Source organism: Macrosteles quadrilineatus, unplaced genomic scaffold (genome assembly GCF_028750875.1).
Source record: "Macrosteles quadrilineatus isolate MER2022 unplaced genomic scaffold, UCM_ALF_1.0 Scaffold_3__2_contigs__length_128488019, whole genome shotgun sequence".
Taxonomy (NCBI): Eukaryota; Metazoa; Arthropoda; class Insecta; order Hemiptera; family Cicadellidae; genus Macrosteles; species Macrosteles quadrilineatus.
In genome coordinates this window covers 110,996,241-111,140,419 of record NW_026542596.1, presented here as the reverse complement: position 1 = coordinate 111,140,419, position 144,179 = coordinate 110,996,241, and the positions used below count along the sequence as shown (strand labels likewise).

The 144,179-nt window shown below is 33.6% G+C and overlaps 2 protein-coding genes across 6 annotated transcripts; both read right to left on the bottom strand.

Moving 5' to 3' along the window:
- Positions 1-77,270: 77,270 nt before the first annotated feature.
- On the bottom strand, positions 77,271-79,707 carry LOC128989467 (uncharacterized). Its single transcript, XM_054411361.1, has 2 exons — positions 79,693-79,707; positions 77,271-77,771 (listed from the first exon to the last, which is right to left on the bottom strand). The coding sequence occupies exons 1-2, from the start codon at positions 79,705-79,707 to the stop codon at positions 77,271-77,273; spliced, it is 516 nt and encodes a 171-aa protein (XP_054267336.1).
- An 11,107-nt stretch (positions 79,708-90,814) lies between these two features.
- On the bottom strand, positions 90,815-143,833 carry LOC128990684 (bestrophin-4). Of its 5 annotated transcripts, none has more exons than XM_054413198.1 (11): positions 143,505-143,833; positions 129,382-129,471; positions 106,525-106,635; positions 104,600-104,771; positions 102,558-102,687; positions 99,875-100,116; positions 98,054-98,188; positions 96,492-96,599; positions 95,269-95,493; positions 93,384-93,615; positions 90,815-92,404 (listed from the first exon to the last, which is right to left on the bottom strand). In XM_054413198.1, the coding sequence occupies exons 2-11, from the start codon at positions 129,450-129,452 to the stop codon at positions 91,689-91,691; spliced, it is 2,142 nt and encodes a 713-aa protein (XP_054269173.1). In that variant the 5' UTR covers positions 129,453-129,471; positions 143,505-143,833; the 3' UTR covers positions 90,815-91,688. The 5 variants fall into 5 exon arrangements, with proteins under 5 accessions (XP_054269173.1, XP_054269172.1, XP_054269171.1 ...); XM_054413197.1 differs by lacking the exon at positions 104,600-104,771 and adding an exon at positions 104,391-104,562; XM_054413196.1 differs by lacking the exon at positions 104,600-104,771 and adding an exon at positions 104,139-104,310.
- Positions 143,834-144,179: the final 346 nt, after the last annotated feature.

Here is a 144,179-nt window from a genome sequence, read left to right as displayed (position 1 = left end):
TATATTAAAATGGGTCCAGATATGTTTTGCATGTTCATATTCGATGGGAGAGATATGTTCTTTAGTTAAAGTACTGTAAAATTTTTCAATTGGAGGTAGAGACTCTGCAAACTTATCTGGTCCTGTCATATATTCATAGGGAAATACACCTTTGCGTTGTAGTAGTGGATTGTCTATAAATCTAAATGTATTTAAATTGGAAGCTAATTTGTATAATGGAAGGGACAGAAAGTTATAGGAATCTAAAAATACTAAATCATCAACAGAGAATGAAATGTACTTTTCCATATCTTTGGCTATGCAATTTAATTTACGATTATATTTTCCCAAGTGTTGCATTATTAAATGTCCATCGTAATTTTTCAAGTTATGGAAGAATACTGGTATTTTCTTTGTTACTTTATAGTTTAAATTACAATCATTGTGGGCAGCTCCACGGTATTGGCCATTTGAATGACAATGTTCTCGTACCCTATCAAAATATAGAGGCTTTTCACAAATATGACAATGTGTTGAGTTTTGGAAAGATGCCTCTTGCTCAGGAGTCATTACAAGGGGAATATATATCGCCATTTGACTTTTAATAAAATCATAAGTCTCAAATAATCTTTCAAAAAACACATCCATAACATTTGCACCACTATATAACTCTTCAGAAATAATCTTAGAATCTTTTACTACGACAAATGCAAATCCCGATGGAATATGTATATTGGAGTTTATAAAGCACTCAAAATCAGCATAAATCACAAATGGGGCTTTAAGTTGATATTTATAATTTTTAAATTGTAATGTATCTTGTTTAGACATTTCCACTCTTTGTGCATCAAAGTTCTTACAATATGTTATATGACATTCTAATTTATCTTTGGTGTAAAAATGTTGTAAACAAAACTTGCAAAAATACTTCTTGTGGTCTTGTTTCGTAGACCGTAGCATTAACCTATCAAAATCACGAATTAAACAGTAATGTGATTTACGACCTTGTAGTAATAATAATAGATCTATGTGAGCATTACTATTCAGTTTGGTTCTTCTTAATGGATATATAAATTTTTGGTCTTCAACTCCAAATACATTAACACTTATATTATTTTGTCTTTCAAATTTATCTATATCAGATATTTTAACAGGATACTTTATGTTTGTCATATTTAACTGATTTTCATAGGGTGCATATTTCGATACCCTTTCAGCATGTTTAGCATTCCTTGGATGTAAAGCTGCTAAAATTGACCAAAGGAAGCATTTATTATCAGCATTCTTTATATTTAAAACTGCTTTTGTCAATTTAATACTTTTTGGTGTGGGGATATATGACTTTGGAGTTAGGGGCTTATACTTGTAAACGTGCAACTGCCAATATTTAGTATGGTCATAAATCCATCCACTGCCTTCGGCTTGATATTTGTGTATGGAAGCATCAATCTTTAAAAGAGCATTTTCAATTTGAGGCTTTAAATCTCTCTTCTCAATGGTTAAGGTAGTAAGGCTTCTAAAATCTGCAATACATTCTTTCTCATTAACTAATTTTCCGTTTTGATCTATTGTATATTTTATAAATTTGATTCTCCTTACTAAAGTCCATTTTATCGGTAGAGGACAAGACTGAAGAGTACTTTTAAGTTCAGTTTTAATCGATTCACCAACAAATTTAATCATTGTATATGGACATTTGTTACAAGAATTGATGTGTCTTTTAAAATGACCAACAACATTTCTTTTACAGAAATTACAAGTCTTATGAGTTTGTAATATATGAGATTTTAGAGCTATGTTATTATCACAGATTATATCACAAACTTTGCACAGTTTCACCTTCATTTTATGTATTACCTTGTAGTGGCGAATCAGGTTGCTTTTTTTGGAGAGCGATGCAAAACAATGTTGACATGTGGTCTTCATTTTTATATATGAAATTAAAAAATAGTTTGGCATCTTCTATATAGTAGAAATTACATTTTGACAATTTCAATTAATGAGAAATAATAATTTGAATTAGAATTTTATATTTTAATATTCAAAACAATTTCATACAATAAGATTTGGCAATTGTAATTTTCTAAATCAAAACTAAATCCAAAATCTTAAATAAAAAATACTTTTTAGCAATTCAGATTGCTGAGTCTACATATATACAGAGTGAGTGTTACCTATTTTAAAGGGGACTTGACAAAATTATATAGTATAATTCAGCTAAGTTTTTAAATAATAACTTGTACACACTTTAGACTCAAAGTCCCCCGGTGCATAAAATTTGGCTATGTTTTTAAATAATAACTTGTGCACACTTTTGACTCAAAGTCCCCCCGTGAGTGAGTTTGGCTAAGTTTTTAAATAATAACTTGTGCACACTTTTGACTCAAAGTTCCCCCCGTGAGTAAATTTGGCTAAGTTTTAAAAAAATAACGTGTACAAACTTATGACTCAAAGTTCCCCCATGAGTGAATTTGGCTAAGTTTTAAAAAATAACTTGTATATATTTTTGACTCACTTAAAAATAGTAATAACAAAATAAGTTACTTTTTTGGATAGAGAAGCAGCACACAGTTGACATGTAACTAAAAAAACTAAGTTAGCATGTTCTATATGGTGGAAATTACATTTTAGACAATTTCAATTAATGGGAAATAATAATTTAAATCAAAATTTTAAATTTTAATATTCAAAACAATTTAATACAATAAGATTTGGCAATTGTAATTTTCTAAATCAAAACTAAATCCAAAATCTTAAATAAAAAATACTTTTTAGCAATTCAGATTGCTGAGTCTACATATATACAGAGTGAGTGTTAGTTATAGAGAAGACTATGTTACCTATTTTAAAGGGGACTTGACAAAATTATATAGTATAATTCAGCTAAGTTTTTAAATAATAACTTGTACACACTTTAGACTCAAAGTCCCCCGGTGCATAAAATTTGGCTAAGTTTTTAAATAATAACTTGTGCAAACTTTTGACTCAAAGTCCCCCTCATGAGTAAATTTGGCTAAGTTTTTTAAAATAGACTTATATACATTTTAAGTTCCTTAGTGACTGTTCAAAATACTCTAAGTGTTTAAAAATAGATTTATATACATTTTTATAAGTTCCTTAGTGACTCAATTCGGCTAAGTTTTTAAAAATGGACTCGGGAAATTAGCTACACTCCTAAGTTAAAAGAAATACAGAGTATGAGTAGCCTACAAGCATCAATTACGTCACCAATTGATCCCATGACCCGACACGCGACAACATATTACATTAGTCTAGCTTAGATGTCAAAGACTTACCATAACAAGAAGATCCAGGTGGAAGAGTTAGTGATGATTCCGTAGAATGCCCCCCTTATATACCACAAAATTGTCTAAATTAATTTAGAACTTAACAATGGAAATTGAACAAACTGAAATTGAACAATTGAATAATTGAGGTCAATCAATCAAACATATTTGGCAATTGTCTAAACCTGCCCCAGACAGACTGGCGCCAGACAGGCAGAGAATGTTGACAATTGGTTTTGATTAGGGCCATTAGGTTACACTCACAGTCATTCATTTGAGTCAGGCATAGTTTACGCATAGCCATAAGCATGCCCGAGTTCACGCACAAACCTCACATGATTTTGAAAATATACATGGGAATGGATGTGGATTTGAAATTTTAATAGAGTTTGAACATTTATATAGGCTTGTATTGGACGAGATCCAGGTCTTTTAAAAAAGTGGCCAAAAAATGAGCCATATTCCAGACGTAATTTTTAGTATTAACAAAAGTAGAAAATTTATATAGGGGTGTATAGGTCGAGAGCTGGGTCTTTGAAAAAAGTGGCCAAAAAAAGCTCTTCCATTTTTTTCTCATTTTTCCCCTATAAAAAGTGCCCTAAAAGTGCCTCTAAAACGCCGAAAGTGGGGTCATATTGTCCTATTATATCTACTAAAATAACTAAGTATAAACTATTACTTTTCAAAAAAACTTCCTTGTATCATAACAATAACCCCCAGAAAGAGTTTTTTACTAAAGATTTTAACAGTTTTTCTTTTTTTTTCTCCATAATTGTGTCGATTTAGCCCCATCCCTTACCCTAGTCAATGAATAATTCCATATTTCATCAAGGTTATTTGCACTTCAGCTGCAAGGCATCCAAGCATTCAATTGTGAGGGCTGGGACCTAGCAGACCTGAAGACTGAATTTTGGTGTAGTAATTAAATTTTAGGCTTATAATTTTAGGTTCATTTTAAATGCAAAGCTTAAACCATTTACATTTTTTGAATAAGTAATTGATTATTGAAAATATATGAATATTTTGCGCCTTTATATGTGATTTTTTATTTTAGTTTAATTTTTATAACGAAATTGATTCATAGTAATAAGTTAATAGATAGTTTAACCTTATGAATTTTTACGAAAAGTTATATGAATTATTTATTACTATTGTGTGAAACAATCTTCTAAGATAGAATACAATTTCTTTCCTCTCATTCCACTTTCAGGCCTAATTTTATTTTATCAACATTATTTTATTGATGATGTTTTATTGTTTTACTATAATTTGTATGGATGTTTACAAGCAGATTATTTAGCTAGGTAAAGTTAAACATAGATAAAAACTTCGTATTTAAAACTACGATACATTACTTGTATTATTAAAATTGCAATAATACCATTAATGGTTCGATTAGACTAAAACATGATAATACGTATACATCCTCATCCAACACAAGTGGGTAATAAAGAAAAAATAGTTTATTTTCTATTTACAAATAGTAAACTTTGTATTGTTTCCATTACGCAAGAGTAACCTGGTGGTTTCAGCCAGAATTTTTATCCAGAATTAAATTATTTTAAATTATTTTTTTAATTATTTATTAATTATTTTTAAGTCCAGAATCACAAAAACCATAATTGGCTTTCAAACTAAGATGATTCCCATTTCAGGTTTAAAGTATCCCTACCTTTATTTGTATACCTGGATAACAAATCTAAATATGAGTATATATCAGTTTTAGCGAACTTCCCTTGCTTTTACCGTAGGTCTTATGGCAAGACCTAGACCCGGGACTAATTTACTTTTTCGTTTTGAGGTCCCCAGAGGCCAAAAACACCATCCGTTTAAAAATTGGTTGGTAAAAATTGGTTTTCCAATTTTTACCCTAAAAACACAACATTTCACAATTTTCTCTCAAACTATTTTGTAGAGCTTAAAATAAAATTAATTGAATAAAATAAATTAATAAAATAAAATAAATAAATAAATTAAAATTATATTTTTGTATAGAGGAGTATTGTTGTATGCCTAACGGTTACGGTAATAAATGTAAATTTAAAATTCCCATGTTCTTATGGAGAATAAATTACCTGTTGCTTGTTTATGGATATATTTTAATCTAACGTTGCCATTTCATTTATTTCATACTAAGCTATCGATATTTCAATAAACAAACACGCCGCAATACATTCCCTGTAGCCGTAAACCTAAGTACTCATTACAATTAGTATTATTTAAATAGGAAATAAATCTGACAATTTTAAGGGGATATTTTAGTAGAAACCAGCCAGGTAAATAGAAATTCACATAGTCTGCAGGTTTGCTGTGGTGGGGGTATTTGTCTACATTAATGGCTCCCTTTCTCCAAATTCCATGACAAAACACAGTTTCACTAACGAATCTACATTAAAGCGAGAATTCCTGTGGTATTAAGATACCCGGAGTTATGACTTGGTCCTGATCCTCAACAACACTCCATTAAGGATCAGTGTGCAGGATACGCCCTCTTGTGGTCGCTACCAGCGGGAAGTCTTCCTTTGTTACCTTCCCCTAGTCGTGTCTAAATGAGTAAATGACTCCTCCCTTCACAACGACGACTTCCTTCGTATATATCAGTTCATCCCACCACAATACACCAAACCTCCAACAATGCTAAAATTATTATTTATTCAAATCAACCTAGTGCTAAATTAATTCTGAAGTTGCATTTAACTCATTTTGGAATCACCATTTCAGTTTTGTTTTATATTAATACTTTAATACTTTCTTATTAAATGGCGACATACAAAGTAGGTATTTTAAGCCAAGTATGAATGGAGATTAGTGTAGGACGAGTGGCGTGATCTTTTAGTCTTGTTAGTGACTAAGTCCGACATATCCCTTGGACCATAGACAATAGAGACACAGCTTTTAATTAATAGCCCATACAGCTAATGGCAACTAAGAGACCTACAGTTTATAGTGGAGTCCGAACCCCATTTTTGCCTTGGTAATTATGAATTGGTCTAATTACCAGGATAGTATTGCAGATAGTCGTAGTACTCACTCGTGCGGACGTTAGTCCACACCAGGGAGTATATGAGGGAGTTATATTAGTATATCATTACTTAATAATTTATGATGTTTAGCTGACCACTTTATAATGAAATAAGCAACTCTATCCACTTGATAAGTTTCCAAAATTATAACTCGATCACACTAGTAAATAATGACATTTATTAACAGTTTGATTATTCATTCGGTCCTCAATGTTGAAAATGCAATGGTATTTTTAATATTTACCAACAATTAAATTCCTCAAAATCCCGATCCCAAACTTCAATTCTCACCAAAACCTTCCTCTCTAATCCAGCAAAATGATAATTGTTTGTATTTTACAAGTAATCAGAAATTTATTTATTACAGATCATTCATCTCGTTGACGCAAAAAACATAATTACATTAATGATAATCTAAAACAAACAGTCTATTTACTCTCCATATTAATTCCGAAAATACCTGTGGATATTATAATTCAAAACTCTCTAATAAAACAAATTGCCATTCCTTCTAAATACTTCTTCCAATTTTATACTGCCCGATTGAATTGTATTATGAGGTAATGTCTATATTTAAGTATTGCTCATAGTATTATTACAAATGATCAAAATAGGTGATTGATACACATATTGTGCTCCCTAAATATAAAAAAATCTGATGTAAAAACTGTGTTGTATCAATAGTCCTTAACGAGGTGGTGCAAGGAGGGGGGTATGAGTCATGGAGCTTCTGGCGTCCCTCTTGTAAATACTGCAGGGTTGTTATAATCTTGTTACACTACTGAATTGCAGATTGAAATATCAGATTTCCTTAAATTTTTTAGGTTTGTTCTGGGTTAGGGCCCACTGTAGACATTAAAATAACATTGTTTAGTTTTTGTTTGATGAAAAGGTTATCTTATCAATTCTTGTGGGGGGGTTGTTGCAACCATGACTTGACATGCACATTTTTTTTTGCATGTTACAGTAAATACCACTAGTACTACTCGCATTACTTAGTTTTACAAGGGGTAGCTTCATGTTGACTTTGTTAGAATCTTCGTTATTTCTTTTGGGAAACATAAAAGTAATTTGAATTGACTAATCAGTAGATATATGCCATTTGTAGGTATACGGAACTCGTATTTTTATGTTAATAAATAAATATCCCTTCTTCCATATAAGCCAATGAAAAATATTTGGATTGATGGTACTTTGACTGTTTATGATAATATGCTACTTAAATTATATTTCAATTGGCGCCAAACTAATTAACATTTAACCATCTAATAAATAGTAAATAAAATAAATTTTATCAAACACAGCCCATTTTTATTTTATGTTACTAGTTAGATTATTATTTTATTATATTTAATTTGTACTTATTGACAATTACAACACATAACGAATAAATACATTCTATAGCAATTAAACTGATAATTTCCTAAAATGTATTTACTTTTACATCGAGAAATAATATTTTTGTACTTTGTCAATTCCAATAGCTTGCTAAATTTTATATTTTAAAAACATTGATAATAATTTAATTTTATACATCCTAAAAATTTTATTTTGAGGTGTCCAAATAACTTAGCAGACTTAAAGGGATGCGAAATACAAGTTATAACTAATATAAGGGTTTGGTGGCAGCGACTTTGACAACTTTGAGAACCGTAAATTGAAACAACTTGAGTCACGCAGCAAGAAGACATGCGAGTTATATTAAACAACTTCCTTCCAAACTGACTTATATCGGCTTTAAATATCCTGATAAAGTACTTGATGGAAATTCAAGTTTGAAAGTCTCAATCTTTACTGAAAAACTGAATGTATTTAACTTTCTGTGACTTACTCGGTTATGCAATTAAATACTAATTGTTTTTCAATAATTTGTTCGTATTGATTAGATTGTTCTATGATTGCGTTTGTACAGATTAATTAACAGATTCTCTAACCTTTCTAGTAGCAAAAAATAATAAATACTCTCGCTGCTGCAAACCTGCCGACTAAGCGAATTTCCATTTGCCTGGATTGATTTTCAATTGTTCTATTAAATTAACATTTTGTTTAACAAGTACCTAGGAAGAATTTTGACGTTATTCTGCATATTGATGTTGAAATATTTGTTAAGTCATAATAACAATACAATTTTAGGGGAAACTGCAACTTGCAAACTTTATTTAAAGTACCTGGGGAGGCGGTTAACTAGTACATTTTATAAAAAGCGTTAGTAAACGGTGCGAAAGATAACTGTCTGCATGTGACTTTTACTCAATGCTTTTACTAGTGCTTAACCTACAAACTTGAAAAACCATAGTTTCTAAGTATGTGAAAGTAATTTAGTATCGTAGCGTTTACGACAACTTTTTCTACAAATTTTTACGATTGCAATTGTAAAGATTCTAGAAACGTGAAAATGTATACAAACATGGCATTAGACATTCTCGGTACCAAATTTATGATTCTGATTTGAAGCCCAAAAATCCTGAACGTGCCTATCCATATATAAAGCCCAAAGTACCCATAAACTTTTGAGAAAACTAAAAGTCACATCCCCATAAACCATGTAATTAAAAAGTTCGTTATGACGAGAAACCTTGCGCAAAACTATCCATTATTTCATAAATTACCCTTTAAGGTCGTAATTCCTTTCTAAAGGGAACTTTCCATATACCTAATGTTATCTCACCTGCACTTATTTGTTTGTTATTCTTTCAATTTATTACCTTATTAAAATCAGGTGTGATTATTTGTTTGCATTTCTGTATTCTGTTTTGTTTATTTCAAATTAACTTAACCAATCGATAGTTTTCTTAATACTTATGAAGTCTAACGGGGTGAAGCCCGTAGGTAACAGCTAGTTATGTTTTAAATACATATTGCATACAGGAAAAAAGATAAATAGCTATCCTCTATCAGCACAAGTGTATGCTATGAAATATATTTAGTCTAGATGCGAGTGGACTATTTCACAAAACAGAGCTAACGAGTCCTTCGTCACCGTGTTTAGAGATTTAATAACATTGTATCAGCTTTCCTCGGATTATTTGCATGCGGTGTAGTCTAACGATGTCCGCTTGGCGTGACTTTTTCACTTAGTTTCGCTCCAGTGACTTACGCCTATGTATCACACATTTCTCTTTTCCAGTGGTCTACATCAAATGTGAACTCAACTGGAGTAACATAGTAGTTGGAAAATGTATGGAAAAGAGCCAACTGAATAAATAGAATAAAGGATCAAAATCCGTTACGTGCCCACAACTCCAGTTTTTACCAATTACACCTCTATAACTTATTGAAACCTTTTGCGGGTAATACATAATGAAAGATAAAATCTTTAGAAAAGGTTTTTGGTCACATACTCTATACATTTAGAGAAAACGCACAAAATAGTAGAATAACTACTGCACATTTTAAGCTTTTCGAAAGGTTTGGTTGGTTAGGTTAGGTTAGGTTAGATGGCACTATTCTAACCTAACCTAACCAAACTCCTCGAACAGCTTAAATTTCTTTTTGTGAGTATCTGAACTCATTGTTGAGTGATACATAGTGATTCAGCTACAGCGAATCGTGATCTCTCCCAGACAGATCAGTTAAGACCGACAACAATGCCGTTGTAAATACCTGGACAAGATTCCATTCTAAACAAAATACTATGTCATTGAAAAACTTAGTTTTTTACAATTTAATGTTCATATTAACAAGTTTTGGAGTTGGGTACGTAATGGATTTTGACCAAATATAGAAGTTAAAAAGTGGGAATCTTATATTGGAAACGTGGTTCAGATAATGTTAATGCAGGTAGTATCCAACGTCATAATGCCATGGAACTCTGTGATTTATACCACACGTTAATCCATAGTTCCTCGATACAAAATAAAAAAAATTTGGTCTCTTATGTTAGTACGACTATCCCTTCATTCGATAATTACTTTTTCCTACAGTCACCCGACAAAGTATGCTTCCTTGCACTTCCTATGCCTTGTGGACATAAAATGTTTAATAATAATGAACTTAGTAAAAGTGATTGTGAATATATGTGTACACCAGAAGAAATAGCAGAAACTGCAAAACATGTTTCATTAAACCTGTTGACTAATAAATCAAGTTCGAAGTATGAACTAGCATACGAACTGTTTTCTTCTTGGTGCATAAGTAAGAAAGATACAATATTGTCAGAAAATGTTTTATTGGCATATTTTGCAGAACAATCTACTCGTTTATTCTGTTTATACTTATTATTACTGTTTATACCTGTTATGTACTCTTGAAAATAAGTAACACAGATACTACGACTACAATCAGCTGGTGCAGTATTTTCCATTCCGTTCAACGCTTGGGTTTAACCTAACCTAAAAACGTGTTGTATAGTGTTTGAAAGACTAATAATTATTTATATGGTTTATAGTGACTGTCGGAGAATATAATGTGTAACACGAGCGCAAATGGCCTTTGCTGCACTCTAGAAACATTACGCACACGCCTGCCACTTTACTCACTAGTTACACAAATAACTATTGAAATTCTTGAGTAAAAATATTATTGATTTCTAAACCTCACTACCGATAACAATGAGACTCCAGCTATTAATTCAAGCACTACTACTTGCGTGAGACAGTTTAGCTGGGGTACAATTTATAGCGAGTTTATGCTAATAAAGCTCTTTAGTATTGAGGTTTTGACTACTTTCTGGTTACAATAAGTGAATAATTATTTTCTGGTCACTTAAAATATTTTTCCGATGAATATTTTAAATAAGTTGCTTGGATAAGTTATAATAAATTGCTTTGAATACAATTGTAAGGTGTTACAAGGTACTAAAGAGTGATATGTGATAGCAGTATTATGTATCACAAATTTAATACAGAATTCTAAATTGCCGTTTTATGAACAATTTTCTACCACAAGTGATAATAGAAGGGTTTTGTGGTATGTATTATAGATTTTTTTGTATAATGATATGTATTTAAAAGGATTAAAAATAGTATTTACTTTTACACCAATTACAGTTATAGAGTCCTATACTATGTGTCCTCAACTGTACATTTCTAATCGTTAAGTTATCTGTGTGAGTTCTTGAAGCTGGCTGACTTGATATTAGGAGTAAAGGGTTTTGCTTAAACTTTTAAAGTGACATTTTCATTGAAATACGCATTTAATTAACTGCTTTTTAGTTACTAAACATTTTGTTTCTCATGCTTGTTGCACCTAATTACTGTTGTTTTTAGTGGCCTTAGGCATTGTATGACTTGTTTGTAAGGAATTGGTCCAAACGCTGCTTTTGTTACTATTTACAATTTTTTTTATGTCATCAACCCATCAACCAAATAACGAATAGCATCTAGGTCCAGAACGCTGTCGTTTAAAATCGAACCAGCGACCTTTGATTTGAAGGCAAGCACTATAACCACTCGACTACCCAGAAAATATTAATTAAAAGTTTTATATTAATCAATATTATATTTAATACCTTCCTTTTTATGATTATTATCTTATATAGATTCAATAGCTTAATAAACATTCAGTTAGGATAAGAGTTTTCCCCTTCTACCACGCTAACGGAAACCAATTAATATTTCAGTTTTTACCGTTATTCCCTCGTTATACGATGGTATTTAAGCTCAGCCCTCACTTCTGGGGTGCTACAGCTAATGATAAGGGTGCACACGCAGTCTGCATGTTAAACAATAAATTCATTAAACGCCTTGACTCAAACGACCCAAGGGGATGACCCTTGGGGTAGATAATCTGGCTGTATAACCCTAACACATATATTTAATGCGAATTAAACATAAACGTAATCAAAACCAGCCAAATGTATGCAAGTTTCCAATGCTTATTTGAAGGCTAAAACCATAGAAAAAAATAATTAAATTTAGACCGTCAGCCGTGCAGTAGTTACCATGGTTACCATAGGTGCTAGCGCACACAGCTGGGAGCGTCGTGTAGTTACGTAGCGCGTAGGCCGTAACTACATGGCGCTCCTAGCGGTGTGCGCCAGAACCTATGGTAACCACAGCACAGTTGACGGTCTAACTGATGGAATACCAAGTAAATTGTGATGACACGCAGTAATTGTTTAAGCAATTTCATAAGTTTTTCAATGAAATACTATTTTTGAAAAGTCTCTGGGATGATTGATATAAATGAAAGTAATTTTAATATCCTATTTCAAATCCCGTTTAGTACAAAGGCTTTACTAAACTTTAAGGCTTTTAGGTTTGTTTATAAGTGAGTGGTCGGCGACAAAATAAAGATTTCATAATCTAAATTAATTAGACTCAACAAATGTTATCATAATAGTATTACAAGTGTATCCTTTTATTCATTCTAGTATTGGTTTAAGTGGCAGTTTTCTTGTGTTTCCCGATAGTTGTGAAAACTTGAGTGGATTTGATCTCAAGGTTGCCTTTTATTGAAACATAGAAGCTGTTATTGGTTAGAAACTAGACTTCTAACACATGATCCTGGTTGGTCTTAAGAAGTATTTTTCTCATTCATTGAACACTTGTCCAAACCCATCTACGTACTTACCTACTCAAAAGAGGAACTCTAGTGAGTCTGCGTTATATGGAAGAATCTTTTCATAAAAAGATAAAATTGCCCCTTACTTCTTATTTGGTGTGTACTTTTTAAACACCTGAGCACCCTGTTTGTGGCATTTGTCTGGATTACTTAGGGTATGTGATTTAAATCATCGTGACTAATATTTTGTCTGTGTGTATTTATGACCTGTAAAAAAGCTGTGTTTCAAATGTCACCGCTATCTAATCACCAGTATCGAAGATTTAAGAGAAGCCTGTCATCCATAACTACTTAATATTAAATACTCCAACCGTTGCCACAAATATGTGACAAGAATGTATTATGGTTATGGTAGTTTGATGATAAAAAACATGATGAACACGTAAAATAAAACTAGCTTCATCAGAGCACTGTCGAATTCATATGAAATGTTTCCAAATGACGAAAATATATGTCACAAGTGTGTAAAAAAGAAACAGCTGGTGGCGGATAACTTGACAAGAGGGTAAATTAGAAATTGATGTCGAATACACTTCGCCACTTTACTAGAGAAATCTTTGAGTTTTAGATCATACTGTGATAAATAATTTAACTTGACAAGTTTAATATGTGTACATTTAAAATAGCTAAATAGATCGTAAAAGGTTTAGTTATTTTTCTCCTATTTCTGACGATGGATCAGAATATTGTGTGTTAGCCGCTGGAATCGGAGTTTTAAAAAGCAACGTTAAAAATTATGTTCTAATAAATAATTCACGGGAGTATAGTAAGTTTTTAGTTTTTTTGTAATACGTTATAAATAAACTATGATATCTACCATTTAAATTAAGAAACAATAACATGTTTTACTGACTCATTAGGTATTCTAAGTCATTTTCCATCGAAATCCATTTTACCACTTACCATCGTTTTTGTATATTTACCGTCTTGTGAATAACAGTATAAGCGTAAATATATGTTTTAAGTGTTATAAGACGTTTCTTTTATTTACTTTCCGTCCGTTTTAAAATCCATGGTTACTGTTGGTCACTTTTTGACTGCATTAATGCAAGCAGTATTATAAAGAGTATCATTCTGTATTATATTAATCCGTATCACTTGATATAAGATTACAAGTAAACATTTTACACTGTTATCGAACGAAATTGAACATAAAATTAGCCGTTTCCCAAAAAGAGTAACAATTTCAGGTAACTACAGTTAAAATTATTTTTTGATGTAATTTAAACTTAAACCCCAATATTGTAACGAAGAACATGTCTTTTTGAGGGAATGATAATTTGCATTTAAAGTACGTAGGCGGGGGCTAGGGTTATGTTTATGGGGTCCATAATGTTATGAAGGGGGGACCCTTACAACCCCTTACAGCCTTGTGGACCGAAGTCTCAAAACCACATGAAAGATCAAAACAACATTCTAGTATGAGTTGATTTTCTTGTGATTTTTTTTATAAACCAACAAGTCAGCTGTTAGGAATCCTAAATTTTGTTATAGTAAACTTATTGGGATAGACTATAAAAATATTGGAATATATAAGAAAATATGGAAATTTTTACTAATGGTCAGTTTATCAAAAAGTATGAAGCATAAAGGGGAGCACATGGTGATATGTATTTAACAAGTATCGTAAAAATGGCTGGCAAACTAACGCAATTAAAACATTTAATCTCTATTAAACCAAATCATTTTTATTCACCCGTACAAATTAAATTTAGCTTTATTTTAATATTATTACTTTTGTGCTATAGTTTACTATAATTTGGCCCTTTGGTGCATTTAGTGTGATTTTGAGTATCAACCATCTTCATTTTACAGCAAGATATATCTTGTGATTTTTTTAGATGGTGGTTGAATATAATTTAGTTCGTACCAAGAATACCATTAACATAATTTTTTATAGATTTATTATTGTGACAGATAAGCTGTAGTAATTGTTAAGTTATTTTTCTGTCAGTTTCATAAAAAATTATGATTCGGTTTTTATTAAAGAAATTGTGTTATTTAACCAACTTTAAATTTCAACTAGGTGAAACCCGTCGAAATCGACGGTTACTTTCAAGGCTTATTACGTTCGTTCATCTAACTGTGATAAATTGAGTGAAATATACGTATTTTGAGCATTTAGATTTGATTTGATTTGTTTAAAGAGTAATAAGTGTAAAAACAATAATTATAAACAATAATTAATTGCGTGAGTTGCCAAATTTGATTGATCATTCAATGATTAAATTATTTCCTATACTGTACATTATCGGAGTTATTATTAGAACGTTACATGGTATCTATTCCTTTGGAAGAACCCTTAAATAGTATTAAAATCGTATTGGTGTATCTTTTGTAGTTAAACACTTCCGTGATTTCATCAGTGTAAGTGTAATATGATTTTATTCGAAAAGAAAATATTTGTTAGGAAGATATATTCTAACTTCAAAGGGAGGTATATCCGTTACAGTGTAAGTTTGTTTTTTCCTTACCCTCTAGCATAGTTTTGAGAAATTGGTTGTGGGGTTACTGTTAAAGCTGGAATTCCTTGACATGGGGGATATCAGTTAGTTGTCTCAGCCTTATCAATTACATAAAGTTGTCAATATAATTCCTCTACGGAATGTTAGGTGTAGTGGAATACTTGAAGTGAAGTTGGCTTTTATTCTTAAACTGTTAGGGGACTCCTTGTTCATATGGTCTTGGCGGCTTCATTGGCAACAAATAATGCAAATGACATAGCAATGAGACATTTCCAAAAAGCAAAAATACTGTAAATTGGCTGTTACGTATTGACGTTTACATATTGTTAATCAACGTATCTTATAAAGGATTATGTGATCTAGTTTAAAAGGAATATGACCGTTCTGTCATGCCAGTAGCTGTTTAAATAGTATTTTCTCTTTGTACCATATTTTACAGCCAAAATGTCGTATTATTTTCAATAATATTACCAACCTAATGCGCCAAAGTCCATAATATAGGCAGGTGCAAATAATTTGTCAACATGGGTGCCATTTTAGGCAATGTTTCTATGTTGGATTTTATTAGACACGATAAGAGCAGATATTTCGACATAAATATTACATATGTGTAGAATAATGTGACAAAATGTAGGCAAAAGTGGTGAAAAAGGCAGACACTAACCCGTGCAATAGATATAAGATAGTTCAATAAGAAATAATTTAGGAATTGCTGTGATAAAAGGATTTTCCACTGATTTCGTAATGGAACGTTATATTGCAAAACATGTCATGATAAAGAAGAAAATCAATTTTAAAATCAGAAAATAACATTGCAAATACTTATTTGGTAGAATCAGAATTCAGTAACTTCCAATAAATATGTGTTGTTTCAAATACAATTTAAAAATGAACAGCTGTTTCATTAAAAAGTATTATTCACATGGCCAAAATGTAAACAACTCTGTGGAAGGATCTTTAAAGGCTTCTGGGACAGAGTCCTAAGGGAGTTTGCTTAGTTTTTCTCTTGATAACTCATCTACAGACCAGGACCTTTCTTTAGACACCTCTACCAAGTTTCTACGCCCATCCGTTCTCTCAAATTAGTGAGGACAAAGTTTCCAATTAAATATTTAGATTCCCCCATGTTAATCTTATGGGAGTAACTCCAACTTTGATGGCCTGTGGGGCAAAGCCCGAGGACTTTTATTACAGGAATTGTTGAAAGGGGGCGTCTACACAAAAAATACTTTATTTTGACACGTCGTTTGTAAAAATCCGTCCATTATTAACGGAGGAGTAGTGTTTTGTAGAAATCGCCTTCACGTATTATATATAAGGATTAAGGAACTAAATTTAAGAAACAGCTGATTTTAGTTGGTGACAAATCTGCTTATCGTTTACTCATCTTCGCCTTGTAAAGTGTCGCTTTTCACTTGCTCTTTCAAGAGAAAATCAAGCATACAGTAATAACTGTAATAAAAAACTTATATTACTTTTATATGTAATAACTGTATTACTGATACTTAGTAAGATTAAAAGAACCCGATACTAGGGACAACTTACTACATAGCATGTTAACTCCGACTGCCGTTCCACTCCGCTTCGTGCCATCGTTCCTCGTCGGTGACGTCACTCAGCAGTGCAGCCAACCACACACACGAACTCAATAATCTTCTGGCAATGTAATATAGCCTTATATATTACAGTATACACAGTAAAACATGCGTACATGAAAAATACCTAATAGTTGAAATTCATCCCATATTACAATAGGTAACCTGTATACTTGCAGCTACAAAGTTGTTTCTGTAACGTTAACATTGGGTCGTAATTTGTACGTTACAGTTTCGCATATGTATACAAATGTAAGATTCGCAGGTTCCTCGTCTACGTCTTATGCGTGTTAAATGGCAGTAACCCTGAGAAGCCAATGGACTGAGGACTATCGCGGTTGCCAGCTCAGAGCGTTTCTATTGAGGCTTTCCCCAGTCCGTTAAACGGGAGATGTCACTGTCTTAGATAACTTATGTCATTTATAAACCTTATCGTGCATTACATGTTTTAGAAACTACGTCTATGTCAAAATATGTTAACTACTATTTTTTTGTCTACAATCGAGCATGAGGACTATTACTACTTAATTAATTACTATTAATACAAGTATTAATTACTTTATATCGAATATAAGCATCATGTTTGGTGTATACCTAATATATTTTCTGAAACTAGTTCCTTGGTTAATTTCTTCTTCTAATTTCATTTATAATTTCAAATCCAGCTAACAAAATACTCTTTATGATACTTTTACTTACAAAACTATCGAACATTAGATGTCGTGAAACTGTGTTCAAGTCTGTTCAAACAATATTAACACAATAATCAAACTACATTGTGCACATGCTATTAACTGAAATCATACAGCCACTTTGCAAACAATATTTTTCTTCCTTTCATCATGTAAAAACCTTGAGAAAAAGTACTTAGTTTTCTCAGTAGAACTATTATACAATAAAATTTTTTAGTTAAATTAAAAACGTTATAATAGTAAAAAAAGAATATTTTATTTTTTGAACCACGTTTTTTTTTTATTTACATTTTTCATATTTACCTGCACGTAATTTAATAATTGTAAAGCAAGCTGAATAAAATATAATACTGTTGTGTTACACTTACAAACCATTAACATCTTAGTTAATAAATTTCAAGAATTCACTCATAAAATTATGTACAATTTCAACTTACAAATTAAAACTGTTGAAACGTTCCCATTTTTCATTCTCTTGAACGCTTTAAACAACTTGATATATTAAGTACATTAGGAGACATTTAAATTCGAATAACGTTGTTACACCCTATTTCTAATTTAAACTTTTTAATGTAATTTCCTTTAACTTTTCCCCCAACTGGTCTTATATCGGCCAAGATGGTACCTACTTGACTCCGGGGGGCCGTTGCAACCGGAAATTGCTAAAAAAGAAGTTTTAAGTGTTATTATTGTCTTTGCTACCAGAATTTAGATTAATGGTAATTGTAGGACAAGTTAACTTGTCACAAATAATGTATTATTCGTGTGTGAGTTTTTTATCACATCTCAGTTAACTATCTATTATTCAAGAACTGTGTCAACTTATATCTTCTATTTGTTTATTTTTATGTTTCTATTACATTATGCTACCTTCTCAATATTTTTTTTATTTTAAATACTCTGAATTTTTTATAAATAAAATGGATATGCACAACTATGTTAAATGAGGTGTCTTGAAAAGCCTCGTTTTTATGGTTTGAGGCTACATGTTCGTCCTCCAAAACTGTGAAAAACCTTGTAAGTTTGTAAAATGTATTTTTCCTTTTATAAAATGGAAACCCCTAAAATCAAAGGGGATCAAAGGGGTATCTGTAATTTAATGAATTACAGAGTTAATTTTAAAGGAAATTCAAAAGGGAAAGTTATGCGATAAGATATGGAATGAAATATTATTGGAAATATCAATTAACGATGTGCTGAACCAGCAATGAATGTCAGTCTACAACTGTCTACAACTCACCCTTCTATTGAGGACCCTCATCATTTTGAGACAAAAGTCAAGTTTTTCCCCTCATAATTATGTGTTTCTCCTCTTAGTAGACACAATGAATTGTCATCAATTTTTATTAAAAGTCAATTGGGTTTTAGAAATCTATCGCTAAATTATATATTACGGTTATCTTCCTTGGACCTTTACCCAACACTAAAATCTTTAAATTTGGTAATACTGAGTTTTCAATGGAAAAACCTAGACCTTCTGTTACTTTAAATTTTTATTTTTCTGTAACTTAATATTACTTTTAACATGAGTTGTTCAATGGTTATTGGGTGAAATTTAAACTAGAAGCCCTGTTTCAAGACAGAATTGATTTACGTGCAAAATAGGGTATCGTGAATGGTATCTTGTTATAACTGTACATTAACTTAGGGAAGGGGATTAAATATGAAAATTTCAGTCGTTTAACTAACAAACGTTTTTGTTTACTAATTACTTAATAAGCCAACGTCAAATTATATCCGGATCCAAAATCTATCATGGTTTAGAATAAACAAAACCACTACTAGTAGTAACAGCATTTACGTTAATTTAGTTTTTACAGTTTAATAACGAATTTAGCTATATGTATACTGTGCTATGCATGTACGTATTTTTAACTATGACATTTTTAAGATTGATGTATCCAAATGTTTTAATTGTAAATGTTTCCATTGTAACCAAATGTTTTAAGGATTTCGTGTATCCACTGTAGCCAATAACCGGATTGGTCACACCTGGCGTAACAGAATGTCATAAACCGATTTCCTTCATCACGGCAGACTCAACGCTCGCCGTGCTTTAAGAGGATAATTTCATTTTATTTCACAGAATTCAAAAGGATGACTTTTACAAATCCGCAAGACTGCTGCTTTAATTCTTATATTTCCGTTTTGGTTTTATGGTTTTGTTAAGTGGACAAATTAAAAAGGTAAGTATTTATTATGGTAGTTTTGATCAATTATAGTTACAAACCCTGAAGTTGAATGTCCTTAAAATTATTGAGAAACTGATTTTACATTATTTCTCTTTACAACACGATTTTAAAAACGTTTATTGAAGGTTGAAAGTTACGTATTACTGTCCATACCAGTTGTCATCGTCATTATGCCAATAGGGTACCGAAAAGGTTTTTGCTGCCCTAGGACCGAAAATATTCTTTTCGCTTATTTACTTAAAACACATATATCCATATGTATTGCAATATACTTGTTTTATTGGCATAGCTTCTTAGCAAATATGTATTATTTTTTTACTGATTCATCTAAATATTTTCCAGGCGTATTGACAGTTATTGTACACTGTACATATTGTATATTTTCTCAATTTTGTATAGTGTGGTGAAAAATAGCGTTCATTCTACGGTCGAAAGAGTTTTACGGCTCTCGATCGTTTTAAGTTTTTTACTTCGTCTTGAACTTAAAAAATTATCTCAAGCCGGCAAACCCTCACTCGCATATATCAGCTTACTGGTTTGAGGCGTTTTTATGTTCAGTTTGTAGAATTTTGACGTTTATTAAGTCTACGTGCACTATCCAAAGTCAATAGTTGGACTCATTGGCTGTCAAATAGCGCGGGAACGCATCAGCTGTGTATTTTGGCGGGATCGTGTTGCATGCCAATGCATACAAGTCTCGCACGCGAATGCATTGAGCAGCGGCTTTTCCACGAGTTTGAGTATGTTATAATTATGTGTCCACTGTACATTGTAAAGTTAGATTTTCAACCGATTAAATCTTTAAATACTTTTGGGTTGGGTTGGAACAGTTACCAAACTAATTGATTTCCATAAACCTAATGTATTTCAAGCAAAGGCAGTATTTCAAAACTATAAATTTTCAAAACACTCTTAAATTTAGTCATGAATAAATTGCTATATAATGCTCTGTGCCTATTTTATTTTGCCATCGTTGAACATTGTCTCTTAATGTTGGATTATGACAGCCTTTGCAGAGATTTCAATAATTCCTACAAAATAGAGAACAAACTGGCTTTGAAAACAGTTATGAAATAAAACATCATTTACTAAATGGTTTTTAAGACTGCAGACACATTATGAATAAGTATATGTATACCGTTATGGTTCAAACATTTACAAATCGAATTTTTACAAAAAAGTACTTGGTCAAGCTGTTCTCAAGGTTTACATTGTTTATAAATGACTATTTTGTAGTAACATGATGTAATGGCCTTTAAGAACCTGAATAGTGGTGTATAAAAATAACTATTGTTAGGAATTTTTAATCTGATTATGAAATATATTAAATTTTAACACCTCATTACTTGTTTCATTTATCTTCATTTACATTATTATGTTATTTTATCTTCTCATATTTTGACTTTGAATATAAAATTTAAACATGAATATCGAACAGTGAAGCTGCATTGCAGACGCACTGCAGAAGTGTCAACTGCCTTCTTATTGGCTTGTCTGCCTTATTTCCCACTTATAAAGTTATATTTTTGAATCTACATCTCTATACGACAATTCTTCCAATCTGTGTTTATTTACACACTAAGCTAAGTGTACGTGTTTGTAGTAGTTTGATAGCTGTATATTTTACAAGAAACCCAAACTTTTAAGGTAGTAAATAATTAGTTCAGTACTAGTCTAAGTTTGTTATAGAGCTGATAAAGGTAAAAATAATATTTTCATGACAACTTGTACCAAAAGATATGAAATTAAGAGTGTATTCTTGATGATAATTTTGCTCCATCTTCAAATTCTCTCGCTGACCGCCATTTCTTTCTTGTTCGCCTCAGACACATACTGGTTGCCCTCAAAACAGCACAAATTGCTTTTGATCTTATTTAACTTATTACCAAACTGTATGGGTTTTTCCATTGCTCTGATAGTTTTTCAGCCATAACCCTTAAAACATTTGGAACTTATTCCCAAAAATCCCATCAACACTTTTGACAAGAGAAGTAAATGATGCATGTCATTGTTCGCAAACTTAAGTATACTTCCTTTTATTGCATGTTAAAAAAACTACCTTATGCCATTTTTAATTGCCTTAAAAGTGGGTTGTATTTAATTTTATTTGCCTAGCAGGGTAGTATTTGGGGTCATTGTACGCTTCTATACTTTCTACAAAACTGTTAGTTTGATTTCTTACATCTATTGAAAATGTGCTAAGGATATTGTGGAAAATCTTGAAGCAAATTAAAAATTAAATCGTGTTATTGTTTACAACCATTACTGTAGCTATGCAGTAACCCCTCCTTAATAAATAGCTACTAACACAAGTAACAAATTGATATGCAAACTAACTGAATGGGTTCAAGGAAAGTCCGGCTGGAACTAAGTGAACTTAATATAATGAATTTCAGAGGTTTCTCGGGACCCTTTAAGTATCTCTAGTATGTAATGCATACACACTTGACGGACAAAAAGTTAAAAAAATGTATTCTATTAGGAGAAAACAGTTGAATGTGACAGCAAGCTGTGCATTAAAACTGCATCATTCTGTTTAAGATGGCGTTTTCCTAACTTATTGTGGAAAACTGCAGTGGAAGTGATGACCAGATTAAGGAAATTCCGTATGAACGGGGTTCAAATTAAAATAGGTTTACTTTAGTATGCATGATGCTGTTAAGTAAATCATTAAGCAGACAATAAAAAATTAGTTACATGTCAAACTATTCTTTGCGATAAGTTTTAGATAAGTAACAGCAACAGCAAATTTTGTATATCCGTAGCTATCCTCTTCTTTTGAAGTCTTGTTGCTTATAACACTCTCTTAAGTACGAAACTATTCTACATTTTTTTAATTCACAGATTTTACTATTATAATTTTCTAAAGAGAAATTAAACTTTAGTTTACTTTAGAACTAACTACAATAATGAACTATGGCCATTGTATTTCATAAAAAATTTAAATGCATAACACTAAAGGAGTGACGAGAAAAAACGTCAATGTAAAATAGGAAAGTTGATTGTCAAAAGACTGCAAATTACGGCGTTGTTAGAATTTTAAATCTTCTGAAGAATAATGTCATTAACAATGGCTGAACAATGTAAACTGCCTTTTTATACAAACTTTTAAATTATAGTTTGAAGAAACTTTTGGCTTCGTTTATTTTTTTTACATTAACAGAAAAGAGTTTTTGGTTGAATTGACTACCTTTTCTTAACATATTATTATTTTGTTGACTTGTTTATTACAATGTTTAGGAAATGTATTAAAGTTGAAGTAATCATATATTTTTATTGTTTAGAATATCATACCTTATGGATACAGTGTTTTTTGGTTTAAGAGCATTAAAGTCCCTTATGGATTGATGTACTTGATTTACACCAGCCAAAATGGTGTTGGAACCCTGTTTTAAATGTTCAATACATGTTTTTAGCTATATAATTTTATAATCTTAAAATATCTACAACAAGGCAATCATTAATCATAAGAGACTAAGCCAAAAGTAACTACAAATATTCTTACTAGAACAGTTTATGCTTTACCCACAATGCTCTCCAAAAATACCAACCTTATGCAAACAAAGACACCTTCAAAGCTATTTACTGATTTCTCACAATCTATGTTTTCTAGTTTTACTTTGAAAAAAAAATTCATATTTATAAGCTACTATTCCATAACCATTTAAAAAGAATATATACAGAACGTCCATGAACAGACTAAAAATATCACGTTGAACAATTCAAAATCTCAAACATTGTCCGTAGAGCTGCCACTTTAATTCTTTACAAAACTATTTTTATTTGATAAGAGCTTATTTTGGCTTATTTTTTCCTTGATATTTTACTTTGTGTTTGGTTCAGAAATGATACCTTAAAAGGTTTGTAGAGAGTTCAGCTACATCTGAATTAAAAGGCAAACTGATTTTATATAACTATTTTGCCGTTTTGGAAATGTTTTCTTGTTTTGCTCTTTGATGTGGTAAATTTCGTATTTTCTAAGATGATTTTAAGATTTTAAGATGATTTTTAGGTGTGATTTTAAGAATCCGATTGTAATTTTGTACATCGCTAAGACTTAAGATCCCATCTGTTTATTTAATAGGATACGTATCAAATATGTTTTGTCGATCACAAGATGTTAATAAATTCTAAAAATATTTAGTAAATGGTATAAAATTTACTAAATAATTAATTTCATGTTCTGTTATGTTTTCAATTGAATAGTTCTGTTCATAAATAAATGACTCATAACGATTTCATGTACTCTTTGTGTTAAATTAAATTAGAAATAGAATCGAATGATTTCACCAACTAAACACAAGATCTTACTATACTGGAAGTTAATATATTTACACTTAATTTGTGGTGAATATATAGTCAAATTTATGTCACATTGTCACATACGACATGGTTTTTTTACATATAAGATAAAGTTAATGTGATTGGTTGATTGAATCATAGACAAATAGTACAACTGTAGATCTCACGAAAATGCCCAGGTAAAATTATATTCAACAGATATTATTGTTAGTATTTATACATATAAAAGGATTTACACGTAACTTCCCCAGGGTAAGTCATAAGTCATTTATTCAGCCAAATCAATAAATAAAATTAGCGTTAGCTATGTCAAAATAAACTAAAATAAACTGGAGTAAAACTAAAATACACATCTTCTTATGTAGTTAACATTTGTAAAACTATTTACAAGTTGTGACTACCAGCCAAAAAATCCCGGGAAATAGCTTCACTCCTAGTCACATGGTATTTATAAAGCTATTTATCGGTGTTCAGACTCACAAAACAACTCTACAAAGCAACAATACTTGAATCTGCCAAAGCACGAACGTGACCAAAGCATAGAAAGGTTTGTAACCTAATACAAGTCGGAGCCAAGTTTAAATGAAGTCGTTTTAACTTTTACTTTCTTTGGCAAGCCTTTTACCTCTTTGACAAAGGCATTGGACAAAAACGTCTTGTTTCCAACAAGATTGGAAAAACTATTTGCGTTACTTAACTTTAATTCATCTATAACTCAAGATTATTAAATCAATATGTTTATATCATAAACATGAATGATATACTGCTCGAAATAGAGAAAAGTACAGCCAGTTTCGCTGGAATTTAATTCATAAGTTCAAAAATATGGCTTATTGTTTACTTTAATTGAAGAATAATATTTTTGTATGTAGCATCAATCCCGCATTGACCCTAACAATCAAGTAGGATGTCATAACTTGACTTTAGAGACTATTTTACTCTCAAAGTTAGTGAATTTTTCTTTATGTGTGCTACTATCCAAGCTATTTTTTCTCATTTATTTTTTTTCATAGGACGATAGATTATGACCTATGTGTACATATAATGTACTTTAACCTATATTTAGTTGCTAAATCGGCCACATAAAAACGTATATCCACTGTAAACGATTATGTATTTTACACCAGCACATCCAAGAAATGATAAAGAAAAGAAATTAAAGGTGAAAGAACGCCATGACTCCGCCATCGTCACGTTGTTCCCTTGATCCAACCACAGTGGCCACGAAAGTTTAAAAAAAAATTGTTCTTAATATTGTCTATAGTATAAGTATATTTTTAACCCCCGAAGACACCACACAAGCAGGCGAAATGCAATAGGTGACACACAAACATCTAACTCAAGAATACAGACAACAAAAATTTTAATCTAAGTTCTGGAACCTGTGATAACCAAAAACATAAAATGCAAGGTGTTAAGGAAAATTTTTACTCTTCTCTATCTGTCTTACTTTCTAAAACTATAGAAGAGCCCTTAAGAATCTGTCTAAAGATACCAAAATATTAAAAGTTCTATTAAAAAAGTAATTAAGCCTCTAGTCCTAGTCACTCCCGTTAACTGTAAACGCACACAGACTTTTTATTACCATGAAGTTGTACTAAGTTTTCATTACAATCAAAACAATCATATCAATTTCGTGCTTAATAATTATGTATATAATAGACCTTAATGCCAATTCATGACTATATTCACATCTACATCCGTACCGATAGTTGAACAATGAGTTTTCTCACACATGTTAAAAATTAATTTCTCATTAGAATTTTTTTTATAAGCACAACTTCCCTGTGATGTAAATTATAAATATCACCTTTTTAATAAAGAGAGCTCGCCCTGTTCCTCAATTATTCATTTAAGATTCATCAGCAGCATGTCTCCCCTAAATTCACCCTCCTTAACAGCCTCCTTATATGAATAATGCCATATCCCATTAGGATTTTGGGGAACGTCTTCAAGTCATTGACGAACCTCAGGGCTTGAATTGTTGGCCTCTTCAAGTAATCAATTGTTTTCTAATTATGTAAATTAATTAAACTCTAGATCTACACATCAGTGCCTAATATACATTACTAAAGCCCATTAGATAGAACAATTACTTTCATAAAATGTATTTAGATTTTTTAATTTGTTTAGTAAAATGGTGTTTTAGATATTTAGTTTAATTTATTATTGCTATAAAAATATTTTGTTATTCTTATTTGTTATATCATGTTATTCTTATGGAGAATATTGTAAAATGTTGTAGTTTGCTTGTTTATGGATATCTTTTGATCAAACTTGGCAAATATATTCATTTTCTACTAAGCAATAATTATTTTACTTAAAACACAAACTTTATTAGTTTCCTTGTACCAGTAAACCTAGGTACTCGTTAAACCTAATGTTATTTAAATAGATCGATTGAAAATCAATTCAGCCAAATGGAAATTCGCTTAGACGGCAGGTTTGCTGCGGCGGGGGTATTTAAATTTATGACCAACTTAGTTTCGTCCTTTAAGGATCTTGGTATAATTTTCTCAAGAAAAAATAGTCGTGAATGAAGATATATTTTGATTACACTGGAAGTAGTTTCTGTTAAGTCATGGATCCTAAGTTTATATAGTTCGGTATTCAATAGAATGTCATGTTGCTTTGATAAAAATAAACACTGGTTGATAAAAAATAATCATGACTGAAGGTGAGGATGTTCCATTAAATTAAATTGAACTTAATGAAAATTTTGCTCAAATGTGAATCAGCTTTGAAAAATTCGGGTTCTTAGCTAAAAAAATAAAGAGCAAAACCCTTTTGAAAACACCCCTGCTTGGTCAAAGATACTTGATTAAGAATCGGCACATTTTATCTTATACCGGTTACAAGATATTTTAAACTTATAATGTTTTTAATGGATGTTCAAAAATAAAAAACACGCTTGACAAACTATTGTTTAGAAAGTTTGGTGATACGTAAATACAATATATATTCCAAAGTTAAATAATTTAAAATTCATCAGAATCTGGTCAATGCGTGTATACATAGCACATGATAAAAGCAAGTGTTACTTATATTTACAATAATATGTGATTATGATATATTGCACAAAATATATTAAAATATTTAATTTAAGATTTGTTTTTTTAAGGAACTTTAGCTACGTTCTCACACAAATATATCCCAAATTTACGAAAAAGTATATTATGTATTTAAATGTTAAATGAGTAAATGTTGGTGAGTCGGTGGCTCAGTCGGTAGCGTCGCGGACTTCGGGCCCAAGGCAGTAGTGTCGTGGGTTCGGATCCTGGTCACTGCCACTAACTTTTATCAGTACAGTTCACCTTTGTACTGTACCGGCTCACCCCTTGCTTTGCTGGATACGTTCCACGCACAGATCTGTAGTCTATGTGTACGGGCAAATGCACGGTTAAAAGAGGCCGCCAACCTCTTTAAAAAAAAAAAAAAAGTTTTAAGTCGTCTTTCCACACAGGCATGAATAAAAGGTAACCTTTGTAAACCATGCATACAAATGTAAACTAAAGTTTTACAATAGTATTGTTTTACAACATTTAACGATTCTACCTCTTGAATAACCAGTCTGAAAATCTATTGTACCAAAAACAAACAACATTCCTCCCTAAAAGGTCTGTACATCAAACGCCCGATGCCCTTTGATGGGGGACGTCGAATAATTGAAAATAGTTATTTAAACAAGAATTTAGGAACAATGTTTGCAATATAAATAACAGGAAAGCGCAGTTTTGGTATGTTCCCTCTTTAAAAACGATTTGTACTTTATAGATAACATGTTTAATTCGGTTATACGTTTGACAATTTATATGATGTATGACATTTTATTAACTTTAATGGTTGCCAATCTAGAGAAAATATATTCGTTTAATTTTTTGTGACCACAAAATATAAGGAGTATGTAAGTTCTTAAGTTCTACTTGTATGCACTCGAAAAAAACATTTACTAATATTTTTATGAGCAAAATATCCTGTACGTACAAATAAGGTCTAAATTTTAAATCTTTTATCTGGTAAAGTGAAAAAAAAAACACTATTGACTATCTACATAGAATCTGTTAATGTATTACTTATGAGAAATTCTCATAATACCCTCTTTGCTGAAATACAATTCTACAAATGCTAGGTTAAAATCATCAGCAACAATGAACAACAGAACAGCTGATTTTAACTATTGCTTGATTTTAGCTTTCCGTACTTCGCCTGGCTGTTATTTGTTTACTGTTTGCGCATCTAGATAGCTGGAAAATGACAACGAAGTGAACTAATGAGTCATTTTTCATGTCGAAGTCAAAGCCAACATGGGCACTGTTTTATAGTGCTTTCAATGGTACCTGTTAAAAACTACTTTTACTCTACTATTAGCCTGAAATTTACGTGGATTTAAAAACTAGTTTTTACAGTACTTTTATTTGTTCGTTTTGACACCACAATTCAAAAAGCTATCACTAATACCAAAATAATATTGAAATTAGGATCAAGGGAAGCTAACAAAAAGGAATTGTTGACCAAACATAGTACCCTTAGAAAATTAAGACATGTTTTGAAATTAAATTTCCTAGACTTATAGAAATGTATTAAGAACATTCTTATGCATTGAATTTCAAATAATGTGCTTTTGGCATACACTCTCATGTTGCCATACTAATCCATGCCATACATTACATGGATAAACTCTAATGTTTAGTCTACCCCAAAGTCAAAGGTAAGCCGGTTTTCACACAGACCCAAGTTAAACGACTTCATTTAAACTTCCCGCCAAGTTGAGGAAGGTTACAACCCCTAACTTGTTTTGGTCACGTTCCCATTTAATCAATAAACTTTAACATTTCTTCGATACATTTATTCTGTGTGAAAATATTGTTTGGTTGAGTTGTATTATTGTTGGAATGCGGGGGAGCGAGCTGGTCTAGTGGTTAGAGCGCGAGACTCCGGTTCCTGGGGTCTGGGGTTCAAATCCCGACAATCACCAATGGATTTTATCCAATTGATAATGCCGAACTCCTAGGTCTAGCCTTAAGTGATGTGAAAAACAATTCCGGAAAACAATTTTGAAAAGCAAAAGGTACGAGTAGGCCTACTTGATATTTAAATTGTTCGTTGTGTTACATTGTTCACTTTCTATACAGTAATAGATTTTAAAGTTGTAAAATACTATCCGAAAGCATGTCTCAAGAGGTCTTCATTATCAGTTTACAATCCCTTACGGCCGAGAACAACCCAACTCAAGGCAATCTGTCTTTGATCAAAAACAGTTAAAACTATCCTCGATCCGAAGTTTTAACTAAATCGTTGTGTCTTTGGGGTTTCTTTTTTGTACCTAATTGCTTCGATTGCAATTATCTGGATTAACTATTTATAACACCGAACGCAATTTTAATACTTCATGTTGAGCTTTTTTACTTTTATAATCTGTAATCAATGGTAATATACTGTTTAAATTTTTGTTTATAATTAGGGAATATTGGAGTTTTAGATTTCCAGATCACATATAAACTAAGCTTTACATTTGCACATCACCAAACGGCTGAGTTCCTTCGGATGGTCGCAATTTCAATATTTAAAACTGTTCACAATTAAAAGTTCACGATAAACTGATTGAACACAAAATAATAGGTAGGCCCTACTAGGGTAGTAGGTACAAGTTTCAGAACGTGATTTTTATACCTATTTTATTTATTTATCGTAATGCGTTTTGTTTGTACATATGATGGCTACAATTTAGCTTCAAAAACACTATTTCAAACCTTTTCGATGTTAAACTTCAGCGAATTTAAAAGCTAAACAAAGTAGTTATACTATAAAAAAGGTAAATTAAAAAGGTCGTATTAATTTACGCAGAACATAATCTCTTGGAACCATTTAAATAATTACTGTTTTAAAACTATTTAATTTCATAGATGTGTAAGGGAAGTTTCTTTAATCAAACACCTCCCTAAAAATGTTTATTTTCATACCAAATATCGATCTTGCATTTTGAATCTTAAACCAACAATGTTACCACCCTGAGTAAAGATAGTGTTTTATCGTCAATCAAATTGGTAATAAAGCCCCTGCCAGCAAAGACATCCCAGGGGATGATTAAAAGAAAACACCCTTCCAAAGGGGATAAAAGACGCCACGAATCAATTATAGACATTACCAGGGAATTGATTAAAGGCTCTGTTAGCATTGTAATTAATTAATTAAACACTATAAATACTGGAACTATTTTAGGATTATTTTGTACTTCTTAAAGTTTGTAATTTAAGTTAAACTGAAAATGTGTTTTGTTTATTTTTGTTTGAAACTAGCCTATTATTATGATAAATAAATTAAATTATCAATAAATGGTCGCATAAGCTTAGTTTGTGCAATAAGTTGTAATGATCTGCTCGCAAACTACCATTGATATATGATTGTTACGCTTAAAAATGGATGGGTATACTTCCATATAAATTTATCTATTGTTTCATTCGATATATAGTTGAGTTAGTTAGATAAGATTAACCTAACCTAACTAACCGAACGATATATCAAATTAATCATTATTACTCATTCGGTTGTTTGTGCCAACAGATATGAAAGTTTACCCAAAATAATCAACATTCGGCTGCAATTAATATCGAATAATCGATATATCGATTGATATTTTCATTCGATTGTTTGTGCCAACAGATATGGAAGTGTACCCAAATGGATTAGTATACATTTATATAGTTTGTGTTAGTATCGCTGTTTTCTTTACATCATTGTCGATCAGCTGATGCATTGTTGCATAGTTATCTATGCGGTTTAGTTTAGTTGGCAATTTAAATAATACACAACGTGGTTTCCCCGAAGCTCGAAAAGTGATAAGAATACGTTAACTGTAAACTATTGGTTTTATGTCAGGAAAGGTTATTTCAAGTGTGGTTCCAGTATCATACTGTATAAATCAACTATTATTGATAGGTACAAATTTAAGGTAACCGGATCCGTAGTAGGGCCTAAACCAAAAGTGTAGACCTACAAAACATACCCTATTTGAGTTTATAAAAATACCATGTTGAGTTTTATTTACAAAAAATGTGTTCCCATAATATTTTTTATTTGAATGATATTCTAATGTTTTTTTTCTTTAATTAATAGATGAAAAACATTTAGTAATACGAGCTTGATTAACTTTTGAGAATAAGATACATTTAATTTAAATTTATACAACATTACAATGCATAGTTTTTCGTCAAATAACGTGTCAGTAGAATATCCAGTAGTGAACTAGAGTCAATTTAGATTTGGCAACAATTATACAAGTTATTCTGTAAGAGGGGAAGGAGGAGGGGATTTGCTCGTTATAACTTGTTGATATTACATTAGTAACTACGGACTTGGCATTTAGCATTAATAAAGTTAGTTTTATGTATTGTAACATCTGTTATGATAAAATTACTGATCGCTACAAAAGGCGGGTGTTTCTGTAAGTAAAATAGATTAAGAATTCATAGTTTTTGGTATTGTAAAAGGATATGTGTTTATATCTTGATCAACATTAAAATCATACACCTCGTGTTTAACATTTGCTATCATCTCGTTTACTATCTTAAACATTTAAACCGAAAAGACACAATCTTTAAGGGATTAATTTAAGTATTATTTGACAAAAATGTTCAGTTATTAAACAATTTTGCTAGAAGATTTTGATCTACCTATGGTTATGTACAAACAATATAATCATATTTATTATATTTTTTAATGTTGTAAGTAGTCTATTATATTCATAATTTATAAGAAAATATAAAGTTTAAATCAAGTCAAACTAAACCACAGAATGAAATTTTTCCAAAAATTGTAGCATTGTGTGATTTTACCCATTACTTATAACCATTGCTTTGCTGTTAATTTTCAGCAATCTTCTACATTAGATAAGTGTATTAATCGAGGATCAAGTAACTGAACTGCGATTTATCAAGAGAAATGCGATAAATAAGATAGCTAAAGTAGTTCTTGGTATACGTTGTACAACTTAAGCAATCAAAGTACAGCGTGCCTAATAATCTCATTCAACTTACTTTTAACTTTTAAGTGTTCAATGTTTGTTGTAGGTCGAGTGTTATACAATTAATTACCATCACTAGTAGTGATGTAGTCAATACTGCTTTTACTTTGGTTTATCAAACTTTTCATGCCGTATGTGTTTCACAATCATCCAATTTGTTTCTTTAATTTACATAGAGTTTCAATTAACAAATCTATTTAAAGTGCTATACTTGTTAAAAACTAAGGTACATAGTCAATTGAGATACACTTTCAGACCAATGGCTTTACATTGGGTCAGCTGTATCCTGCTAACGAAATGTAGTAATTATTTTAGGTAAAATTTTACTGCCTTAGAAGTATGTATATTGTATTTGTTTTGCGTTACAGTAAAGAGAAATTATTAAAATAAAGCTAAATAGTTTATAAAGACACTGTTTTTATTTACCAACAAATGTTTCGAGTGATATAAAAAGTGTGAACAATACTGAGGTTTTAATTGTTTTGCGTTATCAAACATAGAAGGCCAAGTCCACGAGGTTTTTGATATTATATATTGAAGGTCATATTTTCATATTGAAGAAATTAATTAATTTATATTGAAAACTAACTAAGACAAGACTTGCCTATTTGTAAACGATTACAACCTAGATTTCTTTCAACGCCATTGTATCTCGCTATTGTCAAGTTCCAAGATAGTAATATCAATAATGAGAGAGATGTAACAAGTAATAATCCCAGAGCTTGTGTAATTCCAGAAGCAGTAACAAGATCACCGTTGTAGTTTGGTCATAACTTAACTAATCAAACTCAAACTCGTTACGGAGCACTTCCAGATTGTTCTTTTATTAGTTTACCTGCTTCGGTTCTCTGCTAAATTAGAAATAATTTACTTTTCACAATTTATGTTTGGAAACTGTTGCGTTTGTTGATTAATAACATGTTCGCAGGCAATCAACAGCAGCTAATACATGTGTGTGCAGTTATAAAATATTTATCGATGAAAAACAGTTATCTGATAATAATAGGAAATCTCCAAACTATTTTGATAAAAATTAGTATGTTGTAGTCCCTTAAGCTCTGAACAAATTTGTACAACTCCCATTTCTGTAAAAATTACGGTTCAAAAGTTATTGTTAATTATGTTACTTTCCAATAAAATAAGTGAAAATCGTATTTTTTTAAGGCTGGTTTTGGTTCAAATTAGTATGTGATAATCGTTTAATTCTTAACAACATAGTGCAACCCCCAACTGCTGTAAAAATTGTGGCCCAAAAATTATTGTAGCTTATGTTATTTTCCCATAAAAACCCATAAAAAACAGAAAAAAAGGTTAAAAAAATAGATTTTGATTTAAATTCGTCTGTTATGGACCTTATAATTCTAAACAAAATAGTGCAACCCCCTTCAAACAATTGGAACAAACTTGAACAATTTGATTGTTAATTCCTGTAAAAATTACTGTTCGAAAGATATTGAAATGAAACTCTTGTGATTTTACCCATTAAATATCATAGTTACTCTCATCGCTTACCCATGATAAAGGTTGTTGACAAGCTAATGGGAGAAAGTATGTGTAAGATTGCTGATACCGTTTAACTCTTAATTCTATAAGGAACATGACAGAAATATTTAGATGGGATGGAGCTACGATGGATAGAAAAAAAATTATGATGACGTGTTTGTGTTGAATTTTAAGTCAAGTAAACTTTTTTAGAACGTGGTTTCACAAATTTACCTTTCTACTTAGTGCTAAAAGGTGTTTTTAACTAAATGGAAAGTAGTAATATAGATTTGTTATAGTATTTTATATTATTTTTGTCTAAGTTTGTATTTGCTGCATCATGCATGATTTAATATTCTTTTGATTTATATTTCCTAAAATAAAACTTAAATCGGATAAAAATTCATTATATATACGATTACCACTTTATTATTATAAACTCATTATGAATCGGTAAGCGGGAATATAACCGTAGTGATTGTTAATAAATTGGTAAGACTTTCGTTGCTAAAATATCTTGTAAATTGAATAGTTTTAAGAGTGTTTGATAGTAGCACGTTAAAGACAAGCCTTATTCTGACACAGGAGGATCTTCATCTTAAGTTTCTCCACTCGTCATTCCAGCGCCGTACTCACATCAAAACCCGGGTAATGGCTATGATTGAATTAAAGCGTCTTTTATCTCTTCAGGGGTGTTTCTTCTTTTAATCAGACCTCCCAGTCTCGCGCCAATCTAAAAGATGTTTTACTGATTAGACTGCAACGTCTAAAAACTTGATTAAAATTGCCAAACGTAAATGACAAAACACTCCCTTCCAAGATTAATTTACCAGAATTATTCCAAGGGGTGGAAAAAGTTAGTTTTATTCTTTTTTTTCGACCGAATCCAAACATTAACTAAGAAAATCAACTGAATCTCAAAACATGCTTTAGATACATTTAAGTGTATATATTTTCTTGTGGTTGCATGACATCACAACTTAAAGTAGACTTGTAATACCTTAGGCAGAAAGGTGTAGAACTATGCCAACAGTTCTAATCAAGAAAATTATTTAATTATTTAATTGAAAAATGTTTAGTTTTTAATCATTATTGTGTATTATTAAGTAAAAGGAATAGTGTTAGAAAGCAATATAAACACGTACACAACTAACATTTACCACTGGTTTTGGTTGAACACATTCAGTACATTTCTATCGGTTCAAACAAACTTTAAGTCATAAGTCATTTATTGAACCAGATTTACATAAGTTACATGTACAGGTTACGTCAATTACAGTAATACATAAAATATAACAAATTATTTTAAAATGTACAGCTAAAAGTTCATATTTTAAGCATTTTAGATTAAATATAGAATCTATTTTACGACCGCATCGATGATTCATAAAGTACATGCCAAAGCCTCCCCCACCACTTGAAAAAATGTATCATTGAGATTAACGATTTTCCCTATTTTTACCAAACCAATAAAAATCAAAACTAATTGTGGACCACAGTCCCCATTTTTTGGGGGATATGTAGGGGTTCAATATGTAGTAAAAACATACTAAAGAGTCGTCGTGCAGCCCCTCCTCAAAACGTCGCAGTAGTTTTTCTGACTGTCTATATTCCAGAATTGTATCTCATCCTGAACATTCCACCCTCGATGTATTTAATGAATTTATAGTCTGCGCAAACCACGCAGCTCTGTCCTCTGCCTTATCATTATCAATCAGATTGCATTATCGGCCCCAGCCCCATTAGAGGTTAGGGACGTTATAGGGGAGTTCGGGTGACGAATTCATCAGACATTTTTAAATACAGTATGTATTAGATAGTTAAAGCAACAAAAGATATCATTAATGACTTTAGGCGAGTTAGAAATGAAACTGCTGTACCGATTCGTATGTGTGTGTTCCTTTATTGTAGACCTGAAAAAATAGATTTTTTAAAATCAATTATTAATGTTTGTTCTCTTTTCATCTGCATAGTATGTTGTTTATAGATTTTAAAAACATTAACCTGGAAATAAAAGAAATAACTTAAAATAGTATCTTTAGGGATGTATAATGAGAATAATTTCAGCCATGCATAACTCAAATTTAAGATAATTAATTTATTGAAAAATATTGATTTTATTTTTATATTAATACGTGTATTTTAAAATCATTGAAATTAATATTTTTTAATCATCATTAAAATCATAAACAATTCCTGAACCAAATACAAAAGGTATTTATACAGTGCACTTGTTTAGTGTTAAAATAGCAAGTGAATTGTTCTTACATCTGTTTATTGGATTTATCACAGCCAATACAGATGCTTAATAAAAGTACACAACACGTTTTTAACATCTGATATTTTATGTACGTTGGTATCTTTGAAAAATATCCTATTCACAAAACCTTATACTTACAAAATTTTTTAACTATGGATTTTTTATATGAAATGAAAATGATCACTCCATCACGTCGCACTTTCTTACAGCTGACATATATTTTACTTTACAAAACTAATATTAATGAAAATACACTTGACAAAACCGGTACAGTTTTCCACTGACTATTCCGTTTGAGTATTTTTTTTAGATTATTATTCATGGCCATAAAAAGGCCTACTGATTTAGAAAGGAGCAGGAAAGCTGATTTCCATTTGGCTCTGCCTAACACTCTTTAAAATGGTAATGTTCCCTGTCCCTTGGGCGTGCTAGATTAAAAGTAAACTCTACATAAGAAACCGAGAAGTAGCCAAGATTCTTTATTATTGCATGGGGTATCTTTGCAGCTTATTTTTTCTAGACAAATACAAACTAAAACTTAACTTGATGATGACATTTATTATTCTTAAATTTACCAAAATAACAAAATATCTACGTAGACTTGTCTTACATAAAAAAAATAAAGTCTACCAACAAATAAGGGAAATATAAACACTAACTCAAGCACACACGCATCAGCATTCGCGCAAAATAATCTCTAGTATACGTCAGCCAAGGGGAAACGGACTTTCGGCCTGCGCTGCCCCTGACTCGGCCTGGGCTGCCCCTATTATGTGGTGTAAAGGGTAGGTTTCTCGGGAGTAGGTACCTGACCTGAGCTTGCGCTTTACCCACTAAATCCCAGGATTCTCCCGGAAATACCTGTGGGGTGATGGACAGGGTCGTCGACACAGGAAACAGGGCAAATAGCATTGGAGCCAACCTTCTAGGAAATACATTACTATTGTATTAGAATACTGCTGTAATCTTTGGCATTAACGACTCAGGAAGTGATGGTGTCTACGGGTGGTGGATATCCGCTCCAAATAAACCTATTTTTGTTTCAAAGTTTTAGATTCAAAAATACGCAAATTCTTACTACATATAATAAATCTTTTATGCTTCTTTTAATACTGTATATGATAGTGGTTTTTAGTACTGTATTATGACAAATTTAAATGCAAAATACTTGCAGTTATTTGAACTTGAATTCATTATTTCTTAGGCCGCGAACGCTAAATATGTAACAGATGTTCGTGTACAGTAGTTAAACAATAAAAAATAGTGCATTTCATCACTAGAGGGTACCTATTTAACAGTACTGTATTACGAAACATTTATATGTAAAATACTTGTAGTAATTTGAACTTGAATTCTTTATTTCGTTGGCCGCGAACACTAAATATAAAAGTAACAGATGTTTGTGTAAGGTAGTAAAACAATACAAAATAGTGCATTTCATCACTAGAAGGTGTCTATTTAACTTTACTGTATTACGAAACCTTTAAATGCAAAATACTTGTAGTAATTTTAACTTGAATTCTTTATTTCGTTGGCTGCGTACGCTAAATTTTGGCCGTAAAAGTTTAATTTTGATACTTACTTGTTCTGTGTTATTTCACCTAATAACAACAGTACATTTAATTTCATCCAACATAATTTTTGTTGGAAATGCACAATGTTGAATTGTGTGTTCCAATTATTAAATTGCAAATTACATTAATTAATTGTTGAATGAAATGCATAGGGGCATTTAATTCCATCCAACTGAATTTTCTGATTTTGTATATAACAAACTGTAAATTTCTTTTATTGATTGTAAATATCTACATCACTAGAAGCCTTTTTGTAGTAATTGATCATTTAAACACTGCAGTTACAAGTTTAATTTTAATATTTTGTTGTACCAATACACCAGACTGTTAATTAATATATAGGATTATATTTTAAACGCATTTTTATAATATACTTGTCTCTTGTTACATTGGTTTAGTTTTTAATTTCGTATTTTATACTTAGTGTTTATCTGGTTTTTACATAACAAATTGTTATTTACTTTCACTTTGTATTTGCTTGTAAATAGGACACTACCAGAAGTTTTTTTAGGTAAACATTATTTTAAACACTGCAGTTTTTTGTTTACCTTACACCAGACTGTAATTTAATTAAAGTAGGACTATCATTATTTTTATACTACGTCTCTTGTTTAAATTATCTGAATGAATGTACTACGAATGTAGATTCAGCTGTTAAACTACAATTCACACTTTAAACTGAAACAAGAGGTTCTACCCGTGAATTCACGGGTGAACAGAAACCACCATTAAATTAATTTAATAAACTTTGACTTTATATTTCATTTAAAGGGCCCAAGTTCGAGAAATTTTCATGTGAAAGGATGTTAAAGGCAGTGGAACCTTCATACCTTACGTCCTAATGTTGGCCGAGGTTGTACCTGAACACGCAGCTCTCTTTCACGACAACTTTAATATTTTTCAATGAAATTGCGATCTGTTAAAGATCGGTGACAACCTCTTGGAACGAACAACATACATGGTTTGTTAATCTCATAGTCATCATGGTTCGAACACCTTTAGTTACTCACTTGTAACAAACGGCTATAAATAGCTTCACTGTCCATTCACCGCGACTCTTTTAAGAACGTAAAAGTAAATAATAAAATAAGTAAACAAAAATGTAAACAAACAAACTATATTGTCGATTGCATTGGCCAGCTGTTGTTCACTAAATTAATCAAATAATAACTTCCAAAACATGCAAGGCGTAGCCTTTTGAAAATCAGCCTGTGGGGCAGAGCCCTTAGGGAGTTCGTCCATATCAATACTTTTCGGCAAAATCTACACACTCTAAGCTTCATTTTGATATGCCATATGCCTATATTTTTATTTGGTAAATGGCCTTAACCGTTTACATAAAATTTGATTGTATCACTGTAATAATATAATATACTGTTGTATGGATAATATTTTTGTACTATTGAGTGGATGGATTCTTATGTAAACAAGCCTTGAAATAATATTAAGTGAGACTAATTCGTCAACGTTTGTGATTTATGAAAGCTATAGTGACAATAGGCGGATGGTGGCCCCACCTTCTGCAGTAGCCTATCTATAAAAGCTATAATGTATATACAAAACTATAATATCTATAACTAATATTATGATGGTCAATTTATACTTATCCACTGTTTTTGTAGTTTGAACTGAGGTGACACATATGTCGTCAAATCGTCGTTAAAATTGGTTAAAAACTGTTTAAATATACAACTTTTAGCACGGTGTTTGTAACTAAACTAGCCCAAACTTAGATTTAAATCCATCTAATACCTGCTCTAGCTCTGGAGTGCTCTGGGGCTCAGGTCCTTCTTGGAAGTACCGTACCTAATCCTATTCATAGTTTTTGGCCAGCTTGCTGTGTCAAACACCCCATATCACCCCTTCCCTACTTCCCTCTTACCCACATAATCTTTTCAATTTACCTATAGGGAATCTTTTGGGGACAGCAGACTCAGAGCTACCCACGTTCCCTATTGTTTGTTGCGGAGGGTAAGTTTCTCATAATCACCCCAGGCCGAAAGTCCTACACTCGTCAGCCAAGACCATCCACTCAAGGGATTTAGATATATGTATATTACTTTTAATGTATTACCATAGACAAATAGAATTAATACAGAGTGTCAAAGGAAGGTTCTGCGATGTGTCACTAGGTGTGCCGTGTAGTTACGGCACACCAAGGAGCCGTATGCTACCAGCGGACGCTGCAGCGGTGTGCGCCGTAACTACACGGCACTCCTAGCGGTGGACGCCGGAACCTTCTTTGACTGTCTATATTTATTCTATTTGTATATGGTATTACGTATAATATACTGTTTAATACATTTATTTGTATGCTCATTTTACCTTACGCAGTATGTTAACTAAGCTAGTTGTATGTTTAATTTATCCTAAAAAAACTTATAACGCACATAAAACAAACTTCAAACCAGTTTAAGAGTTAGCAACATAATTATAAGTGTAGTAGTACCCAAAGTTAAACACATGTCAAGTTAACTGTATTCCGACTAATTCTACATAAGTTGGACAATATTACGATATCGGACCATTCTTGTGGGGTTAAGATATAATATGCACAGCGAATGTCTTACAATGCATTGTGTGTACTGGTGGTAGTTACACAGTAAACTAACAAGAGTGACGTGTTTCTCTTCGCCAATTTATTAAAGTTTACAAACAGGCTTAACATCTCGACGAGTGGTGAACTTCAATTTGTAATTTACTTTCCCGCCAAAAGTTGGCAGCCATCAGCTGTTCCTTTGTAAGCCGCGCCAAACTTTAACATTACATCTTGTGGTAACAAAGTACATCACGCAAATAATGACAGAAGCCTATGTAAACATTTTTTTATTTTTTTACAATAATTCATTAGTTCTTTGATTTTCCAGAGATTGCAATTAGATGTGACTACCCCCGTAGAAATAAACATGCAGATTAAATAAGTTAATTAAAAAAATAAAATATTAAATAAATATAAGGTAATAATTAAGCCTAAAACAATAAGGAAAGAAATCATAAAAACCCTTCCATTTGGAAAAAAATAAATAGTGATATTGATAATTATTTATTTTTTGAGGACTTATCATGGCTACTTAAATTTAGTGAAAAAAGATTTCTTTCCTAAACACGTCAGTTTACAAAATATAGAAAATGGTCCTTTTTTTAAGTTTTCATTAAGAAGAATACTTATTAATAGAATTTTGTCTATAGAAGATTTACAATACTGAATTCATTTAACTTGTTTAGGTTAACCTTCGTTTCCTAATCAACGCATTTTAACAATTCCAACCTTTACACATATGTGAACAATTTTGTACAACCAAAGTGTATTCGAGGTAGATAGTCCTGTTGAACTAAATTTAAATAATGATTGTTGCTGGCGTAGCTGTAATCGTGTGTTGAGGATATGGGACAATAAATTGATTAAATACCACAGGGGTAGACGGTAGACCCTAGCATACCCTTGATCCATTCACAGGGGATTAATTTGACTGGATTAAAAGTAACGGTAATGTACTAACGACATTGGACATTTATTAAGTTCAGCTTTGTATTTCGGTTTAATTGAGGTTTTATGTAAACGTATGAGTATTAATGTTTTAACTGATACCTCTTAACCTTTCCGAAATAATGTAGCTACCATTTTACAGTTTTATTTTGTTGTTATGATTCATGAATCAAGTTAGGTTCTTTTGTAGGGTCCCTTTTGGTAATTTATGGTGTATCTCTTCTTCTGTACATATTTCACTGAAGATGGACAATGTAAAAGAAATTTTAATGTGTACTTTGTATTTTTATGATAAGTATATCTAGAAATAACTATAATTTGTTTAGCATCACACGATTGTTTGTGGGTCGAGTGGTTCCAGTGCTTACCTTTAAATTTGCAGATCACTCGTTGTATGCTGGATCCAGATGATATTTGTAGTTTTTTTTGTCCTTAAGACGCTAGGCACGAGCCTGGGATTGTTGTTCACATTACTTCAGGCTAGACCTAGGGGTTGCGGCATTATCACTTAGACTTGGCATTATACATTGGTGACTTGGCGGGGATCGAACCCGGGACCTCACGGACTGAAGTCCCGCGCTCTAACCACTACGCCAGCTCGCTCCTCACCCGGGTGTGGTTGGGTTGTTGACTACAATTATACATATTGAATATATTTAATATATTTGCTACCTCTTAATTTAATTCAAATTATTGATACTATCTAACAAAGTTGATTTCAATAGCAACTAAACCAGGGGTTGGACTTGTCCTTAAAATTTTACAAAATCAATAACACATTCTTCTAATGTCAAAAATGCCTTAGAGCACTATCCAACTCATAACTTTCACAAAACTTAATTACAATATAAAACGCATTTCTGGGGTTTAAATTGATGAATAATTCATGCAATAAGCTCACCACCGTCTTGAACAATTCCTCCAGAACAAGAACAAGGCAGTTATACATGGGAACATCACACCCCTACAACCCGAGGCCACGGACGGGGGGGATGTTGCTCAACTGGAACAGCCCATTGAGGGAGAAAGTGTAATTGCTTAACTTGCCAAGTCACTTCATTTGTTCGTGAATCAGAATAAGTTCATCTTAAATCCAAGCGGCTAGTGGAAATCCTATACACTATTTTAGTTTTAGGTGAGGCCTGTTGAATAATAGAACGAACTCCATGTGCAATTTTATTTTTTATTTACTTACTATCTTGCTAACAACAGTTTACGTGTAAATTTGTTTCAACTTTTGTAAGAAAATATAGTCCTGTGAAGTGAAAGTGCAAGAATCAGCTGTACCCCTGGTTTAGTTGCTATTGAAATCAACTTTTTTAGATAGTATCAATTAAATTAAGAGGTAGCAAATACGGACAATTGTAGTCAACAACCCAACCACACAAGGGTTGGGAGCGAGCTGGCGTAGTAGTTAGAGCGCGGGATTTCAGTCCGTGAGGTCCCGGGTTCGATCCCCGCCAAGTCACTAATAGATTTTATCTATGATCGATGACACGTAAAGCTGATAGTCCACGTTGATATTTAACGCAAGGAAAATAACATTTATCAGGTTGTCTCAGTTCAGGAAGCACAAAGTGTCAGATTACCGTATTCCTCGTTTTATTTATCGTGTTGTTGGCCTTTAACACACATTAATGTTAACTAGACGTGATGGGGTCGCGGACGTCACGCTGTCACGCTGGTCGGAGTCACGCCAAGTCACACCTGTTTACTTTCCTTTGCGTGTCATATTTAATCAGCACAACTCATAATGATGACAGCACAATAGTGGTGAGTCGAACCCGAAAGTGACATATTGGAAAAGCAAGCTTAGCAGAAAAAACACCGTAACGATCCCAACTAAATCGTAAAGGTCTCCCGGAATCGCAGCAACACCCGTGATCACCCACTGCAGTTGTGATTATTTAAACAGGAACAGCCATCGAAAACCGCGATTGTAGGCTATTGGTGACGATGATAAAAAAAGTAAGATTCCCAGTCGTATACAATATTGATTTACGGTATTTTCCCGGTTATCAAAACTCAAGTAGAATTTGATAGACATATAATTCTACTTCAGGTTCCCGACCTGGATGATGATTATTTTACTTTACAGCTACACATTATTGTACTTGCGATCAATTAAATCCGTTATGTATGTCAAAAGGTCACTTGAGGCAACTCACTTGTTTTATGAATGGTTTTAGATTTGCTTACAAAATTTGAATGGAAATGTTGCAGTATTTGTAAGCAACACTTAATGCAAACATATCAGTGACAGCCAGAAGTGAGGATCTTAATCCATACAGTAGTTGTTCTACTATTTTATAAATAAACATTAGGAGAAAACTTGATAAAAATCTCAAAAAATTGGTTTTTTTGATGGTTCGTTATTTTATTTCCAAAGTAGCAAGGCCATATTTTAATAGCCAAAAACACTCTCACCAATCCAGTGAATACAGAAAAATGATTTGAATCTTGTTCGGTACTTAAGTTTTCTCATAGTAGGCTGCGTAGATTCACATTTTGGCGTTACAGACAGAATGACAGACAGACATAAATTGAGATAAGACTCGTTTCGGCTTTCATAGGCTATGAAACGTAAAAATAACAAAAAACTGCATGATTCTACGCAATGTATAGACAAAACTGTAATTTTATTTATTCAGGGAGTATATAAAGTCCCACACGGGTTTAATATTTTTTAAACGACAACACATAAATTAATAATATTTGGTACATCAACACAACACTTAATATCTACTTTTTGAAGGGACTATCAGTTTTCTGTCGTATCATGTGAACGTCCCCGCAAGGAGTCGGGAGGAAATCTTAAATATAAGCATAAGTTGAAATGTACCGGATGCATCGAATTAAAAGCCTTTACTAGCAGAGTATAATGCTGCAAATTTGAACTCAAACGGACAACCGAGTCTAAAATGAAAATGACATCAGTTCAAAGATTCATTGAATATGCAAAACTATCTTCTCAGGGGGGCAGCCGCTAGGAATTGGAAGAAAATCGTAAACGTAAGCATGGGTCGATATGCAAATAAAATTAAAGGTATTTTTTAGTATATCACAATGCCGCAAATTTAAGTTCAAAAGAACAAAATTGGCAGCCGATCAAAGATTCAAAATGGCAGGTTCAAGATATCTTTGCGGCTACCTTTTTTGAGTCGGTTGTCCGTTTGAGTTCAAATTTGCAGCATTGTATTCTGCCGATAAAGCTCTTTAATTCGATGTACATATCAATCTATGCTCCCATTTAAGATTTCCTTCTGACTCCTTGTCATGATACGACTAAAAACTGACAGTTCCTTCAAAAAGTAGATTTTTAGGTACCGTTTTGATTTACCAAATCTCATTGATTTATCTGTTACCTATCGTTTAGAAAATATTAACCATGCATTGTTAATCAACGTATCTTATAAAGAATGATGTGATCTAGTTTAAAAGGAATATGACCTTTCTGTCATGACAGTAGCTGCTTAAATAGTAATTACTCATCGGACCATTTTTACAGCCAAAATGTCGTGTTATTTACAATAATGTTACCAACCCAGTGGGCTACCTATGATGATCTGTCTATAATAATATGATAAAATATAGGGAAAATGTGTGAAAAAGGCAGACACCAACCCGTAAAATAGATATAAGATAGTTCAATAAGAAATAATTGTAAGAGAAAAAATATATAGTCCCGTGAAAAAAATCCCGAGAAAAAATATATATAGTTGTAAATAATATAGTCCCGTGCGGGACTATATACACCTTGTATAGCTAAATATTTGCAATTGTATTCAACAAAAGTGATCAAGTGAAATCATACTGGTAATAGAAACCACAAAATATATTCAATTTCTTTTATATTTACGATAAAATTAACAACACCTATTTATAGCGATTCATTCCATCTCCGTCCATCCAAATTACCGACTTACGTTCTACTACAGTATTTACAACTCACTTAATATAATCAACCAAATGCGCCAATAACCAAAGTAAACCTAATAGCGCTCTTTCTGTGATAAAGCCATAACACCATAATCAAATTCCACATTGGATGACCAAGGGATCCACGGTCAAATGGCCACAGGGATATTACAAGGTTGGCAACATCAGCTGTAACTGTATTAGTGACGTCACAAAGGCACCCATTACGTCATATGTGATTCTGTAATCAGCTGTGATGGTAAACAATGCGTTGCAGTGATGGCAACTTATAGAGAAACATCTGCGAAATAATTTCACCACATGGTCGTTATTGCATTAAATTACAACTATTACATGTTGTTAAAATATAATTAAAATTAGTTAAAAAATTATACATTTTTGTTGATAAGGTTTGGTTGTTATTTTTATCCAAAACTATTCGATGAATTACAAATCTAATAAACAGTTACTAGGTTATGTATTGTCTGTTATAAATGTTTTTTTTTATTTGATTTTAAGCAAATACGGTTAAAAAAATTATTAAGTCTTTCCGAGTTTTCTTCAAATACAATTCCTGGTAGGAGTATAAACATTAATTGGAACTTACCTAGAACTAAAAAAAAATGTATTTTGTTGTTAATGTTCAACCACCTTAAGACCTTCTTAGAGATTCGCACCAAAGGTATCCTGTGCAATCAACTCAAATAATGAATCAACAAATATTAAAATGTTATGGTTCGATCTTACGTATGGTAAAGTCTGGGCCTCCATTTGTCATTGAGTTTTTAATGATTAACCTTTCTGGTAAAAGGTTTACATAGAATGGTCCGTTTTTTTCAACGCTTGCGACTATATACCTTTAGGCATGTACGGTCATTTAAATACTGTGAATACCGTTACGGCGTATGTAACAGGGTTTGCTCTGTTCCTTTACAAAAAACAACATTCCAAAATCATTAATGCTCTCAAAACATATTTTTTTACAAGTTTTTACAGTAACTTTTCTAACTACACTCAGGCACAGGCCCATGTGAATCGATGTTTTATACTCATTTAATGCTGTTATACATTCAACATAGCCTAACAATAAAAACATATTTGATCAGAACAACCTGCTATATCTTGTTATACAGATTATTATGTTTATAAGTAATACAATGTGTTGTAACGTAACAATAAGAAATCTTAGATTGATTAGAACTACTTGTAATGTGTTATACCATCGGAGGTGTTTTATATCGAACACTGATCAATGGAAACCTTATGACGGTCCCCCTGTCACCCAATAGTAGGCCTAATGATATATCGCATTAGTCTCTATTGATATAACATCGTTTCTACCACAAGGGACATAATTGCATACACCAACACGATTATCCTGACCCTTAACTTTGTTTGGATCTTGGAGGGGGTTGTAATACTGTTTTGTCACTACATTTTTTGCTGGAAGAAACAATTGATTATGAGATTTTGTCGTGAATAAAGATTTTCTGTGAAAAGACTAATATTTTTCACAAGGAAATGTCCTTCTTGCTGATGTGAACCTATATATCTTTTTAGATTCCTTGAATCTGTGTAAATTGAATTGCACCTAATTCGTAAACCAAACAATTAATCTTTTACACTTAAGCTGTTATATTCTCTAATGAAAATTGCATCAGTAAAGTTAAGCTTATGTTGTCTCCTTAAGTCTGTGACTATAAATGTTATGAAATGTTTGCCTCAGAAGCAATGTGTTGCTTCCTAGCCAAAAAAACTAGACATCTCTCACCTACACATACGACAGTCAGTACTGTATAAAATAAATAATCATATATACATAACAATAACTATTAAAATAATAAAACATATTGAACACTATTTGCTTGTACAAACTTACTTTTTGTTTTGGTTTTAAGAATCTTACGTAATCTAGGTACTGTAAACCAAAACATAACAACCGTAAGCACAGCAACAGAAACCGATATTTACATAGGTATCGTTTGCTATGGGTTTTATGGCATGGTAATTTGATGCTTTTCTTTAATGTGCATGGTTATTAAAATGACTATGTGTTCTTGTAATTTAAGTATTGGGTCTTATGATGATTGGAGTGTTCAATATAAATCGATTATTACCATATTTCATATGTGTTAACCGTTGTTAATAACAGTTTTAATGTACTTGTATGTCTCGAGTGTTGTTAGAAGTATTTTTATCTACTTTTCGTGACGAGTCACAGGTACTTAATACACTATTTGACAACAATGATACAGTAATAATTTAAATGCTTATTTAACTATTTCTAATATTTAATTATTGTTTGCATGTGTATTAATTAACAAAAAGTGACTGCAGTACGACTTTCTCGTTAAAAATCAGAAGAACATGGGTTTAATCCTGAGAAAAGTCATTAGCTTGTTGAAGTCAGTACCAGGAAATCCTTGATATTAGTGATCCTGATTGAATAAACAGCTGATATTATACAGTAAAAAAGCTACACAAGTCATTTCACTCGTCTAAAACTGTTCCATTCATAATAAGGTTTACATCTCTAAGTTTATTCCACAATATAAAATATCTAATACAAATGTTGCACTTAACCTTGTCTCTTTCATGACGTCAACCAAATGTGTACATTTCACTGACCATTAGTCATACAGTACAGGTACCGTTACACAGTCTAGGTTGTCAGCTGTTGAAGTCTCGTGGTCTGTCCTTGTAACAGATGTTATCATCACAGCTGACAAGACAGCCGGGATGTAAACATCCGTGGTTTGTTTACCTGGGTTAGTCAACTTGTTGAGCAATGTTACAATGGTGTTACAGGCTGATCTAGTTTGTATTACATTTTCCCATCAATTACACCATAAATATACGTACAAACAAATATAATTGGTTTTCAATCCTCATGGATCAGGTAACTAAAACTTTTGGTTTGAAATATGCAGGGTTCGTTTTCATATTTAAGATTTATCAGCTGATAAATCCTTAAGGATTTACAGTCAACGCCTAAACCTAACTGCACATCAAACATACACTAAGAAACTTCAGAATCTACAAAATATGAGAGTCTATTTATCCATAGTAATATTCAACTTAAATTTGCAGAATCCGAGTTAAATTGTAATATACTTGAGGCATATTTGCAAGATGTACTTCACGATTTGATAAAACCAATTACTCATAACGGGATCTATTTGGATTCAGTAAAAATGGTTAAATCTTAATGCCGTCAAACTACAATATTTGAAAAAAATTGACGATCGGTTTTAAAACTTTTTACTTTATGCATTTTAGCTAGTTTTAAATCCTGTTTCCTAAATTAGTTGAAATCAAGTTCGGCTCACCAAAGCAGTAAATACAAATTATAAACTCAGACCGAGCAGTGGATTAGAGCGGCTTAGAACTTATAACTTCATCCCTAGCGGCGAATAAATAATGCAGCTCTCAAGTTAATTTACTTAAATATGGAGCAGCTTAAGGCTTACTGATACAGGATAAACTTTGAGGCCGGTATTAGTCGGTAGTTTAATGCATTCATAAGTTTAAGTATCACCGTAGTAAAACACGCTGGTATGGATCTAACTTAGTTCAAAATGTCTGGGTGTTATTTTAAGACCAGTCATAATAAAAAACTATCACGAGCAAAGATATGTTTTACGATTTTATGTTGATTCCTTGATACGCATATAAGAAATTAAACACTATCTATATATAAATCCCAAAGTGCCCATGAACTTTTGAGAAAACTACAAGTCACACCCACATAAACCATAGACTTAAAATGTTCGTCATGACGAGAAACCTTGCGCAAAACTATCCATTATTTCATAAATTGCCTTTTAAGGTCGTAATTAATTTCTAAAAGTAAAATTCCATGTTAAAAGTACCTCAGCTTTACTTGCCTATATGTTATTCTTTCAATTTATTACCATACTAGCTGGCCCGACAGACGTCGTCCTATCCTAATGTGGTTTTATGTCAAATGCTCGTTCATTTTCCAGATGAGCTCGTTCGCATGGCTCAATCACGTCCTGGTTGAAGTTCGTTCGCTACGCTCACTCACCTTTGGGTTGGAGCTCGTTCGCTGCGCTCACTTGCCTTCAGGTTAGCTCGTTCGCTACTTTAACTCGCCTCCAGGTTGAAGTTCGTTCGCTACGCTCACTCACCTTTTGGTTGCAAATTAGCAGTTGTCATAAATTTAAAAAAAATAATAGTTCTGCACCCTGTCGGTAAACCTATTAACTTTTTAATGCTATTGAACATCACAGAATCAAATTGCTTAGTTGAACCAGCTGTTCAGATTCTTTAATTCCATTTAAATATGAGTACTCATAAGGTTAACATGGGAAACTCCAGAGCCACTGGGGCGGAACCCTTTTGACGGATCTGCACCAAACTTCACATAAACCATCCTTGAACAATGCTTAATAATTCCTGGAAGTTTCATTACAATCTGTTTGAGCGGTTTCGGAGTCCATAAAGGACAAACAAACAAACATACATACATTGGATTTTATATAGATTAAAATCAGGTGTGATTATTTGTTTGTTTTACTGTATTCTGTTTTGTTTAATTCAGCTTAACCTAACCAATCACTAGTTGACCAACACCAATTACTAGTTAACCAATTACACTAGATAATGAAGTCAAACGGGGTGAAGCCCGTGGGTAAAAGCTAGTTTTAATAATGCTAAATACTATTTCGAGCTTTGAAAACATTACTTAATTTGAAGATGTTTGTTGTATTTTTCTGTTAGATAAAAATTGTGTATTTAACGGGGAAATAAACCGTAACCAAACAGCTGTGTGGACGTGAACTAATCAAAGTTATTGTTTCCACAGAACAATGTGAACTTTGTTATGAACAAGTTCCACTGCTAATGAACTTTACAGCTTCATTTCAGAAATGGTTCTGTGTTTCCAATGTTATTCCGTACTTTTCACCACAAAAACACAACGTTTAACCATTATTAACCACTTGATTACGTGTTAACAACATGTAAAATTAAATAACCCTTAATAGTATTGGTAAGTGATGCCATGTATCTGAATACTCAACGGTTTTGAGTTTAATTTTTTTTTTATGCAATTTTTTGTAAATGCTCTTTGTAACTTGGGATGTGAGAGTTGTTATATCACTTACTTGGATAAAAATAAATTAAACAAATTTTTTGGCAAATGCCATATTGGTTGGTAAAGAGTGTTGTTTTGAATTTTTTCTTTTTTTTCTGTGTCCCTGAAGACTCTATACTGTCCCAGTCGCCATTTACATAACCTATTCTATTTGAGAACAAAACTAATCAAAAGCATTTATTGATCCGGTATAAAAAAAATAAATAATAGTACTGAACAGTACAGCTGTTATGGTATTCTATTTTTACAATACATTGCCCGCGAATGTTGATTAGAACATTTGAGAATTTTCCTGCAAAATATGTAAGAAGCCGTATAGTCTTGAGTGTAATAACACAAAGTAGCATCTTCCCTACAGAGAAAGTACGCTAACAGCATAGCACATGCATTTGGGCAATATCATGTATTTCTTTACAAAGTTCTATAACAAAATATGTTCTTCGAAAATTGATTTATTATTTTAATCGAAAAGCTTGAACAAAACCTGTTTAATTGGAGCACAGTTAGTTGCAGTAAAGAGCCATCTTCAATATTTCGTCCAAATTATATCGAGCAAAACTGTTCATTTCCAAAACATAGAAGAGGTTTCGACGATCGTGAAGCGTCATTCAGGTTCTGTTAATGACTCTCACAAAACATCATTGAACAAAATCTCAGTTTGTATTGTTGAAACACATTCATTAAGTTTTGATGTTGGTCTGTATAACAATAGCCCTTAATAGTATTGGTAAGTGATGCCATGTATCTGAATACTCAACGGTTTTGAGTTTAATTTTTTTTTTATGCAATTTTTTGTAAATGCTCTTTGTAACTTGGGATGTGAGAGTTGTTATATCACTTACTTGGATAAAAATAAATTAAACAAATTTTTTGGCAAATGCCATATTGGTTGGTAAAGAGTGTTGTTTTGAATTTTTTCTTTTTTTTCTGTGTCCCTGAAGACTCTATACTGTCCCAGTCGCCATTTACATAACCTATTCTATTTGAGAACAAAACTAATCAAAAGCATTTATTGATCCGGTATAAAAAAAATAAATAATAGTACTGAACAGTACAGCTGTTATGGTATTCTATTTTTACAATACATTGCCCGCGAATGTTGATTAGAACATTTGAGAATTTTCCTGCAAAATATGTAAGAAGCCGTATAGTCTTGAGTGTAATAACACAAAGTAGCATCTTCCCTACAGAGAAAGTACGCTAACAGCATAGCACATGCATTTGGGCAATATCATGTATTTCTTTACAAAGTTCTATAACAAAATATGTTCTTCGAAAATTGATTTATTATTTTAATCGAAAAGCTTGAACAAAACCTGTTTAATTGGAGCACAGTTAGTTGCAGTAAAGAGCCATCTTCAATATTTCGTCCAAATTATATCGAGCAAAACTGTTCATTTCCAAAACATAGAAGAGGTTTCGACGATCGTGAAGCGTCATTCAGGTTCTGTTAATGACTCTCACAAAACATCATTGAACAAAATCTCAGTTTGTATTGTTGAAACACATTCATTAAGTTTTGATGTTGGTCTGTATAACAATAGCCCTTAATAGTATTGGTAAGTGATGCCATGTATCTGAATACTCAACGGTTTTGAGTTTAATTTTTTTTTTATGCAATTTTTTGTAAATGCTCTTTGTAACTTGGGATGTGAGAGTTGTTATATCACTTACTTGGATAAAAATAAATTAAACAAATTTTTTGGCAAATGCCATATTGGTTGGTAAAGAGTGTTGTTTTGAATTTTTTCTTTTTTTTCTGTGTCCCTGAAGACTCTATACTGTCCCAGTCGCCATTTACATAACCTATTCTATTTGAGAACAAAACTAATCAAAAGCATTTATTGATCCGGTATAAAAAAAATAAATAATAGTACTGAACAGTACAGCTGTTATGGTATTCTATTTTTACAATACATTGCCCGCGAATGTTGATTAGAACATTTGAGAATTTTCCTGCAAAATATGTAAGAAGCCGTATAGTCTTGAGTGTAATAACACAAAGTAGCATCTTCCCTACAGAGAAAGTACGCTAACAGCATAGCACATGCATTTGGGCAATATCATGTATTTCTTTACAAAGTTCTATAACAAAATATGTTCTTCGAAAATTGATTTATTATTTTAATCGAAAAGCTTGAACAAAACCTGTTTAATTGGAGCACAGTTAGTTGCAGTAAAGAGCCATCTTCAATATTTCGTCCAAATTATATCGAGCAAAACTGTTCATTTCCAAAACATAGAAGAGGTTTCGACGATCGTGAAGCGTCATTCAGGTTCTGTTAATGACTCTCACAAAACATCATTGAACAAAATCTCAGTTTGTATTGTTGAAACACATTCATTAAGTTTTGATGTTGGTCTGTATAACAATAGCAAGAGCATTTCAAAATTATGTTGGAAAATAGTATATTTGTAATATCCCCGCCACAGCAAACCTGCAGACTAAGCGAATTTCAACTTGTCTGATTACATATTTACTAAAATAATTCCATAAATAAGACATTATTCCCAATTTTAATAACATTATATTTAACGAGTGCTTAGGTTTGCTGCTACGGGGAAGGTAAATAGTATTTTTGACCATACGTCCAATAGTATAGGATAAAATAAATAAATTTGCAAAATTTGAAAAACATGGTCCGATTATGCTGGTTCGCGAACTCGTAAACGTAGGTTTACATGTCTATACCAAATTTCATCAAAATCGGATCATTTCTGCTCGAGCTATCGCGCTAACGGACATATATATATATATGTATATATATATATATCAAAAACATCAAAAAAATATCAAATAGCAAATATCATAAAAATCAAAAACATAGTTAACAAAGTACCCTTATAAAAATAAACTTATCACACACTTTTATAGAAATTTCTATATTTCGGCATTAGCCTTCTTCAGGAACAAACACAATAACAAATAGAAGTGTTTACCACTCTGAATCATATGGTTTTAGCAAAAATCCAAAATACATATAATTTATGAAGAAGTAAAAAAGAAAATGTTTTGATAGAAAGAATACTGTTAAAATCCAAAATCCATGTAAAGGATACGAATACAATGGATTACTTAGCTTACTCAAGCTGTCATCCTGCACACATAAAAAAATCCATACCAAAAAGCCTATCAATACGAGCAAAAAACCTTTGTTCTGAAAATCGTGATTACCAAAATTATATTGAAAAACTCAGCAATTCACTTAACAGAAGAGGTTATCCTAAAAATTTAATAGACAGTCAAATAAAAAGCTCAAAAAATCCTAACACAGATAATTTCAAAAAAGATCCAAAATTCATCACCCAATACTTTCCTGGCCTTTACAAAGTTAATAATGTTTTAAGAGTGGCACATAATATTCTTTCAAATTCACCTCTGACCCATAATTTGTTTTCCAAACCCCCAAGACTAATATACAAAAAAGCTCCTAACTTAAAAGACATTCTTTCAAAACCCAAACTACCTCCCACTTCCCAACCCTCAGCAAAACCTTCGGGCTGTAATCAATGCAACAAACCACGATGTGCCACTTGCAAATTAATCATCCCATCAAAAACTTTCACAAGCAGGCAAACAAAAAGATATTATAACATAAATAGTAACATCACCTGTGAGTCTACTAATGTAATTTACCAAATTTCATGCAAAAATTGTCCTAAAGACTACATTGGCAAAACCACAAATGCTCTAAGAGTTCGTATGAATGGCCACAGATATGATGTAAACCATCCTGATAAACAAAAACCTGTGGCTATTCATGCGAGAGAGCATTCTCAAAATTTTGAACAATGTTATTCATTAAAAGGAATAAGAAAATTGGCAAAAGACGCACCAGACTTGAAATTAAGACAGCTTGAGCAAGCTCATCAATTAATACTTAAATCTAAAACACCTTCCGGTCTAAATTTGAGATAGTATATATATATATATAAATTTTTTCTTTCTTTCTATCAAAACATTTTCTTTTTTACTTCTTCATAAATTATATGTATTTTGGATTTTTGCTAAAACCATATGATTCAGAGTGGTAAACACTTCTATTTGTTATTGTGTTTGTTCCTGAAGAAGGCAAATGCCGAAATATAGAAATTTCTATAAAAGTGTGTGATAAGTTTATTTTGAAAATGATTAAGCCGTTTGGCAATATTATGAAGAAACAAAGTACCCTTTTAGTAATTATTTATTTTTAATGACGACATGTTTCGGAGAATAAGTCCATTATCAAGTCATATTTACCATAACCTCATTAATAATTACTAAAAAGGGTACTTTGATAACTATGTTTTTTATTTTTATTATATTAGTAGCTCTAAATATGCAAGAAAATCATTATAAATATATATTATATATATATAAATTTGAACGGATGGTGTTTTTGGCCTCTAGGGACATCAAGACGAAAAATTAAATATGTCCCCTGTCCAGGCCTTACCATGAGTACTACGGTAATAGCTTATTTCCTATATAGGAAATTCGCTTAAATTGAGCTTTCTTTGTTTAAGAGATTTTAATTGGTAATATAGAAATTCACATTTATTTGTCAGTTAGAAAGGATTATTGCAAAGATAGCAAAAACTAATCTAATAAAAGGAACAGCAGAACACCTGTGCTCCGGGTTTATCTTTGATTGCAAAAGTTATAATTAAACTACATTTCTTGTTCTTCTACCATCTTTCGAACTATTTGCTTTTGAATTATGATTTAGAGATCACAAAAACTATCAAGCTTTAAATTAATCAACAATTAACACATAAATGAAATACTTAAGTGAAGTAATAAATTGCAAAACGTTTCAAAATGACGTTTCACTACATTGAATATTACTACTCGAAACATTGATGTTAGACTCGTGTTTTTTTCGAGTGTTTGGAAACTTGTGGTAGTAAAACAACCGAAGTGGAAAAATAAAACGTCTGGTTAGAGCCGATGCTCGCACCCTATCCAAACCCTCAGCCAGCAGTATATCTCAATTGACATTCTTACGGCCAGTTTAGCCGGCTTGTGGCTCCTCGCCGGTATTTACCCGTTTGATTTCTTTCTTACAAAACATTTCAACACAAAACTTTCTTTTAACAAATTTAAGCAAATTATAGTAAATATTTTGACCACTATCAAAATAAGTAATAAAAAATAAGCATTTTTAGTTCTTATCACGTAGATATACACAGAATTAAATCAATTATTAGTCCAATAATGCAAGCCAGTTATGGTATAATTTACGTGTTGTGAGACTTCATCTTTTGGTGACCAATCAGTTGATTTAGATTGACCGTTTTGTTCATAGTTGTTGAGGTCTTTTAAAATATTTATCACCATTGTTTTGCGGCCTGTAAAGCTTTGGAGGTTAGGGGTAAAGTTCAATATCTTCAATAAGCCAGGAAATAGTAATTTGTGTAACAAGTGTGCGAAGTGGCACTTTGCTGCACGTGATTGAAATGAGTAGTGGTGAACCCACAATATGACCCCACTTTCGGCATTTTTTGGCTCATTTTAAGAGGGCATGGAGACGTTTATAGGGGCACTGGAGACGTTTTAGAGGCTATATGTTGGCATTTTTGCACTTTTTACACGAGAAAAATTGAGGATCATTTTTTAGCCACTAATTCCAAAAATCCTGATCTTTGCCTACAAATCTCTATATAGTTGTAAAACGTTATTTCTTACTTATTCCCTATATATATATTCGAAATCAAGCTTAAAAAGGAATTTCTTATATTTATTGACCCATACAAGTGTAAATTTAGAGTAGTGGTGAACCCACAATATGACCTCACTTTCGACGTTTTTTGGCCCAGAACTTTTAAAATTTTCGGCGAAAAAAATGTCCGAAGCCCCAGGAGCTTTTTTTGCCCACTTTTTTAAAGACCCAGCTCTCGACCTATACACCCCTATATAAATTTTCTACTTTTTTAATACTAAAAATCACGTCTGGAAGTAGTGAGCTTTTTTTTGGCCACTTTTTAAAAAATCCAGCTCTTGGCCTATACAAGCCTATATAAATGTTCAATACCATTGTATAACACTATATCTATATTGTTTCATTTCAAATCCACATCCATTCACATGTATATTCTCAAAATCGATTGAGGTTTGCACGTGAACTCGGGCGTGCTCCCGACCGCGGCCCCACTCCATGCCACGGTCAGGCTTCTTGCTCCCGACTCATGGTCAAGCTTCTCGTCTCTAGTGGCAGCTCTTGATTAAGTCTTGGGTGGACGACCTTCTGTTGAAGAAATGTCTAGTTGAATTTTGTTAAATTTGTTAATTTCTAGTAAAAAATTTTTGAAATTTCTTAAAATCTGGTTAACATTTTTTGACATTTTCCAAAAGTCTATATATAGAGGTGGCATCAGCCCGAGACCTCATTCCTAAACATGAAGCCGTCATGTCAACACTGCTCCGTGTTGCTCTCCAACAAAAGTAACCTGATTCGCCACTACAAGGTAATACATAAAATGAAGGTGAAACTGTGCAAAGTTTGTGATATAATCTGTGATAATAACATGGCTCTAAAATCACATATATTACAAAATCACAAGAGTTGTAGTTTTTGTAAGAAAAATGTTGTTGGTCATTTTAGAAGACATAGACATTTTTGCAATAATTGTCCATACACAATGATTAAATTTATTGGTGAGTCGATTGGAGCTGACCTTAAAAGTACTCTTCAGTCTTGTCCTCTACCGATGAAATGGACTTTAGTAAGGAGAATCAAATTTATAAAATATACAATAGATCAAAATGGAAAATTAGTTAATGAGAAAGAATGTATTGCAGATTTTAGAAGCCTTACTATCCTAACCATTGAGAAGAGAGATTTAAAGCAACAAATTGAAAATGCTCTTTTAAAGATTGAAACTTCCATGCACAAATACCAAGCCGAAGGTAGTGGATGGATATATGACTATACTAAATATTGGCAGTTGCACGTTTACAAGTATAAGCCCCTAACTCCTAAGTCATATATCCCCACACCAAAAAGTATTAAATTGACAAAAGCAGTTTTAAATATAAAGAATGCTGATAATAAATGCTTCCTTTGGTCAATTTTAGCAGCTTTACATCCAAGGAACTCCAATGAACATGCTGAAAGGGTATCGAAATATGCACCCTATGAAAATCAGTTAAATATGACAAACATAAAATACCCCGTAAAAATATCTGACATAGATCAATTTGAAAGAAAGAATAATATAAGTGTTAATGTATTTGGAGTTGAAGACCGAAAATTTATATATCCATTAAGAAGAACCAAACTGAATAGTAATACTCATATAGATCTATTATTATTACAACAAGGTCGTAAATCACATTACTGTTTAATTCGTGATTTTAATAGGTTAATGCTGCGGTCTACAAAAGATGACCATAAGAAGTATTTTTGTAAGTTGTGTTTACAACATTTTTACACTAATGATATATTAGAACGTCATATAACATATTGTAAAAACTTTGATGTCCAACGAGTGGAAATGTCTAAACAAGATACATTACAATTTAAAAATTATAAATATCAACTTAAAGCCCCATTTGTAATTTATGCTGATTTTGAGTGCTTTATTAACTCAAACAAGCATATTCCATCGGGATTTGCATTCGTTGTAGTGAAAGAGTCTAAGATTATTTCTGAAGAGTTATATAGTGGCGAAAATGTTATGGATGTGTTTTTCGAAAGGTTGTTTGAGACTTATGACTTCATTAAAAATCAAATGGCAATATATATCCCCCTTGTAATGACTCCTGAGCAAGAGGCATCTTTCCAAAACTCAACACATTGTCATATTTGTGAAAAGCCTCTATATTTTGATAGGGTACGGGAACATTGTCATTCAAATGGCCAATACCGTGGAGCTGCCCACAATGATTGCAATTTAAACTATAAAGTAACAAAGAAAATACCAGTATTCTTTCATAACTTAAAAAATTATGATGGACATTTAATTATGCAACACTTGGGAAAGTTTAATCGTAAATTAAATTGCATAGCCAAAGATATGGAAAAGTACATTTCATTCTCTGTTGATGATTTAGTATTTTTAGATTCCTATAACTTTCTGTCCCTTCCATTATACAAATTAGCTTCCAATTTAAATACATTTAGATTCATAGACAATCCACTACTACAACGCAAAGGCGTATTTCCCTATGAATATATGACAGGACCAGATAAGTTTGCAGAGTCTCTACCTCCAATTGAAAAATTTTACAGTACTTTAACTAAAGAACATATCTCTCCCATCGAATATGAACATGCTAAAAATGTCTGGACCCATTTTAATATACATAATTTACAAGAATATCATGATTTATATCTTAAAACAGATGTATTGCTACTGGCTGATGTGTTTGAGACATTTAGAGACCTGTGTTTAAAGGATTACAAACTTGACCCCGTACATATGTATTCACTTCCAGGACTAACATGGGAAGCTTGTCTTAGAATGACTGGTATAAAATTACAATTATTTCAAGATATTGACATGCATTTGTTCATAGAAAGTGCAATCAGAGGAGGAGTCAGTATGATTTCTACACGTTACGCTAAAGCCAATAATAGATATATGGGCAAACATTATGATCCCAATCAAGAAAGTGTGTATTTAATATATTTAGATTGTAACTCGCTATACTCCACAGCTATGTGTGAGACACTACCCGTGGATGGATTTCGTTGGACGAATGAGATAGACTACAAAAACAATCAAAATGATGAGTTTGGATATATCTTAGAAGTTGATTTAAAATACGATAAAAGCTTACATGATTTACATAATGACTATCCATTAGCACCTGAGAAAATGAATGGCAAATTATTACCTAATTTAAATGACAAAACTAAATATATTTTACATTATAAAGCATTACAAAAATATGAGGAATTAGGTTTGGTTGCTACAAAATACTATAGAATTTTAAAATTTAGACAATCAAAATGGCTTGCACCCTATATTAATTTTAATATTGAAAAACGCAAATGTGCTAAAAATGATTTTGAAAAAGACTTTTACAAATTGTTAAATAATAGTCTCTTTGGTCGAACAATTATGAACCAACGCAAGTTTCGTGATATATATCTCAAGGATGAGTCACTATTAACAAAATATGTCACTAATCCAAGGTTTGACTGTAGCAAAAAGTTCGATAACAATTTACATGCTATACATTTAAATAAATTAGTTGTAAAGTTTAATAAGCCGATATATTTGGGAATGACCATTTTGGATATTAGTAAAGTAATAATGTATGATTTCCACTATAATTATATGTCAAAATTTAAGAACAAAAGATTTCTTATGACTGATACAGATTCTTTAATGTATTCTATAGTTACAGAGGACTTTTACAAGGAAATAGAATGTGACTTGCACTATTTTGATACCTCTGGATATAGTAAAGACCATTTCTTATACTCTGATAAAAATAAAAAAGTCACAGGCAAGTTCAAAGACGAATTAGATGGTCATATTATGTATGAATATTGTGGTTTAAGACCAAAGTTATATTCTTATATTCCTCTAAAATGGTTATATGAAGAAGACAAGCAAGCTTTAGAGGTGAAGAAAGCTAAAGGAGCTGATGGTGCTACAGTTAAACATCTCCTTAGACATCAACATTATTTGAACTGTCTTGCAACTGGGCAAGATTACTATGAGAATGTGACAAGAATTAAATCTACAAATCATCATCTTCAAACCTTAACCATGAACAAGAAAGTACTATCATTTGACGATGACAAGAGGTTTATTCTAGAAGATGGCATCAATACTCTTGCGCTTGGTCACTATAAAATTGATCAAACATAGCCAGGACTGCCAAGACATAGAACCCAGGATTAATTGTATATATAAACCTGTAGAATATAGAATAATGAATAAATGTAAATGTTAAAACTTCAGTCTTTTATTTATTTACCCTTACCACCCTTTTAGTCGTTATAAAATTGATCAAAAATAAATCAATATCTATATTATATACAGCTATATTTCGTTTTATCCCTGCATTGGTGACAGCGATTGTTTTAAATTGGTCAAATGACAAGTCATTACCAACATGATTGTTATACGTGTTTTAAATTTAAATCGCTCTGTTTGGATATTATTCGGAAATTTATGTTATCATGATACAATCACAGTTCAGTCTCAATTGCACCCGTAACTTATCAATCAACCTGCAAATCAATTGGTTGCAGTCAGTTTTCCAACTCTTTATTTACTGATGTTACATTTAATTTTTTTAATTAAAAAGGAAAATTCTATCAAATGTTCGTCGTCCATTTTTGTTGATTATATACAAACACTCACGTTGTCATCAAGCAGGTGTTTAAGAAATCCAAAAATATCGTTGAAAAGAAACCAGCTGTTGTATTTGACAACATAAAAGTCGATTCACACAATTTTCACAGTTCAATCACATCAGTCACGACACAGTGTATACAACAACTGACTGTGACTGTGATGTGAATTTCTGTGTACTTCTTCACACAGATTTTACACAAATTTCACACAATTTTCACACATTTCACACAAATATCATGATATTTGTGTGAAATGTGTGAAAATTGTGTGAAATTTGTGTAAAATCTGTGTGAAGAAGTACACAGAAATTCACATCACAGTCACAGTCAGTTGTTGTATACACTGTGTCGTGACTGATGTGATTGAACTGTGAAAATTGTGTGAATCGACTTTTATGTTGTCAAATACAACAGCTGGTTTCTTTTCAACGATATTTTTGGATTTCTTAAACACCTGCTTGATGACAACGTGAGTGTTTGTATATAATCAACAAAAATGGACGACGAACATTTGATAGAATTTTCCTTTTTAATTAAAAAAATTAAATGTAACATCAGTAAATAAAGAGTTGGAAAACTGACTGCAACCAATTGATTTGCAGGTTGATTGATAAGTTACGGGTGCAATTGAGACTGAACTGTGATTGTATCATGATAACATAAATTTCCGAATAATATCCAAACAGAGCGATTTAAATTTAAAACACGTATAACAATCATGTTGGTAATGACTTGTCATTTGACCAATTTAAAACAATCGCTGTCACCAATGCAGGGATAAAACGAAATATAGCTGTATATAATATAGATATTGATTTATTTTTGATCAATTTTATAACGACTAAAAGGGTGGTAAGGGTAAATAAATAAAAGACTGAAGTTTTAACATTTACATTTATTCATTATTCTATATTCTACAGGTTTATATATACAATTAATCCTGGGTTCTATGTCTTGGCAGTCCTGGCTATGTTTGATCAATTTTATAGTGACCAAGCGCAAGAGTATTGATGCCATCTTCTAGAATAAACCTCTTGTCATCGTCAAATGATAGTACTTTCTTGTTCATGGTTAAGGTTTGAAGATGATGATTTGTAGATTTAATTCTTGTCACATTCTCATAGTAATCTTGCCCAGTTGCAAGACAGTTCAAATAATGTTGATGTCTAAGGAGATGTTTAACTGTAGCACCATCAGCTCCTTTAGCTTTCTTCACCTCTAAAGCTTGCTTGTCTTCTTCATATAACCATTTTAGAGGAATATAAGAATATAACTTTGGTCTTAAACCACAATATTCATACATAATATGACCATCTAATTCGTCTTTGAACTTGCCTGTGACTTTTTTATTTTTATCAGAGTATAAGAAATGGTCTTTACTATATCCAGAGGTATCAAAATAGTGCAAGTCACATTCTATTTCCTTGTAAAAGTCCTCTGTAACTATAGAATACATTAAAGAATCTGTATCAGTCATAAGAAATCTTTTGTTCTTAAATTTTGACATATAATTATAGTGGAAATCATACATTATTACTTTACTAATATCCAAAATGGTCATTCCCAAATATATCGGCTTATTAAACTTTACAACTAATTTATTTAAATGTATAGCATGTAAATTGTTATCGAACTTTTTGCTACAGTCAAACCTTGGATTAGTGACATATTTTGTTAATAGTGACTCATCCTTGAGATATATATCACGAAACTTGCGTTGGTTCATAATTGTTCGACCAAAGAGACTATTATTTAACAATTTGTAAAAGTCTTTTTCAAAATCATTTTTAGCACATTTGCGTTTTTCAATATTAAAATTAATATAGGGTGCAAGCCATTTTGATTGTCTAAATTTTAAAATTCTATAGTATTTTGTAGCAACCAAACCTAATTCCTCATATTTTTGTAATGCTTTATAATGTAAAATATATTTAGTTTTGTCATTTAAATTAGGTAATAATTTGCCATTCATTTTCTCAGGTGCTAATGGATAGTCATTATGTAAATCATGTAAGCTTTTATCGTATTTTAAATCAACTTCTAAGATATATCCAAACTCATCATTTTGATTGTTTTTGTAGTCTATCTCATTCGTCCAACGAAATCCATCCACGGGTAGTGTCTCACACATAGCTGTGGAGTATAGCGAGTTACAATCTAAATATATTAAATACACACTTTCTTGATTGGGATCATAATGTTTGCCCATATATCTATTATTGGCTTTAGCGTAACGTGTAGAAATCATACTGACTCCTCCTCTGATTGCACTTTCTATGAACAAATGCATGTCAATATCTTGAAATAATTGTAATTTTATACCAGTCATTCTAAGACAAGCTTCCCATGTTAGTCCTGGAAGTGAATACATATGTACGGGGTCAAGTTTGTAATCCTTTAAACACAGGTCTCTAAATGTCTCAAACACATCAGCCAGTAGCAATACATCTGTTTTAAGATATAAATCATGATATTCTTGTAAATTATGTATATTAAAATGGGTCCAGACATTTTTAGCATGTTCATATTCGATGGGAGAGATATGTTCTTTAGTTAAAGTACTGTAAAATTTTTCAATTGGAGGTAGAGACTCTGCAAACTTATCTGGTCCTGTCATATATTCATAGGGAAATACGCCTTTGCGTTGTAGTAGTGGATTGTCTATGAATCTAAATGTATTTAAATTGGAAGCTAATTTGTATAATGGAAGGGACAGAAAGTTATAGGAATCTAAAAATACTAAATCATCAACAGAGAATGAAATGTACTTTTCCATATCTTTGGCTATGCAATTTAATTTACGATTAAACTTTCCCAAGTGTTGCATAATTAAATGTCCATCATAATTTTTTAAGTTATGAAAGAATACTGGTATTTTCTTTGTTACTTTATAGTTTAAATTGCAATCATTGTGGGCAGCTCCACGGTATTGGCCATTTGAATGACAATGTTCCCGTACCCTATCAAAATATAGAGGCTTTTCACAAATATGACAATGTGTTGAGTTTTGGAAAGATGCCTCTTGCTCAGGAGTCATTACAAGGGGGATATATATTGCCATTTGATTTTTAATGAAGTCATAAGTCTCAAACAACCTTTCGAAAAACACATCCATAACATTTTCGCCACTATATAACTCTTCAGAAATAATCTTAGACTCTTTCACTACAACGAATGCAAATCCCGATGGAATATGCTTGTTTGAGTTAATAAAGCACTCAAAATCAGCATAAATTACAAATGGGGCTTTAAGTTGATATTTATAATTTTTAAATTGTAATGTATCTTGTTTAGACATTTCCACTCGTTGGACATCAAAGTTTTTACAATATGTTATATGACGTTCTAATATATCATTAGTGTAAAAATGTTGTAAACACAACTTACAAAAATACTTCTTATGGTCATCTTTTGTAGACCGCAGCATTAACCTATTAAAATCACGAATTAAACAGTAATGTGATTTACGACCTTGTTGTAATAATAATAGATCTATATGAGTATTACTATTCAGTTTGGTTCTTCTTAATGGATATATAAATTTTCGGTCTTCAACTCCAAATACATTAACACTTATATTATTCTTTCTTTCAAATTGATCTATGTCAGATATTTTTACGGGGTATTTTATGTTTGTCATATTTAACTGATTTTCATAGGGTGCATATTTCGATACCCTTTCAGCATGTTCATTGGAGTTCCTTGGATGTAAAGCTGCTAAAATTGACCAAAGGAAGCATTTATTATCAGCATTCTTTATATTTAAAACTGCTTTTGTCAATTTAATACTTTTTGGTGTGGGGATATATGACTTAGGAGTTAGGGGCTTATACTTGTAAACGTGCAACTGCCAATATTTAGTATAGTCATATATCCATCCACTACCTTCGGCTTGGTATTTGTGCATGGAAGTTTCAATCTTTAAAAGAGCATTTTCAATTTGTTGCTTTAAATCTCTCTTCTCAATGGTTAGGATAGTAAGGCTTCTAAAATCTGCAATACATTCTTTCTCATTAACTAATTTTCCATTTTGATCTATTGTATATTTTATAAATTTGATTCTCCTTACTAAAGTCCATTTCATCGGTAGAGGACAAGACTGAAGAGTACTTTTAAGGTCAGCTCCAATCGACTCACCAATAAATTTAATCATTGTGTATGGACAATTATTGCAAAAATTTCTATGTCTTCTAAAATGACCAACAACATTTTTCTTACAAAAACTACAACTCTTGTGATTTTGTAATATATGTGATTTTAGAGCCATGTTATTATCACAGATTATATCACAAACTTTGCACAGTTTCACCTTCATTTTATGTATTACCTTGTAGTGGCGAATCAGGTTACTTTTGTTGGAGAGCAACACGGAGCAGTGTTGACATGACGGCTTCATGTTTAGGAATGAGGTCTCGGGCTGATGCCACCTCTATATATAGACTTTTGGAAAATGTCAAAAAATGTTAACCAGATTTTAAGAAATTTCAAAAATTTTTTACTAGAAATTAACAAATTTAACAAAATTCAACTAGACATTTCTTCAACAGAAGGTCGTCCACCCAAGACTTAATCAAGAGCTGCCACTAGAGACGAGAAGCTTGACCATGAGTCGGGAGCAAGAAGCCTGACCGTGGCATGGAGTGGGGCCGCGGTCGGGAGCACGCCCGAGTTCACGTGCAAACCTCAATCGATTTTGAGAATATACATGTGAATGGATGTGGATTTGAAATGAAACAATATAGATATAGTGTTATACAATGGTATTGAACATTTATATAGGCTTGTATAGGCCAAGAGCTGGATTTTTTAAAAAGTGGCCAAAAAAAAGCTCACTACTTCCAGACGTGATTTTTAGTATTAAAAAAGTAGAAAATTTATATAGGGGTGTATAGGTCGAGAGCTGGGTCTTTAAAAAAGTGGGCAAAAAAAGCTCCTGGGGCTTCGGACATTTTTTTCGCCGAAAATTTTAAAAGTTCTGGGCCAAAAAACGTCGAAAGTGAGGTCATATTGTGGGTTCACCACTACTCTAAATTTACACTTGTATGGGTCAATAAATATAAGAAATTCCTTTTTAAGCTTGATTTCGAATATATATATAGGGAATAAGTAAGAAATAACGTTTTACAACTATATAGAGATTTGTAGGCAAAGATCAGGATTTTTGGAATTAGTGGCTAAAAAATGATCCTCAATTTTTCTCGTGTAAAAAGTGCAAAAATGCCAACATATAGCCTCTAAAACGTCTCCAGTGCCCCTATAAACGTCTCCATGCCCTCTTAAAATGAGCCAAAAAATGCCGAAAGTGGGGTCATATTGTGGGTTCACCACTACTGAAATGTTTACGCACGAGCCATAGGCGAGTGTGGAAAGTTTCTTGAGTTCTAGGTTAATCGTTTTTAGGTTAGATTAAATCCAAGCGTTGGGCGAAATGGGACACGCTGCACCAGCTGATCGTGTAGTATCTTTAGGTGTTCCAAACTTATTTTCAAGCATACACGTATTACGTGCCTAATAAAAGCACACTGTGTTGTTTCATTGGAATACTGGAGTGTGGCAAAAAACAAATTAGTGGGGGAAAAATAAGTAAGTGCATCAATTAGCTACTTGGCGTGCAAGTAAGCGATGTCAGGGAAAAATTAAGTAAGTCAAGTTGGGAAACCGAAAAAGTGCACTGAATGACTACACTTAAATTTATCTAAAATGCCAATTTTTTAACATGTCAATCTGAAAAGACAAGAGGATCTGTTTGTATCTTATCAACTACTAGGCCCCTATAACAGCCACAAACTAAGGGAGGAAATGGAGTATGCATGATAATACCCTTTGAGAGATTTGTTCAGCTTTGTTTCAACTTATATTAAAATTTAATTATCCTTATGTATAGGATGTCTACTCATTTATCCAAAATTTCATGCTTAAACACACGACTCGTGATTTAATCTACAAACTATCTGTGGAAGATAGTTGTTTACTAGCTTTCGATGACATGTTCAGGAAGTATTTCATGAGAAATTTACATATTGTGATCATTTAGTTGTTGACATGATTATATCTTGTTTCGACAATATCTACAACCTTACAGTTGTCATTTCGAAACGTTTGTAGAGTGTTCCTAGTATTTAATCAGATCTAGTGGTCAACGGAAATATAATTTCGACTACGCTTTCTACGGTTTCCATTTTTGTATATATAACTCCAACAGACATCAGACGCAATGAAGAACTGTTGAAATAGAAAAACAAGATCAGATTCTACAGTAAACCATTCACTGAAAACAGTTTTTGGCAGGAAATTTTTTATGTCGCGAAAACCTCCCATCCTAGGACAATGATGTTTTATTCAAATTGAGTATTTTTATTTTTCTCCTGCAACTCTTTCGATCGAAGTTAGTGCAGGAGGAATGTACCATTTACCACCCATAAAAACAACACAATATTTTTTACATGGCAATGCAAGTTGCTCCCTTTTTGAATAAAGTTGTTTTATCAGATGCAAGACATTCATTGCAGTAATTTTTGATGAAGCCTTTATCATAACATGACCCTGTGTAACATGTAGAGCTAGGTTCATACCACCGTTAAGTATAAAGTTGAGATAAAATTTCCTTTAGTCAGATATTTGGGTGTTAGCGAGATAAATTATTAATAAATTAATATTACCCAACATTTCGTTATATTAAACCAACAATAAACCGACAACATAATAACCAACTCGCCATTCAAGCTGTTACTGTTGAATTAACTTCGTGTTCACGCTCTGCGTGCTTCAGTCTATAATCCTCATAATGGGTCAAAACTAAATCCCTGCTGTTACAAACCGTTTAGATTATGAATGGTCGAATCTAAATTGTACAGCAAAACTCTGTGTACACTTCTGTATCATTTAGAGACATAACAGTTAAGATAACTTGGTATAAATACAGGGCGGGTTTCACTTAGGAGAATTTAAATATTCTGAATAACTCGAGAGAAAATTAGGGCTTTCCTTGTTTGTTGTGGGGGTTTGTTGTTAAATCATCATTATTATATGTTAATGCAAAAGAAAATACTTAACTGTGGTATAAGGTAATTTCTAAGATATGGACAGTACAGTCAATCCGTATCCAACGTGGACAAAAATGGTGTCCGAGGAATTGTGACTGAAATTTATGTTTTTTTGAGTCGCTGAATCAGAATATTTCTCCAACAAATACTTCTTGAGCGGGTTTACTCAATCATTTCTTTTGAATTTCACTATCTTGAAATTAAATCCGACAATCCTTTCAACACCCTCTTGACCTGATTCTCTTACACGATGGAAATTGACTCGTTCATCACCAATGATTCCAGTACCTATGGTGATAACTTGATTGGAAAGGTTCATGACAAAGTAACCCAAAAACCAGACCAAAAGCTTGAATTGTTAAAAAGTAAAAACAAATGTCAATGCGCTCTAGCGGATGTAATAACATCGACTTTCAAGTATCTAATGTATCTAATCGAATTTCAAGTGTGAATAGCGTATTTTGAAGAAAATTTTGTCTACTTCCATTTTGTACTGGAAGTAAAAATTGATAGAATTCATGGTTTTCGACTTATACCATGAAAACTGAATAAAGTGCTAAAATTTCACCTTTTGCGAATATTTGGGAACGCTCAAGAAATATTTGTTGGACGACTGCAGTTCGAATTCAGCGACTAAAAAACGTGAATTCCAGACAAAATTCATGGACGCCATTTTTGTCTACGTATGATTTTTACAATGGATTGACTTGACCATTAACATTGTCTGAACTAGATTCAAGTGCGCTTTACTTCCTTTGAACATTTAATACAAGCAAAGGAATCCCACATTTCTTCTACTTTTTAAAGAATATTTTGTTTGTGAAGGAAGTTTCAAGTAAGATTTTGGACATACAAAATGGGTATCTGGGATGGTGCTATGGCCTCCGGTTCACCGATAAATTTTGAATGTTATTTAAAAATGTCTGGTTATATTTGTGCACGGATTGCACACAGACAGTAGTTTTAGCAGCAACGAAGTGCTATTCTTGTCCCAACAAAAGAAGGTAACCGTAACCGTAAATGTACGGTTACGCTACAAATAATATATATATACATATATATATTATTTGCAATATACATATATATATACAGACTACATATATATATAGAGATATAACCGTAAATTTATGTCAAAAAGAACCTCCTTTGTGCTTAAACTAGTGTAAGCTTACCATCCGTACCTATATACACCATATTTTGGAAATAGATTCATCAATCGGTTCTGAATTCCAATCATTATTATTACTTCGGTAATCTGTTCTTACGAAATGTTTTGTGATAATCTTCATTGCCTCGTTCAATTTTTACGCAAATCATGGTTCATAAAATAACACTTTGTATACAATAAGTATTTAAAATATACAAACTCATTATATTAAAAATTGACAACTTTCAAGTTAAGCGTTACACATTTACACACGGAAAGTCGTACAGTTTATACAGACGCAAGCGAGGTGGGAAAGTTCATTAATTGTGCAACTTAGTTTACCATTGTTGGAACACGTTCCGCGGCAACAATAACTTTGATTTTCCGCACGTTTACTTTTGTTATTCTGCTTCTAACTCATATTGCTCGCTTAATAAATGTCAAATGTATTTCCTCAATGATTTCTTTATAAAATTATCTGACAAAGAATTTATTTATAATCAGACTCATACTGTACGTTGCACATCACTGTGGTTATTAAATAAACCTTTTTTGAGGTGTCATTCAATAAGAATTTCAGAATTTTCCACCTAAAATTAATCAGCTTATGTGTGTTATATATGATTACAAACTACTCAATGACGAATAAAATTTAGTTTAATATGACCTTAGACGTGTTCGTTCATCAGGAGAACAAATACTTTATCCAACAGTAGTGTTAAATCCACCTCCAAAACCTTTCTGTATTTTTTAACACAAGAAATATTGGGAATCAAATAATAATATAGTTGCAGAACCAACCTCATCATGAATTTTAAAAGGTAAAGAAGCGATACCTTGGATTTAAGAGAGCGAGATTTGTCTCTGTAAGGAAAGATTATACTTATAATTTTTTAAGGCTATACAGTAACATCCACAACAAATAATGAATATGCTATTTAATGGAATTTAATATATTCATTGGTTCTTTAAATGGACGCATACTTGAATTTGTGTATGATCTGACTAGTCCAGCTGTTGCTTTTCTGGAAAAATGTATAAAAAGCTCAATGATCTAAAACAGCTGAGTCTGAGCGTAAAAAAGCTTATGTTTTTTTCAAGATTGGGCCAGCTACGTTTTGCATACTTATTACCAATATTGGAAACGTACATACACCTTTAGAATACATATATTTTAGATACGTTGCATTTATTTTTGTATAGCTTGTATGAATACTACGCTGTTATGCATAACTGGTATTGAACGCTTGTGCTAAAAATCGCACTGTCAGCTGATACAATTTCTGGATGTCACAACGTAGTCTCAAGACTATAAGGACATTGTTGACATCGCTCGAGTTATGGCGAGGCTCCTCACTTCATAAACGAGGCTTATCCAGCTTAACGGCGGAGATTCTCTTGTTCAGAGAATATCGCCTCTCGAGGAACAACTACGCTTAAACTGAATTGTTTATCAAATAGCTTTCGGATAATCTTAACTGTCACTACTTGTTGTTCATTGCTCTACCAACACAAGGAAGTATGTTTAATCTGTTACTATCTTGTTCATAAATTGTTCGCATTTGTTTTTATAAACATGTGTGTTATTGCAATTTATTCATAACGATAGTTAGATTACCCTTGGCGTATCCCAAGTCAATTTATTTTATTATTAATAATTAAAACTCTATTCAGTCTTATTGTATAGCTTTGTATTTCTGTAAACCTAAAACACCTTTAGATTGTATGATTGAATTTTAAGCAAAATTGACGAATAAATAATTTTTGAATTGGTTGGAAAACCAGGCCGATCCAAGTATTTGAAGGAGTTCTAAGGAGTTTTTTATCACCTAACTAGGGTTTCTGCATTCTAATTAAAGTTTTTTAAACGTCAGACAAAATGTATATGTTGGTTTAGGATAGTTTTCATTACAAGATTGGAATTTAAAGGGTAATCAAAGTTATATGTTACACTATTCCCACAGTCCAAAAATGGAGCGGGTACACATTGTGCTGCCTCCAGTAATATCTTATGGAAGGTTTGTTATAAAATTTATCTAAAAAAATAAATAATCACAATTGTTAAAGTTTTTTTTAAATGACCCAAATATTACCTAAGTTTTTACGTCGGCTCACACAGTCTTTATTGTCTATATTTGTTAATCCAAGTACTCAGAAACAGCTATTGTTAACAACCATTTGTTCAACAAAAATATTGTTTTATAACAACTTTAGTATTTATAAAGTTTATACCAACCTACAATGCACTCAAATTATGGTCAGTTACATAATTGAAAACTATTATTATTGTACTACTAAATCTTGACACCCAAGCATATTTGTAAATTAACATTGCAGTATTAGAAATTAAGAGTTTTATAAATATGTTTTCATATTCATCAAAGAAATTCAAATTGTATATTTGCAAAAGAATTAACCCTAGAGAGTCTGTAAAAATGTTTTCCTAATTATTTTTGCTTGGTTCTGACTTGCAAACCAGCAGAAGTTTGAAGCTATGTCAACTTAATTGGGGAGAGAATTATTAACTTCCGTTTCCACAAGTTAATTTGCTCAGCAATTCCCCATACTTGCGGTTAAGTACTCACGCGAACTCCCAGTTGTGAGTAATCTGTAGCTACGTAGTTATTTTATGGTATATAAACTATACATGTAGAATTAAAACAATCCAATTGTAGCAAACCTGCACAGTAAGGCTACACATCTGAGGTTCACCACTTTTTTAGTTTTTTTATTAAAATGCTATAAAATAGCTGCACCGCTTTTCAACCTGGGGGAGGGGAGAGGAAACGGAAGAGAAAAAATAGATTCTTTAAATCTGCTGTATAAAAGAGTTAGTTACATATCCTCGCATTAATTTCAGAAACAAAATTCAATTGTACCACATAGTTTGATGCAATTGCTTTGTATAAATTCAATTAGGTGGTAAAAATATTGTAACTGTATCCATCCATATATATATCACAAAGTACTCATGAACTTTTAAGAAACCTACAAGTCACACCCCCATAAACCATATACTTAAAATGTTCGATATGACGAGAAACCATTATTCATTACATAAATAAACTCATAATATAAATTCATTATTCCATACATTGCCCTTTAAGGTCGTAATTCCTTTCCAAAGGGAACCTTCCATATACCTAATGTAAAAAATACCATGAAAAACATTTATATTTTCAGTTGTGTTAGTGATACAGGTACCTATAGCTATTCAGATGAAAATCTAAAAATTATTGATTTACATTCTTGTATTATTTTTCGTTGTATGAACAAATTAGTATAATGCCACCGGTTACAATAACCTTATAAAAATGTGAAGCTAACAATTTCATTAGTATTTTTGCACAGTGTTTTGTCTGTTCGATTAAAACTGTTTTGAAAGTGATTTTAAACTCAAGTATAGCAGCAAACCATTAGCCGACGTGAAGAGTCATCAGCTCACAAAACAGTTTTAACCTTTTACCGGTACCTCACATGTGCTGATAACCTTTTTTATTTCGAACCATATTAATATTGGTTTTAAACTATAGACAGTGTTTAAAAACCCACAACTTCAGTCGTATAACATGTTAATTATGAAATAAATATTATTTTACCTACGACCGATTTTTAAAGTAGCCGTTTCAGTTCAGTTCTTAGGATTGAAAAGTTACCTATAACAGCATTGTTTACTTTCATAACAACATTGTTTTACCTAAGGGGGTATGTTTTATCTATGGTTTTACTCATAACAACAAGGGTAACGGACCAATGATGTTCAAGGATTGAGAGAAAAGAAGTAAAATGGTAATGATACGAACTTCAACTAATCAGCTGTTCAGGCTAATTTAATTTTTGAGTGGTGCAATTAGTGTTTGGTGCCATGTTTCGTTGCATCACTGTCAGTAACGATGAGGGGTTATAAACGAAAACATAACCTCTCTTAGAAGTTAATGAAAAGTTATTTTTAGTAATTAAAACACTGTCATAGGTAAAGTAGTATACACAACCCGCATAAATAGTGTTAACGACACGAGTAGAAAATTTAAGGTAGGTACGCACCTTCTATTACATAACAAGTTTAGATGTACACTACTAGGAAACAAAACAATAGTAGTTTTCATTACTAGACTGGAAAGTGACTCATTGCGGGGAGAGATGGCATTTTCGCGCGAGGCGAAGCCGAGCGCTGGAAACGCCATCGTGCCCCGCAATGACACTTTCGAGGCGAGTATTGAACATTATTTTTCATTACGATACCGAAAACTTATAAAAACATGAAAATTTTCGTTTATTTAACTTAGTATTAAGAGAAAAAACCGAACTAATGAAAAAAAACTCAACTCTGAATTATTAATAAGTGCACGGAAAAAACTCATAACGCTAACTTTCCGTGTGTATGTACCTCGACATAAGCACGGAAACTTAACGTTATGAGTTTTTTCCGTGCACTTATTAATAATTGCATGGCCAATAGTTTGAGGAAAAACAGACTATTTTGGGTAAAAAAAAGTATCTTTATTAAATTAACTACAGAACAAGCTGATGAATAAACAAATAAAGAAAGAGACCTTTGATGATTACATAGGATCAACACGCTGATAAATCTTTATTAATGAAAATGAAAATGTATGTTAAAGTCGCAGTTTTGATTTTCACTTATGTTTAACATTTTTTTTGGTAGCTTTAGGTTTTTTCTCATTTCTGCAACATTGACTTCCGAGTGTGTTCCATCAACTTTATTATTTTCTTGAATGAAATTGCGATTTTGCACAGTATCTTCTTCTGATGAAATTACATCGTCGATTGTAAAATATTGTTTTGAAACCAGATTCACCTCTTCATCATTGTTAGAAATGTTATTGAGTGGCAGTGAATCCAAAGAGGAATTGTTGTAATTTGAAATTGAATTAGTAATGTCTCTGATTGGAAGTAAATTCAAAGAGGAATTGTTTTGATTTGAGATTGAAGTACTTGGTTTTGAAAAAAGTTTTTTAGACACATCAATTTTTCTATTTATGGACTCCTCAATGTAACCTTCAGCAACGGTTGCACTTTTCCAGCCTCCGTGCCTCTTGAGTGTGAGTAAATCCGCTCCCCCTTCCACCAGCATTGACGCGGATGTGCGTCGAATAGCATGACCTGTGTAGGATTCAGGCTGTTCTAGCTTAAGGTACTGGGCGACCTTTTTGGGAACATCCGAAATCATATGACTCCCGACATGTTGTGCTACGCACTTGCCTTGCCTGAAGCCAACAAAAAGTCTAGGGCTCGTCATTTTTGATGGGCGTAAAGACAAATATTTACGTACTAGCTGGCAGGGTTGATACGTACATTCATCGTCTGTAATGATGAAACTTCTGCTAGCATGTGTTTTACCATCTCTCAATGTAACCTTAATGAAACTGCCATAATCTTTTACGTCATTTATGCTAAGGCGTAATAGATCATCTCGCCTAAGGGCTCCAAAAATGCCAAACGTCAAAATTACTTTACTTAACAACCATTCTTTGTCGGGAGCGTTGATCATGAACTGAGAAATTTGATCAGATGTAAAAACATTCGCTTTTTTAGGTTTGAAACCAACAGACTTTTTCTTTAAAAATGCAACTGTTTTTGGAAATTTTAAATTTCCAAGATTTTCTTTTACTTTTAAGACATTTTTAACCATTGAATACTTGCTCCACAAGGTGCTAGGTTTCATAGTTTTCGACAGTTCTGACATATAGACTAGAAGTATGTCATCATTAACCTGGCTAGGTTTAATGTTTTCTTTTTGACACCAAGTACAAAGCTTATCGTATTCATTTTCGTATCTTAAACGCGACACATCAGGCAATAATTCGTTTGTTACACTTACCGCTCTGTTCATCAAAGTTTCAGGAATATTATCCATATTAGTACACATAGTTCAAAGAATCTATCTCAACAAACATAACCTAACTGACAATGTCAATATATAAGCGAGGAATGTGTTTTCAACAACAATACAATCAGCTGATCTGACTGCACCGCAAAATCCCATAGCGGTTACTTTCCGTGCAGTACATACGCACGGAAAGTTAACGTTATGTAACTTTTCCGTGCAGTAGCGGGAATTACCTATTTTCTTATCTCATTTTACGTTTAGAAAGTGTACTTTCGTGTGTAGAGTAATGAAAAAGGAATAATGACTTTTTAGAGTTTTCAAAATAATATTTGCATTTTAGATTTTCAGCAAAATTATAACAAGTAAATATTTATCGAAACTCAATGAAATCGTCGTTATTGAACCTATTTAAGGACTACAGTGTCACTAAAAACGTATAAACTTACTTAAGGTTTTAACAACCATTTTGACTTACAAGTTTTACTTTTTTTATGAAGATAAAGTAATATCAACCATTCGAATAATGAAATAAACATTCTTATGGAAAAACATTTTTAATTACAGTTTTTATAAATTATTATAGTTAATGTTGTTCCCAGAGAGGTCTTCACAGATGCAGATAGTTATTTTAAACTCATAATTTGTAACTAAAAACGATGTAATTAAAATATCATTAACTCGAAACATAAATTTTAACTAGTTAGAAGAAATTTGTATTACGCTTCTAGTCAGATGTCTAATAAATGTCAATCTGTGTCTATGATATTAACGACATAAAAAAATTAATGTTAAAGCATTAAGTCTCCTAAACAAAATAATCACAAACCTTGACCACTAAGGCGATACAACAAACGAACTGGACAACAGCAGCGATAAATAGGGTATAAACTGGCGATAGCAGGTAAAGTATTGGCAATACCATCAGTGTTACTGTACATTAGATGCCCAACTGCTTTCGTCTGAGAGAATGGGAAGAAGCAAAGCTGGTACCTTGAGTGAAGGTTACAACTTAGATTAGATATGGTCCCTTGTGAACCTTATACAGGGTGATTGATATAAGTGTGCCAGCCGTTTTATTCGAAAACCATAAGAGATATCAAAAAAAGTTAAATGGTAAGTGCCTTGGATTTTTTATTTAAAAAATTATAGTAAAAGTCAAAAAAATTATTTTAGCCGCCATTTTTCCAATATGGCCGCCAACTTTGATTTTTCTTATGGAACACCTTGTATTTCATGATGTATTCTGGTAGAAAATGTAATTTTAAGACGATTTTATTCTTGCAATTTTTTTCATAAACCTAACCGTTTCAAAGATAATAATGGTTTAAGTTGTGAAATTTTGAATGGTTTAAGAATAAAACAGCTGGCATGTTTGCTTAGGCCTTTATCGAAACTCTTTCTCATGCAGAAATTTCAAAACTTTAATCATTATTATCTTTGAAACGGTTAGGTTTATGAAAAAAATTACAAGAATAAAATCGTCTTAAAATTACATTTTCTACCAGAATACATCATAAAATGCAGGGTGTTCCTTAAGAAAAATCAAAGTTGGCGGCCATATTGGATAAATGGCGGCTAAAATAATTTGTTTGACTTGACTACCATTTTTTAAATAAAAAATCCAAGGCACTTACCATTTAACTTTTTTTAATATCTTTCATAGTTTTCGAATAAAACGGCTGGCACACTTATATCAATCACCCTAGTAGATCAGCAGACAATTTTATGGTTACCTTATTTTGTTTATGTATAGGACATTTGTATATTTACTATTGCAATATTGTTGTGTTTCATTAAAATAATTGTTACCAAATAAAATCATTTATTTATAATGCATTGCCTTTCCTATGGTGTAGTAACCAATAAGTAAAGTATGTATTTTTGTAAAATCTTCTCTACAAGAGCAAACATTTAAAAAAAAAACATTAGCACACTCAAACGTCACCAACATGAAAAAGTCGAGAAATTTTTTCAGATTTTACAACAAATAAGTCTACCAGAAATCCAACGTCAATTGTTCCAAAGAGTTAGGTTTTTTACAACCTTGGGTGATTTTTTTACCAGGAATACTCATAACATTTCAGTTAAGTTTTATATTTTATAAAGCTTTATTGAAAAAATATAAATAATATCAACACGACTGAAGGTAGAAACAACATGTCCATTTACAATACCTGAAACAAAACATGAAGGTTAGGAAAAATATACAACAATTTGTGAACATTATAATAACTATGTTATAACAATTTTGGTACACCAAATCTGATTTATAATAGAAAGTCTTTCATGTCCTTAGAATTGACTACAAAGATAATAGGATTTAATCTAAACTGCATGTATTATCATTGACTATTGAATCAATAGTCTAAGGTAGGCTATTTAAAATAATAAATCAGCAGGCTCACCTGGTTGAGTGAAAATGTCTAGTACAAACAATTTTGAGAAACTACTCTGTTGCAAAACGTTCTAATCACTTGAGGAAGTTTAATATAGACCGACAGCAGTGCTGCGGTTAGCATAAGTTCTGGTGTACACCGGCAGGAGTGCCACGTAGCTACGTAGCTCGTGCACCGTAACTACACGGCACTCCTAGCGGTGGACGCCAGAATTTATGCTGACCACAGCACTGCAGTCAGTCTATATATTTAATTATATTGTCTGTTTGATTGTAGGCTACACAGTAGTCACATTTATATATTTTGCATAAGTTCAAGTCTATCTCGAAAATACTTTGGTACATCCTCTAATTGCATTTCTTGTAACATTTATGTAAACGTAGACTCTAGAGTAGTATATTGTAAATCAATTGTAGTACTTTCAGAGAATATATGTATCAAAGTTTATGTAATTACCGTACCGGTACGTATGTTTTAATTTATTTTCATTTAGATGTAGTAAAACTTAGAAACCATGATAATTTACGAGAGTCAATTCATTAAGAACGAACAAATACAGAATTTAAAATATATGTATTTAGAACACAATTACAGTATTGGTATGTTTTAATGAATAATATCTAATAATTTACCATATCAAAAACTTGGTAGGCCATAGGTTGAAGCTGGAACGGGTGGAGGGGGAGCATAAGCTATTGGAGCAGGAGCGTAAACTGGTGGTGGTGGGGGAGCGTATACTGGTGGAGGGGGAGCGTAGACTGGTGGTGGTGGGGGAGCATAAATTGGTGGTGGTGGGGGAGCATACACTGGTGGAGGGGGTGCATAAACTGGTGGAGGGGGTGCGTAAACTGGTGGAGGGGGTGGAGGAGGTGGTGGTGGTGGAGGAGGTGGAGGAGGTGGAGGAGGAGGTGGGGGAGCGTAAGGAGCAGAAGGTCCAAACGCAGGACCAGCTGGGGCCGCAAAAGGTGTAGCCAACAGTGATGACGGAGGTGGGTTGGGGTTGAACTCGATGGCCTGTATGGGTGCTGGAGCTGCTGCGAAGGAGTTGGCAGAGGCGAAGGAGCTTTCCCCCGCTGGGGGTGCGTAGGGCGCCTGAGCTAGACACCCTGCCACCAGTAGGCAACTCACCAGCACCACCTACAAGGAAACACTTCTTTTAGTATGCAACTTAAATGGCGTTGAATAACTTGGCCATACGAGAGAAGGGGGCTAGAGAGAATGTGTATATGCGATTTGAATTCGTTGTGGTGTTTGGTATTTACAGTTATAGTATTATAGTTAGCCCTGACACACTTTTTACCCACCACTCTTGTAATAGTCTGACTTCATCATTTTCTCCCTGCAGCATTTGTGTAAAATTAATTTCAGCACGCCTACCAAATTTAAACTGCTACCTTGGCATACACTATCGTTCTATGCAATAGTTTCTGGAACCTCGGTGATTAAATCGGTCATGTGACTCTAAAAAGCTTTCTAGACAATGCTGCGTTACCGGTAACTTAAGTATTAACTGAAGAGAGAAAGTCAAACCGCTCTAAGCAAAGTCAAACATGAAGGTCAACAGACATTGACTCCTAAATACAAAGGACTGAAGTGCAGAAAGGATGTTCACCGTCACCTGCCAATCTATCTCACTACAGGATTCTTCATTGAGTAATAACCGTTGGACCAAGCTTTGAAAAATTCCAATATTTAAAGAGCAAAGTCAAGTAAAACATGTTCAAAATAATCACTAGTGTTCCCATTGAACATTTACAAACATTTACTACAATTATACAATCAAGTTCTTTCAAGTATTTAATTACGATTTTCCAATAAAAAACAACATTGTTTTCGATTATATATTCTTATATTTCTATGGCCCTGATGGGTTCTGTAATTATTAAAATCACTTTGAAGATTCCCAGGAGTTCTGGAAAGTTTTCATACTATACCTTGACATTTGACATAGTAAACTTTTCTCTCTCGTTAACAGCACTCTTGTAGATGAGTGTACATTAAAATTGTATAGTTACTGCAATAAATAATACTCGAAAACTAATCTTTTAAATAAAAAACACAAAGGCTATGTTTGTAAGATATGTCGTTGCATTAAGCTGTGCTGACCAGACTAGAGTATTTGGCCAAATTAGGAAAACAAGCTCAAAATTATGAGAGTTTAGTTAAATTAGCAAAGTCCAAATTTTAAATAAAATATACATAGTGCGAAAACTTAAGAGTTTAAAGGAGTAAAGTTGAAGTTAAGTTTGTTTATATGAGTTATAAAGAAAAGTGTTAAAAGTATTTGAGTAGGTGTCCAATATCTATCTATCTATCTATACTATTATAAAGAAGAGGTGGTGTTATTTTTTCGAGCTTGATTGGAAAATACTATTGTTTTATAACCAAAAATTAAACCCAATGAATACGTTGAGAAGCATCATAAGTTAAACATTCTCCAGAGACTTGTTATCTTCTTTTCTTTTAAGCTTTAATAATTAATTGCTACGATCAAAACTTATAATTTACTACTTTTCCCATAACAAGATTCAGTGGACCATAAATAATAGAGGAAGATTTACTTAATCCAACATTATCTCAATCAAAAAAAGCTCCAGTTTTGAGGAAGTAGGGAACTTTACTTTGAATATCGAAAATCAATAGCAGTATACACTTACCATAAAAATATAATACCTACAAAAAATACAAGTGGTAAAATATTTTTTTATCAAATTAATTCAACGTTATGTTCAACATTATCATATTAAATGAAACATCTCAAGACCACTCATATTTAGGACTAATGTTTCTGGAATCAGAATTGTTGACTCGTCCAATTAATTTCATTGATTTATCCAATTATTGAAACACTTGATATTAAAATAAAAAATTAATTATAATCGTTGATAAACAAAATTATTATTTTAACAATTATTTGTTTTATAAATAATTTTATTAAAATAATAATTACGGTATTTATGTAATGATAGTAATTAATATTCTTTTAAAAGGCTTGTACTTCTACTTTTGAGTTAATTTAAAATCTTTAAAACAATTTAATTGACCTAAATTGACCTACCTTGTTAGAGTCCATGCTGTGTATTGTGGTGCTAGAAGGTCTGACTGACGTTTTATACCCTCTAGTCACAAACAACCCTCTCTGGCCTTGTGCTGTTAGTCAGCTGTAACAGGTGACTCACTGATAAACAGCTGATTTCGTTTGTTGTACAACTGTGTGATCCTGAAGGGTAAACAATCCCACGATCCGTTTCTCTTGTATGATTATCTGGATGTTGTGATGAATCAGGTGTTTATCTAGATGAATGAAAGTTTTGGTTCTGAGGTTATTTTACTCGTATGGCGAGAAAAGTTTGAGTTCTTGTAAATTTTGATTATATTCTCTAATTATAAACATTAAATGTAGGCTACGTATTATTGTAGTATCATTAATTACCATGGTGGAAGAAAAATACATAGGTGCGCTATTCCCGTCATATGCTGACGTCACCCAGATTGCAAAGCAAAAAAAAAAAAATCAGCTGATTGTATTGCCATATACGTATATTTGTTTTGATTTGATTGTTATTGTTTTTTTATAATTTTTCTTAATGGCAAAATTGTGTTTGCAATCTGAGTGACGTCAGCATATGACGGGAATAGTACACCTATGTATTTTCTTTCCACCATGATTTATTATCAAACCATCAATTGATCACCGAGTAACTTTGTTAAATCTTTTGTAATACTGTATGTCAGGTAAAGTTAGGCTACTGTATTTTTTTTATGTTCATCTAAATCTTTCCACTGCCACTCAGCTTATTGAGCCAAATCAAGGAGAGTTTTGAATAAATTTACCTATTCTGATGGGTGTTGTGTTGATTGTAAAGGAAACATAATCTTTGTAATACTAGCTCTTTATGCAGCAGATTTCAAGAACTTTACTAAAGGTATTTATTTCAGAAAATGGGGAAAGACTAGTAAAAGTTGTTGATCACTTACCCAAATACTACAAATCGTTTTAAGTGATTTGTTACAAGGATTTGTTGTCAAATTTAGCTTGGGAATACCAAAAAGCAAAATTTGCTAGAACAACAAAGAGCAAATATTTATATGTTTTCATCGATAGCACAATTACCTTTACGAAACACAATCTGCATTTGCTTCTTAGCCTGCTAAGAAACGGTTTTCATTCCCACTAAACAATTGTAGAAGTGAAAAAACGGCTCTCGTATGCCATTATTGAGGTACAATGAAAAATATACATCAAACAAGTAAAACTATTTAGGAAAATCGAACACAAAACATATGATGTTTGATATATACTTTGACTTTCATGTGGTCTGATGGTTAACACGATTTTTTTTTGTTGCGTTAAACCATTGACTAGAAGACATCCCATCTATATGGATCAGCTGTCGCCAATTTTTTACTAAAAAGAACGTAGTTGTGAGCCAGTCAGAGATTGCGCTAGTATCTAAAACTCTATTTTGTACCTTATTTTTTGTTACTGACATAGTTGCTGGGCCACAACAGTTGATATAGCTCATAATAAGTCATTCCATTAGTTTGACTTGGTAAAAACCATCGTGTAATCGGCAGAAATCAGTAATTTAGATCAGCGCAATCTGTAGGTGGCTCACATCAACTAAGACAAATTTGATTAAAAACCTGGCTACAACTTTAACATGGGGATGGAATGTCTAGTTGTTGTATTAATAGGTTAAACATACAATTTCGGAATGCTAAAGCAAAAAGTAAACTTTAAAAAACACCACACTCACATCCAACTACTTTATAACTATTCTTTCTGATTAATATTGCAGTAGGGTTTTTCTACAATGAAATTTCCTTATCAAAACATCAACTTTTTGTGTGATACCCTCTTTTTGTAATTTTTTATATTTTTTGTTTTGAACTCAAATATTAAATTTTGAGAGTTATAGCCAGCTCTCAACTATATCTTTGGTTCAAAATAAAATACCTTTATTTTCGTATATCTTACTTAATTATCTTTACTAATATGAAACTACCTACGTTCTTCTGTGGTCCATTTCATTCAATCTAATTTTAAAACTATTCTTAAAAAAAAATTAAAATTTTAACATTTGCCAGACATTATTTATTTAATTGCTTAAACAGCAGATTTCAACTAATCTCAACTATCAAATACAAAACATTTGTGTACCCACTAAACGACCTAATGGGCTGCCAGATTCTAAGGTCAAAACACTAAACCACCACTTAAACTAATTAAGGCGAAACTTTATTTTAAAATTAAGTATAGGAAAATATTTTACTTCAAAGATCAAATTAGATGTCAATGCTGGCTGAGCTGTTGTTATTGGGTCAAGATCAGAAAGTTTTCCAAAATGACTTCTTAGTGGATTTTGAATATGGATATATGGAATATTTCCATATAAAGCAAACTACAACAGTTATTCTCAATGAGAATAAAATGGACATTTTAAATTCACATTTCTTTTATACAATAAGGCTTCAATATACAAAAATATATTTTTTTTACTCTACAAAATAATTTAGAAAGAAATTGAAAAATTCTATGCTTTTGGGTCCAAAACGGGGAAACCCTATTTTTATCCCATAAAATCCCCCATAAACCCCCGTTTCCATGGTCCGGTCAAGTTGGTTCGTGAACTTGTTCGAATAAATGTAGTTTTACCCGTTTAAAAACATTTTCATCAAAATCAGATCATTTTTACTCTAGTTATCACGCTAACGGTCACTTTTTTATATTAATATATATTTTATATTTTATACGGTCTCTGGGGACCTAAAAATGAAAAATTATATCGGTCCCGGGTCCAGGTCTTACCATGAGACCTACCGTAATACCTTATTCCCTACATGGGAAATTCGTTAAAACACATTTTTACTTCCCTGTAGCAGCAAATATAAGTGTTACCTATACAAATATATGTGTGTGCCTAAGTTTACCTAGTTAGCTAAACTTAGTCATGCTTCAGTAAATATTTTTACTTCACACTACACTATTTTGTCGAACTTCCCACGCAAGGATGTAGTCCAGAAAACAGCTGTTTGCCGCCAGCTTAATCAAATGGGGTTTCATTACGTACTACTGTACTGCAATGAGTTTTTACCAGACACTAACCAGTTGATTATACTGTATTTGACAATGAGTGGTTATAAACATAATCATAAACGACTAGTGATTGTTAGTCCTAAAGTTGGTGGTATAGTCCCGCACGGGCTTAATATTTTATAAACTAAATCAATAAGATTTGGTACATCAACACCACACCTAAAAATCTACTTTTTCAAGGAACTATGAAATTTCTGTCATATCATGGAGACGTCCCGCAAGGAGTCAGAAGGAAATCTTAAAATGGAGCATAGGTCAATATGCTACCCCCATGAGGAGTAAGCGTATAATATCAATGCAAATTATCTTTAAACAACTGTCATTATTGGCTCGGTTGTCCGTTTGAGTTCATATTTGTGGCATTATGTTCTGCTAGTAAAGACCTTTAATTTGATGTGCATGCCAACCTATGCTTCTATTTAAGATTTCCTTCTGACTCCTTGCGGGACGTCCCCATGATATGACAGAAAATTGACAGTTCCTTCAAAAAAGTAGATTTTTAGGTGTGGTGTTGATGTACCAAATCTTATTGATAAATCTGTTGTCGTTTAGAAAATATTAAGCCCGTGCGGGACTTAATATACACCCTGTATAAGGATTTATACAGATCTATTAGTATGGCGAAATAGTATATTTCGTACCTAGGGCCGAAAATGAGGTTTTGCCGGCTCGAGATAGTTTTTAAGTTCGAGACGAAGTCGAGAACTTAAATCGATCGAGAGCTGCAAAACCATTTCGGTCCGTGGTACGAACGCTATTTTTCACCACACTATACCCTATTACCACTATTCACCACTATAATAATGCACACTGATAGTCACAACTTTAAGGTTATGTGAAAAAATAATTTGAGGTATCAGCCAAATTAAAAATAAATTGTTGCTAGGCAACGGTGACAATAACACAATTCTATTGCAATGCTATGGATTTTGATTGTGTATTTAAAATGCATTCATGTTTTAAGTAAGTAAGCGGACAGCTGATTTTGCGGCCCCGGCCTGTAAAAACCTGCTCGGTCCCCAAATTACGATGACAGCTGGCATGGCCAGCAAAACGTAACTTTTAGCCACCAATTAACGTATGTAATACAGCCAAAAACAGCATAGTGTGGTGAAAACTATCGTACGTCACTCGTCCAAAGTGTTTACCGGACTCGTATGGTTATCCCGTGCTCGACTTCGTCTCGCCCCGGTAAACACCTATTTTCAGAACTAGTAACGTAATACTATTACTGGCAGAGTATTTGATCAATTCACTGTATCATTTTTCTCATAACCACAGCAGATCATGTAGAAAGTGTTGTAGGTAAACTGGCATTTCACGTTTCGGGCTCTGAACGCTGAGCACCAACTTCCCACTTACATCGTCTTGTTTGTAGCTATTGTTGAACTTGTCCGTTTGTTCAGACAACTTCTTACACTCTTGTGTTTGTTCTGAGTTTCTTCACAAAATAAGACAACTTCTATTTCTACTTACAACCCGTTGTTAGAACGACTTTTGCTTTGGTCTGAATTGGAAGGTAAATACGAAACCGAGTTGAAATAGGTGCTTTAAATAATTAAAAGTTATTGATGGTGAGTCATTGGATTTGATGATAATTTTATTGATAGCATAATTTAGGTCATACCTTTGAATTTTAATAAACACATTCCATTTCCATGTTGAAGTTGTCGCCAGTTTTCAAGTCAAAATGGACGTATATGAAGTGAGCCACCCACTGATGTAAATTACTTCTGTAAAATACTCAGTCTTTTTAACCAAATCAAATCATCATTTTCACGAAATTTTCTAATCTCGTTCCACGAGACGAGATTCTATTTTGGTCGAGATTTTACTGAAACGAGAAAAAAAACGCCTACAGAAAGTTAATGCAGTACCCGCAATACAGGAGCGTGTTGATGTTGCGTTTTCCTTGCGAAGGCGTTATTATTTAATTCTTAATAATTCTTTACATGGAAATATTGCTTTAATTGTTTTATAATTTTTTTGACATAGCAAATTAATGATGAGAAGTTTTATCAGTGTAAGCCGTTTGAGACATGTTTTACTACTGTAAACATAGCCAAAATAAGTCACTCCAAAATCATTCTAAAAATAACACAAGACTGAAAATTTTGGTACTTGACAGGCTGATTTTTTAGTTTTTATAAATTTGGTATTTTTCAAAGTTGAACTATATACTAACTGATATCTCCATGTTTCCTATGCCGAAGAGTTGTTTTTAATAAGTTAGGCCTTATTAATATTTGTTTTTTTTATGATTTATTTTTATTATTTTTTTATGATACATTTCACACTATGGTATCTTTTATGTCACTTCAACTATATCTCAGAAGCAAAAAATAAGGTAGAAAATAGGACTTTAGATATTACTGCAATCTGTAAGTAGGTCATAAACAATGTTCTTTTTTATAAAGAATCTGTGACCCCTGGTCCATATAGATGGGATGTCTACTACAGTATCCAAAATAACTACTACTACTTTAGTTGAAGTTTACAATAATCTTAGTTAGGACCAACATATACTAAAATTAGATAACAAAATTGCAGTGGGTAGATGTTCTTAGAAAAATTTCTTTTCATCTCTCCTTACCGAAAGCCGAAAGTAACTATTTTCGATAACAGCTGATATGAAAGAAAGTAGATGTTTTCCAAGATGTAATAATTTAGAGCTAGGGAAAACAATAAGCTGATTCTGATTTTCCTCAATTAGTTCTGCATTTATCCACTATGCGCTAGTGTTTTGTTAGGTTTGTTTTAATGAATAAATCAGCTGTTTTTATTGTTGCTCAATATAAATCTATACAGAAACAAGCATTATTTTGTTTTGCTGTGGTTTTAGCATATTGCATGTTTGATATTGTTTCAAGTATGTCTAACATTACTGATGATTTGATGAAAACTGCTTCAGAGGTAACTCACCTTCCACCAGATAAATCACGAGAATAAGAAGGGGAATACAGAAAACATACAAACTGGTACAAATTACAATACAAAATGTTAAGTCAATTAAAGTAAGTGACGAAGTATTTATTGATATATGTATCTAAAAAAAATTTAAAATTATGAAACCATATATTTACGCTGTGAAGTGTACGCTTGTGAATATACTCATGAGTATACTTACACACTACTACCTGTTCAGGGATATAGTGGAATATAACCCCGATATTTTTAGAATGGTACCAGCCCCTAGAAAGCAGTATTAGAAAAGAAAAAATATTTTATTGTTTTATCTCTTCTTTACATCTAAATTGTTCCAGAACTCATATAGTATGTTTAGAAGATGTTATGATTCCAATAGGAATTACCTAAATGCTATTAAGAGCCTAAAGTACGTCAGTGCCACTCAAGAACTGTAGAATTTGTAGATGGCCATACATTTCGAGAGTGGAAATGACTGTGCTCGTAATACACACAATATTTTTCCAACCACCATAATTTTTAACTTATCATAACACACAGATTAACTTTTTAGTTGCATATTAAGTGTCATTTAGGCTATGTTTGTTTTTTAGGTTATGTTGTTTGCTTACCGGATGTTGAGATTACTAGATTATTTACAAAATATGTAATTTATTTTAGAACCAGACAAAATGCAGATGTCAGATTGTACAGTAAAAAATCTTTCACATTCCTGTTATTTCACTCCAAAAATTTATAAAATGTACGCTAAAAACAATTTATAGTTTTGAATATATTTTTTTTTTGTTTTTAGATTTTTGATTAATATATCTGGTTATCTAAATGATAAATGATTACTTGGGGTATTATAAACCAAGTAGATTTAGGACCAATTCATGTCTTCCATCATCTGGCGGGGTTCGGCACTTGAGGGAACCATTCCAGCATTGGACTAAGTGAGGAAAGAAACGTATAAAACTATCCTCAAAACCAATATGTTGGTTGGTCTATGATAGTACTAGGTACGTTTTTTAAGTAAGGGCCGTTTTTAAATTTCTTCGTTCCAGCACTGCGATTGGCATTTTTGACATTTGCGCTGTGTATGTGCATCTATTGGTAAGACATAGCCGGAAATTCGAGAAAAATCGGCCGTGTTTACATCCGGTTTCAAGCATTCAAAATGTTGCCGCCAATTGAGACTGCCGCCGACTGTGAAGTGCGCGCTGTAATTAGATTTTTAAGAGCTTAAACTTAAAGCTTGAATTTCCGGCTATGTCTTACCAATAGATGCACATACACAGCGCAAATGTCAAAAATGCCAATCGCAGTGCTGGAACGAAGAAATTTAAAAACGGCCCTTACTTAAAAAACGTACCTAGTATTTCCAGCTAAGGGCTAAGAAACAGTACCTCTATACTGTCCCCAGCTGGAATTAAAACTGACTGAACTATTGCTGAGGTTCAAAGTTTATTCTGTGTACACTACAATTAAATTATGTATCATTAAAAAAATGAAAACAATTAATAATAAACAGCACCTTTAATTTTAAAATAATTTACAAATGATCTCTTTCATAACAAGACTGATCAATTCTAAGACTACATCACATAAGCTCACTCGTCTTCGACGACACAATTAGAATACTTAATTGAAAATTACTTCATTCATCCACAGCTATCTGTATATTACAGTACATGACAGACACCCTGGCAATTTTTCTAAAGCTAAAATTTTACCAAAGTACCTAGGATAACAATGAAGAAAGATACATATACATTGTTTGTAGATCTGGTATAAGTTAAAAATAGGTTAATTGTTTAGTTTAAAATAAGATTAAAATTGGAAATGCTAAATTTTGATTGGTTTTTGCATTCTCATTGGCCAGAGAATGGGTCAAATATCCAAAGTAGACATTTTATTTCCTTATTACGGTTTTTGAAAGTTTTATAAATGACTCAACAATAAAAGATCATAGTTTAATTGAACCACTGAAATGCATTTAAATACTTTGATAGTTCTAAAGGCTAACCTTTTAAGTATTAAAATTTCAAATCAAGATTTTTAATGTTCTTATCAACTATTATAGGATAAGACACTAAAATAGAATTTCAATAGCACATTTAGAGAGTATCATTTGACAATTTGTATTTTTTTTTAGAAATTAACAACTATACTTGGTTCATTATAATGGGGTGTCTATTGAAGTATACAAAGTCAATGATAGGAGTGTATTGGTTAGTACCGGTAAATAAAACATAGGGGAATAATCAGCTGATAAGGTACCGTATAAATTCTAAGTATGAACCAACTGTTTACCACCCAAGACAAATGGTTCAAGTAATTTTAAATTAAAACCTAATTCTCTTTAAAACACAATTTAGGTTTTGACAAATTAATTGCATGGCACTGAATAAAGTTATTCTAGGTAACTGTATATTCAATCACAAGTTTCACAATTTGCATAACTTATTTACAAAACATAAGTTAACACATATAGTATATATTATGTCTTTAAATCTCTCAAATTCTAAAAAAAGAGAGCAATAGATACGCTATAGTCTCCCGCAGCGTTGGTTTGTGGCAACGTCACACTGGCGTCTATTGCCTAGGCAATAACAGAAGAAATATATTTTGTTTCAAACTTGTAAACATAAAGATTGTGCAGTCGCTTCATTATAAATTATAGCAACAGCTGTTTCGATTGTCGGGGACACCATTTTTACCACTTTGTCTTGCCGTGGCCTTGTATTAGATAGCTATAGAAACACTCTACTTCAAGGCATTTTAACATTAGTTTTGACTGAAATGCAAATAATAAACAAAATCTAAATTGATTAATCATTTCCATTCTGTATACCGGGTCAAAATACAAATGATAAAAACAGTAGCGTTATATAAAATATATCTATTACAGTTTGTACCACGAGTGAATAACCAGCTTACGCATGTTTAGGAACATTGAGTCACCTGAGCATAGAGCACTTTGTCCAATCGCCTCACCAGGAGTATAGATATCGTTTCAATATAGTTAAAATGATTGTACTGACTACTCAATTGCTTATTGCACAGCTTACATCATTAAGAAATAAATTTAACGTAGCCTGCCAGCTGTTCCGCTGTTTGCCCGCTCATGCGCACTAGCATCTTTTACTACTGCGCATCTTTTTGTTGGGTTTTTCACTCGCAAAACAAACTGTACTATGTATTTTAATGTTATTAAAGTTAGCAAGAACAATTGGTAAATAATACATGCAGTTTACAAAATACCAATTTTAACACTTGTATTAAAATAAACTCTCCTTCATTTCCAAACAAAGTGGAAACAACTATCACAGTTACACATAGGGCCACACATAAGGCCTCTCTTTTACAGCTGAATAAATATTACATTGAATGTAAAGAGGAAACACCTATTTGAGTTCAAATTCCACTACTTCTACAATAACTTTAGTATTACAAATCTAAACTTCTTAAAGTTTAATTGCTGAATATGTACATCAATAACTACTTTTGTCTAGATAGATACATTACGAAGAAGTAAACATCCCATTTAAAAGTTTAGAATAAATAAGAATGTCAATTATTGTCAATCTGTCAATTGTTAAATTGTGGAACTGAAAGTGGACAGTGTGCTATAGTTTGCTTTTTTACACCAATTTTATAATCATGTCACTCTGAAAAGATATTAGATATTATTGTAAACTAAAGTCCTGTATAATCTTTCTATAAGAGACTCACAAAATTATGTTAGCTTTGAGTAAAAAATATATAAAAACTGCTGCATATGGTTGATACAGATGGAATGTCTACTTCAAGATTTAAATTCAACGCTCTTACTAAGTTAGTTGAGGCCAGAAAAATCACACATGATTTTGCACAAAAATAATTAAAAAGATTAAGAATTAAAGTTTGTTTACAACATTTGAATGGTTTGAGGGGAAGTAGCTTCTGATTTCCCCACCACTTTTTTCTTAACGTTACTGCTGATTGACTGGTTGAGCTTAATTATATATCTGCTTGGTTTTATATATTTTCAGCTGTTTAAAAGGTAGGGTGAGGTGGAGGGGATGGAATTACTTCCCCTACAACCGCCTAAATTTTTTGAACGGAGTATAGTGCACTACGGTAGACTCCCTCTTATCCAGACCCCTCGGGACCGAGGCCAGTCCGGATAACGCTTTTCCCGGTTAAACCGATGTCCCCAAAAACTTGTCAAAACGGACCATTTGAATGCATACTGTATAAGCCAATAATGATTACGAATTTAGAAACGTGATCACTGGTCTCAAATCTTTCCCACAGAACAATCGTTCCAGTACCGCCCACTTCCTGCCAATCTAGTCCGGTTAAACCGATGTGCTGATAAAAATTGTCTGGTTAAAGAGATGTCATTTCCGCCAAGTGCAGTCCGTCCGGTTCAACCGATGTTCGGTTAAAAGGTGTCCAGATAAGAGGGAGTCTACTATACAACAATATAAAGGTGTTCTGATTTGCCAAACATTTGATTAATATTAACAATTACCAAATGTTTTTTTTTTTCTAAATAACAATGAAAGTCAAAGAATATGTCTACTCCTCCAAACAATTTCAAAACTTGGAAAAACCTATGTTTGAAAGACGTTTATAGAAACACTGTTTATGTTTTGCCAAAAATTTTCATCTGTGTATAAATAAATTTAAAAAAATACCATTTACATACAATTGAAACCAAATTATTTGGTTTCAATTTTGTAATTGAAGTTAATTAAAGCTGAATGTGTTGTAGTAAACTCTGGTCTCCAATAAGCTTAAATACTTAAAGCAGCTTTAAACTTTCTTATATACAAAACATGTGTTAAGTTTAAGTACAAGACAATTAATTTACACTACTTACAAAAGGAGAGTATTTGTGTAAAAATAATCAAATATACATTCAAACACTTTCCATGTTTAAAATATTGCTGATTCAGTAGTCTTGATAAAATTATAAATACTTTTTTTTATTGATAATATGTATTAGAAAAGTAAATAATAATATAAGTATCTAAACATCAGGCATTGAATTATTGTAAATGAATACAAATTAAGGGAAAATGACTATCTAAAATGTATAAAGCTACCAAAATTAACAAACATTCAATACAATTAAAACAATACTTGTTCAAATATTAGTATGTCTTTACATTTTGCTCAAATTTCATTAAAAATTGTATAAACATTTTGCTGTTAATGTGATAAATAACACAAATTAGTCAAAACAAATAAATTGAAATTATTAACTAATAGTTATTTATGGTAGGATTATTGGATGGTACTGTATTATTATGTCATTATGTAATTACAATTTTAGTGTTCTAATCTATACAAACAGAAGAATTGTAAAAGATCTGTTTCTTTAAAACAATTTTATCTGGCAAAATCTTTGTTACTGACCTTCTATACATCACTGACAAATAAATTAACAATTAATTAACTAAATATACTTAACCTAAACATGTAAATTATGTTCTTTTAATACTGATAATTCTCTTAAATAACAAAGTTATCTTCATTTATAATATGTATAGGTTTTGAACGGAGTATACATATGAGGCATTACATAAATGTATAATAAAATGTAAAATAAAAATAAAAGATTTTAAGAATGATTTGTAAGTTACAACTGCAATAATTAATTCAGGATTATTCCAAAATTTATTATTTAGAACCAATATGTTTGATTTCCAGTTTTCGTGTAAAAACAGAAGTTATTTTTACTGTAGTAACCATTTTAAAATAGATTGTTAAATTTGAATGGGTATCAACTATTACAACTGTTAATATGATTTTCTAAAGTAAACTTCCTTTATCTGGGACATTTTTTAAATGATAATAATATACTCAGGAATCAACTGAATCACAAATAAAATATTTATATAAAAGAAATTTGTACTATGTAGCACCGGCGTACACTTTCTTTCTAGCACTTAAAATATAATTAGTTTACAATCATACCACTTAAGGAGCTAATTGTTTAAATCAATCACCGAGTAGAATTATTTACTAGAGGAATGTTGCAATCCATTTTAACATCAAGACTCCCCTTTTTCACTGTATACGCTACTCCTCGGTGAGCGAACTGGTCCCGTTCTCGACGAGTCGATCATGTTCACCAGCAAAGACTCGTTCTCTTCAGCTTGATCACCATCCCCTGCTCCAGGCTGAGCACTGACCGACCGAGCGTACAAGATCCTCTCTTGTCGTCTCGCCCGCTTCAACTTCGTAAACTCATCCTCGGAGGAGTCAGTATTTGACCCAATACTGATGGTGTCCATGGCGAGGTCGTGACCGATACTTCCGCTGCCCAAGCCAGAGCTATTATCGTTGCCGAAGCCCGGGGCGCTTTTCATCGACAGCATATCAGGAAAGGTAGCTGTAGAGCGAGCAGGGGACAGAGACGAGGTGGGAGGAATAGCCGAAGTGTTGGGAGCAGAGTGGGAGAAGTATGTGGACGTCTGTCGCCCCGGAGGTATAGGCAGAGGGTCAGAAGGAGTGGGGGGACCAACAGACGGTGGTGAGAGTGAGGTGGGGAAGATGTCCTGCATTGTGGGGCGTTGCTCCGGAGGTTTGTTTGCCATAGATGTGATAGTCTGTTGTTCGTCCACCTCCTCAATGACTTGGTCTGCGATGCGGTCGGAGATCCTGACACTGCCCCCGGCCGTGTACTTGGCCGTGGCGAGACTGTCAGAGCTGCGGCTGGATGGTAGACGGGTGACACTTCCTCCTATGTTCATGGGTCCTCCTCCGACTGCAATGAAAATATAACAAAGTTTTGATCATGTTAGCATTTAAATTACTTTTAAAGAATTTACTAAACTAATTCAATTTTTATAGTATTAAGAGTTCAACACCAACATCAACTATTTTGATCTGCACACTCCTAACATTGGAAATGAAAACTTAAAAACAGTATTCATACTTTATTTCTTCTGTTAGTTAAAGATTGTTCTTCAAATCACAATTTTTCACTAAACAGTATAGCTCAGAGATGGTATGGGTTGATAGGCCAGATATTGCCTATTACTGTCTTATTACTGTACTAGTCAAAACTGGCAAACACAACATTTTCAATAGAAAAAGGTGAAAGTGCCTGCTTAAAGTAACCAAAAGTAGCAGTTATCAGTTTGTTTTGGCACAAAATTGATGGCATTTTTAGACTGTGTGACATTACTTCACTAAACTGCTGAATACCATCACTTTTAAAAACCTAAAAGCTACATTGATGTACACACACATATAAGCACGTGAAGTTATTAGATAACAATAGAAATGTCCTGACTGTTTTTGCAAGTTCACTAATGCCAGGGCGTATCTTGCAAAATCAGCAGATATTTTATGTCTGAATGAATAATTTGTCTTACACGAGACAAATGGGAAAAATTATTATCTTTATCATTTTTAACTAATAGTCTTCAGCAGGAGATTATGTTAATGAAAATGTCATTGACACCCAAAGAATAGTGCCAATTCAGGAGCTGAAATTTTGAAAATAAAATGTTTGTACTACCATTAACAGGTATTAGCAAAGTTTTTAAAATATGTATATTTATGCAAATCCTGAGGCTATAATCAGATAATTTCAGATAATTTCAAAATGAACGAGACATGTTTCAAACATTATTTTTGTTAGCAATGGATGAAGTTACTAGCCCATAACCACACACCACAACCACATAAACCCTCAACCACTCCAACTATATAACGTGTTATGATGATCTCCGCATTACCGTTACCGTCAACAGTAGCCGCAGGGGTAGTGTCTCTAGAGAACAGTCGCTTGAGTACACTGGTGACACTGCCCACCCTGTGTAGACTGCCCCCCGTGCTGCCCATGAACTGGGTGTTGACGCTGGTAGTGGAGCCCCCGCTGTACGTGCGAGGCCGTTCACCACTGATGCTCATGCGACTGCCGCTGCGCTTCGCAAGGAAGTGGATACCACTCTGTGCGTCTTCACTCATCTAGCGACAGTGTGCGACATGCGTGAGGAGTGGGGGAAACATGTGTAAAGTATAGGTGAAGTATGTGACACAAAACATACAGTAGTAAAGAATGATCCAAAACAATGCAATGCTAATATATTTACTTTTATCCACAAATCCTTGTGTTATTCCAACAATTCTAGACTGATTTAAGTCACACACAACGTTTTTTAATTTATCAATAAATGCTTATTGAATTATTCAAATAATTGTTTAGCAAAAGTAATAGATAAATGTACTGTTTGAAAAGAGGCAACTTAAAATTGAAACCAAAATGCAATACATTGATTGTTTCATTAAAAAAATATATATATTTAAGTTCTAAACTCAAAAATTTAGAAAATTTTAATCCTATTTGACGGCAATTGATCAAAATTAGGACTGGAATATTGTAATGGTATTAAAATTGCCGAAAAGTGTGTATAGTAACTAATATTCCAGGATTGTTGTAAAATCAAAAGTCCTAATGTATAAAATCTCAATGATTCCTGAAAACTGAGTACAACCGGTTCCATAGGTTTTAAGAATCGGAATCTTAAGCATTTCACCCTACTCCACTGGGGTATTGAAATAAATTAAGGCAGTTACACCAGGTAAATAGCTATCTTCTATCTGATAATGTACTATCTTTAGTGTCATTTCCCTCATTTACGAATGCTTTACATAGCTCAAGATAATTTTCATTCGGTACACTGAGGTATTTTTTTTACTTTTCTTGTAAGGATGCATTCTTTGAAACACGTAACTTACATGACTCAACCAAAACAACAACCTTGAAACCCAAAACCTCCCAGATTTTTTACAAACAGTATTTCAGCGTGCCATCCACCAATTAATACCTCATCAAAAGATTCAAACGCTAAAATATTAACTTCAGTTTAGTCATATAGATGAATAAATAACAAATGGAAAATAGATCATTTCTGTGGTTTTATTTTATGTCTTCACTTCGGTGAAATCATTGTATAAATTTATTCAAACTAAAAAGCTAATAATTTACAACCACTCACTTTAAGAACGGTAAATATTTTTCATAGCTCAAGACTTATTTTGTCTTGTATAGTAAGACAGGTAACTAGACTCTTAGAACATAAACATTAACATTAACTAGACTCTGAACTTAAATATGAACTAAAATCTCACTTATGCCAACTACATATTATCAGCATTTAACTCAGCCTGTATTATATGCTACAATATTTGTTACTTAACCTGTGCTTCAACACAGGGTGCACAAAATAAATAAGTGTATGGCAATAGAGCAAATGTTAACATATGGGTTCTTCTTGTTTTCGCATAAACCTTATTATGTATTGCAAAAGTTTCACCAGATATATTTTTTTTTTTTAACTTGGGAGTGCATAGGGTGTAGCTCGACGTCATTTACAGACTTGAATAGGCCTATGGAGTTGGCCAAGTTCAAGATGCAATCGATTTAGTAATTTTGGCATTTACAAAGAGCATCTTTTTTTACAAGACATACAAAGGCGATGTCTTCTCTATGCTATGGATTTCATGAAATGATGTTATGAATTTACAAAACTGTCAACTTCTGACAACGCTCCCTAGTTTGAACCTCCCACAGTTGGTACCCAAGAGTATACATTATTTATGAGGAAACCTCTGCCTTACCAACTTCTCCATGTCGCTCTCAACCTTGAGACTACTAGGTACCAGCAGTTCCTGGTCGGCAGCACTGACAGCTATGTTGGCAGTACTGGGCTGAGGTGCTCGCTCTCTGAAAGGCTCGGCCGCTACAGTGTAAGGTAGCTCAGTGGGAAACACCTCGTCCCAATACTGGTCCTTGATCAACTCTGGGTGTTCATGATGCATCTCATCCACTATCAAATATGACACCTGCAAATGTTAATTTTAATTTTAGGTAATTTAGAAGGTTGTTGGATACTGAAGTAGACATACCATCTAAGAGTACTAGCTGTCGCTAAAAAGAGTTTAGTTAGTTGAGTCAGTCACAAAATATGCTAGTGTCTAAAATATTCTAGCTCATTCTTTTGTTACTGAAATAGTTGATGGGTCATAACAGTAGTTACTACTGTATATCTTACAATAAGTCATTTCATCAGTTTGACTTGGTAAAATAGTTGGTGTATTCAACATAACTTTGTAATTTAGATAGCACAATCTGTCAGTGGCTCACGTCAACTACAACAATTTTGATGAAAAAAACTGGCAACAACTTACTTAATACGGAGATGGAATGACTGGTTGTATCAAAGGAAAGGTCAAATTTAGAAATGGTCAATAATGTGGTTACTTTTTATAGTGTGGTTAGAGTATTATCTGACTTTTGGTAGTGGTGTTGATTTAGTAATATACTAGATGATTGCTAAAATTGGAAATGGGCCCTTCATATGCATTATTGAAGGTGCAAAAATATGTAAAGAGAAGCAATACTAGATGAACCTTCAGAGTGGTACAAGAAATTTTAAGACTAGGCCTACTTAAAAACTAAACTAGCAATTGACATGTTTTCAATGTGCACTTGCAGCTTACCAATGATTTGAAGCTTTTAGACTGAATTGACACATTAACGCATTGTTATGTACTATATGAAATATGTACGCTCTCAGCGACCCTCACACTGAAGCTGGTAACTGCAAATCTTTGCTTTGAGCTACAATTATACTGAGAAGATCCAGGAATTAATTTAACCGACTGTTTGGCAAAATGAATAATGGCACTACTTCACACCAAAGCCTAATTTGCAGTATAAGCAAACTAAAAATTATAAAATTTTGGCTAGTTAGTGGTTTTGTTTATCATTATCTTACATAAAAAATAGTAAACATATTCAGTTGTACTTCTCAATAGAAAAATAATTAAAATAAACTTACCGTAACATTCCTATCGACGATCCAGTTGACTTCGAAATCGTCGTCATCTTCACCAAAAGGGTTGATCAAACTTTCTGCCACTTTGAGCCAACCCATGTAGAAGAAAAACTGTGAAGAATAAAGAAGTTGCACACCCAATGAATTATTAAAACTTCCCTAAAGCTGTTGAAAATTGTTCATTCTTAAGTATAAAATGACACTGGTAATGACATGGACATTACTGCAGCAGCAAACCTGGAGACTAAGTGAATTCCTGGCTAAATTGCTTGGCTTTATCCCCTTACACGTTCAGTGCTGACTGCATCAATTGATGTAGTCGCGCCACGAGCGCTCCTACCTACATCAATTGATGCAGTTGCGCAACCCCCACTACTTTAGTTCAGTATGAGCTCAGCCATTGCCGGGAAACGTTAAAATCGTTGCTAGCCTGAAGCTTAGAATGTGAGCTTTATTTTGGTGTAGGTTGGTACTCAAATTTCCCATAAAATCCCGGCTGACAATGCTTTTGTCCCGGTTTCGGGGATTTTCTCTCTTCAAGCCATATTACAAAGCCACTGACTACTGATCTAGGCGGTGCTGCTACCTTTGGGTGTTTTAGGGAACTGCGTCTAATCTTGGGGTAACGTAGTACAATAGAAGCTGCTCTTTTGTTATTCGTCAGATTGAAAAATTTTAATGTCAAATTGCGTTCACTGTTACGGTACCGCCGCACTGAACGTGTAAAAGTTATCAGATCTATCTTCTATTTAAAAACCATTGGGTTTAACAGGGTACTTAGGTTTGCTGCTACAGGGAAGGTAGTAGAGTGTGTGTTTTAGTCAAATATTAAAAGCCTAGTCTGAAACAATTATATTTACCAAATTTGATCAAAATATATCCATAAACATACAAACTACAACAGTTGACTTATTCTCAATAAGAAAAATACAAGTATTTAAAATGACGTATAATATTTTGGATTTTTTCCGTAACCATCTAGCTTAAAACAACGCTTCAATATACTAAATTATTTTGAAAAACATTAGAATGAATTGGGCAATTTAATAAAATTTGGACTTTAATCAATTTTATGTTTTTTGTTTTGAAAATGAGAAAAACAATTTTTAACCCTTGTTCCCATAGTCTGATAATTCTGATTCAGTAACTCGTTTGAATGGATGTAGTTTTACACATTATTGTACAAAATAAAGAAAAAAAAAACAGATGAATTTTTCTTGAGTCATCGTGCGTTTATATAATGGACACAAACATATGAATTTGAAAGGATTGTGTAGTATTTTTGGCCTCTGGGAACATCAAAACATAAGTAAAATAATTCCGAGTCCAGGCCTTACTATGGGACCTACGGTAATAGCTTATTGCCCATATGGGAAATTTGCTAAAAACAGCTCAATCTTTTATCTAAATAAAGATTTTTGGTTTAACAGAATGTTAGAGTATTTTCATCAGGTTGAACCTTTTATTATTTTAGCTATTGCATAGCCTAATCTGATCTATGAACTTAACAACGCTCCACAAAAACTCCAATAACCTAAAATATGATAAAACTACAAATCAAGTACCTGTAAAGTTGTGAGCACGGGGAAATAGTAGTCTATGGGGTTTCTACGGCTTTTGAGATGACCTTCTTCAATGTCCAGCCACTGACGGCCAAGTACTGAGGTTATGAAGAAAGAATAAGTGGCCAATGTCACTACCTGGTCAGTAACATGTCATAGCGTTAGTGTAAACATTGGAAACATCTTTATTTAAGGACAAGTTACAACCCTAAGGCAACTATATTATGTTCCAACTATGTTTCTTAAATTTTGTTGCAAAAAATGTAGTCGCTGATGAGCGAAAACTGTGCATTACCTTTAAAAATACGACTGCTGTTGCAGGCCTAGTTTGGTGGCTGGCAAACTCTTAGGAAAAGCCAGTGGGATTTAAAGATTTTAACAGATTATCAGGAAAAAAGTGAGCCTTGCTACAGCACTGATATTCCTGGAAGGCTGAGTCAAAAGTGAAAACCAAGTTTTAAACCTATTTTTAAAGTCAATGCAACACCATCTCACTCGGACTTAACTCCTTTAGTAATCATCACAAATTTGGCAAATAATTGTAATGCAAATAATTTGTCTTTGCTATTTTCACCAAGAAAAGATCTGACCACAGAGCGCACCTCAAAACTGAAACGACAATGTAATGGCAGCTCTCATTTTAACAGACCTTCAAAACTAGTATGAGATACGATGTGCATGCCACTGTAGCTAGATGTGTACTGAGTGTAGGGTCATGCACCACCCCAAGCAACATCGATGCCAAACGATTATTATTTTCTCGACAGCCCTTGTATATTACTCTTGAAGTATTAAGGCCTAGAATAACTAGACCGATAGGGTTGACAAGGGGTTTTGTACTTCTTACCTGAAAAGCTGTCAATATTGTGAAGTAAATAAATTAGCTCCAGGCTAAAAACAAATTGACTGGGGACAATAAATTGTGGACATTTATAGGGATGCACTGTGGATGCGATGCTCCCTGGTGTGGATTAACGTCCGCACTAGTGAGTACTACGACTATCCGCAGTACTATCCTGATAATTAGACCAATTAGTAAATTACGAGGAAAAAATGTGGTTCGGATTCCACTATAAACTGTAGGTCCCTTAGTTGCCATTAGCTGTATGGGCTATTAATTAACAGCTGTGTCTAAGGAACATGTCGGCCTTAGTCACTAACAAGACTACAAGATAGTGGCATAGTGGCGTCTCCATCTTAAATAATTTATAATTGAATTGATTGATAAAACTGCCCCAACATTTGAGGTACTTTTTAAATGATGAAACTGCCCCGCTCATTACAGAGCATCAATAAGGGTCGCCTCCCCATCCCAGAAATGCTGAAATTACCACGAACGCCTGGCCAGGTAGCCGCTACGGGTCTGGGGAAAAAGGCAATTATTGTTGTTCCTGCGATCTGTCAACGACTGCAGTCTAATAACTACCACCAATATCAGGAATTACTAGCTTATTTTAGGCTGGGTTAGGTTAGGTTAGGTTGTTAAGTTAGGTTATGTTAGGTATTGGTATTGGTACAGAAACAATTGTGACTTGGCAGGAAAAGTAGTCGACAGCAGTTTTAGAAGACTGCAGTCACTAACAGGACACAGGGACAAAAATAATACCCTTTTTTCCCCAGTCCCGTAGCCACTACCTGGCCAGGCGCTCGTTGCAAATTCAGCATTTCTTGTCTTAACTAGGCGACCCTTTCTAATCCTCTTTAATGAGCGGGGCAGTTTCATCTTTTCAAATGTACCCAAAACGTCGGGGCAGTTTCACCATGCCCAATTGAATACCTTGGACAAAAATACATAAAAACAGTTTTGGCGATTGACATATTTACCTGAGTATAAACTAGAGGTACACTGATAGAGTCGTAGTTCAACAGCAAACCACATTGGCCACGAAACCTGTTGATTTCGTCGATGATAGTCTTAACAGCAAAGTCGTCTCGTATCCTCCCCTCTTTCCGAGCTCTTGTTACGATACTTGCCGCCCACACGATAGGTAACCAGTGCTTGGAATGCCGCGGAAACTTGTTGTTCAGATCTACGATGATTGCTTTTTCATTTTCTAGTAGTAGACCTGAAAAATAAATAAGTCATTAAAGTAAATGTTGATAATTTTAATATTGGGAGAGGTGTGTACAGACAGATATACTGAACTTCTTTTTGTAAAGGATACTATATTTTTTGCTGATACCTGACAAAACGGGCTTTCTTGTACTGGTTAAGGCATGCAGAGTAGCTAATTACTGCATTTACTTTTGTATGCCGCACTCCAGTATTCCAAGCAAACACAACAAAAAGTGTGCTTTTACTTTTTATTAGGCACGTAATATGTGTACGCTTGAAAATAAGTTGGTTACACTTAAAGGTACTACGACTAGGATCAGCTGGTGCAGTGTTTACCATTTCTTTCAACGCTTGGATTAAACCCAACCTAAAACGTCATGTTAAGTGTTAGAAAGACTAGGCTAATTATTTTTATTCTTTATAGTAACTCTAGGAAAAATATAATGTGTAACGTGAGCATAAAGGACGGCAAAAAGCTAATGGTAAGCCATAATATTGTTGTTTTAATGTATTTGATTTTACAATTTATTTAAATAAGAGGAGATGTACATTTAGTTAAACCTAACTTTAATAATTAATCTTTAAAATAAAGCCTCAATTGCATAAGACATGTTTACAAGCTACTAAGTGGTCTTTTTTAAATACAGCTCGTAAACTAACCTATTGTATTTGCTGTACTCATTCGATAGCTGCTATTTTAAAAAAACTCTGGAAAAAGTTTAGTATCTCTTTACACACCACTCACCGGCTTAGCGAACTAAATCTTAAACTATATCCAAGTGTACAACTCGAGACACCTAAGCTGGCACTTGGCCTAGCACGGGCAGTGTAGGTGAGAGGAGGGTGGAGGTAGGGAAAAGACCGGACTGCAAACATTTCCTCTACACAATGGAACATAATGGTTTTGAAATAGATGGTAGTACCGATCCGCCAAGTGCCAGCTTAGATGTCGCGCGCTGTACTCATAGTTTCTTGTGCAGAAGTGACAAGTGGTTAAGTATTGACGATGGGGTTGAGAAATTGGTTAAAACATTCACTGCGGTTGGAAAATGGTCAGCCTGTCGGCTGCGTCCCATGAGAATGAGATACAACTGGAGTTAGCTCTGGCAAGGCAACTTTGCTAGAAAAGAACAAGTATGCTGTAAAATTTTGTTTGGTAAGTACCAACTAGAAGAATTGATCAGATCATGGCTTTATTACAATCCCCTATTCAGCCCCTTGTATCCAATGTACTAAGTATACAATTTCTACAATGTACTACCACTACCAGTCGGGACCACGAAAGTTTGCAGTTGGCGTCAGCCAATCACAAGACAAGGCTAGTGTGATGTTGCCATATCGCCCGTTGACGACACTAATTTAAATACTAAACAATAAGATTTGGCAACACCGCACTCCTCATTGGCTCCTTCGAAGTCACGTGGTAAATAGGCTCCTCCCTCAACTGCAAACTTTCATGGTCCCGACTTTAGTGTTCTATTACATATGGCCACCAACATCTCGATTCTCTCATTCAATGCTACTTCCAATTATATCCCTAGCTCAGTACTCAACAGAATAGCTTAGACTGCATGCCAGTTGTTATGAATGTAATTCTATAAGACCAAAACAGATAGCTGCAGTGAACAATTGCTAACAGGCCCCCAGTATACAACAACAAACACCACCAAACCATACACTATAGTACAATGTCAATGTTTAACCTCAAAATAAAGAATACCCCATTCTTCTAATATGATTGATTACTGTTCAATACTGTTCAATGAAATGGCGACCATACATAGTAGGTATTTTAAGCCAAGTATGAATGGAGATGAGTGTAGGATGAGTGGCGCGATCTTGTAGTCTTGTTAGTGACTAAGGCTGACATTCCTTAGACACAGCTGTTAATAAATAGGCCATACAGCTAATAGCAACCAAGGGATTGGTTAGGCCAAACTAACCGTTTGGTTAGTTTGCACAGTATACAATGCTCTGCCTTTCTCTAGTGCCTCGGCCAGTAAGGCACGTTTTTAGATGCCCTCCCCCTCCCCTCTCCGCGATGGTGATGCCAGCAATGTGTTAATAGCAGGAACAAGTATACTTTTTTACTCGCTAGCTAGTAGTTGTTAGGCAAACTCTCCCTGGTTAATCAAGCCTTTAGAGAGACTTAAATCTCAGTTCAAATCAATTCAACCCGACAACTTGCAATACTTTATTTCTGTTGTTTTTTGCCTCCTGTTGATCACAAATTTATATTAATCTAGAGGTTAAAATACTTTTAATCCATCAATACCTTTCCTCCGTCAAATGTTTACATTTGATCACATTGACGGATTAAAGGTATTTTAACCTCTAGATTAACTTTCAATAGTTTCAATTCAATTAACAAGAACAATACAGTCATCTAATACGCCCCACTTTGATTAAAAAATGATCATATAATTTATTATTTGTTGCACAAAACTTTACCCGCTTCCACAAAGTGGTCGATTGTAGGGAACCTCTTCTTGACCCGAGGAGAGATCATGGTGAACACCATCGTGAGACAGAGACAGACGTATCTCATGATCGTACGTCTCATCAGCCTGCCTCGCTCATCCTGTACAGACGACAGAGTCGGATCAACTCAAATTATCTTGGCTCATAGAATTCAGTTATGTATACCTACACAAGTAGTGTCAATTGAGTACAATAAACTGGTGTTCAAAAATTTGGAAATCTAATGAACTTAATTATGAATGTAAATTTGAAAAAACTGAATTGTAAACATTGAATTAAATTGTAAAAAATGTTATAGGACTTTGTTGGAGGAAAACATTAGAATACTGTAGTTCTGACTGAAAAAACATTCGTTTGGAAATTGCTTCTCAAAGTTAATTAAATTTACATTGTATTTTAATGGCAAATGGGTAGTGTTTACAAGAAACAAATTTTTGCCCACATAATAATGAAATCAAACATATTATTTTTACAAATGAACTTTTATTATGAATGCCAACCTCAATTAGTGTAAGAAGAAGTGCAAGATAGTCTTCGCCTTCTTTTAAAAATGACACCTTCAAATCTGTCAGCATATTTAAGCTTCAGCATTTATATTAAGCTAATGCAGCTCATGCTTAATGATTGCATTATAGTTACATTTAATTAGTTAACTACCATTTTTAAATCATTCAATTTACCATATTAGATTAGATCAGGTACAGTATTACAAAACATTTATGAATTAGTAGATGCAACAATCATTCCAGATAGTAAAACTAACTACTGTACTAATTACAAATTGTGAGTCAACAAAAAAAGACAATTACAGGTAATAAATTTAAAATTGTCAAATAACAAAATAACAGCTAAACATTCTTGACATACTTGTAATCACAAATTTTGAAAATAATGACATACTTTAAATAAACAACAACATATGAGAATAATTACCTCATACTAACGTAACAGGGCACAAGGGCCGAGGTTTTATAGATTGTTGATGGGTTGGGATAGTAGGCTTGCTTGAATGGTAAAGAATCCAACAAGAAACAAAAAATGTTCATTATTTGTAATAAACAGAATTTTTCACTGTCAAAAGCATTTTTAACCAAAGAGAGGTTTCAGATAGCAATAAATCTGTTCCTCTATAGAGTTCTGTGACAGAAAGGACTATTCCCATTTAGATAAGCCTTCTATCCCAGCAGCAATCTTGAATTACCACATTAACTGACTTTAGATCTTGAAAGAAGGCTATGCATCACAATTGTAAAAGCTGTATCCAGTTTTTATGTACATCACCCAATAATTAAGTGAAGTTACTACTTGTCAAACCACAAAAGAAAATGACACAGCTGATGTAAATGCAAAAAAGTCAATCTTTCAATTTCAAAAGCTGATGATGTATTCCCCACATTCGTTGACACATTACTAAACTAACAAACAAACATACATGTTATATACAAAAACAATTGGTACGAACAGAAAAAAACAAAAACAAAATGGTGGAATGAGTGCGGGAAGAGACACATCCAAGTGAAGCCTGTGCAGATATCAAGGCTGTAGGTCTACCTGTCCGTGAATGTGCGAGCTGACAAACACTGCGCACGGGTCCGGCCAGGGAATGGCAATGTACTGATTCCACCATCTCGTCATGATAATCGTAACGTAGAACCCCATGACGAACGAGAGCGGAATCAGTTCGCCCGACTTCTCGCAATACTCGGAAATCTCTTCGAACAGCCTGTCAAAAGCGGAAGGGTTAAGGTAAGGTCGAAGTGACGGCTTGTATGTGTCTCTGTTACTCGGTAAACCTTTAAGTACCTGGCCGTGCACACAGGAGCTGACGTAGACGGCGATGGACGAAGTCCAAGGGATTGTTTGGTACTGGTCCCACCAACGAGTCATGATCACGGAAACGTAGAAGCCCAGCACGAAAGACAAAGGGATGAGATTACTGTAGGTCTCGCAGTATTCAGATATCTCCTCAAACACCCTGAACAGACGGAGAAATGAGTCATCTCATACAGTACCTGGCCGTGGATATTGGAACTGACGAACACGGCGGCAGAGTCGGGGAATGGAATGGCTGCGTACTGGTTCCACCACCTGGTCATGATCACATTGATGTAAAAACCGAGCACGAAAGACAAAGGGATGAGATTACTGTAGGTCTCGCAGTACTCCGATATCCGCTCGAACACTCTAGAAACATTCAACGTTCGGTTTTAGAATTGGGTGTTGAAATATGTGTATTGTGAGTAATTAGTTTGTAGTCCAATGTTTCTTTGGTAGAGTTTAGTAGCGCAAAGATGTTTGCGTGGAAAGATATTTTTGAGGCTTTAAAAGTGTTTTTCATTGAGTGAGTGGTATCTTGTAGGTATTATTGACTATTAGATAGTCAAAGGTATTTCGTAATAAGTTTTGTCGTTACTCTTAACCATCAGTAATTAAAACCTCATTACTACAAACTTTGCTTGATCCGTACAGCTATTTGACAGCAGTTTCTAAAAGTTTAATACAGCTAGGAACATATTACTGTAAAAATTGTAGCACAGTTTACGATGCTTTAAGAGATTGCTGTCTTTTGAATTAAGGCTATTTTTATCGTTAAATACAAGCACAATTCTGGAACGGTCCCAAAATAGTCCTACCTTTTTTCATAGTAAGGTTATTTTATGAAATTAAGAGTGCTTTGGATCCCCAATTTACTCTGATTAACGAGGTTTTACTGTATACACTTCATTGTTTCTTTTATATTTATGATTTTCAGTCATGATTTTTGTATTAAGTAATTAATTTTTTAGGTACTTTATTGACACTAACATTTTATTTGATATTGCAAGAACTATTTCGGAGTCCTAGGAGTGATGCCGATTGAGGTCTAGAATGCCTCTGATTTTTAGCAAATTTCTCTATAGGGCAGAAGCTATAGAGAACTATTAAGTTATAGAGAGCTATGGGTTTTATTATAGGGCGGGTAAAGACCTAGACCCGAGATTAATTTATTTTTTTATTTTGAAGTTCCCAGAGAGGCTAAAATAATATTCGTTCAAATTTATGTATATGTGTGTGTGTTTGTGTGTTCGTCCATAAAAACAATAACTCAGAGTCATTATAGTCAGATTTTGATTAAATTTGGCATGAATATAGAACTGGATAAACTGAATGACTTTGCAAACCAGCAAGATCGAATCATGGAAACAGGGTGTTATGGTGTTATGAAGTTTTTCAAAAATTTTGTTTTTCAAATGTTACGCTTTAAACATAGGAATGCCCAATTTTTCATTACAGCCATCATGTACAGCTTAAAAAAACAAAACAATTTTGATGTTAAAGCATTGTTGACGGAGAAAATTCCAAAAACGTGTACATTTAAAATTTTTATTTTATTTTTATGGAGAAACATAAACATAAAATCTGTTGCATATGTTTCGGTCAAATCAAATTTGATCAAATTTTTAAATGGGGGATAAAATATTACTTGTTTATGGAAATATTTGATTAAAAATCGAATTAGACAATTTGAAATTTGTTTGGTCTGCAGGTTTGCTGTGTGGGGTATTAAAGTGATCTTATGACTAATCATTTCACTTGTTTATAGATCAGTTATAACATACAAAATAGTAAATAAATGAAAAAATACATACAAATGCGCTTCAATTAAGCCCAACTGATATTGACCCCCGAATTCTCTTTTTCAGGAATCAGATTCAAATTGAACCAAAAATCAAAAAAGTTCAACAATTGATCAACTAAGGTAATAAACAATTAATAGAGACAGAAATCATAAGAAATAATAATTAATTAAACTAAAAAAGTTAATCATATAAAACATTGATTGAGATCACTGAGAGATTTCTTAACACTAACTGGATTAGGTTAACAAAAAATATACATGTTAGCAAAATCCCTTTCTCAAGTTGTATTAACTAGGGTTGTTTTAAGTAAAGCTTACTTTTTTTGTTCTGGGTCCAAGACAAATCTGTAGAGAGCACTGAGGGAGTAGTAGATACCAAGGAACGCTATCAAGTCTGGCCACACTAGCTTGTAGATGCTGCCCTTCCATCTGGAAAACATAATTGTTGGTCAATACTCTGTGTAAATGTATCTAATGTGATGTACAACAGACATAATTCTACTTCCCTGTCACCATATCACTCATTACGAAATTCGGATAGGGTACAACCAGTGGGACAACTAAGGGGTTTTTTAACCAAAATATGAATGAAGATGAAAGTGGGATGAGTGTGAGATACATTATCAAAACTATGCTAATGACTAGTGGCAATAGGCAATCAATAAGATTGTTATGCTAACATAAAACCATCTATCCAAAAATATTTTGGGAATTTGTAGTGGCTCATTTAGTGACCACCAAGAACACATGATCTTGTCCGGCCACCAGCCACGATGTCAGTGTTGTTTGGGGGTATGGTGTCCTGTGCAGCTGTTTCTTAGCCCAGTGGTCAATAACTGCTGGGTCCAGTTTTAACTACTGTATCAATTTTTTTTGTTATTTTTTCATGATTTAATGAGCAACTTTTGTATTTTATGCCAAACAATACTACTGTACTTGACTTCTCAGCCCCATTTCTTAACTATATTATTTTCTCTTAAGCTGGGTTTTCCTAGGCGCGGAAGCGGAGAGCGGAGAGAGGAACGCGGAGAGCGGAGAGAGGAACGCGGAGAGCGGAGAGAGGAACGCGGAGAGCGGAGAGAGGAACGCGGAGAGTGGAGAGAGGAACGAGGAGAGCGGAGAGAAGAACGTGGAGAGCGGAGAGAGGAACGCGGAGAGCGGAGAGAGGAACGCGGAGAGCGGAGAGAGGAACGCGGAGAGCGGAGAGAGGAACGCGGAGAGCGGAGAGAGGAACGCGGAGAGCGGAGAGAGGAACGCGGAGAGAGGAACGCGGAGAGCGGAGAGAGGAACGCGGAGAGCGGAGAGAGGAACGCGGAGAGCGGAGAGAGGAACGCGGAGAGCGGAGAGAGGAACGCGGAGAGCGGAGAGAGGAACGCGGAGAGCGGAGAGAGGAACGCGGAGAGCGGAGAGAGGAACGCGGAGAGCGGAGAGAGGAACGCGGAGAGCGGAGAGAGGAACGCGGAGAGCGGAGAGAGGAACGCGGAGAGCGGAGAGAGGAACGCGGAGAGCGGAAAAGAGATAAACATGGCGGACTAAAAATGTAACTATGAAACTATTAGAAACATTATTACATTAGTAATTTATAGAACATTAAGCAATATTTAAAACATTAAAATGTGAAATAGGCCTAATTTTATTATAATTTATCTAACAAAAACCTAACCTAGCCTAGGCATAACATAGCCTAAAATGGTTAAATTAAATTGAAACATTACAGTGTAGTAATGGAAAACTATTTGCCTTGATGGAACAGTAATGTCAATTTCGTCTACCAAATAGAGTGTGCATATTTTTGAACCCATGCATTGCCATAGTTAACCAAAACATGGAAAACATCAATAAAACAAAAGAACTGCTACATTATATTAAATTGCATGACAAAAACCACTGTGAAAATGACAGTTGTGCATGTATATTGTAGTTGGAAGATGAGGTAGAATTGTAAATGTCCAGGTACGGTTGAATGACCGGCGACCGCTGCTGTATGAAGGTGTGATTATAGGCTTCACGGCAAACCACGCCTTCTACACCACAAGGAAATTGTGGACTCGCAGTGAGAGGCAAGGTCACGGTTTCCTACATCTTACATCATAGAAACGTCCTCACTTGTACTGTAGCTTGGTCAGGGAAGAGCAAATTAAATAACGTAAAATATGGAAATACCCCCGCCGCAGCAAACCTGCAGACTAAGCGAATTTCCTTTGCCTGATTGGATTTTACACTAAAATGTCTCCTTAAAAATGTCACATTTATTCCCTATTTAAATAACACTAGTTTAACGAGTACTTAGGTTTGCTGCAACAGGGAGCGTAAAAAGGTGTTTTTTTGTAAAATATTAATAGTTTGGTATGAAATGAATGCATTTTCCAAATTTGATCAAAATATGTTCCTTCATAAACAAGCAAACTACAAAAGTTTACTTATTCTCCATAAGAACAACATGGGCATTTTAAATTTACCGATTTTTTTTAATTTTCTCCGTAACCATTAGGCGCATAATAACGCTTCAATATACTAAATTATTGGTTTTTTAAGCTCTACAAAATGGTTTGAAAAGAAACTGCTAAATTTTAAGTATTTAGGGTCAAAAATGGGAAAAACCAATTTTTACCCCATAAAACCCCCCATAAACCCCTGTTACCATAGTCCGATCATGCTGGTTCGCGAACTCGTTCGAATAAACGTAGGTTTACATGTTTGTACCAAATTTCATCAAAATCGGATGATTTTTTCTCTAGTTATCGCGCTAACAGACACATATATAAATATATATATATATATATATATATATGAATTTGAACGAATGGTGTTTTTGGCCTCTAGGGACCTCAAAACGAAAAAGTAAATCGGCCCCGGGTCCAGGTCTTACCATGAGTACTACGGTAATAGCTTATTCCCTATATGGGAAATTCGCTAAAATAATATACAAACCCGATAGCATAAACTAGCAAAATTACCAGTATGCCTACTGCAACTAACTGATGGTAGTTACAAAAACAGGTGTTATTAGATTTTTAACATGTGTAAGTCAGAATAAAAATATTATGTAATTGTATGGCTAATTTTCGAAACCATGAGAGAGTTAAAATCGGAAACTCAAGTACAAAAGAATTTCCATGAATTATACAGCTTAGACAATTGATTGAGGATTATTATCGGTAAACAGGGTTTCTGCGAATCCCGGGGAAAATATAATAACAAAACAAAGAGAATATAATAACTATCGCACTAAAGAAAGTTTGTAAACAATCTCGATTTGAATTTAAAGGCACTAAGATCAGTTGAAGGTAGTACACAAAATTGCAAACCTTAAAAAACAGGGCGCCATGGTTTACAAATCATAAGCAACTTTGAAACTAATTAAACAATATAACACTATGTGTAATGCAATAGCCTACCTGATCTCTCTTATAGTATGTAAAGTAAAAGGGAAACACAAATTGTAAAAACCATCCAAAAATAAAATATAAACATTTAGTCGACATTAGCACACTTAAACGTGTCCAAGACATGAATCACACACCAAAGCAGGCTTTTTCAAATCATAGACCAAGGGAAGTTTAATCTATGCATCAGATGCCCAAAAACGAGTATATTTTCAATTGTTGTTTGTCTGTTTGACGGCAACGCGCCTTAATTTTTCACATTTTTAGGCTGCAAGAAATCGAGAGGACCGTTATTGATGAAACCTTTTCAGTGTTCTCTACAAATTTGTAAATGATGCTAGAAACTAACATTCGTCCGTTTAATTACCATTAGATACGTTACAATTGCGATTTTGAAAATGTCTTGTTCTCTAATCACAAAAAAACAGTTTAGTAATTGATGATACAATAAAATGTTTAATCTGTACACATGCGAAAGTTTATTATATAGGGTACTGTTTAGCATACTAATTGCCTAAATCCTTCCTAGAGCTGAACTTCTATTGGGGTTTAAGGCAATTCTTTCGTAAGGAAACTTCTGTTTAGGTTCAAGAAAAAAGTAAAAAAATGTAATAAACAGCAACGAATAAAACTAATTTAAGTAAGTATCAGAAGTTTGTTAACTGTTCGAGTGTTCGGTTTTGTCTCATTTTTATCTGCTAATCAAGGACCGAGCTGAGCTTTAAAAACAGTTTTCAACACATTCTAACAAAAGGTTTCTACAGCAAAAATTACATCGAAAAAATATTAAACAAAATCATGATAAAAACATTATTTTAACACATAACCCAACAGTACATTTTACAGCACTAAATTTATTCCTTGCTTGTTAACTTTGACAAAGTTAGTTCTTGCTACGCTTGATAAGAAAGTTAGAGTTAGAGCCGCAGGGCTTTGCCTTGGTACAATAGTGGCGTGACCCCGGTACAGCAGGGTCGATGTCAGTCAATATGCACAGTGACGCTCTCACACCACAATGACTAGTGAACTTACAGAGTACCATACTGAGTACAGAGCCGCAGGGCTTTGCCTTGGTACAATAGTGGCGTGACCCCGGTACAGCAGGGTCGATGTCAGTCAATATGCACAGTGACGCTCTCACACCACAATGACTAGTGAACTTACAGAGTACCATACTGAGTACAGAGCCGCAGGGCTTTGCCTTGGTACAATAGTGGCGTGACCCCGGTACAGCAGGGTCGATGTCAGTCAATATGCACAGTGACGCTCTCACACCACAATGACTAGTGAACTTACAGAGTACCATACTGAGTACAGAGCCGCAGGGCTTTGCCTTGGTACAATAGTGGCGTGACCCCGGTACAGCAGGGTCGATGTCAGTCAATATACACAGTGGCGCTCTCACACCACAATGACTAGTGAACTTAAAGAGTACCATACTGAGTACAGAGCCGCAGGGCTTTGCCTTGGTACAATAGTGGCGTGACCCCGGCACAGCAGGGTCGATGTCAGTCAATATGCACAGTGGCACTCCACACCACAATGACTAGTGAACTTACAGAGTACCATACTGAGTACAGAGCCGCAGGGCTTTGCCTTGGTACAATAGTGGCGTGACCCCGGTACAGCAGGGTCGATGTCAGTCAATATACACAGTGGCGCTCTCACACCACAATGACTAGTGAACTTACAGAGTACCATACTGAGTACAGAGCCGCAGGGCTTTGCCTTGGTACAATAGTGGCGTGACCCCGGTACAGCAGGGTCGATGTCAGTCAATATACACAGTGGCGCTCTCACACCATAATGACTAGTGAACTTACAGAGTACCATACTGAGTACAGAGCCGCAGGGCTTTGCCTTGGTACAATAGTGGCGTGACCCCGGTACAGCAGGGTCGATGTCAGTCAATATACACAGTGGCGCTCTCACACCATAATGACTAGTGAACTTACAGAGTACCATACTGAGTACAGAGCCGCAGGGCTTTGCCTTGGTACAATAGTGGCGTGACCCCGGTACAGCAGGGTCGATGTCAGTCAATATACACAGTGGCACTCTCACACCATAATGACTAGTGAACTTACAGAGTACCATACTGAGTACAGAGCCGCCGGGCTTTGCCTTGGTACAATAGTGGCGTGACCCCGGTACTGCAGGGTCGATGTCAGTCAATATACACAGTGGCACTCCACACCACAATGACTAGTGAACTTAAGCCCCCCATACACTATCCAACATGTTGGACGGACATGTCGGGATCCAACGTCTCGTCGAACATATTGGACAGTGTGTGGGTTCCAACCCGACATGCTCGACGGATATGTCAGGTCGGATGCTCGGTCCGGTAGCACCACCCGACTCGAGCCGTCCGCCTGACATGTTGGACCGTGTGTAATTGTAATAATAAACAAATATGTTAATAATAATGAACTGTTCTGGTCAGAATTTATTTAACTCTACAGGGAACAGAAGGCGTTGTGGGATGTCAAAAGTAAACTTTATTGCAACAAACATGCACATAGGGGCACGATATCCTGATGGAAAAGTGCAAGGAACTGTATCCAGAGTTCGATTTAAAGTTCGTTAAAAATCAAATTGAAAATTTAAGAGCCTAGTTCCATAGGCTCTAAAAATCCCTAAAATCATCGCTAAAAATCCCCCTGAAACAGCTAACAGTCGTCTCAAAATCCATCACAGAACTAATATTTCACCTGACTTGTTGGGTAAGCTCGATAGTGTGTGGGAAACACCCGACATAAGTCAGGTTGGATGATGGGTCCGTCGTCAGGTCAGGTTGTCAGGTCGGGTGGCATGTTCGATAGTGTATGGGGGGCTTTACAGAGTACCGTACTGAGTACAGAACCGCAGGGCTTTGCCTTGGTACAATAGTGGCGTGGCCCCGGTACTAAAGGGTCGATGTCAGTCAATATACACAGTGGCGCTCTCACACCACAATGACTAGTGAACTTGCAGAGTACCGTACTGAGTACAGAGCCGCAGGGCTTTGCCTTGGTACAATAGTGGCGTGACCCCGGTACTGCAGGGTCGATGTCAGTCAATATACACAGTGGCGCTCTCACACCACAATGACTCGATAACTTGCAGAGTACCGTACTGAGTACAGAGCCGCAGGGCTTTGCCTTGGTACAATAGTGGCGTGACCCCAGTACTGCAGGGTCGATGTCAGTCAATATACACAGTGGCACTCTCACACCACAATGACTAGTGAACTTGCAGAGTACCGTACTGAGTAGCCTACAGAGCCGCAGGGCTTTGCCTTGGTACAATAGTGGCGTGACCCTGGTACTGCAGGGTCGATGTCAGTCAATATACACAGTGGCGCTCTCACACCAAATGACTAGTGAACTTACAGAGTACCATACTGGGTACAGAGCCGCAGGGCTTTGCCTTGGTACAATAGTGGCGTGGCCCCGGTACTAAAGGGTCGATGTCAGTCAATATACACAGTGGCGCTCTCACACCACAATGACTAGTGAACTTACAGAGTACCATACTGGGTACAGAGCCTCAGGGCTTTGCCTTGGTACAATAGTGGCGTGACCCTGGTACTGCAGGGTCGATGTCAGTCAATATACACAGTGGCGCTCTCACACCACAATGACTAGTGAACTTACAGAGCCTAAAACCTAAAATGGCTACTTGACTTAATCGTATCTATAGTCAAAGCTTCCAGTGTTGTCACTATAACCCAACCCAAGCCTTGGTTCGTCATAGGCTGACCAGAACTATAACAGTAGTGCGTGACCGTGATAATCGATGTAGAAGTCAATGAACACTTGGCCTGGTACAATGCAATGTTTGACAACACGATACAAGATACGCTCGTGTTCTCGTGTTACATATCCACACCTGGTTTGATTGATATCAAGTTATCGTCCGTGACTGATGTTGATTAGTTTACATTCATCTTTGCGTTCGAGTTACAACGGCAACAAAAGTGACACATATGCATTTTTTTACTTGACGTGGCAAAATAGGGCGGTGTATTTCTACAAAAACGTGTATTGAGTTTTTAATGGCGTTTTTTAAAATGTATTTGAGTTATTTGGAGTTATGATTTCCAACAAGGAAGTAATGTACTGGCCGTATTGAAAAGTTTTTATGATTAGCTAAATAGTTTGAAAAGATGTACTCATTTTTTGCGGTACTCATTTTTTCTGCCACATTGTTATTTTCCACATTTTTGTTTTCACCATCAATGAACAAACACAAGTAACCACAAGTAAGTACACAAGTAAGTAAGTAGTAGTGTGTGTGTAAGTAAACACAAGACTTAAAATCGTATACTACACCAAGACAACGTACCTTTGTAATCTTTGTTTGTAAAGTAACAATGTTTGCTCTCAATATTGCTTAGTAACGAAAATCATTTCGAGATTCTTTCCACTCAAGAATTTTAATGGCTTTTAACTCATGGAATGGCTCTGGATTTAACTCCCGCGGGTGCAGCTGCAGGTGGAATCAACCTTAGCCCCAGACAGACAGACGTTATGATGACGTCATCTCATTAGTGGTCCACATGTGGTCTCCGGATGTTCCAGAGTTTAGGACAATGAACGAGACATGAACTTCCATCAAACGTGGTAAGTTCTTTGAATGTAATTAGACACGGTGTTGTATGGTCATCAGGAGATCACAACCATGTAAGACAACCACACACAACAGTCAACCACTTTAGACCACTTAAGTTTAGACAGACAACCGCTATGTCGGTAATTTAAATGATAATCGATATATGAAACTCTCTCGATCATGTTTCTTCAATTATTTTATGAATCGTTATAATTAACGATTGTCCACACCTCGATTGTTTAACGTAAGCAAACCGAATGGGTTTAGTATTGTTTACTTGACGATTAGTTGTGTGGTCATCTATAGTCTGATACTATCAAACGTGGGTTTTAGTTGATCGGTCCATATTGTTTAAGTACGGTATAATTATTTTGTAGTATCCTAGTCAGAAAAATATAGGATATGACCTTAAAAAAATTGCAAGAAAATGTTTTATGATTTTATTTTGTAGTGCTGGGCTTGCAGAATGACATACTAAAAGTTGCCAAAAATCGGTGCACGAGAAAACCACTAAAATCACAATTTAAAATGGCGGCTTTTCCCAACATTGGACAAATTAAAAAAAAATATATTTCATATGCATTTTTTATGCACATTTATCGAGATATTGACTTGGGACCACCACCTGTATTAATTAGGTGGTTAGTACTTCATTTTGATAGGGAACACGTTTTTGGCCGCCACCTTGGATCCGCCATATTGGACATAGATATTTTTTTTCAATGTAATGATGGTGTTGTGACACATCATTACAAACTAAATTTTTACACTGATTTCAATGCCGAAATCCGTTTTTCAATATCTTTTTTCATTTAGAAGATATACTCTAACCAAAACTCTCCCCCATGCATTTCTTATGGACGTTTCGTAGTTTAATAATTTTTTTTTTTAATTATCTTTCTTATATCTCCAGTTCTCACATACGCTTGCAGTTCGTTCTAGGCTTAAAATATTCAGTAATGTCAGGACTTTCATTTGAGTTCTTGAGCACTAAAATCTGACGAGTTAAAGACCAGCTACGAACCTCAGAACAATATTAATTTAACTTTTTAGAAATTAGTTTTTATTAAAAGATTTATAACTCGGGTTTTTAATACGTCACCAAGTTCTTTCTGGTGTCAAATTACTCAGTAAATGTTTCGCTTTGATTTCATTAATCATTAACCAAAATATGACAATTTTAAAATGAGTCATGAACTTTAATATAACATTAAAATGTACTTATTTCAAAATTTGTCTTTAGTTAAAGACGTATATCCCTAATTCTAAATAACTCCCAAAACTCTTATAGTCTTAAATAATTCGCCAAATTATTGACTTTTAATCTAGCTAAAGATTACTTATTGGTAGTTATTTATAATTGGGGATATATGTCTTAAACAAAAGACAAATTTCTAAATAAAAATAATTTAATGTTAAATGAAGGTCCACGACTTACTTCAGATTTGCCAGATTTTATTTATTGATTAATAAAATTGAAACCAAACATTTGCTAATTAATTAAAGACCATAAATAACTTGATGACACCTTAACAACCAGAGATTTAACTTTTTTAATAAAAACTAATTTCTAAAAAGTTAAATTTAATATTGCGTTGAGATTTGTAGCTAGTCTTTAACTCGTCTGATTTTAATACTCAAGAGCTCAAATAAAAGTCCTTACATTACTGAATATTTTAAGCCTAGCACGAACTGCAAGTGTTAATAAGAACTGGAGATATAAAAAAAATAATTAAAAAAAAAATATCAAACTACAAAACGTTCATAAGAAATGTTTGGGGGAGAGTTTTCGTTTGAGTATATCTTCTAAATGAAAAAATATATTGAAAAACGGATTTCGGCATTGAAATCAGTGTAAAAATTTAGTTTGTAATGATGTGTCACAACACTATCATTACATTGAAAAAAAAATTATCTATGTCCAATATGGCGGATCCAAGATGGCGACCAAAAACGTGTTCCCTATCAAAATGAAGTACTAACCACCTAATTAATACAGGTGGTGGTTTTAAGTCATTATCTCAAAAAATGTGCATAAAAAATGCATGTGAAATATATTTTTTTAATTAGTCCAATGTTGGGAAAAGCCGCCATTTTAAATTGTAATTTTAGTTGTTTTCTCGTGCACCGATTTTTGGCAGCTTTTAGTATGTCATTCTGCAAACCCAACACTACAAAATAAAACCATAAAAAGTTTTCTTGCAATTTTTTTAACGATCCCTGTGTAAGTTTTGTTAGTTTGCTTGGACTATCCTGGTAGTTGTTAACGATGTTGAACTGTAGATAATCTTAAAAATTATGATAAGCTATAAACCAAAGCGATACAAGATCCCCTCTTTTTAGGAGGACCGTTTTCAATAGCTAGTTCAAGAAAATTCGATTTTACTATTATTTTTCTCATTCCCTAGAAAACGTTGATTATTTGGGGGCATGGATTCCAATATATGCCACATACAGGCAGGGGGTATAGAATAACACCCTTGGGACAGGGTAGGTAAGGGAGAAAATGTTAAACAAAGAAAGTAAATTCTGTAGTTGTCACTAAGTAATCCAACTAAACTGTTTATATTTTAAAATTTGTAAAATAATTTAAAACCATGGAAACAATGCATTACCTACATCTTGTTTATGGCGATGCAGTATGAACATATTGAACTCATGGTGAAAAGTGAGTAAAATTCTGAATAACAATATCTAGCGTAGGTTTCTTTATGAGTATGATATCCTAAAAACCGCATTGTGTGGTAAAGTATAAAGTATTGTACTATTATTGCTACCAATCGTAGTTTAATTAAATGAAAATTGTTGAAATATACGGAAAGTGTAACTGTCAACTATTTAGTAATCATTGATTTATCTTGGTTACAATCAGAATGGGGTTAAACATTCAACTGAAGGTTCATCTTGTATATTACCATTCAAATTTAAACCGTTATAAAGAAAGTTAGTAAGCAACACTGGAAGTGTACTTATTGACAAAATGTTTTTTGGTATCAATTAAGTTGTAGGGAAATGCCAGAATCAGTGGTGTAGTCTGTGGACGTGCACGTGACTTGGAGTTTATGAACCAGTCATGTATTTTTCTACCCTCGTAATAAATAGGAGATTATAGTTCATACTCGCACTAGTCGAACCGAGGAGCGTCTCGATCCTACCCTTGCGAATTCTTCGGACGTGGGGTTGACAGTTGCTTTTCTGTCCGTTTCCCTTCCACCATCATGTGAAATGGTATTCAAGTTGGCATATTATTATCCTCTCACTTACCTAAGAGGATTTCAGATAATTTCGTAATATACCTCCAGTTGGAGTTGGACAAAGAATAACAAAAATAATAACAAATATGTATTAATGAGAGTTCATGTTCAATAATGAGATCCAAGAACTTGATTTTCATACTTTCAGTAGTTTTATATGTATACGGATCATAGATTTTTTACAAACTGTTTGTAAGCTAATTTGGAAATCTTTTAAAATGATTGTCGATGCAAATTACCCAATAATATTATTAGAAATCATCTCAGTTTAGACCACAAAGATAAAACTGTCATTTGTGCACATTTACAATATACTATGTTGAGCAAGATTTGAGTTGTTTGAACAAAAACTCTACAGAGTGTGCTCATATCAACTGGAAAATTTTTTAACATCTGGTAGACATAAATGAAAAGTAGCATTACCAAAACAAATATTGAGACTCTGACTATAAAAATGTTCAAAGGTTTAAATAATATTTTAAAGAAAATCTTTAACGTTAAAAAAACTTTAATGAGATTTACTTACTGTATACTGTAATCCTTAGTAGTCGGGGAAAATATTGAGATATGTTACAGTACTGAATCTGGTGCATCTTAGTGTATCTTAGTAATCTTAGTTTTAGATGTTTACTCATTTTTTACCAAATTTGAAATAATAGTATTTGAACTGAACATTTTATATGGAATTTATTGCTTTTGTAATTTGATACTATAACCACAGAGAAAAAAATGCTGTGACATTTCCTTTATAATAGAGAAACAAAGCTATAAGTGTTTTTTTTTTATTAAGAATACAGTAGAACTAGCTAATTTGACAAAACTATATTTTTCCAAACGAAACTGATTCCATAGTATGCCTATATTGAAATTAAGAACAAGTTTACATATTGCTTTAATTTAAAAAAATTACAATATAATTTTGTTTTTCTGTTTCATCACTTCACATCAATAAATGGAGTGCACGAGTCTCTGTCCATAACAAAAGGAAAATGTTAGTGCTGAAATTGTATAGAAGAAAACTACGAGAAGCAAGAGCAGGGAGGTGTTGGAAATACTGGAACAATACAACAAATGGATAAAATTGTGAGCAAAGGCTAGAAAACTCAAAGAATGTGTCAACGCAAATCAAATAACTAAATCTCTAAAAGTTTACTAAGAACCATGATACCGTGATTTTGCAATAAACTTTCAAATGTGTTATTGTTCAGTTACTTACAGTATCCTTTAGGTTTTAAGTTTCATGATGATTGTTGTTACATGAGTTTTTACCTTAGTTTTATTTTTTTACTTTCTCCCCCTATACATAGTATATGGAGAAAGTATCGTTTTCGTTAAAATTTTCGAGTTTGATTTTTGAATGGATATATCAATTTTGAGTCCCCCTGAACCCAAAAAAGTGGGTTTCGAACTTGAAAACCAGTGTGCGTGTGTACAGAGCTACAGACCACACCTGTAGTCCGATTTTGATGAAATTTGGTATGTAGGTACAAATTCATGGTATCTCCAGGTGTTTTTTTCATTTATTTTATTTAAAAATACAATATAAAATATTTACTCTCGCCGTTTATGATAAGAGGTTGTTGACAAGCTTATGGGAGAAAGTATGTGTCAGAATGCTGATACCATTTATTTTAAGTTGGCAACACTTTTTGAAGGATCCTATCGTCCTATCCATTTCGTTTAACACTTGGAGCTTGTATTTAACATAACCTAAAAAGTGTTGTTAAGTGTTTGAAAAACAAATTATTTCTATGCTTTATAGTAACTTTAGGGAAAATATCATGTGTAACACGAGCGCAAAGGGGCATTTGCTGCAAAATCGACTGTACATACATGAGTATTTGAACAGTGTTTTGGATTTCAAAACATTTCAGTGCTTCTGGACTCAAGACTTTACAGACTAAATACTTATCTACAGAACAATTTAATTGACAACTGCATTCTATTTCATAGCACAAAGTATTTTTTGGGGGGAAATTATTTTTCAAAACGTAACGCAATACAATGCCGCAACAAAGCAGGTAAACTGGGTAGGGCTGAAGACGCAAGCGACCTTGTCGGTGTTTTGTAAGTAAAGCTATCACCTGATAACACAACTAGATAACAAGTTGAGTGTCATCTGTCATCCATTGTAATATGATGCGCTGTCACTTGGACACAGATTTTGACAACTGGCACACTTAAAGGTTAAGTGCATAAAATACAAAGCGAAATGTTCACCTAAGTGAGATGCTTGTGAATACTTATAGAAACAAAGATGTCTCGTAGTGAATGAGTTAGTTTCCACCGGATTAGTTTCAACTCGATCATACTCTATTGGGTTTCGAGTTGTTTAGCTCATTATTTGTTATGTTTTATGTTGTTATGTTAAACGGATTCATTCGAAACTGTGTTATCTTATCATGTAGTCACCCACCACTGGCTTGCACAATACACATGTGACTTCGATTGACGTACAGACCAGTAGACATAATTGTACACAAAGACATAAAGACACAAAGTTATAAACAAGTATTTAAAAACGATATTAAAGTATAATGTACGTATAACACGCTTTCTACATGATTAACTGTATATTATTAACGCATCCTATGGTTATTGTAAAGAGGATTTCTTAACAACTAGAAAGTCCTGCTCGCCTAGGCGTTCATGTTTGTTTTATACATAAGTGGCCCTTAAACAGTTAAATGGATTTTACGATCGAGTACGTATCAAATAGTTACTGAGCTTGTATTGTTTGGAACAAACTTAATCTTTGGTGGTTGAGTAAAACTACGGATATAGATAGTTCTTCACAGAAAAGACTACGGTTATTGTACCATGCAGTGGAGAGTTTAGACTGATCTATATCGAAAGTAATTGAAAACCACTGTACATGTTAAATCATCTGATGATTATCACCATAGACAAAAAGAATTAAATATAAACTAGACTTTCAACCATGCAGTGGTTACCATAGGTTCTGGCGCACACCGCTGGGAGCGCCGTGTAGTTACGTAGCACCATGTAGCACGTAACCTATGGTAACCACAGCACAGCTGACGGTCTATACAGGGTTAGGCAAAAGTCTGGAACCCCCCAGTTAACTTTTTAACGCGTTGCAGTAGGAAAACCAAACTTGGCACATATTTACAACATAAGAAATTGCACTTTTTGATAAAAATTACAACTTTTCCCCAGCCCCAAAAATGGGGTATTTTGGAGGCAGCCCCAAATTTCCAAAAGTAAACACCAATCATGTGACCCCTCATTTTAAAGGGTTTATCGAGAGAAACTGAATGGCGCAAACTAGAGGTCAATATCGCACCCCTAATCAAAATGGCAGCCATTTTAATTATTTAAGATGAGCAAGCAAGATAAAGTCTGGACACCCCCAGTTAACTTTAAAATTTTAATATTTTAATGCTGATTATAAGGTGAATTCTCTTTTTTTCTAAAGGTATGCTGAGTTTAGTTTTCCTGTTATAACCTGTTAAAAAGTTAAAAGGGTATATTTAAAAATGACTTCCATTTTGATTAGGGGTGTAATATTGACCTCTAGTTTGCGCCATTTAATTTGTCTATAGAAACTCTTTAAAATGAGGGTGTTTGCATTTGAAAATTTGGGGCTGCCCCCAAAATACCCCATCTTGGGGGCCGGGTACAAGTTCTAACTTTAATGAAAAAGAGCATTTTTAAATGTTGTAAACATGTGCCGAGTTTGGTTTTCCCACTGCCACACGTTATAAAGTTAACTGGGGATGTCCAGACTTTATCTTGCATGCTCATCTTCAATTAAAATGGCTGCCATTTTGATTAGGGGTGTGATATTGACATCTGATTTGCGCCATTCAATTTCTCTTGATAAACCCTTTAAAATGAGGGTTCACATGATAGGTAAATTTGAAAATTTGGAGCTGTCCCCAAAATACCCCATTTTGGGGGCTATGTGCCGAGTTTGGTTTTCCTACTGCAACGTGTTAAAAAGTTACTGGGGGGTTCCAGACTTTTGCCTAACCCTGTATTTAATTCTTTTTGTCTATATTATGACCAACAAGAAAATTCTTTAATAACGTTAGAGCTAATTTCATGGGTAAATAACCTTCTTCAAAGTGGAAATTTCGACCTATTTATACTTGACCGAGTTCTAAACATCTTCTACCATAGTACCATAGTTTCTCTGTATTTCTCGTTGAACATCAAAATACGATCAGTTTTTTGATCAAATATTTTTATGTAAGTCTCGGACTTATACATAAATACAATGAGGATTAATCACGATGAAAAACAAAAACTAAGGTATTTTATTTATTAACTAGCTGGCCCGACAGACGTCCTGTCCTAATGTGGTTTTATGTCAAATGCTCGTTCATTTTCAAGATGACCACGTTCGCAACAAGGACAAACAAACAAACAAACATACAAACAAACATACATTGGATTTTATATATATAGACAATCATTATATTTCAAATCAACCGTATCTAGATTACTTACGTTTTTTCTGTACCATGAATACTTATAGGCAAATCTCGAATTGGAAATCCAACAAGCATGCTCGATTGTGCCTTCGAAATCAAACTAAATACTAGATAAAACTGCACCACATGTAAAATAATTTCTAGACAAAAATACTCATCCTTGTGATGTGCCAAAGATTACTGCCTCACACCGTGACAAAAGTTTTATATATTTTGAAAAGCTCCGATTGCAGTTACTTGATGTTGACCTTTTACCACATGAGCGTTGTGCACGCTACGAAGGCGAGCGCTGCTACGCTGCACTACAGATAATGCAGTTATCCACAATTACGCTCATTATCAGACAAGTTCCTGCTCGGACCGACAAGTCCTACAGATAAGTGTGCAATTATCAGTGCGAGATAAAAAGTTATTTTACAATACAACCAGTCAGTGTAGTTTTCATTCACGATTTCCTTCTTCTTTAAAAGAATGTCACAAAATCTAAACCGCACCTATAAACAACAAGGATTTTTTTAAGTTTTTGGACTTTTTTTATAACAGGGCAGTTTTGTCATTGTTTAATTGTTTTTCAAAAACTAATGACGTATCATACAATAATGCCAAAAATAGTGGTCAAAATTTAATAGCTAGCAGTATGTTTTAGTTTAAAATTTAAGAAATATGGGAAATGTCCTATTTAATTTAAACTTTTATCTTCATCTTATAGGGCTCCCGAAGTAGAAAATGTATTTACAGTTCAAACAGAAGAAGGCGGAAAGAAACAATGAGTATTGGATACTGAAAGATAGAACCACTCTCAGCGGTGTGCGCCAGAACCTATGATCACCATGGTAACCGCAGCACGGCTGACAGTCTATATTTAACTCTTTTTGTCTTTTTGTGATAAAACGGAGTGACCGATAAAGAAGTACGTAATTGTAACACATTGTATTGATTATACGCAGCTGTTTTATTCATTTATATCCAGAATTGGGAACCTTCAAGCTATTTTGCGTCCTCAAAACCATAGACCAACCAACGCAACCAACACAAGTTTCATCTATGGAAAATACTACCTTATCATCATTACAAAACAGATAAAGACATTTTAAAAATACACGTCTGTGCGACAAAATTTAGAGTTTTTTGTGTCTTGTCATTATTCATAGGTTATTACACCACAAATTAAATTACCAAAACTACATTATAAACTGTTGTTTATCCTCTGGAAATATAACGAAAAAATAAGGCAGAACATTGACGTCATCAGCTCATGCGTTAAGTATCAAATTTAGCATACAGGATTAATAAAGTCTGGAGATGCCCTGTCAATTTTTTTTAACGGCCCATACTAGAAAAACTAAACTTTGCACACCTTTATGGCATGCTATGAAGTACGTTTTTTGGCATAACCACCACTTCGTGTACATCCCCAAAATGGGGGATTCTGGGGGAAACTCAAAAATGTGAAATGTTAAGACCCATCGAGTGACACCTCATTTTGAAGGTCCTGATAAAAGAAAACCAACTTTGCGTTTTTAGACCCCAAAATGAGGGGTCACTCGATGGGGCTTAACATTTCAAATTTTTGAGTTTCCCCCAGAATCCCCCATTTTGGGTTTGCAACCCAAGTAGCAATTAGGCTCAAAAAGTACTTCATAACATACCATAAAGGTGTGTAGAGTTTAGTTTTTCTAGTATGGACCGAAGCAGGGGGTCTCCAGACTTTTTATTAGCCCTGTACATTCAGCATGATTTAGAATCATACAACCAACAAACATATTCACTGAAGGTCCAGAACATTATTTAAGTGTGCTCATGATTACACGGACACACGGTGTTCAACATTTGGAGTACCGGGAACAAGTTCGCGTGCGACCATGAACAGTTAATTTTTCTTGTCACGCCATCTCTACATTCGCACATATACATTTGATCTTAAGCCGCACCGTAGCACTACAGCTGATATGTTTATCTCACTCATGTTCCATCGGAAATAGATATGGTTTAATTAAACATACCGGTATGTTGGCACTCAAACAATGAGAAATATTGCAATAATGGTTATCCTTCGTTCACAATATTTAGGGGAAGAAATCTATGCCCTCCACTTGCACTTGACCCCTAATATCTCATCAGGTGATTAAGCAGCATACAATAAATACATTTTACGGGCTCAATAAAATCTTCAAGTATCTACTATCGTGGAACGAGCTGAATTCATGAAATTACAAATAGTTTGTTAACAGAGGCGCAGATAGTCTTTTTAGTGGTTATGTCGCCAAACTTTTGTTTCGCGGGCTCGTTTAAATTACCCCAATGACCGATAGCTTTTATATGAAAATTCCGTAACCCGATTGGTCAGTTCCCACTATTTCGAAAAGAATGCTTCTCATATAAGAACTTTTTTATTTACACCTCGCTCCGCTAAAAGCTGTGTGTAAAATAGCTACAACCGATGGAAAAGGGGAGTAAACAAGTTCTTCCACGTATTTGCAGCAATATACATACAAGTAAGAATTTATCGGTGCTTTTAAAGGTATTGGGAGGTTCGTGTATTTCATGGGAAAGCCCGCGCTATGAACGAGGTCACTTAGATAATTCACCGGGCAAGAGTAAGAACCATATTGATCGGTAAACGCTGGAGTCAATGGACTCAGGTTTTGACGGTATCCTGCACATAGTACATCAAGAGCTGGTGATATGAAAATTAGATTCGGTGCTAATGTAAATAAAACTGCGGTTTAGAAACATCTTAAAAACCTGCACTGCAGATTCAATTATTGAAATAGGTTCAGTTTTAAGCATCGTCAATAGCTTTAAAGGTTATAATACAATGCCTAAAAACATGACATGCATAAAAAAAACCTTTTGATTCGAAGCTCGCCAATTTATAGCTGAAAATACACGGCGAGTGGAAGTTCACTTTATTGCAACAAAGATCCATAATCGTTTAACGTAATTCAGTTAAACTAAAATTATCCGTTTCAAATTAGCGCCTTTACTTTCAGAGATGCTAAATATTTAAATCCCAATAAATTTAAGAGAATAAAGCGAAGGTATGTTGTTTTCCAGACGAACCGAATGAAATTGTTCAATCAAGACAATGTCTTACTGAACACTAATTTCAGCAAAGTCAATACCTGTAGAAGGGATTGATTGGATTTAGCTTAATGAAAACATAGGAATCTCTCAGTAACCGAGGTTCCGTGTAGACTAAACCTTTGACTATGTACTAAAGATATAGGTACATCAACGTGTTCTTTCTAGAAATCCCAAGATCTTATTATCGGGGTAAATGTGTTTGTAGTGTTTAAGTACAAAATAACTGGGTACAATTGACACACTCACAGATGTAGCTGTGCTTTTATCAAATATCATTAAATTTTTCGATATTATTTTAATATTTCCTCACTAAAAGAAGAAACTTATAATAAACTAAGCACATGTCTCATAAACTCATTGAATCATAGAATACAAATATTAATGATGAAATAAATATCCAATACTGTATATAGAGGGTGTTTCACAATTCGTGTCGGATATTTTAGGGTATTCCTGGGTAGAAACATATCCAAATATCATATTTAAATTGTCCGGAAGTCCTTAGTTACTCACTCAGCCACCGTTTGTGTCAGTTATTAATTGTTTTCTAAACAATAATAAAATGTTAGATATCCCCAAAAATGTTTATTTTATCAATTATCGATCATTAGGATGGCTTAAAAATTGCTAACTTTTTTACTGCCTTTCAAATATACACAAAAACCCAAACTTTTTCAGCTGTGGTGAAAGTCAACGTACTTGTTTACAAACTAATCAGCTGATTTTATTGTTGTCTGAAAATGTTATTGTTTATTCAATGCAGTCAGTTCCTCTAACCTTTTACACTGTTTGTACACTTTTACTTTGTAATAAAGTATGTTTACTTTCACCACAGCTGATAAAAACGTTTGGGGGTTTCGTGTGAATTTTAAAGACAGTAAAAATGTGTGCGATTTTATGCCATCCTAAGAATAGATAATCATAAAAAACACTTTTAGGGTTATGTAACATCTTATTATTATTTGAAATAATCTAAAATCGCTTAAAAATATGCAATGATGTCTACGTGTGTATCTTAAGATAAACAAATAAGCTATGGAGTTACAAATTATGTCAAACAAACATTTATTTTTGTAGGAGGATTGTCAACAGTTCAAAATTAACAAATTTAACTAACGCATGACTAGAAGGAAGTATCTCTCAATTATATTATATACAAAAAGAGAGTATCCTTTGCCTTGACTGTGCCAATATAAATAAAACTCTTGTCGGTTGTGAAACTTATATTTTTTCTTGTTAAATGGACTTAACGTAGCATTATCACTTTACTACAAACAATTAGTGATTTTTTTACTGAAAGGATAATGCCTTTGACTATTGACTACAACTTCTGTATCCAATAGTCAATGATGATGAATTTTAATTGAGGAAGAAATAGAACACAATGAACGAGTTGTGTTTCCAAGAATAAGCTAATGATTCACAATGTAGCCTACAGTAGTAGACCTGGACTTGGCATCTTCGCCTGACATGCGCGTAGCGATCTTTGCACCTGTCCTACGTTTACATAACGCGAACTAAACGCACAATTCTACTGCAATATCGTATCTCAAAATACAGTACTAAGAACTGCAAGCACACTGATATAATAACGCTTTCATAAGGAGGAAGTGGAAGGATGTTGCCTAATTTTTTTCATGAATCATTGTAAGTCAATGGTGCGCTGCAGGTCTGTTGAGTGGTCTAGTACAATAGTGGTTAGAGAGCGACACACGTTTTTTATAAAAAATACCCCCGCCACAGCAAACCTTCCGACTAAAAGTATTTCCATTCATCTTAATTGATTTTCAATTAAATTTAAATTTTAACAAGTACCTAGGTTCGCTGCTACAGGGAAACTAATAAAGCGTGTTCTTCATTAAAATATTAATAGCTTAAAATAAATAAACCTGCCAAGTTTGATCAAAACATATCCATAAACAAAACGACTACCTACAACTTTTTCAAACAAATTCTCCATAAGAATAACATGGAAATTTTAATTGAAATTTTTTTTTTCTACGTAACCAATAACCGAACAAAACCCCATTGATATTCTAAATTATTTGTTTTTAAGCCCTTTAAAAAGATCCGGAGAAAAATTCATCAAAATCGGACAAAAATTAGTCAAGTTATCGTCCGGACGGACGCTTATTGACAGTTCCAGTTGGCAATAACCTGTTTACTTTCGGGCCAGTGATGTCAATTGATTATGTTTATGATCCATACCGTTTCTGTAGTAATGTTCGTGGTAGTTACCACTTAACTAGTGTATGTATGAGCGTCATCGGCGTCATCGTTGAATGTAATTGTTTCCATAGAGGGCAATCATATTTACATAAGAAATTTTCCTTTCGAATGTTTGTAGACCCACGTGATATATACATGGCGAGAGGATATATACATATACATTAAGCATAACATACATTAAACATATACATATACATATGTATATGTAAGTATATATACATATACATGGAGGATATATACATATACGATGTGCATATACCTCATGTCCACCGGCTCCATCATTAACATTTTATGTGAAATTTCGACTCATTAGATTATTTTGTTTACCAATAACAAACGGACACAAGAAATTGTCTCTTCTTGTTATGGATCACTTTATTTAAAAATATATATATAAACAGACTACAGTAGGGTTTATGAAAACTGAGTAAGGATTCGTACGTTTCCATCCTAAGTGTTACCAACATGAAATTATATTTTGAACCAATAAATTTACAGTCTGCTCCGCAAATTCTTTACTGAATCTGTCAAACAGATTTATTGATTGAACCAACGAGTATAAAGCAAAATTTAAAGTGAACCCCTATGTGCAGTAAACCTAGTACATTTTAAAATAAGAGATTTTGGACGTAACAAGTGGCAACAGTAACATCTTTGGTTTGAACAGAGACGCTAACGAGAACCAACTGAATGTGTTTCATGTAAAGTTTGTTGACTGTTCGCTTTGTAAAGAGAACTGAGGCAAACCGTCCTTGAGGCAAATTAGCCTCAGCCTGTGTTCAGACTCCGAGACCGACAACTATGCGTTGTGGTCCACGCTAAAACACTACGCAATCAAAAACGGGCGCACATGAAAAGAGCCCAAAAACTCAGGCAGACGCTTGAAAAGCGCCCGGACCTCCAAGGTCCCAACCAGGACGGTGCGAAAAGAGCCCGGTCTCTTTCTAGAACTTTCACAACGGGTCTTCAAAATATAAAGAACTAATCACACAGTTAAATTACACGAAATTATTAAAAAATACACTGTTAATAGATACATTAATAACATATATATTATTCAAAGATATTTACATTACTAAAAGATATAGTCTGTTTACCTAACCTAACCTAACCTAACCCAACCTAACCCAACCTAACTTAACCTAACCCAACCAAACACAACACTATTCACTAAAACACTACTATATATACACAATACACACAATTTATAGTCAGCTTCCTCCTCCTCAGGTACCTGTGGAGACCCGGGCTCTTTCCATGTTTAAGATTAGTGAACCTTTTTGAGGATTAAAATTTCGGGCTCTTTTCATGTGCTCCGTCAAAAACTGCCTTGGGTTATCCCGCAGTGACTCCAGTGTTTTTGCTGTTCCACTATTGAAAAATTTACTGAGAACCAGTTATGGTCGCGAGCTTTACACATCAGAAAATTATTTTCTTTGTTTGGTATTATTTTATTATTTAGCATTTGACAGTAAAGTGTTTCACTTTTGTTACGATTTGATATTTTTCCTACTTTTTTACCAAATATACTCTGAAAAAACCTGAACCAGGAATACATTTTAAAAGCAATCCTTTCAAATCAGAAAACTAGTTTTTTATCCATTAGTGGTGGTCTTTAAAATCTTTAATGTCAAAAATATCACCTACAACTTAATACGATTACCACATTAATGTACGATACATTACCAACATCTTTGTCAACAATTATCACGATCTACTATATTAAAATCTTAAAAGATGGATTCTTATCACTCAAAATATTACTAACATAATACCTTTGACTATAATACCTAAACTAATTATGGAAACATTTGAATTATTTTTAAACACTCACAAACTCAATGTAAAATTTTCAATGTTGTTTTCAATATTAAAATGGCTCATCGTTACTAGCCATCGTATCTTCGGCACTCAATTTAAGCTGAAGTGGTTTTCTGATACCATTAATCACTCACACTCCAATACTGTTTGAAACGGTTGACAACAATTTTGACAGGTTGAAAGTAAACAGATTCTAAATCTATTTATTTTTCTGTTTTTTTTTACAATAATTTAGAGGATCTATATACATCCTACATATCCTAAAGTAAATGCTCTACAACTTGCATGCATGGCCGTATTTAAGTTCTTATTCAAGACTTAGCATGAGTAAGTTAGCCTTACCTTGTAAGTAGTTTGAGAAAGCATCCAAAGCCACGACATGTGGCTACCTCCGCGGTGTATGTAACTGTCATCCTGCTACCTCATCACTAACTGCAACATAAAATATAACTGTCACCCTTCTACCTCATCACTAACTGCAACATAAAATATAACTGTCACCCTTCTACCTCATCACTTATTGCAACATAAAATGTAAATGTTATCCTTCTACCTCATCACTAACTGCAACATAAAATATAAATGTCACCCTTCTACCTCATCACTAACTGCAACATAAAATATAACTGTCATCCTTCTACCTCATCACTAACTGCAACATAAAATATAACTGTCACCCTTCTACCTCATCACTTATTGCAACATAAAATGTAAATGTTATCCTTCTACCTCATCACTAACTGCAACATAAAATATAAATGTCACCCTTCTACCTCATCACTAACTGCAACATAAAATATAACTGTCATCCTTCTACCTCATCACTAACTGCAACATAAAATATAACTGTCATCCTTCTACCTCATCACTAACTGCAACATAAAATATAACTGTCATCCTTCAACCGCATCACTAACTACAACATAAAATGCAACTGTCACCCTTCTACCTCATCACCAACTGCCACATAAAATGCAACTGTCATCCTTCTACCTCATCACCAACTGCCACATAAAATATAACTGTCATCCTTCTAACTCATCACTAACTGCAACATAAAATGTAACTGTCATCCTTCTACCTCATCACTAACTGCAACATAAAATATAACTGTCATCCTTCTAACTCATCACTAACTGCAACATAAAATGTAACTGTCATCCTTCTACCTCATCACTAACTGCAACATAAAATATAACTGTCATCCTTCTAACTCATCACTAACTGCAACATAAAATATAACTGTCATCCTTCAACCGCATCACTAACTACAACATAAAATGCAACTGTCACCCTTTTACCTCATCACCAACTGCCACATAAAATGCAACTGTCATCCTTCTACCTCATCACCAACTGCCACATAAAATGCAACTGTCACCCTTCTACCTCATCACCAACTGCCACATAAAATGCAACTGTCATCCTTCTACCTCATCACCAACTGCCACATAAAATGCAACTGTCACCCTTCTACCTCATCACCAACTGCCACATAAAATGCAACTGTCATCCTTCTACCTCATCACCAACTGCCACATAAAATGCAACTGTCACCCTTCTACCTCATCACCAACTGCCACATAAAATGCAACTGTCATCCTTCTACCTCATCACTAACTGCAACATAAAATATAAATGTCATACTTCTACCTCATCACTAACTGCCACATAAAATGCAACTGTCATCCTTCTACCTCATCACCAACTGCCACATAAAATGCAACTGTCACCCTTCTACCTCATCACCAACTGCAACATAAAATGTAACTGTCATCCTTCTATCTCATCACCAACTGCAACATAAAATATAAATGTCATACTTCTACCTCATCACTAACTGCAACATAAAATGCAACTACCTCATCACCAACTGCAACATAAAATATAAATGTCATCCTTCTACCTCATCACTAACTGCAACATAAAATATAAATGTCATACTTCTACCTCATCACTAACTGCAACATAAAATGTAACTGTCATCCTTCCACCTCATCACGAACTGCAACACAAAAAGTAACTGTCATCCTGCTACCTCATCACTAACTGCAACATAAAATATAACTGTCATCCTGCTACCTCATCACTAACTGCAACATAAAATATAACTGTCATCCTTCTACCTCATCACCAACTGCCACATAAAATATAACTGTCATCCTTCTAACTCATCACTAACTAAAACATAAGATGTAACTGTCATCCTGCTACCTCATCACTAACTGCAACACAAAATGTAACTGTCATCCTGCTACCTCATCACTAACTGCAACATAAACTATAACTGTCATCCTTCTACCTCATCACTAACTGCAACATAAACTATAACTGTCATCCTTCTACCTCATCACTAACTGCAACATAAACTGTAACTGTCATCCTTCTACCTCATCACTAACTGCAATATAAAATGTAAATGTCATCCTGCTGCCTCATCACTAACTGTTTGAAGCATAAAATGTACCTGTCATCCTGCTACCTCATCACTAACTGCAACACAAAATGTAACTGTCATCCTGCTACCTCATCACTAACTGCAACATAAACTATAACTGTCATCCTTCTACCTCATCACTAACTGCAACATAAACTATAACTGTCATCCTTCTACCTCATCACTAACTGCAACATAAACTGTAACTGTCATCCTTCTACCTCATCACTAACTGCAATATAAAATGTAAATGTCATCCTGCTGCCTCATCACTAACTGTTTGAAGCATAAAATGTACCTGTCATCATGCTACCTCATCACTAACTGCAACTTAAAATAGAACTCTCATCTTTCTACCTCATCACTAACTGCAATATAAAATTCAACTGTCATCCTAGTGTTATATATAGGCAATGCTGTTATCCTTCTGGCTCATCGCTAACTGCAACATAAAATGTAACTGTTATCCTTCTACCTCATCCCTAACTGCAACATAAAATGTAAATGTAATTTTACGTCCGATTTTAACCCTCACTAAGGTGATCAAAGAGTAAAAAAAAGCCGTTAAACATACCCGTACACTTTGCTGTAGACAATTCTCAAAAGCTTTCTAATATTTATAGTCAGTATACCGAGGCAATGTTGCAGACTTATCTCGCTGAACTGACAATAACATTAAATGTCAAGGGACGCTTCTGATGCTCATTCCTGTCACCCTTCACGACCAAACATGGATTGACGACAATAACACACATTGTGAGAAGGGAGGACATTAGGGGGAGGGATTTCATGGACGTTTGTTTACCAATGATTACTGATTAATTAAAAAAAAAATAGGCTAGAAATTTCAGTAAAGGCTGAGTAAAATATTTTCACGTCAAAAAGTTGCATTTCAGCTCTTTTATGTGAAATTCGCAAAATCGTAAGGTTTCCAATTTGGAATCTATCTATCTATTTATCTTCTATATATTAATTAGGCAAGCATGTTTCTGTTAAACCTTTTTTCTCAGCTCGTGTGCATCGCAGGGAAAATCTATGAATACTGTTGGAAAGATATTTTCCTGTAGATGTGCAGAATCCCTTCATAAATTAAAATAGGCTCAAAAATAACCACAACAAATGAATTTAAATTTAAAAAAATTAATATTGCCTTTATGGGTTGCCATGCTGGTGACGAAATAACAACGCAATATAAACAGAAAATCAAAACAAATGGAAGACATTCCAATCACATGTTTTATTTACAGCGTGTTATGAAAATAGAGAAGTCTGTACATTAAAAATGTTTGGTCGAGTTTTCGACCACTGGACGATCTCTAGTAACTATATAACCATCATTAAAGCTTTACAAATAAGTGTACCGGTATGGTTTTTTTCGCGTTTAGTATTAATTACTAACTAGTACTAACTAAATTACTAACTCCCCATTACCTACTTCAAACTTCTCCGGCTACCTACATAACCAACCTAAGAAAAGCTTCAATAATTATTCGTTCAACAATTTTCAAACCTGTTCTTCCAGCGACAAAAAATTGACACAGCACGGCATCAAAGGCTTTGCTAAAGAACAATGCTTTATGTGTTTTCTATTCAAGAAATGTAGGTGGCATTGCATCGGTTGGAATGCCAATTAAATCACTGTCTTCCACATTCTCTCGACAGGCTTGTCCACTTGTCTAGAGACTGGGCTGACCGCCAGAGATTCTTAGCGTGGTTTAATTGTTTGCTAATGGATTTATTGTATTGTGAACAGTATAACATTTAACCTTTAATAATCTCAATCTTTTCCTCAATTTGGAAACCCAAAGTAATAGTACAGAAGCAGCATGACTTTAAAAACTGTGTTTTGATCTTTTTTAATCGAGATATAGTTTAAATACCGTGAAGTTATACGCCCAAAAATTAGTTTGAACACAATTAATCTAAGTAGTAGAACCATGTACAAAAATATTATAGCTTTCCCGCATGAAATGTTTAGGGAGTTCATGTTCTCCAGAATTTATGCTATGGCATTTTATTTATTTTGTTTTACCACATCTGTATTCATAACCCCTAATGATTGCGATAAAAAACTATTTACGAAACATTTTAAAATTTTACAAAGGTAATTGGTAGACTTCCGTATCTGTCGTCAAAAACAACAGAATGAAAATATCGATCGATATATCGTTTGGTTAGTTGGGTTAACCAAACGATGTATCGAATGAAATAATCAATACATCGTATAATTTTGCATTCTGTTGTTTTTTACAAAAAAAGTTCAATAAAAGAGATACTTAAACTTCTATTATTACCAAAGTTCGTACAAATTAAAGAACTTACTTTAGAACCGTGGTAAAACAGCATGTGCTACAGTGGCTATACACTACATCCAACTATAGTCATCCTGTGTTGATGATGTCAGCGGTGTGTTGAGAATATTAGATTGCAGCCTCTCAACTATCATAAACATTGCTAAGTAGGCTTTACAGTGTTGTGATCCCCTCGTCTTACATCATATTAGACACCACCTGCACGGCTGCACCAACTCACAAACCTAACGATTATGAAACATGCTGACATTTGGCGTAAGACTGATAAAAATATAGAAGGTGGTTCGAATAGGAGAGGGGTATGAGAGACGATGGAGGCAGATGTGTGTTTGTAAATTCATTTTCAAGGAGAAATCAAATATTTTATTTGTATCAATATTTTTAACTAGCAACCCTTTGAGCGTGTTAAATTTTGAAAACGAAAAGTTTATTTGGTGTATGAATTATTTTATTCACGGTTAATTGAACAAAAATATGTTTAAATAAGGGAGAAGGGAGGTAGCAGAATTTTACATTGTCTAACGTAGTTTCTCCATCAAGAATTTAAGATCAGAAAATTGACGTGGTTTAATAAGATTCGCGGTTTCCCGATTTGTTGAAAAACTAAATCTATAAGTACCGGTATAAAAGAGGATGTTTGTATGTATCTATATATATAAAAGGCAAAGCCCTCACTGACTGACTGACTGACTGACTGACTGACTGACTCACTCACTCACTCATCACTAATTCTCCCACTCCCCACTTACCTAAGAGGCTGAAATTTGGTACACTGATTCTTTAGGCATTAAATAGGAAAACTAAGTGGTTTTTATTCTGATCGGACTCTCGGGCTCCGCCCCAGTGGCTCTGGAGTTTCCCATGTTAACCTATTGACTACTCATATTTAAATGGAATTAATGAATCATAACAGCTGTTTCAATTAAACAAGTTGGTTCTGTTCTATGATGTTCAATAGCATTAAAGTTACAAGGATTACCAACAGAGTGCAGCACTATTATTTTTTTTTAATTTATGACAATAGCTAATTTGCAATCAAAAGGTGAGTGAGCGTAGCGAACGAACTTCATCCTGGAGGCGAGGTAGCGTAGCGAACGAGCTAACGTGAAGGCAAGTGAGCGCAGCGAACGAGCTCCAACCTAAAGGTGAGTGAGCGTAGCGAACGAACTTCAACCAGGACGTGATTGAGCCATGCGAACAAGCTCACTTATGAAGTTAAACGGGGCGAAGCCCGCGGGTACAGCTAGTATATATATATTTGGCAGTGATAAACTCAGACACCGCTGAACCGATTGCCACGAAACTTGGTACATAAGTGTAGAATTTCATGGAATAGGTTTATACACCATCAATTTCGTGATCCGTCCAATCGGCTCCGCCCCAGTGGCTCTGGAGTTTCCCATGTTAACCTTATGAGAAATGGAATTAATGAATCTTAACAGCTGTTTCAATTAAACAAGTTGGTTCTGTTCTATGATGATCAATAGCATAAAAAGTTACAAGGATTACCAACAGGGTGCAACACTATTATTTATTTTACATTTATGACAACAGCTAATTTGCAACCAAATGGTGAGTTAGCATAGCGAAAGAACTTCAACCTGGAGGCGAGTTAGCGTAGTGAACGAGCTAACCTGAAGGCAAGTGAGCGCAGCGAACGAGCTCCAACCTAAAGGTGAGTGAGCGTAGCGAACGAGCTCCAACCTAAAGGTGAGTGAGCGTAGCGAACGAACTTCAACCAGGACGTGATTGAGCCATGCGAACGAGATCATCTTGGAAATTAAGAAGTTAAACGGGGCAAAGCCCGCGGGTTACAGCTAGTAATCTTTTAAAATAAGTGGCGTCTTCAAAATCAAATAAACTTGCTATCCGATAAGCACCAGGAAGAGGATTTGAGAATGAGATGTAATTGAAGGTAATAATTAAATAGAATTTTAAATTACAATTTATTTAATGTCACAACATAAAACAAGCCTTTTTAAGTAATCAAGTACTGATTAGGCAAACCTCAAAGCAACATTATCAGCAGCGTGATCTGTAAGCGTTGTATCCACTGACACAAAAGACACATATCAAACTTGACTTGTTGACAATGTAGTAACATTTTAAGAGCGAGGAAATTGTCCGGTTTTACGTCGGCTAGCGGGAGATATATTGGCCAGTGTAGCGATCGACCCGTGGCGATGGCGACGCCAGCTCAGCTCGTCGCGACGTCTCTCTGTCTACAACCACAGTCCAGGCCAGGTGTCAACTGTTGTAGCAGATCCTACTAATTTTATAATTGAGAAATGTCGGATGTATGGATGGATAGATGTTTGTGACAAGTAAACGCGAAAATATACTAAACCGATAGGGTTGAAATTTTGTATGATGATAGCTCGCATTCCCGATTAACATAGAGATATTATTATCTCAAAAATCCTTTCAGGCTCCACCCCAGTGGCTCTGGATTTTCCTATGTTAACGTTATGAGTAGGCCTAAAATATAAAAAGTGTAAAAAATAAGTTAACAAACACAGTAAAAATCTATATTCTATATTCTATACTATTATAAAGAAGAGGTGGTGTCTGTGTGTGTGTTTGTATGAGCTAATCTCAAAAACTACTGGTCGGATCGGGCTGAAATTTGGCATGATGATAGCTCACATTCCCGATTAACATATAGGCATATTTTTATCCCAAAAATCCTTCGGGGCTCCGCCCCAGTGGCTCTGGAGTTTCCCATGTTAACCTTATGAGAAATGGAATTAATGAATCTTAACAGCTGTTTCAATTAAACAAGTTGGTTCTGTTCTATGATGTTCAATAGCATTAAAAGTTACAAGGATTACCAACAGGGTGCACCACTAGCACTATTATTTCTTTTACATTTATGACAACAGCAAAAGGTGAGTGAGCGTAGCGAACGAACTTCAACCTGGAGGCGAGTGAGCGTAGCGAACGAGCTAACCTGAAGGCAAGTGAGCGTAGCGAACGAGCTAACCTGAAGGAAAGTGAGCGCAGCGAACGAGCTCCAACCTAAAGGTGAGTGAGCGTAGCGAACGAACTTCAAAAAGAACCGAAATTTCTTAAACCATGTCCTCACTCATAACTGCTATAAGCATTTGATACTTATATGCCAACCCCGTACGAAGGACGGGTACTCTGCTAGTAAGTTAATAAGTTTAAAAATATATAAAAAAAATTCGTCAGTTGTTTAAAGTAGATTCTATGATATTAAATATCATTAAAGAGTTATAAGGTTTACCAACAGGGTGCAGCACTATTATTTTTTTGCATTTTTTAACCAACTAGCAACAAAAAGCTGTGGTACACAATGAGAACATTACTGTTTCTATGATTTATGTGCAGTGGTAGAACATGGCATTCATAGGCTATGATGGTAGATGTGCTATACTATAGCATACTGTATAAATTAAAAGAACCAAATTTTCTTATACTGTGTACTCTCATATAACTGAAATAAGCATTTTATACTTATATGGCAACCCCGTACGAAGGACGGGTACTCTGCTAGTAGTTACTGCTACAAACTATTGTGCAATTTTCAATTTCTCCTGGGTGGACCGTGGACCCGGCATCACTATGCGTTAAATACTGTAGTTTATTTTAGGAGACCTTTATCACAGACAATATAATACTACTCCATTGTCTGTGCCTTTATTATACTGTAGTCTACTTGTTAAATTAAGGATAATTATTTCAGATGGGAAAACACTGCCTTCTTACAAAAAGCCACAGGTGTTTTTCTGGTGATTAAGTGTTGAAAACATTATAGATTCTGTATCCAGCGTTTACTACTAATTCATAAGTGAGTAATAGCACCGACGCTACAGACATGTAATTGAAATTAAAATGTTAAGAGAACCTTTCCATAAGAGGAGCACTGTGATAATAAGACCGTAGCCCATAATTAAGAGAAAATATCGTGAGCCCTACCAAAACATAAAGATTTTAAAATGTAGTGTGCGATTGAAACCTAGTAATTTTTAATGTCAAGAGAAATTAAAAATCTGTTTCATCATAGGATTCAAATTAAATACTTCTGGTGTGACAAGTTTAAAACGAACTTGTTAGTAAGGAGGTTAATTGCATGAATCTACAGAAAATGACGAGTCAATTAATTTAATTGCCACCTAACTCTTTGTTTGTAACGTTCAAGCGGGTTTGTTTAGTTCGACAAAAGCATAGCTTAAACATTCTCGTCTATAGATTTGCCACCTTGAAGGATCAGCTTAAGACAGTTTTGAGATAGGTTGGAAAGAAATGTATGTAGCCTATAGATTGTTTTTTGTTTTAAATTACTTTTTAATTACGTTCAAACTTAATTAACTAAATATAACAATATATTACTATATCCTATGTCCTCTGGTACTGTAACCCAAGAGCAAAGCAAAATGTTAACCGTTAAAATTAACAGTCAAATGTGACCAAGGTGGATCATACATAAAAAGGTTTCACGTTTTAGGATGAGGAGTCTACTTGTACTGTTAAAAGTCGATGATTTCCTATTAAGAAGCAGAAATTATACATTACGATTCGGCAAGCTGTCACGAAATTATGTGGAGTGGGTAGGGTGTTTTTCAATAAGAATGGTTAAAAAAATGGCATCTTCTTTTATGACTTTATTCAACTAATCAACGAAAAACAATATGCTCTGGAAAACTGTTCTGTTTTCAAGTACTCGTGGGAAAACTCCACAACCTTACGGAGTTATTTTGCTTACAGACAAAACAAAAAATCATTACTTATCCAACCTATTTGTTTGTCAAGAACAATCAAAGCGTTTGTAAACTTAAACAACAGCTGGACCATCCCGGTGATCATACTCCAAGGTCAACCGACGTTTTAGTGAGTCACGGGTGAATGAATGAATCAGAAATCCATGAAGATGACAAGACGCCGCCTAAGATAAGATATAACGCAACGACCTACTGATAACAGGACAAGGCTATAAACTGGTGCTAGAAAAGGAACTTCTGTCATGACCTATGTCCTAACACTTTCAGAGATGTCGCCTATTGAATTATCTTTACAAAGGCAACTACACAAGACCTATTCCCATTCAAGCATCATGTTTTAGTGAATTTCCCTAATAGGGAATATCTTGGTAAGCCTGGACCCGGGACCAATTTGCATCTCGTTTTGATGTTCCCAGAGGCCACAGAGGCCAAACCCCCCCCCCCCCTATTTAGATTCATATATATATATAAATAGGCTATATATATAATATTTATTTATTTATTTATGTCCGTAAGCACCATATAACACAAACAGAAATCATCAGATTTTAATGAAATTCAATACAAAGGTGTAAACAAACGTTTATTCAAACTCTTTAGCGAACCAGCATGATCAGAACATGGTAGCGGAATTTACATGGGGTAAAATTAGGTTTTTTCATGTTTGGCCCTCAAAATATAAAATTTTCCAATTTCTCTCTAATCCATTTTGAAGAGCTTAAACAAACAAATAACAAATAAAGTTATTTCATATGGTTATTGGTTAAGGAAAATATTTCAAATTCCCATAAGTTATTGTTATTCTTATAGAGAAGTCAATTGTTGTCGTTTGCTTTTTTATCGATGTATTTTGATCAAACTTTGCTAATTAATTTATTTCATTCTAAGCTATTATTATTTTCCTTAAAAACACACTTTATATACACACTTTGCTTTCTGTAGCAGCAAATTTGGGTACTCGTTAAAACTACAGTATTGTTATTTAAATAGATTTAAGTGAAAATCCAACTAGGCAAATGGAATTGCTTACTCTGCAGGTTCACTGCAGCAGGGTATTATAATGTTGCAATAACCAGCCAACGGCATTTCTATAAAAGCACCATTTTAAGGAAACGAAATTTGCATTTTTGCCTAAACCCATAATAAGACTGATAAAAAAAGGAGAGTCCATTAATTTCCCATAGAAAAATATACCTTATGAAAAACTCCCACCATAAAACTTTAAATCCTGATTAAAAAATTGTAATCAATTATTTATGCAAGACCAAACATCATTTTTCACAACAAATCACAAGTAGACAGATTATTAAATTTACAAAGCGTAGTCAGTTTAAGAAAAAAAACTTTAAATTCATTTGAGTCACTGACAGTCTAGAAAGTGCAGAGTTAATTCTTATGGAGTTGCAAAAGGAATCCAGTCCCCATCTTCTTAGATATGAGGAATGTTATGTTATGCTATGCACATTGAAAATTAAAGTTGAACAACTAGTTTCTGAATCCCATCACACTTTACAGGCTTTGGACTGGTAAAATGATAAATAATCAATTTAACTATTTAAGCGTAGGCCTGCCTACTGGTTACACCTTGGCGATATTAATAGGATGTCTACTTAGAGCATCTTTCAAGCAACTAACAATTAAATTAATTAAGATGTATTATGTATAAGAATGTTGAAATAAAAAATACCTCCGCCACAGCAAACCTGCAGACTAAGCGAATTTCCATTTGCCTAATTTAATTTTTAATTAAATCTATTCAAATAACATTATGATTAATGAGAACCTAGGTTTGATGCCTACTGGGGGTAATAAAGTGTGTTTTTTAGTAAAATTTTAATAGCTTAGTATAAAATAAGTATATTTGCCAGGTTTGATCCAAATATATCCATAAACAAGCAAACTACAACAGTTTACTTATTCTCAATAAAGAATAACATGGGAATTTTTTATTTGAACTTTTTTCCTTAACCAATAATCATACAGAAACACTTCAATATAGCTACTAAATTGTTTTTTTTTAGCTCTTCAAAATGGTCTAGAAAAATTTGAGAAATTTTAAGTTTTAAAAACCAATTTTTACCCTATAAAACCCCGCTCTCATGGTCCGATCATGCTGGTTCACGAACTCGTTTGAATAAACGTAGGTTCACATGTTTGTACCAAATTTCATTGAAATTGGATCATTTTTGCTCAAGTTATCCTGCTAGCGGACACATTCATATATATGAATTTGAACGGATGGTGTTTTTGGCTTCTAGGGACATCAAAATGAAAAAATAAATCGGTCCCGGGTCCAAGTCTTACCATAAGACCTACAGTAATAGCTTATTCCCTATATGGGAAATTCGCTAAAAACTTTCTAAAAAATATAATGCCACCTCAAAAGACAATTCAAACAAAGATTCAAGAAATTAAGTACAACTAACAAAATTATAGAGCTGTTGTAACAATCGCCACACTTTCAACAGTACTGTGTCGTTGACAGAATTGATCAAATTATCAGCAAACTTCCTCACCCATGTAGTTTAGGGTCAATCAATCGAAGCTAGAGTGACTAATCTAGACCTGGTGCACGCAGACTGGAGAAAAATCGGATCTGACGTCCAACAACAATGCCCCAGAGAGCAATGTCGTCGGAAACACTCTAGTATTCATGGTCGGAAAGTATCAGATCAGAACTGATCGGAGCGGAGAGCGTCAGACTAGTGGGTTACATTCAATTTAAAGAATTGCTAGCAATTTTGTCGGAAGGCTTCGGAGATTTGACGGATCGGATCGGAGAGCGTCGGACTAGTGGGTTTCCTGCTTTATTCTACAGGATCGCTGCACCAGAGTTATTTGAATTTCATAAAGGTATGCCTACAACATGAAGTTGAGCCACAAACTACCAGTTCATGGCATTATAACAATATACAGTATGTAGCTACAAAAGAAGTATTGGTGAATAATAGGATTAGAGCCCAAGCCTAGGAAGGAAGTCTCACACTTTTAATATCATCCAAGCCGCTATTCCAGAGGAATTCAAAGGAAAGGCCAAGAATAAAACTGTCCCAATTATATGCCTAATGTTTCCAGATCAAAGTCCTGAATTTAGTTTTTAATGGATCGGTAGAAAAGTCGCTTTTTCATTCGAGCCTAATCTCTTTGTTGCTTGTGACAACATTTTGATGGAGTAGCTTTGTCACACTATTACTTAAATAGGCTAATTAATGCCAACTAGGCCACAACTTGTAAAGTTTAACCATGAGCCTCTTGATAAGATATACCGTCTCATCAAGCTGGCTTTTGCGAAATGAACATTATTCAGGTAATCTGGCTTGTCATTTGGATAAACAATAGCCTGTATCAGAAAAACTCACTTTCTATTTCTTTGCTAAATCTAAAATTCAATAATTTGTCACATTATTAAGACCAAATCCAATTTAGATTAAAATGATAACTTAACGACTTTAAAAAACAACTATCATTATACAGGGTCTGGCAAAACTATGTAGGCCTACACCCTCTTAACCTTTTGATGGGTTACACAAGGAAAACTATATACTCTTCACACCTACGGCATACACTTTTTGGTTGATAGGATAATTTTTTGTGGTGGACCCCAAAATAACCTGGGGATTTCTTGAGCTTTCTACATATGTAATGTGCTTCATCGAGACAACTTATTTGAAAGGCCTTTAGTTACAAAAGAAGAATATCAGCGAAAACTAGAGGTCTCTATCTGAACCCAGTACCACATCATAGACGTTTGAAAATGCATAGAAATTAAAATTCTGTGGGTTCTCTCAGACTGATACAAATTTTAAATGGTCGCCATTTTGTACTGGGTTGAGTTAGAGAACTCTGCTTTTTATAATTTTCTTTGTTAAAAAAGACACCTTTAAAATGAAATGCCGCTCCCAGGTGGGGTTTTACGTTTAAAATTGCATAGCTGTCCCAAAATACCCCATTTTAGAGTCACAGGGAAAATTGTCATGCCAACTAAATAGAGCGCTTAAATACCATGTACAGGTATGCGTTTAATTGTCTTAGTGTATGTGTAAAATGTTATTTTTATAAGCCAATGTTATACCTTTTTTGTAAAAACATATCATAAGTTAAACTGGGTAGACTTCCATATCTGTTGGCACAAACAACCGAATGAAAATATCAATCAATATATCGATTATTCGATATATCGTTTGGTTTGTTAGGTAAGGTTAACCAAACCTAACTAACCGAACGATATATCAAATGAAACAATCGAATAATCGATATTTCCATTCGGTTGTTTGTGCCAACAGATTAAGTCTACCCGTTAAACTAAACTTAACCAATCTGTACAAAACTGAGGTAACCTAGCCACAGCAGCACAGCGAAAGAGTCTTTAAAAGACCCTATGGCTTAAAATGTTTAAAGACCTATTCAAACAATCGATAATATTGTGTGAAAGCGACATTCGATATAATATAGGCCAATTACATATATGCAAGGCCAAACCGAAATACTGTAATATTTCATCCGATAACAGGTCTATATCTTTGGTTCTATGCGAGACTGCAGGCCTACTCTTTAAAAAATCAAAATAATAAGTTAGTTGTTTTCATTAGACTTTAGGTTACTGAAGAAAAGGGTACAGTTTCTTAACTGGGCTATGCTAATATTGATTAAAACTATCGAATTGAAAATACTGATTAATAATCGATATTTTTATATATATCTATTATAAAATAAAGCTATCATAACCTAACCTAACCAACCAAACTTGCTGATGGTGAAAAAATCGCATGAAGGTTTACTAATCGAATCGATAGTTTCAATCGATATTAGCGTAGCCCAGTTAAGAAACTGTACCCGAAGAAAATTTGTTCACAAGTATTTTGTAAATACAAAAACACACCAATTTTGTGAGTGGCACTAGGGCCCAAAAAATCAGTCATAATGCAGCATGTAATAAAACCTTTAATCTCTATAATATACTGAAAATAATCTTACCTGGACGAATAAAAATACAAATTTGTAATGAATCCTGAAGAAGCCTAATGCCTAGGCCTAGTTCATCCAATTTTACATGGAAATTACTCTCATAACTGAAAAAAGGATTCAGCATCAAACATTACACCACACGGCACTATTATTGATGAGACTTCCACTCTGGGCACACAGTATATTGCAAAACAAAAGCGATCCCAACAACTATTAACTATAAACTAACTATGAATGAATCGGTTCTCAATTGCCGCCGCGCGTCGGTGTCGGATTTTATTGTCCTAACCTAACCGACAAACAGACGACGCACTGCAGCGAGAGACGCGACGCAACGATCAACACAACACAACAGACGACGGGAATAACTTGTAACTTGTTTGGTTTATTGTGCCCAGCTGGTTCAATTCCCTATTTCCAGCTGATGATGTCAGTTGTTTCTGCGATCACTGTAACCAACCGATAAAGTAAAATGCACTAAATGCTCCTACATAATGTGGTTTCACGTTTAACCATAGATTATTAAAACATCGATACTGAATAAAATTCGTTTAGTTATTACAAAATATTTTTTTGTTTACACTCTTCCAATTTGTTGACAAGATACTTTCCCCGGACAAAAACTCTCGTTTTTTAATTGGCGTATACTTTGTAAATTTTTCATCCTTCAATATTATTTTTTTG

Excerpts from the sequence above, each read along its gene's own strand:
- LOC128990684 (XM_054413198.1), bottom strand. The coding sequence starts at position 129,452 with ATGACAGTTACATACACCGCGGAGGTAGCCACATGTCGTGGCTTTGGA. Across the intron at positions 106,636-129,381 it reads TTTCTCAAACTACTTACAAG|ATGGAAGGGCAGCATCTACA; the intron begins GTAAGGCTAACT and ends TATGTTTTCCAG. Across the intron at positions 104,772-106,524 it reads TTGGACCCAGAACAAAAAAA|AGTGTTCGAGCGGATATCGG; the intron begins GTAAGCTTTACT and ends GAATGTTTCTAG.